General features: G+C 41.7%; 4 protein-coding genes across 15 annotated transcripts in view; 3 read left to right on the top strand and 1 right to left on the bottom strand.

The window, feature by feature from the left end:
* Positions 1-413, top strand: part of LOC139380264 (m-AAA protease-interacting protein 1, mitochondrial-like) — a 5,446-nt gene extending 5,033 nt beyond the window's left edge. Inside the window, exon 5 of the mRNA XM_071122811.1 lies at positions 1-413. This exon is cut by the window's left edge and continues 1,281 nt beyond it. The gene's annotated coding sequence lies outside the window, so the exon portion shown is untranslated.
* A 32,628-nt stretch (positions 414-33,041) lies between these two features.
* Positions 33,042-37,858, top strand: LOC139380208 (P2Y purinoceptor 8-like). The gene is made up of 3 exons (XM_071122692.1): positions 33,042-33,089; positions 35,203-35,521; positions 35,682-37,858. Exons 2-3 carry the CDS (start codon positions 35,229-35,231, stop codon positions 36,439-36,441), a joined length of 1,053 nt encoding a protein of 350 aa, XP_070978793.1. The 5' UTR covers positions 33,042-33,089; positions 35,203-35,228; the 3' UTR covers positions 36,442-37,858.
* Positions 37,859-39,338: 1,480 nt separating this feature from the next.
* Positions 39,339-82,589, top strand: LOC139380197 (cohesin subunit SA-2). Of its 4 annotated transcripts, XM_071122657.1 has the most exons (35): positions 39,347-39,399; positions 42,334-42,392; positions 43,248-43,326; positions 45,609-45,736; positions 48,240-48,327; positions 48,941-49,102; positions 49,353-49,449; positions 49,611-49,684; positions 53,110-53,181; positions 53,377-53,431; positions 53,496-53,581; positions 54,287-54,438; positions 54,515-54,588; positions 55,032-55,155; positions 55,586-55,684; positions 57,528-57,607; positions 58,073-58,180; positions 58,280-58,400; positions 58,486-58,603; positions 60,255-60,358; positions 70,960-71,052; positions 71,471-71,557; positions 72,147-72,347; positions 72,473-72,549; positions 72,666-72,753; positions 72,930-73,010; positions 73,125-73,217; positions 74,063-74,237; positions 75,608-75,747; positions 76,375-76,476; positions 77,964-78,118; positions 78,345-78,473; positions 80,322-80,533; positions 80,647-80,725; positions 81,022-82,589. In XM_071122657.1, the coding sequence occupies exons 11-35, from the start codon at positions 53,503-53,505 to the stop codon at positions 81,152-81,154; spliced, it is 2,904 nt and encodes a 967-aa protein (XP_070978758.1). In that variant the 5' UTR covers positions 39,347-39,399; positions 42,334-42,392; positions 43,248-43,326; positions 45,609-45,736; positions 48,240-48,327; positions 48,941-49,102; positions 49,353-49,449; positions 49,611-49,684; positions 53,110-53,181; positions 53,377-53,431; positions 53,496-53,502; the 3' UTR covers positions 81,155-82,589. The 4 variants fall into 4 exon arrangements, with proteins under 4 accessions (XP_070978755.1, XP_070978757.1, XP_070978758.1 ...); XM_071122654.1 differs by lacking the exons at positions 42,334-42,392; positions 43,248-43,326 and having other exon boundaries at positions 39,339-39,399; positions 53,377-53,581; XM_071122655.1 differs by lacking the exons at positions 39,347-39,399; positions 42,334-42,392 and having other exon boundaries at positions 53,377-53,581.
* A 36-nt stretch (positions 82,590-82,625) lies between these two features.
* LOC139380198 (protein phosphatase 2, regulatory subunit B'', beta) lies at positions 82,626-141,948 on the bottom strand. 9 transcript variants are annotated; one of them, XM_071122661.1, is made up of 15 exons: positions 141,863-141,948; positions 136,775-137,166; positions 103,451-103,636; positions 102,749-102,852; positions 96,272-96,374; positions 90,308-90,382; positions 89,990-90,076; positions 89,612-89,768; positions 88,937-88,985; positions 88,594-88,683; positions 88,286-88,461; positions 86,503-86,621; positions 86,289-86,395; positions 85,880-85,943; positions 82,626-83,846 (listed from the first exon to the last, which is right to left on the bottom strand). In XM_071122661.1, exons 2-14 carry the CDS (start codon positions 137,141-137,143, stop codon positions 85,925-85,927), a joined length of 1,641 nt encoding a protein of 546 aa, XP_070978762.1. In that variant the 5' UTR covers positions 137,144-137,166; positions 141,863-141,948; the 3' UTR covers positions 82,626-83,846; positions 85,880-85,924. The 9 variants fall into 9 exon arrangements, with proteins under 9 accessions (XP_070978762.1, XP_070978763.1, XP_070978760.1 ...); XM_071122662.1 differs by having other exon boundaries at positions 86,509-86,621; XM_071122659.1 differs by lacking the exon at positions 85,880-85,943.
* Between the last annotated feature and the right edge of the window lie 2,231 nt (positions 141,949-144,179).

The raw sequence follows: 144,179 nt of genomic DNA, 5'->3' as shown, positions 1-144,179 counted from the left end.
TTGTCTCCAATTCCACATCCCAACCCTCAGCTTCCCTTAGCCCTTATTTGAGCTGTTCTTGATATAATATAGATGTGGTCTTTAACCAAACCCCTACCTTGTCACAACACAACCAATTGGCTCGAATGCATTAAGAATGATATAAATTCCACAAATTTACTTTTAAGAAGTGACTACCTCAGGAAGCTGGTTGAGAGAATCTCAAGAGTGTGCAAAGCTGTCATCAAGGCAAAGGGTGGCTATTTGAAGAATCTCAAATATAAAATGTTTTTACTTGTTTAAAGCGTTTTTGGTTACTACATGATTCCATGTGTTATTTCATAGTTTTGATGTCTTCACTATTATTCTACAATGTAGAAAATTACTAATAAAGAAAAACCCTTGACTGAGTTGGTTCTAAAACTTTTGACCGGTAGTATGTGTGTGTGTATATGATATATATCAAGAACATATGGTTTACATATGTTTCAAACTTGGGATAAATGGATACAAATAGTGCCTTAAATGTGGACAGTATTTAATTTGTCCAACTCCTTCCATAGAACTAATATTTCATATGACATCACTGTCCATTTTTCGCCTGCTACATTAGGTCAGAGAGGAAGTGGCGAAGCGAGAGCATTTACTCCACCCCAAAAAATCAGGTCAATGAGTGTTGAATTTTATTGCTACGTGAGGCTTATTTGATTGAATGGAAGTTTCTAATGGTTATGTCTATACGAATGCACTGATATGTGGACACACATGGCATTTCGTCAACTTTAAGAAAAATGACATATCGGCGTTTCAGCCAGGTCACCTGTAATACAAGTCCATATTAGACGTTCATCCATAACATAACATCAGGTGTACTATGGGAACTGTAGTCCTCTTAATTCAGAAAATCACAAAGGTGTTTTTGATTTTGTATAAATGTTTTGTTGAAGACAAATCAAAAATACAACAATTCATCAGATTTTCATGTAGACTACAGTACAGTCTGACTTGGCTCCCCTTCCCCATGGCTCAGGTTCGTTTTTAGGTCATAATACAGTCCCTTAAACTGAAACTTAAGCATTTAGAACATGTACAGTGCAAGAGTGTAATGATGCTGTATCTGGTGTTTGCTCACCATCCTGACATATCCCCACTAACCAAGTTAACCTTGCCTCTTAACTCTTTAAGTGCCAGTGCATCAGCAGCTATAGTTGAAGTCAGAAGTTTACATACACTTTAGCCAAATACATTTAAACTCTGGAGGTGTGTTTTGGGTCAACAAAGAATAATCCCACTAAGCCAAAAACCAGATAGGATAGCGTATCACTGCAGAATGCTGTGGTAGCCATGCTGGTTAAGTGTGCCTTGAATTCTAAATAAATCACTGACAGTATATTGAATATTGGTTAGAAAAATAAGTCTATGTACAATGTTAGCAAATGAGGTGAGATAAGGGAGGTAAAGGCAAAAAAAGGCCATGGTGGCGAAGTAAATACAATATAGCAAGTAAAACACTGGAATGGTAGATTTTCAGTGGAAGAATGTGCAAGGTAGAGACAGAAATAATGGGGTGCAAAGGAGCAAAATAAATAAATACAGTAGGGGAAGAGGTAGTTGTTTGGGCTAAATTATAGATGGGCTATGTACAGGTGCAGTAATCTGTGAGCTGCTCTGACAGCTGGTGCTTAAAGCTAGTGAGGGAGATAAGTGTTTCCAGTTTCAGAGATTTTTGTAGTTTGTTCCAGCCATTGGCAGCAGAGAACTGGAAGGAGAGGCTGCCAAAGGAAGAATTGGTTTTGGGGGTGACCAGAAAGATATACCTGCTGGAGCGCGTGCTACAGGTGGGTGCTGCTATGGTGACCAGCGAGCTGAGATAAGGGGGACTTTACCTAGCAGGATCTTGTAGAGGACCTGGAGCCAGTGAGTTTGGCGACAAGTATGAAGCGAGGGCCAGCCAATGAGAGCGTACAGGTCGCAGTGGTGGGTAGTATATGGGGCTTTGGTGAAAAAACAGATGCACTGTGATAGACTGCATCCAATTTATTGAGTAGGGAGGCTATTTTGTAAATGACATCGCCGAAGTCGAGGATCAGTAGAATGGACAGTTTTACAAAGGTATGTTTGGCAGCATGAGTGAAGGATGCTTTGTTGCAAATTAGGAAGCCAATTCTAGATTTAACTTTGTATTGGAGATGTTTGATGTGAGTCTGGAAGGAGAGTTTACAGTCTAACCAGACACCAAGGTATTTGTAGTTGTCCACATATTCTAAGTCAGAACCGTCCAGAGTAGTGATGTTGGATGGGAGGGCAGGTGCAGGCAGCGATCAGTTAAAGAGCATGCATTTAGTCTTACCTGTATTTAAGAGCAATTGGAGGCCATGGAAGGAGAGCTGTATGGCATTGAAGCTCGTCTGGAGGGTTGTTAACACAGTGTCCAAAGAAGGGCCAGAAGTATACAGAATGGTGTCGTCTGCGTAGAGGTGGATCAGAGACTCACCAGCAGCAAGAGCGACAGTATTGATGTATACAGAGAAGAGAGTTGGTCCAAGAATTGAACCCTGTGGCACCCCCATAGAGACTGCCAGGGGCCCGGACAACAGGCCCTCCGATTTGACACACTGAGCTCTATCAGAGAAGTAGTTGGTGAACCAGAGTTATCATGCCAAGTAGTCCCGAGTCATGGTCCTAGGGCTTTGGTCCTCCAGGAGAGAGAGATTAAGAGGGAGCATTCTTAAGTTCATAAAATACTATTTCACCAGATAGTACAGACTGAACCTAGCCCTCAGCACATAGACTATTGCAGCATAGATACTGGAGGCTGAGACAGGGGGGGTCGGAGGACACTGTGGCCCTATCTGACGATACCCAGGACAGGGCCAACCAGGCAGGATATAATACCCCCGCCCACTTTGCCAAAGCACAGCCCCCACTCCACTAGAGGGATATCAACAGCCAAACAACTTACTTACCCTGAGACCGGCTGAGTATAGCCCACAAAAGATCTCTACCGCAGGAGCCCGAGGGGGAGTCAAAACTGGACAGTAAGATCATGTCAGTGACTCAAACCACTCATGTCGAGTATGGTGAAAAAAGCCTGTGACAATGTGACGCAACCCTCATAGGGGACAGCATGGAAGAGCATTAGTAAGCCAGTGACTAAATTATGGAAGAATGGTGCGGCATCCCTCCATATAGACATTTGTAGTACAATCTATGCCAAGGTGCAAGAAGCTGTTCTGACTCGTGGTGGTTCAACACCTTATTAGGACACTTTATGTTGGTGTTTCCTTTATTTTGGCAGGTTCCAGTACCTGTTGTAGTTTAGTGCTTCCAATTTCAACATTGCACGTTGCGCTACATGCACAAGAGTTTCAGAGTGACAAGGCTACACAGGGCTATTTCCATGTTGAGGATGTCAATAGACTGTGCACACCTCCATTTCATATTTCACCATGGAATTTCCACTAGCACAAAATGGAGAGGTGACATGGTTGCTTGACAGCTACTCTATGTTGAGGTTGCTGAGTGGGTGTGTGGTGTCATCATTGCATGCTACATCAGGGCTCAGGAGATCACACTGTGTTGGAAGAAGCTGCATTTGATCCATGATAAGTGCTGTACGGTAAGGTGATTATTCCACCCACTGAGTTCTTGGCACAATCACATGCCACAGTCTGTACTGACCATGATGATGGATGGTGCTGATTAGCCCAATCTATTAGAATGAGCTACTATACATTATTTATTACCCAAAATGTACTCTGATCTGCTCTATCAAGAGTCAGTATCGGTCCTGTGGTGCCACACCTCTCCTGTCCCTCAGTAGTACTATGTTCCGTATGTTGTTGATGTTGTAGGCTAGTGCCTTATGTGCACTTTTCTCACACTGCACAGTTTTTCTGCGCCCTGATGTGTTCATCTGCCTAGAGGTGTGGCTCAACTGTACCCAGCATAAGGCTCTACCTCAAGGGAGGTGTGTGTGTGTGTGTGTATTCTTAGTGTGTCACACTGCTTTATGGCCCAGAGAGGAGGTAGGTGTGTGTCCTCGCTTTCTGTTTCTGTGTGTGCTGACAGCATGTGGCCCTGCCCCGACGTGTGGCCCGCCTGTACCCAGCGTATGGGCTCTACCTGTACGAAGAGAGCCAGTACACTCAGGACACCCGCAGATTCAATCTGACTGGCGCCCCTGTTCTCTTCCTACCTGGAAATGCAGGCAGCTACAAACAACGTGAGCTTCTATCACCACTAACCAAACGCATCCACTAATCAAATTTACCCTAACCAATCTTACCCGCTCAGGTTAGTGAATATCGCAAGCTTGCTCTCTCCATTGCTCTAACAATGGAAGCTAAGAAGCTCTAATTTGTACAATATCTGCTTTGGTGACATATTGTATGTAGGCTGGTAACAGTCTTGTTTTTGCGAAAGATCCCATGGCCACTAATCCAGATCTATCCTCTTGTGGTTTGGTTTTGCTAGTGACTGCTAGTGGGAACACCCACTCTCGCTTTCTCTCACTCTCACATGCATACGCTCACACACAACATGCACATAGATTGACTCTTTTACCATTTCATGCATTGTATTCCGTGTTTTCCGCTATGGGTTCGGTTGCATTAGCCTATTTTACATGCCATGGTTGCCATCACAACCACACACCTCAACCAAGCAAACCGCAACCCAGGCGTGATCTTATGTTTTATATTCAACAACATTAGCACTAAGTAGACTATGGTTAGGCTACATTAAAGCCTGTAAAGCCTAATGGTTTTACATTAAACAGACTTCATCAGAGTTGACTTAAACTGTTAACAACCTGCTAACGGGGGTGCTACTGTTGATAGAGAGTATGAAATGTGATCCAGGTTCACAGGTCTACTGAAGTGATGATTAAATCCATAATCCACACACTTCCCTCTATTTTGCTAATCAGATTACTTAACTCCCATAGTAATGCTAGTCTGTTCAGAGATTAGCTTGTGTTGATATCCATGAGTTTGGTCAACCCTAACCCTCACACTTGGAGGACAGCCACTGTTCAGGGATCTGGTGGATGAATGTCAGGGATGATGGCCACACAAGCTCAAAATTTAGATTAACCTCTTACTTCTACCCCCTCCTTTTTCGAAAATTCTGTTAAAAATCGCGCAACTTTTCAGCGTCCTGCTACTCATGCCAGGAATATAGTATATGCATATGATTAGTATGTGTGGATAGAAAACACTCTGAAGTTTATAAAACTGGTTAAATCACGGCTGTGACTATAACAGATCGTGTGTTTCGTTGAAAAACGCAAGAAAAACTGCTCTCTGAAAGCTAAAAATAATTTCCATAAGTCACTTCCACGAGTTGTTAAAAGAGAACAGAATTCTATGAATTCTATTCTATGAATTAATTGTTGGAAAATCCATCTATCTGACCTCCATTTTCCCAGTCTTCACCCGGATGCAGTTGATGAAGACATTAGAAGCCATTGTTTTGCAAGTGAAGACCTATTGAAAAGACATCGCCCTGTAATCATTTTGATAGATTATAAACGTTTACTAATACCTAAAGTTGGATTACAAAAGGATTTCGAAGTGTTTTGTGAAAGTTTATCGTCAACTTTTTTAATTTTAAAAAATTACACAGCGTTTAAAAACGATGATTTTTTCTGAATGACACAGCTTCCATACAAAGCTATTTTGGGTATATATGGACCGATTTAAACGAAAAAAAGACCCAATAGTGATGTTTATGGGGCATATAGGAGTGCCAAGAAAGAAGCTCGTCAAAGGTAATGAATGTTTTATATTTTATTTCTGCGTTTTGGGTAGCGCCGGCTACCGCAAAATCTGTTGTTTACGTGTCGTGCTGGCATTTTGGGGGGTGCATGCTATCAGATAATAGCTTCTGATGCTTTCGCCGAAAAGCATTTTAAAAATCTGACTTGCTGGCTAGGTTCACAACGAGTGTAGCTTTAATTCAATACCCTGCTTGTGAATTTTGATCAAAGATTGAGTTGTAACGAGTACATTTAGCATTTAGCGTAGCGCATTTGCATTTCCAGGGGCATACTTGAGACGTCTGCGTCTCAAGTATGGTCAAGAAGTTAAGGTCGAACGCATCGTTAACTGGCCACGCTGAAAAGGAGAGATGTAAGGTGTTCTGGAGGTCTAACCCTATCTCATGAACTGCACCAACAACCCTAGTTTCAGACTTACACCTCTGAAGACTCCTATTTATCCTTACACCTCTGAACCATACCAAATCAAAATCCAATCAAATCAAATTTATTTATATAGCCCTTCGTACATCAGCTGATATCTCAAAGTGCTGTACAGAAACCCAGCCTAAAACCCCAAACAGCAAGCAATGCAGGTGTAGAAGCACGGTGGCTAGGAAAAACTCCCTAGAAAGGCCAAAACCTAGGAAGAAACCTAGAGAGGAACCAGGCTATGTGGGTTGGCCAGTCCTCTTCTGGCTGTGCCGGGTGGAGATTATAACAGAACATGGCCAAGATGTTCAAATGTTCATAAATGACCAGCATGGTCCAATAATAATAAGGCAGAACAGTTGAAACTGGAGCAGCAGCACGGTCAGGTGGACTGGGGACAGCAAGGAGTCATCATGTCAGGTAGTCCTGAGGCATGGTCCTAGGGCTCAGGTCCTCCGAGAGAGAGAAAGAAAGAGAGAAAGAGAGAATTAGAGAGTGCACACTTAAATTCACACAGGACACCGAATAGGACAGGAGAAGTACTCCAGATATAATAAACTGACCCTAGCCCCCTGGCACATAAACTACTGCAGCATAAATACTGGAGGCTGAGACAGAAGGGTTCAGGAGACACTGTGGCCCCATCCGAGGACACCCCGGACAGGGCCAAACAGGAAGGATATAACCCCACCCACTTTGCCAAAGCACAGCCCCCACACCACTAGAGGGATATCTTCAACCACCAACTTACCATCCTGAGACAAGGCTGAGTATAGCCCACAAAGATCTCCGCCACGGCACAACCCAAGGGGGGGTTGCTTCCAACAGCATCCCACTGCTGGCTTGCATCTGAAGCCAAGTAGGGTAGGTCCTGGTCTGTCCCTGGATGGGATACAAGATGCTGTTGGAAGTGGTGTTGGAGAGCCAGTAGGAGGCACTCTTTCCTCTGGTAAAAAAAAATATATATACCGTGCATTCAGAAAAGTTTTCAGACCTCTTGACTTTTTCTACATTTTGTTACATTAGATTACAGCCATTCTAAAATGGAGGAAATAGCTTTTTTCCCTCATCGATCTGAACAGAATACCCCATAATGACAAAGCAAAAATGAGTTTTTAAACATTTTTGCCAATGTTTTACAAATAAACAGTACTTAGACACATTACTCAGTACTTTGTTGAAGTACCTTTGGCAGTGATTACAGCCTGGAGTCTTCTTGCACCTGTATTTTGGTAGTTTCTCCCATTCTTCTCTGCAGATCCTCTCAAGCTCTGTCAGGTTGGATAGGGAGTGTCGCTGCACAGCTATTTTCAGGTCTCTCCAGAGATGTTCAATCTGGTTCAAGTTTGGGCTCTGGCTTGTCCCGAAGCCCCTCCTGCGTTATCTTGGCTGTGTGCTTAGGGTTGTTGTCCTGTTGGAAGGTGAACCTTTGCCCCAGTCTGAGGTCCTGAACAGGTTTTCATCAAGGAACTCGCTGTACTTTGCTCAGTTCATCTTTCCCTCTACCCAGACTAGTCTCCCAGTCCCTGCCGCTGAAAAACTTTCCCACAGCATGATGCTGCTGCCACCACCATGCTTCACCATAGGGATGGTGCCAGGTTTCCTCCGCTTTGCATTCAGGCCAAAGAGTTCAATCTTGGTTTGATCCGACCAGAGAATATTGTTTCTCATGGTCAGAGTCCTTTAGGGGCCTTTTGGCAAACTCCAAGTGGGCTGGTGTGGCTTTTACTGAGGTGTAGCCTCCGTCTGGCCACTCTACCATAAAGGCCTGATTTGGCTGAGTGCTGACCAAAGATGGTTGTCCTTCTGGAAGGTACTCCCATCTCCACAGAGGAACTCTGGACCTCGGTCAGAGTGACCATTGGGTTCTTGGTAACCTCCCTGACCAAGGCCCTTCTCCCCAGATTGCTCAGTTTGGCCGGCCAGCTAGCTCTAGGAAGAGTCTTGATGGTTCCAAACTTCTTCCATTTAAGAATGATGGAGAAATTCTTTGGTTCCCTTCCCCATATCTGTACCTCGACACAATCCTGTCTCGGAGCTTTACGGACAATTCCTTTGACCTCATTTGTTTTTGCTCTGACATGCACTGTCAACTGTGGGACCTTATATAGACAGGTGTGTACCTGAACACAATTCATACCATCATGGCCACCTAATCATCCCCAGCTTTCAAATGGCTCATTCATCCCCCTTCCTCTCCCCTGTAACTATTCCCCAGGTCGTTGATGTAAATGAGAATGTGTTCTCAGTCAACTTACATGGAGTACTTTTTTTCGTTCAAAACTTCCATGCCAGTTGGAAGAATTTATTTAGGTGTTTTATCTCTGAACACTCAAATGCTTCTTTCTCCCGCAACAGTTCGATAAGGGGTGTTTATAACAATCGGTGGAGACTAGCGATCCTGACTGCCAATGTGTCCTGCCAGAGACATGCCATGTAGTTTTCCTGACACTCATACCTCACCATTGGTACAGCCATCCCCCCCTCTCTTGTCACAGCCCCCCCGCCCTTTATCCCTTTATTGGGTGCTAACTCTGTCACCAAATCAAGGAAAGGCTAAGTGTTTACTGCTCTAAACTAAAATAAAAACTGCTGGTCCCATGTTTCATGAGCTGAAATAAAAGATCACACAAGTTTTCCATACGCACACAAAGCATATTTTTCTCAAATGTTGTGCACAAATTTATTTACATCCCTGTTTGTGAGCATTTCCTCCTTTGTCAAGATAATCCATCCACCTGACAGGTGTGGCATACCAAAAAGCTGATGAAACAGCATGATCATTACAGTGATGCACCTTGTGCTGGGGACAATAAAAGGCCACTCTAGAATGTGCAGTTTTGTCACACAACACAATGCCACAGATGTCTCACGTTTTGAGGGAGCTTGCAATTGGCATGCTGACTGCAGGAATGTCCACCAGAGCTGTTGCCAGATAATTAAATGTTCAATTCTCTACCATAAGCCACCTCAATTGTTGTTATAGAGAATTTGGCAGCACGTCCAACCGGCTTTACAACCGCAAACCATGTGTAACCATGCCAGCCCGCGACCTCCACATCTGGCATCTTCACCTGCGGGATCGTCTGAGACCAGTCACCCGGACAGCTGATGAAATTGAGGAGTATTTCTGTAAATAATAAAACTCTTTTGCAGGGAAAACCTCATTCTGATTGGCTGGGCCTGGCTCCTCAGTGGGTGTGCCTATGTCATGTGAAATCAATAGATTCGGGCCTAATGATTTTATTTCAATTGACTAACTTCCTTCATAAAATCTTTTAAATTGTTGCATTTATATATCTATATATATATATATATATATATATATATATATATATATATGTATATATATACACACATTTTTTTTTAAATAACGAGTGTTCAAGTCAAATTATAAAATACATCTCTAATAAAAAAATGTTTTTTAAATAGTGTACAAGATAAGCCAAGAAAAGTTACTAAAAATATTTCCAAACCCCCTTTAATAAAGAACCAGAAGCCTGGACAATTCCCTATGAGGTTCCTCCTGGCAGGATAATTGTATCAGACTGTAATAGTGAATAATAAAAAAAAAAAAAGTTATGTTAAATAGAAAATACAATTGCCTGCCAAAAAATGACAAGTGTTCAAAAGTCAAACAAATGATTAAATAATATTCCCAAACCCCTTTCCAAATAATAAGTAATTAAATAACAAAACAAAATTGCAATACACATTTATCAAAAATAGTCCAAATCAAGGCATTTAAAAAACAGCAAAGTTATAAATGGTAGTTAAAAGAAGTAATGTTCTGTCAGTGTGGGTATATGTGTACTGTATATATCAGTTCTTAATTTGTAAATCAGGAGGTGCTCACTTTTTGTTCCAGTACGAGGGGGGTGTCCTGGGGAGTTCTGAGGTACTGGAAGGCATGAGAAAAAAGTGTTGTAGAGTAGAGGCACTTACAGAAGTTGCACACATGGGGAACATTTTTAGTAGCCTAGGGTCATGGAAAAATGTGGCCTTTTTATAAACGCATTTCATGCAATTCTACTAGAGGTCGACCGATTATTCGGAATGGCCGATTAATTAGGGCCGATTTCAAGTTTTCATAAGAATCGGAAATCTGTAATTTTGGACGCCGATTTTGCCTTCTTTTTTTTTACACCTTTATTTATCTTTATTTAACTGGGCAAGTCAGTTATGAACACATTCTTATTTTCAATGATGGCCTAGGAACGGTGGGTTAACTGCCTTGTTCAGGGGCAGAAGGCAAATTTTTACCTTGTCAGCTCAGGGATTCAATCTTGCCAACTTACGTTAACTTGTTCAACGCTCTAACCACCTGCCTCATGAGGAGCTTGCCTGTTACACGAATGCAGTAAGAAGCCAAGGTAAGTTGCTTGCTAGCATTAAACTTAGTCAATCATAATCACTAGTTATAACTACACATGGTTGATGATATTACTAGTTTATCTAGCTTGTCCTCCTATAATCGATGCAGTGCGCATTCGCGAAAAAGGACTGTCGTTGCTCCAACGTGTACCTAACCATAAAATAAACACCAACGCCTTTCTTAAAATCAATACACAGAAGTATATATTTTTAAACCTGCATATTTAGCTAAAATAAATCCAGGTTAGCAGGCAATATTAACCAGGTGAAATTGTGTCACTTCTCTTGCGTTCATATCACGCAGAGTCAGGGTATATGCAACAGTTTGGGCCTCCTGGCTCATTGCGAACTAATTTGCCAGAATTTTACGTAATTATGACATAACATTGAAGGTTGTGCAATGTAACAGGAATATTTAGACTGATGGATGCCACCCGTTAGATAAAATACGGAACAGTTCCGTATTTCACTGAAAGAATAAACGTCTTGTTTTCGAGATGATAGTTTCCGGATTCGACCATATTAATGGCCTAAGGTTCGCATTTCTGTGTGCTATTATGTTATAATTAAGTCTATGATTTGATAGAGCAGTCTGACAGAGCGATGGTAGGCACCAGCAGGCTCATAAGCATTCATTCAAACATCACTTTTGTGCGTTTTGCCAGCAGCTCTGCTGTTTATGACTTCAAGCCTTATCAACTCCCAAGATTAGGCTGGTGTAACCGATTGTGAAATTGCTAGCTAGTTAGCGGGGTGCGCGCTAATAGCGTTTCAAACGTCACTCGCTCTGAGACTTGGAGTAGTTGTTCCCCTTGCTTTGCATGGATAATGCTGCTTCGAGTATGGCTGTTGTCGTTGTGTTCCTGGTTCGAGCCCAGGTAGGAGCGAGGAGAGGGACGGAAGCTATACTGTTACACTGGCAATACTAAAGTGCCTATAAGAACATCCAATAGTCAAAGGTATATGGAATACAAATGGTATAGAGAGAAATAGTCCTATAATTCCAATAATAACTACAACCTAAAACTTCTTACCTGGGAATATTGAAGACTCATGTAAAAAGGAATCACCAGCTTTCATATGTTCTCATGTTCTGAGCAAGGAACTTAAACGTTAGCTTTCACATATTGCACTTTTACTAAAGGCTAAATTGATTTTATTGATGTATTATATTAAGTTAAAATAAGTGTTCATTCAGTATTGTTGTAATTGTCATTATTACAAATACATTTAAAAAATTGCCGATTTAATCGGTATCGGCTCCCCCCCCCCCCCCCCTAGTAATCGGTATCGGCGTTGACAAATAATGCGCAGCTCACTCACTGGTGATGGCTGAGGCTTTTGGCACGTGCGCAAATCTCTCTTTTTTGTTTTACTTTTGTAAAACAAATATTGTGAAAGGTCTGTTTTGTCTGCATGCTGTTTTTCCACTGACAGATTTGCAGCGTGTTTCCGACTAGGCTATTCCTTGTTTTGGGCTACAATCCACAGCCAGGCTATTAAAAAAAAGCTATTGATTCTCTGTCGCTAAATTATAGGCCTTCTCATGGTGTAGTAGGCTATTCTGAATTATTTCATTTATTTCTGAGCAGAAAGCAGTAATTATAACTTTCACAACCCTTTTGTGCGAATCTGTAAGGAAATAAATGAAGGAGATGAGAATAGCAGGCTCCTGTCTATCAGAGCAGAGAGGGAGTGAGATCATATTAAGTGAATCTCATTCTAGTTATGTGAGAGACTCTGGCGTGCTTCTTTCACAGCCATGAATCAGGCGTTGGTCTCAAACAGGTTACAATGTTGTGTGAACCTTAAACCCAGCCCAACCTAAGTCTTAGAATATTAGGCCCGGGCTGAAAATCTACTTTTTCAGTTTTTTTTGTGGGGGGAAGATAATTAACGAAGAGGCAACTCAAATGAACTTTGATATCTTTTGTTCAAATGTTTTATGCCACGACAGGTAGCGGTCGTTTATTTCAGATAGTCAATTGAAATAAATAAATTAGGCCCTAGTCTATGGATTTTACATGACTGGGCAGTGGCTCAGCCATGGGTGGGCCTGGGAGGGAATAGGCCCAGCCACTGGGGAGCCAGGCCCAGCCAATCAGAATAAGCTTTTCTCCACAAAATGGATTTATTACAGAAAGAAATACTCCGCAGTTTCATCAGCTGTCCGGGTGGCTGGTCTCAGATGATCCCGCAGGTGGAGAAGCTGGATGTGGAGGTCCTGGGGTGGCGTGGTTACATGTGGTCTGCGGTTCTGAGGCCGGTTGGACGTACAGTGGTTGCTCCACTAAAAGTTTTGCGATTATGTTGCGAACTTAGAGGTAATTTGTGGTTTAGTACAATACCCTGCATCACCACTTCATTGCTCCAGACCAGCGCAAGGGGGAGTTTTGCTTTTGGGTCCTACTGTGTCTCTAACTGACAATGAATGGGTGACATAAACCTAAATAGAAACTGATAATTGTACATGACTTTAGTATTACTTACGAAAACTGTTGTTACACAGTTTTTTTTTATTTTGTTAGGATTATTTTGCTCTTACTATAGTACTGTAGCCCACTCCTGACCGGTGGCGCAACGGTACAACGAGTGGCGCAACGGTCTGCATAGCAGTGCAAGCTGTGTTCCTACAAATGCTGGTTCAATACTCGTGCCGGCCTCGACTGAGAGACTGTAGGTTTTTGGTTTCTCTCCCTCTCAAAACAGAAATAAACAGTTCTAAATAACAAACTGGCTTTATTTACAAATTAGTAACAATGTCTCTCCCCATGTTCAAGAATAGCCTTTTTCTCACTCATTTTATGTTATTTGAAAACAAAATAATTTTAAATACTGTTATTTTTTTAAACAAAGCGATTTATGATTAATTTATAATTATATAAAAGCCCCTTGGATATTCTCACAGATATACATTGGTCATGGCTCCTGAGTGGAGCACAATGGGGTTGCCTTGCAGTACTCCAGCTGTATCCACTGAAAGCGCACGAGGTTCAAGGCCCGAGGGCAGGAGGCACGGGATGGGCCACAGAGCTGCGCACAGAAGACCAACCTAGAGGAGGAGGGGAGGGGGGTGGACCCCCACAACAGCCATCCTGGAAACACTTTAAGGGGCATTCCACTAATAATGTTTCTGACTAGGGAAACGTTCCCGCTGTTCTTAGTGCCAGTCTGCACGTTTAAACTAGAACAATGTAACTAATAATGGCATCTTTATGCTTTTGTTAATAAAATAATCACACAAATTAATCCACCAGAAAAGACAAAACAAATAATACAACAAAAAGCATAATTTTTATGATGTATCACATCCGACCGTGATTGGGAGTTCCCATAGGGCGGCGCACAATTGGCTCAATGTTTCTATCCCTCTAAAAACATAAATACATGTTTTGGCCTTTACAAATATTATTTTGGCCTTTTATTCAGATTATAATCGCTCACTTTGTTTTTTTTGAAAATGAAATAATCTCAAATATCGTTATATATTATCAACTTGATGGCACAGTCATATAGTGGCACCTACGTAAAGCTGAGTGACCCACTCATTCATGGCTTTTGATCAAAATAAGTAAGTACCTACATTCTTTCTGATAGTCTTTAATAAATAAATGTTTTGGTTATCCTGACCTGGACACCATGTACACTATTATAATAGCCCATTAGGGGCTATTAGCAGGATAATATACCTTTACAAACACCTCTCTGTATTTGGATACTTTGTGGATGGGACCTCTCCAGTGGCGCAGGTGTCTTAAGTCACCGCAATGCAAAATGCTTTGCTACAGATACCCGTGCCGGCCACCACTGGGAGACCCATGAGACTGCTTTTGGTTTTAATTTAGAAATCCTCCAATCCTCTATATGTAATTATTGGCGCAGAGTCATGTCATATTTTTTGATGTACTGTAGGCTTACTGTAGGCGACATGAGTCTCACTAGTGTTGAGTAATGTGCTGTTAAAAGTGTTGTAGGTCTTATTTATTTAAAGAGCATATTGAAGTTAGAAGCAATAGGATTTGAAGCAATAGCCTACAACTATTTTAGCACCTTTTCGCGCTGCTCTGAGACAAGCATGGGGACTGCTGTCGGTGCCTTGCAGTTCCCATACCAGGTGGTGATGCAGCCAGTCAAACTGCTCTCAAAGGTGCAGCTGTAGAACTTTGAGGACCGCATGCCAAATCTTTTCAGCCTCCTAAGGGGGATGAGGTGCTGTTGTGCCCTCTTTACAACTGTGTGTGTGTGTGTGTGTGGACCATGTTAATTCCTTAGTGATGTGGACACTGAGGAACTTTGTGCAATTGACCACGGACAATCACCTGCAATCAGATGTTCTGGGTAGGGCAGCAGTGGACATGGATGGTTGCTCCAGATTGCTTTCTGACAGAGCCTTTTCTCCCCATAAGCACGCATGGCCCTTCTCCGGTCTTCTGATGCAATCAGGTCCTCAAACTCAGGGAATGCCAGGGTGGGTCTGTCTCCACATCAGACGTCATGTCTCCAGATTCCCACTGTAAGTATCTTCAGCAGAGAGAGTTATTTTGACCGATTGGCCAGAGCCTGTGAAATTACAGGAGACTAAGTTATTCTGCTCAATCAACAAACGGTCTAAAAAAAGCGAAAGAAGCACACACACACACACCAAAGGCTGTGGAACTAGTCTCAACTTTTGATGTCTGTTCTTTTGCTCTGTCTGGGTTGTCCGACTTATTCCTCTTTCAGTCCAGTACTGATTTGTAGGTGCATCTGAGGAGTCTGTGTGGTTTATTAGCTATGGTTATATGCATCAAAATCCTTGAGAAAATTGTAAAATGTAGAATTATGTTAGTCAGTCCATGTCTTTTATGGGACTACTCACCTTCAAAATCTGCCATGCTCCACTCTCCATCTGTGTACCTTATTCTCAGTTGACGAACCAGCAGACCCAGTACACAGGTGTTGTTCGGAGTGTTCTTCCTGAGACATGACAAAGAAAAAACATGACATTTAAGTGTATGCATGATATTCACCTCTGTGTCAAGTAACATATTTGAGAATGCTAAGATAACCATCATACAATTTACGGATAGCTCATTCCGTTTTGCTCAACGAACGCCAGTCGCCCAATCCGGTGCAGGTGCTGGAGGTGTTCTCTGCTGTAGCTGATGCTGTTGTTGGAAAAGCTGACCTACTTGAAAACCTTTCATTCATATCAGCCACCATGTGGTTGTCCATCATCTGATTCAGCCTTACCATGAGTTGTTTTAAATCCATACTCTCGTTTGGTGATGCATTGTTTTCTCACACGAAGAGGCTCCTGGCGGGTCCACTTGTACCACAAACGAATTGAATCAATGAAAAAAAAACAGTCAATAGCCGCTTGTTTCCTTTGCTGTATTTTATTAGGCTTGTAAGAATTGCTAGCTACCAATCTATCCATTCTTCCACCAACATTGGGTAGGTAACGTTTGCCAACTATACTTTGGTAGTTAGCTAACTTAGCTGGCAAGCAAACTTTCGCTTGTCTTAGGGATAGCGGGACACCAGCCGACAACATCCGGTGAAATTGGAGGGCACGCAATTCAAATAAATAATCGTAATATTAAACATACATGAACATACAAGTATCATTTAAAAGCTTACATTCTTGTTACTCTAACTGCGTTGTCCGATTTACAATAGGCTTTACAGCAAAAGCATACCATGCGGTAGTCTGAGGACGGCGCCCCACATCAACATATTTTTCAACCAGCAAAGGCTTCATAAAATCACAAATAGCGATTTAAATAAACCACCTACGTCTGAAGATCTTTCTCTGTTTGCATTCCCAAGAGTCACAGCTACAACATGAATGGTTGTTTTGTTAGATAAAATCCTTCTTTATATCCCAAAAAGTCTCTTTAGTTGGCGCCATTTATTTCAGTAATCCACTCATTCAACATGCAGACAAAAAGTCCAAAAAGCTACCGCTAAACAAACAAGTCAAAACGACGTTTCTATTGCATCCTCAGGTACCCTAAAATGTAAATAAACTATAATATTTCATACAGAAAGTATTATGTTCAATAGGAATGCAAAATTAGTAAGCGTGCGACCTCTCCCTCGAGCACCGAAACACTGATATTGTTCTGGTGCTCTCTTCCCCAAAACTCAAAATTCTTGCTTGTTTTTCCAAAAACAAGTTTTTGATTTGTTAAAAAAGTTTGAAATATCCAATAAATGTCGTTCCACTTCATGATTGTGTCCCACTTGTGGTTGATTCTTCACAAAAAAATACAGTTTTATATCTTTATGTTTGAATCCTGAAATGTGGCAAAATTCAAGGGGGCCGAATACTTTCGCAAGGCACTGTACTGGTAATTTTGAAGACCTAAGGCAATTAGATGCTGAACAAGTCTTATTGTTGTAATTTATGTGTTATTTTTAATTGAATGGTTTTGTTATATTTTGCTTGTGTTTCATAGGCTACACTGTTTTCTCTTTTTACTGTCCTATTGTGGTGTAGCACGAGGCAATTGCAAGTCATTTCGATTCCACAAAGCCTAAAGGTTTTTTCTCTCATCGTTGTTTTTGTTATTAAAAATACATTATCTTATTGCACTCGGTTGTTTGTTTATATTTGAAGAAACACAACGCTATGCTCGCTGTTAGTTTGTCGAAATCCGGAGTTAATGCCTCGAGTCCCACCCTATCATCTGCGATTTTGTTTGTTCTTCCAAAAAAAACGTTTAGGTTTATTGAAAAATGTTGATTGTTAAACTGCAAATTGAGATGGATTTTAAGCCTAAATAGTAGGATACAAGCACCAGGCATGGTTATGGTTGATGGGCTCAGTATTACACAAGGCAATTGGTTTTGCCGCAGAGGAGCACCTGAGACAAGAAACATACAATCACAAACACAATGGGCTAGTATATCAGTCATGGGATGACCGCCATCAATTAGCAAATAAAGGATAGGCAGTTGCACAACTGAATGCATTCAACCAAAATATGTCTTCCACATTTAACACAACCCCTCTGAATCAGAGTGATGCGAGGGGGCTGCCTTAATTGATGTCATCTGTGCCCGGGGAGCAGTTAAACACTATTATAGCACAAAAATTGAGTCCATGCAACTCATTATGTTACTTATTAGGCATATTTTTTGTACTGAACTTATTTAGGCTTGCCATAACAAAGGGGTTGAATACTTGTTGACTCAAGACATTTCAGCTTTTCATTTGTAATTAATTTGTAAAACATTATGGGATAATGTGTGTAGGCCAGTGACCCCAAAAATCTAAATGTAATCTATTTTAAATTCAGTCAGTAACACAACAAAATGTGGAAAAAGTCCAGGGGTGTGAATAGTTTCTGAAGGCATAAAGTGATAAAGTTAAAATCTGAAGCCCGCACCCGAACCGCAAACATAGAAAATGTGCCTTAGACTACAGTCAAAAACTTCAGTCAAGTTGTAGAAACATCAAGGATGATCAATGGAAACAGGATGCAGCTGAGCTCAATTTCGAGTCGCATTGTTATGTAAATAACGTATTCCTGTTTTCTGCTTGTCATTATAGGGTAGATTGCTGACGATTTTTATTTTTTTAATCAATTTTAGAATAAGGCTGTAACTTAACAAAATGTGGAAAAAGTAAATGGGTCTGAATACTTTCCAAAGGCACTGTACATGCAGCTTCTCTTCTGTCAATATATATTGCCCTAGAAACCCTTGCTTATCCAGAATAATGTCATAGATTATCGAATTAATGCTTCAATCTACTGACATCTGTAGAGTTTTCTCTGTCATCTCTTCTTCTTTCGTGGAGCAAAGACATTTAGGGACCAGGGAGAAAATGCAATAACAAAAAAATAAAAAAATGGGAAAGATCAGTTTGACTGGTTTTAATGAAATAGAACGCTGTGTAAATGACCCAAGATGTTTTTGATAACATTTCAGTTCCGCTTGGATGCATATTTTATGTGGTTAAAATAATATCAGCTTTTGTGACGCTGAAAAAGTAAGCACCTCTACAGACGGTCCGGTCCGCATCTCTCAAGATGCTGAAATAAGAAATCATATTTCTCCACTCCTCTTCCCAGGTCAAAATGTACATTCAGGTGTGTCAATTTACTGAAAGAAATGCTTAATTCTGCAGGAGTTAATATTAAGACTATGTGAGAGGTTATAGACCTACAGTCAGTGTCCAGATTTCAGTTTCCATTTAATCCATCTGATCAGTAGGCTACAGTTCCCTTGATGTGGCATAGGCCTATTTGAAGTCCCCATCTTGTGACTGTCAAATTTATATAGCACCTCACAATCATCAATCATCACACAACATAGGCACTGCTATCATCCTCTTTTATAACTTCACCAAATCTCTTCCCTTCTCTTTATTTCCAACTCTCCATTTTAGCAGAGTTTTTGCCTCAGTGGATCATAGATGTTTATAAGTTATCGACCCTGGTTCATGTCTTGCACAGTGCTCACTCTCACATGCTACAGCTAGTTACACTAAAGTTATTGCTAGCTAGCTAGATAGTAATTTGGCTAAAAACAATGTATTACCGTGCTGATCATCACTGTTCGGCATCATCATGGCTTCAAATATTGCTATCGGGGATGTCGAATACAGCGTCCCCCGACTAGACATCACTGGTCTGCATCTAAGCACAGTATGTTTTTCAGTCTGATCCACTTTTGTTGCGGTCTTTCATCTTTTAATATTGTTGTTTGAGTTTCTTAAATTTGACTGACCGATGGATTCCAACCTTGGCTAACCATGCCTCTGGATGGCAGCATCATGGTTTGGGCCTGCTTTTCTTCAGCAGGGACAGGGAAGATGGTTAAAATTGATGGGAAGATGGATGGAGCCAAATACAGGACCATTCTGGAAGAAAACCTGATGGAGTCTGCAAAAGACCTGAGACTGGGACGGAGATTTGTCTTCCAACAAGACAATGATCCAAAACATAAAGCAAAATCTACAATGGAATGGTTCAAAAATAAACATATCCAGGTGTTGGAATGGCCAAGTCAAAGTCCAGACCTGAATCCAATCGAGAATCTGTGGAAAGAACTGAAAACTGCTGTTCACAAATGCTCTCCATCCAACCTCACTGAGCTCGAGCTGTTTTGCAAGGAGGAATGGGAAAAAAATTCAGTCTCTCGATGTGCAAAACTGATAGAGACATACCCCAAGCGACTTACTGCTGTAATCGCAGCAAAAGGTGGCGCTACAAAGTATTAACAAAGTATTAATTTTGCACGCCCAATTTTTCAGTTTTTGATTGTTAAAAAAGTTTGAAATATCCAATAAATGTCGTTCCACTTCATGATTGTGTCCCACTTGTTGTTGATTCTTCACAAAAAAATACAGTTTTATATCTTTATGTTTGAAGCCTGAAATGTGGCAAAAGGTCGCAAAGTTCAAGGGGGCCGAATACTTTCGCAAGGCACTGTATGATCCGGTTGGAACGTTATTGGATATATATGAAAATAACATCCTGAAGATGGATTCTCTACTTAGTTTGACCAGTTTATGCGACCTGGAATGTATATAATTGGACACTAGTATTGGACATTATGGAACAAAACAACGATTTATTGTGGAACTAGGACTCCTTGCACTGCATTCTGATGAAAGATCATCAAAGGCAAGGGCATTTTTATGATGTAATTTCATATTTCTGTTGACTCCAACATGGCGGAGAAATACTTTTACGTCTGAGCGCTGTCTCAGATTATTGCATGGTAGGCTTTTTTCGTTTAAAAAAAATCTGACACAGCGGTTGCATTAAGAACCAGTGTATCTTTAATTATATGTAGAACATGTATCTTTAGTCAGTTTATGATGAGTATTTCTGTTATCTGGCGTAGCTTTCTATAATTCCTCCGGATATTTTGGAGGCATTTCTGAACATGGCGTCAATGTAAACCGAGATTTGTGGATATGAATATGCATATTATCGAACAAAACATAAATGTATTGTGTAACATGTCATCTGATGAAGATTTTCAAAAGGTTAGTGATGAATTTTATCTCTAATCCTGCTTTTGTGACTCTATCTTTGGCTGGAAAAAATGGCTGCGTTTTTCCTTTGATTTGGTGGTGGTCTAACATAAATATATGTTGTGTTTTCGCTGTAAAACATTTTAAAAATCGGACATGATGGGTAGATGAACAAGATGTTTATCTTTAATTTGCTGTATTGGACTTGTTAATGTATGAAAGTTAAATATTTCTAAAGAATATTTTTTAATTCCCTGCGCCACCTTTTCAGCTGAATGGGGATGGGGATGGGGAGGTGGAATGGGGAGGTGGAGTTCCTAACAGGTTTTAAGGCTAGGCGTCCCATTGGCGGGACAACTTCCGGTGAAACTGGAGGGCGAGCAATTCAAATTAATAATCATACAAATGATAGATATTAAACATTTAGGAACATACCTTATATCGGTTAAAAGCCTAAATTTTTGTTCATCTAACTGCACTGTCCGATTTACAATAGGCTTCACAGTGAAAGCATGCCGTGCGATTGTTTGAGGATGGCGCCCCACATCAAAATGTTTTCCCACCGGCTTCATAAATTCACAAATAGCGATTAAATATTCACTTACCTTTTCAAAATATTCCTCTGATTTGTCATCCAAAGGGTCCCAGCTATAACATGTAGTGTCATTTTGTTAGATAAAGTCCTTCTTTATATCTCACAAAGTCCGTTTAGTTGGCGCCATCGATTTGAGTATTCCACTTGTTCAACATGCCAAGATAGGAATCCGAAAAATCTTCCCCTAAACTTTGTTTCAAAAAGTCAAAATTAATTTCTATTTAATCCTCAGATACCCTAAAATGTAATTCAACTATAATATTTCATCCGGAAAGAAGTATGTTCAATAGGAAAACGACATTAGCAGGTGCGTGTCCTCTTCCTCGCGCGAGCATACACGAATTTACAAGTCTGTATCCCTGTGGTAAAACATATTATTCTTCCTCGTTTAGGAAGAAACAAGCCTGAAACCTTGAACATTGAGTGGAAGCCCAGTGGAAGCCATAGGAATTGCATCCTGAGAGCTAGATTTCAAAATGCCCCAATTATTTCCATTGTAAGAGCATGGGCTCTCAAAAATAAAATAATTTCCGGGTGGTTTTTCTTTGGATTTTCTCCTACAATATCTATTGTGTTATAGTCTCCTACATTATTTTAACATTTCTACAAACTTCAAAGTGTCTTCTTTCCAATGGTACCAATTGTGTGTGAAAACCTTGTGAAGACTTACAGAAAACGTTTGACCTCTGTCATTGCCAACAAAGGGTAAATAACAAAGTATTGAGATAAACTTTTGTTATTGACCAAACACTTATTTTCCACCATCATTTGCAAATAAATTCATAAAAAATCCTACAATGTGATTTTCTGGATTTCTTTTTCTCATTTTGTCTGTCATAGTTGAAGTGTACCTATGATGAAAATTACAGGTCTCTCTCATCTTTTTAAGTGGGAGAACTTGCACAATTGGTGGCTAACTAATTACTTTTTTGCCCCACTGTATATTCATATCCTGGCTTCAGGAACTGAGCAACAGGCACTTTACTTTGGGCACATCAGGTGGAAATTGAAAAAAATGGACTCTATCCTGAAGTTTTTAAACAGGCACAGCACTTAAACAAATGACTGATGATTGGCTAAGAGAAATTGATAATAAAAAGATTGTGTGGGCTGTTTTGTTAGACTTCAGTCCGGCTTTTGACATTATCGATCATAATCTGTTGTTGGAAAAACGTCTGTCATGTCTTTACACCCTCGGCTATATTGTGGATTAAGAGTTACCTGTCTAACATAACACAGAGTGTATTCTTTAATGGAAGCGTCTCCAACAGAATCCAGGTAGAAACGGGAATTCCCCAGGGCAATTGTCTAGGCCCCTTACTTTTTTCAACATGCCACTGGATTTGAGTAAAGCCTGTGTGTCTTTATATGCAGATGGCTCAACACTATACACGTCAGCTACCACAGCGACTGAAATGACAGCAACACTTAACAAAGAGCTGCAGTTAGTTTCAGAATAGGTGGTAAGGAAAAAGTTAGTCCTAAATATTTCAAAAACTAAAAGCATTGTACTTGGGACAAATAATTTACTAAACTCTAAACCTCGTAATGAATAATGTGGAAATTGAGCAAGTTGAGGAGACTAAACTGCTTGGAGTAAACCAGGATTGTAAACGGTCATGGTCAAAACATATTGATACAATAGTAGCTAGGATGGGGAAAAGTCTGTCTATAATAAAGCGCTCCTTTGCATTCTTAACAACACTGTCAACAAGGCAGGTCCTACATGCCCTAGTTTTTTCGCACCTGAACTACTGTTCAGTCGTGTGGTCAGGTTCCACAAAAGAGGGACTTAGGAAAATTTCATTTGGCTCAAAACAGGGCAGCATGGCTGGCCCTTGGATGTACACAGAGAGCTAACATTAATAATATGCATGTTAATCTCTCCTGGCTCAAAGTGGAGGAGAGATTGACTTCATCACTACTTGTACACTGCTCAAAAAAATAAAGCAACACAATGTAACTCCAAGTCAATCACACTTCTGTGAAATCAAACTGTCCACTTAGGAAGCAACACTGATTGACAATAAATTTCACATGCTGTTGTGCAAATGGAATAGACAACAGGTGGAAATTATAGGCAATTAGAAAACACCCACAATAAAGGAGTGGTTCTGCAGGTGGTGACTACAGACCACTTCTCAGTTCCTATGCTTCCTGGCTGATGTTTTGGTCACTTTTGAATGCTGGCGGTGCTTTCACTCTAGTGGTAGCATGAGACGGAGTCTACAACACACACAAGTGGCTCAGGTAGTGCAGCTCATCCAGGATGGCACATCAATGCGAGCTGTGGCAAGAAGGTTTGCTGTGTCTGTCAGCGTAGTGTCCAGAGCATGGAGGTGCTACCAGGAGACAGGCCAGTACATCAGGAGACGTAGGAGGGCAACAACCCAGTAGCAGGACCGCTACCTCCGCCTTTGTGCAAGGAGGAGCACTGCCAGAGCCCTGCAAAATGACCTCCAGCAGGCCACAAATGTGCATGTGTCTGATCAAACGGTCAGACACAGACTCCATGAGGGTGGTATGAGGGCCCGACGTCCACAGGTGGGGGTTGTGCTTACAGCCCAACATCGTGCAGAACGTTTGGCATTTGCCAGAGAACACCATGATTGGCAAATTCGCCACTGGCGCCCTGTAATCTTCAAAGATGACAGCAGGTTCACACTGAGCACATGTGACAGACGTGACAGTCTGGAGACGCTGTGGAGAACGTTCTGCTGCCTGCAACATCCTCCAGCATGACCGGTTTGGCGGTGGGTCAGTCATGGTGTGGGGTGGCATTTCTTTGGGGGGCCGCACAGCCCTCCATGTGCTCGCCAGAGGTAGCCTGACTGCCATTAGGTACCGAGATGAGATCCTCAGACCCCTTGTGAGACCATATGCTGGTGCGGTTGGCCCTGGGTTCCTACTAATGCAAGACAATGCTAGACCTCATGTGGCTGGAGTGTGTCAGTAGTTCCTGCAAGAGGAAGAAATTGATGCTATGGACTGGCCCGCCCGTTCCCCAGACCTGAATCCAATTGAGCACATCTGGGACATCATGTCTCGCTCCATCCACCAACGCCACGTTGCACCACAGACTGTCCAGGAGTTGGCGGATGCTTTAGTCCAGGTCTGGGAGGAGATCCCTCAGGAGACCATCCGCCACCTCATCAGGAGCATGCCCAGGCGTTGTAGGGAGGTCATACAGGCACGTGGAGGCCACACACACTACTGAGCCTCATTTTTACTTGTTTTAAGAACATTACATCAAAGTTGAATCAGCCTGTAGTGTGGTTTTCCACCTTAATTTGGAGAGTGACTCCAAATCCAGACCTCCATGGGTTGATAAATTTGATTTCGATTGATAATCTTTGTGTGATTTTGTTGTCAGCACATTCAACTATGTAAAAAAAAAAATGTAATACAAATATTTCATTCATTCAGATCTAGGATGTGTTATTTTAGTGTTCCCTTAATTTTTTTGAGCAGTGCATTTGTGAGAGGTATTGACATGCATGCAAACCCCACAAGACATGCCACCAGAGGTCTCTTCACAGTCACCAAGTCCAGAACTGCCTTGGCAGCAGCTAATGGGGATCCATAATAAATACAAATACAAACACTGACTCCAATGCTGCAGCAAAATCTTTTACACTGTTTGTTTTGTATAGATAGTCTTTCATAGATCATTTTCTTTCGGTATGTTACATTGAAAGGGGCTAATATTGCATTGATTCGATCACAATTCCCACAGTGGAGCGAAACATTGATAGTGTTAACTAAATGGGACAGTTGAGTGAAGTTCAATCTCTTGCTTCTCTGCGCTGGCTAACATTTCTTCTGTGCAGCAGTCCGAGGGGAGCTGGGCACACACAAGCACAGCTTAGAGGGAACATTGTTGTGGAGTAACTACAATGTTTTTTGATCCATCTTCAGTTTTCCCCTATCACAGCCATTAAACTCTGTATCTGTTTTAAAGTCACCATTGACCTCATTGTGAAATCTCTGACAGGTTTCCTTCCTCTCCGGCAACTGAGTTAGGAAGGAAACCTGTATTTAATAACTTCACTATGCTCAAAGGGGTATTCAGATCTACTAAATGGGCCCTCCTTTGTGAGGAATTTGAAATCCTCCATGGTCTTTCTGGTTGAATCTGTGTTTGAAATTCACTGCTCAACTGAGGGACCTGAAAGATAATTATATGTGTAGGGGACAGAGATGAGGTAGTCATTCATAAATCATGTTAAACACTATTATTGTACTGTCTTATTATTATGTACCTTCTTAAGCACATTTTAACTCCTGAATTTATTTAGGCTTGCCATAACAAAGGGGTTGAATACTTATTGACTGAAGACATTACAGATTTTCCTTTTATAATAATTTGTAAAATTTTCAAAAGTCATAATTTGAAAATATTGGGTATTGTGTGTAGGCCAGTGACAAAAAACTAAATTTTATAAATTTTAAATTCAGGCTGTAACACAAGAAAATGTGGAAAAAGTAAACGGTGTGAACACTTTCTGAAGGCACTGTAAAAGGTAATCTAATTGTGGAATGATACTCCTCACCGCCGTTAGTGTGAGTCAGATCTGTATCGAACAGTATATGTGTGTGTGTGCGTGTGTGTGTGTGTGTGGAGAGTGGGTGGGGAAGAACTAGCTAACTGCCTCCCCAGCTAGCAAATTTTGTTCCTTGCATGTTGTGGGAACATACGTTTTATGCTTCACATTGGTTCTGGGAACGAAGCCATTTTTTAAACGTTCTGAGAACAGAAGTTGCAGAGAGCTTCTGAGAACGTTTTACTATTGTTCTCTGAAAGTTTTCCTGTAGGTTTTATTACCATTCTCAGAAAGGAAATTATAGGTTATTTGAAGGTAATTAAATAACATTCTGAGAACGTGTTTCAATAAGACTTTTAATAACACTGCTTGTTAACTTTTTTAAACTCCAAGCTAGAGGTCTTCACAGATCCACCAGTCACCGAATACCCGAGACCTGATCCGGGACCAGAGCGGGTCTGGATACAGAATTCTAAATAACGTCACGAATTCTAAATAATGTCTGGGTCGGTTCTGATATGATTGTCACGGGTCTCGGGTATGTGTAATTTTAACTGACTTGTCCAGAAGGAACCATACAGATCCGAATGCAGCTGCTCTATTAGAAAGAGAGAGCGAGAGAGAGAGATAAATTGAGTGGCGAGTGTAGCTTGTTGCTGTTGTTGGCCAATCCTAAGTCATCAAAGTGACAGTAGGCTGCAGTGATAGAGCCTCCGTGTGGGGCAAAATTTACGGGATATCTAATCAATGGAAGAGGGAATTAAAATGATGGAATAAAACATTTAAGGAGAAGGATAGACTACAACGACCAAGAGCCTACAGATAGGCTGCTACTTTATATTCTAAATTGAGTTGTTGTTGTTTGTAACTGTGTAGGATGAGAAAGCGCATGCAGTCTCAAATAGCCTAGCTAGCTGCTAACTAGTAAGCTTAACTAGCTTCTCCCGGTGTGATGCAGGCAAGACAGGTACTATGTAATCATATTAGATGATAAATAATCTAGCTATGGTAGCTATTATATTATAGAGTTAGTTGGTTGCTGTCTCTCATCTCTCTCTTCCTCCTCCCTGATCCCTGTGTCACTCCCTCACACTCACAGTAGCCTACATACACTGCACGGCCCCTGCTATAGCGTCACCTCTATCTACATCCTCTCCCTCGCGCTTTATCAGCTCTGGTTAATAAAGTAACTTAAAAATATACTTTTCTACTGCTTCCCTCACTTGGATCAGGTCTGTTCGGAACGGGTCTCTATATTTAAAAAAATATATTTATATATATCGGTTCCAGATGGGAAAGCCCTAGGACTATTTCAGAACGGGTCCAACTTTTTGGGCCCGAGAACGCCTCTACTTCAAGCACAGATAGGACACATGAAAATTAATTTGCTTAAGTATTAATCATGCAAACACATTAATGTTTTATTGTGGCATGATGTCAGTGAGATTTAAATCTTCTGTTTTATAGCCATGGAATGAGTCCACTGCGCCACCAAGATGGAGCCAGCATGCTATGGTTTTTTTTACTCATTCAAAGTTGTTCATTTTAGTCTATTCAAAGAGACCCCATTTCATAGGAAACGGGCACTAATTAAAGGGACACCTCTGGATTCTGGCAATGAAGCCCTTTACTTCCCCAGAGTGAAATGTACTTGTGGATATCATTCACATGTCTCTGCGTGCAGTTTGAAGGAAGTTGCTGGATGACTGGAAGTTTATGGGTATCTGCTCATTGCGCTAATGCTAGTTAGCATTGGTTCACAAAACTATGTCTAACTTACTGGACACAGATACATAACAAGGGTATCCACGGGTTCATCTGACTATGGGGAATTAGATAAAGGGCCTCATTGCCAAAATATCCCAAAGTATCTGTTTAAGATCGGGTGTGACCAATAAGTGGGCATAGCCAAGACACTTAATAGGATAGAGTTTTGTTGATGCTGAGAACGGAATGAATATGCTTTTAACCTTTTCAAACGTGAGTTCCAAATATCTCTAACGGTTGCTCCAGCTTGAGCGGTTTTATGTACGCGATGTCAGAATGCACTCACTGTTCCAAAATGTGATTGTTATGCAACAGGACAGTTAACACTCGCTGCTTGCTAGTTATGTATGTTTCAACTTGTCAATTTCAAATTATTTTCTAACAAGTTGTATTTTCTAACAACAGTTTGAACTGAGGTGTGTTCCACCTCCTCGTTAATTCACATAGAAGTAGCCCATTTCAATTTGTTTGAGGCTTTACTGAGCCGGACAAACTTCTCTCTTCGAGGAGAGCCCTTCCCCCCTGCCCTTCCCACCAGTCTCAACATCAACAGTGAAATGGCGACTCCGGGATGCTGGCCTTCTAGGCAGAGTTGCAAAGAAAAAGCCATATCTCAGACTGGCCAATTAAAGGAAAAGATTAAGATGGACAAAAGAACACAGACACTGGACAGAGGAACTCTGCCTAGAAGGCCATCATCCCGGAGTCGCCTCTTCACTGTTGACATTGAGACTGGTGTTTTGCAGGTACTATTTAATGAAGCTGCTAGTTGAGGACTAGACACTCTAATGTACTTGTCCTCTTGCTCAGTTGTGCACCGGGCCTCCCACTCCTCTTTCTATTCTGGTTAGGGCCAGTTTGCACTGTTCTGTGAAGGGAGTAGTACACAGCGTTGAACCAGATCTTCAGTTTCTTGGCAATTTCTTGCATGGAACAGCCTTCATTTCGCAGAACAAGAATAAACTGACGAGTTTCAGAAGAAAGTTATTTGTTTCTGGACATTTTGAGCCTGTAATCGAACCCACAAATGCTGTAGCTCCAGATATTGAACTAGTCTAAAGAAGGCCCGTTTTATTGCTTCTTTAATCTGAACAATAGTTTTCAGCTGTGCTAACATAATTGCAAAAGGGTTTTCTAATGATCAATTAGCCTTTTAAAATGATAAACTTGGATTAGCTAACACAACGTTCCATTGGAACACAGGAGTGATGGTTGCTGATAATGGGCCTCTGTACACCTATGTAGATATTCCATAAAAAAACAGGCGTTTTCAGGTACAATAGTAATTTATAAGATTAACAGTATTTGTATTTTTGATCAATTTGATGTTATTTTAATAGACAAAAAAAATTGCTTTACTTTCAAAAACAAGGACATTTCTAAGTGACCCCAAACTTTTGAACGCTAGTGTATGTATGTACTGTATGTATGGAGCATAATGTATTTACAGTTTTATTCACATGTTTTCAAGTACTGGTTACAAACAATGCATTCCGATTATTGCATAGATTGTAATGGACACCTTTGATGAGTGTAAAAATACTTTTTTGAAGGTTGTACTGATTATAATTAGCTAATGCTAAGCTATTTGCTAGCTATGTTTGGCACCATGTTTGCTGACATCATGCAATGCATTGTGAGTGTCACGTAAACGTCTGTCAGACCAAATATTTTATAATAAGGTGAAGGAATGGTTCACTTATCTTTCAGGTAAAAGGTGAATGATCGTAGACGACACACCCCCTTCAACATGCATACTGCAAACAGGCCAACCTCATCTTGTCTCCTCTTATTATTTTTGGTTGACGCGAAAAACAAACATGGCGGCGTGCACAAACTACCCATCATTGGATTACTTTCGATTTCTATAAAGTGTTTTACTCAATTATTTCGATCAATGTTGAGCTCACCCGTGATGTGATGAATTACTAATGTAGCTTACATTTTACGGGTTGGATGATTGTGTATACTGTTCCTACTTCTGTGAATGTCTGAACATTGCATCCAAAAATAAACTTGTCACATTCAGGACATAACTTTGTAAGGACTGTGTTTCTGCTAAATGTTTCTGTTAAAAAACAGTGTGGCTACCTCAAATGCTGACTGTTGCATCAATCGAAACTGGACGTTCTAAATAAGCGTTCTAATCATACCGGTTTAAGCGTAGAGACCACTGAGACCACTGACCGCTGCAGAGACCACTGTAGAATGATCACACCTGTTTGTTGTTACATGTGAAAAGGTTAAATACCAATCTTAGAATGTTCCCTGAACGTTACTAAAGATTTCTTGTGGTTTTTATGGAATGTTTTCTTAACGTTCGCGGAACAATTTGAGAACATGGCTTTAAATACAACCATGAAGAAACTTGCAGAAAATGTTATGCTAGAGTACGTACATACCCTTAGAAGAACGTTTCTTATTGTTCTCTGAACAATTTGAGAACATAACTTTAAATAGCACCATGAGGAAACCTGTAGGAAATGTTATGCTGAAGTATTGAAATTCCCATAGAAGGACATTGTTTCTTAACGTTTGTGAACATTTCCAATGTCAAACCAGTTGGAGAACATTCCTAGAACATTACCAAAATGTAAAATACATGTAACCAACTTTTAGGAAACATTCTGTTAAAGTATTGAAATACCAAGTATATAACATTTTTTTTGTGAAGTTCCTTAAATGTGCTCAGAATGTTCCAAAGCCAAGCAACCATCATGCACCATTCCCAGAAAGTTGTGGGAAGGTTGAATGCAAGATAACAATAGGACAACAACGCTCTCACCAAGTTTGAAGAAACATGTGGTTCTCAGAACATTATGTGTCAGCTGGGTTACAACTGTGAAATGTGATGTCATGAGACTGAAGTGAGAACAGGCAACAGTGTGCTTTCCTTATTGTTGTTCACCAGATTCACGAGATCTGTTTATGGGCAGGCATGGGATGTCTTCCTGTTGATAGCGACAGTTCTGCTTTTACCGTACCCTATAATCATGGGGTTATTGTAACAACACAGAAGAGTGACCTATCATGACTACGTTATATATTTCTTATAATATGTTAAGCATATCTCTTCTTTTCTACATTATTCTCTTTTCATTGATACAATTTTTATCCACTCCTCCAGTTGAATATTTAAGCCTGTGTGTTGGCCCATGTGTGTAAAGTTGTGCTATAGTCATCAATGACCTGCCTAACTGTAACTGTGAGACTACATGTTGGTCTACTTATATAGAGTATCATTAACTTAACTCTGCAAAATACCAGACACCCTTATAGTGAGAGCGACCTTACTTTGTAGATTTATTGCTTGTTATATGTATAATGTATAGTGACATCCTGTTTAATAATTAGTCTAGCATTGTGTCTGGATGTTGAAAATGTGAGGATGGGTGGTATTGCTCACTGGGGTGTTGGCTGGTTATATCACTCACAGGTTGGAGGTGTGAAAGGATGTGGTGAGAAAGATGAAAGATGAATGCTACATGGTTGGAAGCATGTGGATATGTGCACATGCCTGTATTGATGTGCACATATGTGTGTATCTCCCCATTTCAGTGTTATCCAACACGATGAGGTGTGTATATTCCTATTTCTTTGTCTTTTTCACCACCCAAGGGCTCAGCTGTAGTTTTTTATCTTTCTACCTCTGTGGTAAGAATATAGACCTTTAGCTAGTCATGCCATCTCTAGGTGATCGCCACACACTACAATATACCTCCATTTTCTATTAATTTATGATATTTACAGTGCATTCGGAAAGTATTCAGACCCCTTAACTTTTTCCACCTTTTGTTACGTTACAGACTTATTTTAAAACGGATTAAGCATATTTTTTCATCAGTCTACACACAATACCCCATAATGACAAAGTGAAAACAGGTTTTAATAAATGTCTTATTTACGTTAGTATTCAGGCCCTTTGCTATGACACTCAAAATTGAGCTCGGATGCATCCTGTTTCCATTGATCATCCTTGAGATGTTTCTACAACTTGACTGGAGTCCGCCTGTGGTAAATTCAATAGATCGGACATGATTTGGAAAGGCACACACCGGTCTATATAAAAGGTCCCACAGTTGACAGTGTATGCAAGAGAAAAAAACAAGCCATGAGGTCGAGGAACAGATCTGGGGAAGGGTAGAAAAAAAAAATCTGCCGCATTGAAGGTCCCCAAAAAACAGTGGCCTCCATCATTCTTAAATGGATGAAGTTTGGATGCACCAAGACTGTCCCTAGAGCTGGCCTCCCAGTCAAACCGAGCAATTGGGGGAGAAGGGCCTTGGTCAGGGAGGTGACCAAGAACCTGATGGTCACTCTGACAGAGCTCCAGAGTTCCTCTGTGGAGATGGGAGAACCTTCCAGAAGGACAACCATATATGCAGCACTCCAGCAATCAGGCCTATATTGCAGAGTGGCCAGATGGAAGCCACTCCTCAGTAAAAGGCAGATGACAGCCGGCTTAGAGTTTGCCAAAAGGCACCTAAAGACTCAGACCATGAGAAACAAGATTCTTTGGTCTGATGAAACCAAGATTGAACTCTTTGGCCTGAATGCCAAGCTTAACATCTGGAGGAAACCTTGCACCATCCCTATTGTGAACCATGGTGATGGCAGAATCATGCTATGGGAATATTATTCAGTGACAGGGACTGGGAGACTAGTCAGGATCGAGGGAAAATATAAACGGAGCAAAGTCCAGAGAGATCCTTGAGGAAAACCTGCTACAGAGCTCTCAGGACCTCAGACTGGTGTGAAGGTTAATCTTCCAACAGGACAATGACCCTAAGCAAACAGCCAAGACAATGCAGGAGTGGCTTAGGACAAGTCTCTGAATGTCCTTGAGTGGTCCAGCCAGAGCCCGGATTTGAACCCAATCTAACATCTCTGGAGAGACCTGAAAATAGCCATGCAGCGACGCTCCTCATCCAACCTGACCGAGCTTGAGAGGATCTGCAGAGAAGAATGGGAGAAACTCCCCAAATACAGGTGTGCGAAGCTTGTAGTGTCATACCCAAGAAGATTCTGCTGTAATCGCTGCTAAAGGTGCTTCAACAAAGTACTGAGTAAAGGGTCTGAATACTTATGTAAATTTAATATTTCTGGTTTTTATTTGTAATAAATGTGGGATTTAAAAAAAATGTGTTTGTTTTTTCATTATGTGGTCTTGTGTGTAGATTGATGTAGAAAAAATGAACAATTCAATCCATTTTAGAATAAGGTTGTAAGATAAACAAAATGTGGAAAAAGTCGAGAGGTCTGAATACTTTCCGAATGCACTGTAACTACAATTTGGGGCAGTCTTTACCTGCATTTACCTGTATAATAAGACATATTTGTGCTGCCAAATGACACATTTTTTTTGTCACCAGCATTTTTTCCCCTGGTCGTTGTTGTAAATGAGAATGTGTCCACAATCAACTTACCTAATAAATGAAAACTAAACACCAAACACAAACAGTGCACATATTACTAATAACATGTGCTATCTGTTTATTAGTGTTGCCTGCATATGATGGCAAAAGAGTTAGATATGAAGCATGACGCACTTCCCCTTTTTTACAGGAACGTGCACTCACAACCAGTTTCCTGACCCGTTAAAGTACCAATGCATCCAGCCCCAACCGCCCCTCTCTGACTCAAGCCTGTGTATTGTCAGAGGTAAGTACTGATCGGTCTCTTTGCTTTACATTTCATACAGAGATACTTCAATTTGGACTGTTAATGTTAAAATGTCAGCCTAAAATGTATAATTGCTCTTTGTTACAATTAGGGATAACATTGTCTCAGACAATAGGGATAATATTCAGATATATTCTATTATACATTTTAAGTATAGAATCAAGGCACTCATTCAGGTGGGCACCTGTGCTATTTACTTTTGGCAAAGCTTGTGCTTTGGTTATGTAGTTTGTATAAGGTTAGAGCACCGCTTCACTTGCACATGGAGGGGAATTCATTGTGCAAGAGCCAATGCACTGTTGGAATATCGTACACTTTTGGAATTTCACATTTCGTACTGCACTGGAAATGTGTTTTATAGTATATAGAAAGAGCCAGCAGAGGAAACACATGAGAGGTTTTGGCTCGTCTAATGTGACACAAGAAGCCTCCGAAACAGTCACATTTGGTGTGTGGTTATTTACCCCCTCACAATGTGTGGGTGAAGGTATGGTAGTGTGGTAGAGGTTCACTCCAGAGTCAAAAAGCATATCAATTGTCACCACAACAATTGCCAAATATCACACTCAGTGCAAAATTATAGATTTAATAGACAATATTTTTTATTACAACATCTATAACACATGGTCTAGTTCATATTTGCACAGGACTAGTATTACTAGATCATTATAATTATTGCCCCATGTAATACTTTTTGTCATTCAGTATTTACTATTATGATACAGAAGCCTGGAGGCTGTTCTAGGCTTGATGATATTTCAACTTGACGAGGGATATCCTAATATTGGCTTTCAGTTCAGAAAGAAGTCTAAATAACAATGCACTTCAAAGAAGAAGCATAAACTGTATGCAGTCATTTAACCTCAAACTCTGACGCCCACTGGTGGCATTTTCTAAAGGTACATTTCGGTTTCAAAACTATAAGTCCTACACATGCTTAATACTGTTAGAATGGTAAGAACTGTGGGATTCTGATAAGGGAAACAATGTGACTACTACAGAGCCTGAGCTACAACCCTTGAAATGTACAGTTTTAGTTTTTTGTCGGGGGGATTTTTTTGTTGGGGAATAACAGATTTCAAATTCTAGGTTTGAAATAAAATATGTCACCAATTACTGTTCCAAAAGGATAAAACAAAGATTCTGATCTTTGACCTAATGATGACGCTCTAAACATGCACATATTCTCATAGGAACGCAGCCATTTTAAATGCACAGGGCTTGTGCAATGTGTTTTCTTCTTACAGGAATGATATACATAGGAGGAAGCTGAAATCTCTATCTATCTATTGATTTACAGTAAATATAACCCCTGTCTGATTCCCAGTTCGTCCACTAGATGGCAGTAGGTGATCACATGACGTCTCTTGGCCACTTGAAACCATTTGGGATTTTGGTTAGTGAGTCACTGTGCCAAATGGCTAAATGGATTTTCAAACCTGACATCTTAAAACGACCTTAGCAACCAGGGCTTTCAAGTTATGGAGTAGAACTAATTAAAATATGACACAGGCAGGTGAGGAAACTTCAAACGTATTTTCCCATTCACTTTTCCTATTGTAAACGATGAGCTAGATCAACGGCACATGTGGAGGACTCATACAAGGTGATGTGGACGGAGAAGGAAATGCATTGCTTTACAATCACCACCAGGGTGTACCATTTCCATGCATACTAAATGCTTGCACTTCTGATGACTTGACCTACATTTCCTACTCTATGAATATGACCATAGCGTATTATTTATGGTCTTTATGGTCAAATCATACTGCATTGCTAGCAGTATGATTTGAGTTGTGACAAGCTACATCACATTACACTTTAGCTTGATGTATTTAGCTAGTTACTGTATTATTCCCCTTTCATCTGTGGTATCATACCTAGCCTGGCTCGCTAGCGTTATAAATTAATGTTGTAAAACAAAAAGTAACTACCAAACTCGCCGGACCTGGTACCTTGTCCAAAACAAACACTCAGAATTTAACAGGTTTTAATTCATTGGCACTATAGTCTGCCAAATCTTGTTTTAAAACGGTTTTCAGATCCCAGACAGGATCTTTTTACATGAATCTAAATGTCTGCCTGATCATAGGTTATCTGTGTGAAGTCATTGTTACCATGGCATGGAGTTCCAACAGCACCAAACTGGACAACACCACCTTGTCCCTGTTCCAGAACGTGACAGCCAGTACAGCAATCTCCATTGTCTACATTGTGGTCACCATCATCAACCTGGTAGGAAACAGCCTCTCCATGTGGCTCCTCCTCTTCCATACTTCTCCCAAAACTCCCTCCATCATCTTCATGATCAACCTGACCCTGACTGACCTGACCTTGGGCCTCGTCCTGCCCTTCCAGATCATGTATCAGATGCAAGGGTATAATTGGAGCCTGGGCCCGGGCATGTGCAGGTATTCTTGTTTTATTCTTGTTTTATTCTTTTGACTATCATTTATTTATCCTGATCAGTCCCATTGAGGTAGATGTGCCTTTTACAAGCCCTGGACAAGAGCCAACAACTTTCTTTCATCACGGATTAATAATGATTCATTATATTCTGATCTTCCACAGGCTCTTGACCCTGGTGTTCTTTGCCAACATGTACTGCTCAATTCTAACTATGACCGCCATCAGTGGAGACCGCTACCTGGGCATCTGCCGGCCCATGCTCTTCTGTGAGACCAGGGAAAGGAAGTCATTCGCTGTGATTGTCTGCTTCGCCATGTGGACAGTCGTCCTATTGGTCCTGTACCCACTCACTATAACCGACCTGACGTTCCACGTTCCAGAACTCAGGATTACCACCTGCTTCGACGTTCTGAAGAGGGACATGCTTCCATCCATGGTGGCCTGGGCTGCCTTCCTCCTTGCACTGTTTGTCATCCTCTTCCTCATCCCGTTCTGCATCACTGTTTTCTGCTACATCAGCATCATCCGCAAGCTGGCCCGAGACTCCAAGACCAAACAGAAGGATAAGGCTATTGGTCTCGCCGTCACCGTCCTAACGGTCTTTACGCTCTGCTTCACTCCCAACAACATCCTCCTCCTGGCTCACACCATCCGGAGGCTCTTCTACGGGGACTCCCTCTACATGGCCTACAAGCTGACTCTCTCCCTCAGTTGCTTCAACAGCTGCCTGGACCCCTTCATCTACTACTTTGCCTCTAGGGAGTTCCGGAAGAAGTTGAGGCAGATGCTAAGGCTGAGAACACCGAGCAGTCTGGACACAGGGAAGACAGACCTGCACAGAGAGAGCCTGTACTCCGCCCAGTATGTGTCTGAGGGACAGGGTAGAGAGAACGGGAGAGTGTCTGTTAAACAACACTGTTAAAAAACAGAGAGAGGGCCTCCAGAGTGGTGCAGCGGTCCAAGGCACTGCATTGCAGTGTTAGAGGCGTCATTACAGACTCGGGTTCTGTCGCAGCCAGCCGTGACCGGGAGACACATGAGGCGGCGCACAATTGGCCAAGTGTCGTCCAGGTTAGGGGGAGGGTTTGGCCGGCCGGGATGTCTTTGTTCCATTACACTCTAGCGACTCCTTGTGGTGGGCCAGGCGCATGCACGTTCCTCTGACAGATTGGTGCAGCTGGCTTCCGGGTTAAGCGAGCAGTGTGTCAAGAAACAATGTGGCTTTGCAGGGTCGTGTTTCAGAGGACGAATGGGTCTTGACCTTCGTCTTTCCCGAGTCCGCATGGGCGTTGCAGCGATGGGACTAGACTCTAACTACAAATTGGGGAGAAAAGGGGGTAAAAATTACAACAACAAAAACTGAGAGAGATGTCATTTTGTAATATCCCCTGTTCAGATAATTTCACAGGAATGTTTTTGTGTGCTGTATATAGACCCAGTAACAAACCAGGCTAGATGGTGCTTCAAAAAGTTAGTAAAATAGGGTAATTTATTTTGTGAAGGACTGTTGCAAACTTGCATAAAGATATCAATGAGATGTGTGTGGCTAAGTGAAAGCCAGGCTCCTTTTACCGCAAATGTGATCTCTGCCTCCTGCCAATTCGGGCGGATTCATTGTTTCATTGTGTGAATTATTAAACCTACCTACTGGGGTCATTTCAACGAAATTACATTGAAGCAATGTGGAATAGACAATGAATTGATTTCTCTGCCCAGTGGGTACCTTTGTACCTGCAGCATAAATGTTTATCCATTCCCCACTAATTATATCACCAGTAATGAATTTAATGTTAATCTCCGTCATCTAGAATGTTAGGGTGTTTAAATCACGAAATTCTATTCATTCATGAAATAAATATTAATTTACCATTCTCATTCTCTGAGATTTTGATGTTATTTTCCCAATGTGGAACATTGGAACACTCAATAAGTAAATATATTTTAAAAATTATAATAATTGCACTTGTCTTTTCCTACTAGCACTGACTTAGCTGATTAACTTCTTATTGAGGAATTTCCTTTTTACTTTGACTGTGATATATGGTCGTCCCATCTAGCTATCTTAAGATACATGTAGTGTAAGTCGCTCTGGATATGAGTGTCTGCTAAATTACTAAAATGTAAATGTAAACATTTCTAACCTAGCTACCTTAAGATGAATGCACTAACTGTAAGTCGCTCTGGATAAAAGTGTCTGCTAAATGAGTAAAATGTAAAAATATAAACATCTGAGCGTGCATAGAAAGATAACTTTATGGCCTGTGTGCTACGATTGGGTTCAGTACTATGAAAAGTGTTGAATTTAGGAACTGTGATAAAATGTTGAGATTGTCTTATTTAGATGCATTCACCAATGTAATGATGGATATGGGAATTGCCTTTGCAAGTGCATATGTATCGGTTTGAGGTCCTGTGATTCAGATTCCTTTTGGTTTCTTGGCATGGACACGGGTAGCCTTTGCCGGCCGAGAGTACTTAGTACTTCTAAACAGAGTTCCAGTAGTAATTTGCAAACCTAGCACAAACCGATTCTACATGTAGAAATGGTTGAAAATGTCGGCAGTCAGACACCCACAGGTGGGTGGTCCCGAAAACACACCACGCGGTCAGCGAGCGAAGAAACAGCAGATGAGGGGTCTTGAAAACCTGTGTCTGTTCAGATGCTACAGGTTGAGCCTGATTTAGAGGTTATCTATTTTGGCTGTTGCCAGTGTATATATTAAAAATCTAAACAACAATATCTAGAAAACAATTGATCCAGATGATTAGAAAAATTATAGGCCCGTCTCAAACCTCCCTTTTCTTTCAAAGATTCTAGAGAAAACTGTTGCTCAGCAGCTTTCCTTCTTCCAACAGCACCACCATGAGGCCAAACACAAGAATACTCCACAGCCCCCATACTCAACTCCAAAGCTTGAAGCCAGTTCCACTGCATTTTTTCATTGTTCCCCTCTAAAAAAGGACTGATATATATCTGGGACACCAGGTGGGTAAAATTCATTATCAGGAAGAACAGAAAACCAGCAGGCTCCGGACCTCATAGTGTAAGAGTTGAATACCCCTGCTCTACAGGTTAGCTAGACTCACATCCCTGAGAATGTGTGCCAAATTCCATAACTCAGAGTCAAACAGATCAAGAGATATTAATAGGTGCCTGTTATAGACCCACCATGTGGTTGATCAGAATATTTTTTTGCATATATTGAGTCTTGACAGAGTTCTGAATGTTTGTATCAAGATGTGTTACAATATGAATAACCATGTCTGATTTATATGCATTGATTTGCTTGATATGTTCTATTACATTGCGCCTTCGCTGTTGGATCACCATGAAAGACCTGTAAATAAAGTCTACACCTTGAGCACTTGGCTTAAGCTGATTTCCTTACATTACGACTGCTACAGTTCCATATTTTGGAAATAGAAAAAAATATATAAAATAATATTACCAAAGAAACATGGGGAAAAAATGATGAAGAGGGTTTCCATAGGACGTGCTAGACATCAAATGAAGCCCTATACTATGTTCAACTTAAAATTAAAATGGATCTGTAGCAGTTTTGAAAATGGTATTATTCTATGGTTGCCTTTGACACCCATATGAAAATGTCAAATATGTTTTGTAATTGATCATTAAGCTTTAGACATCCAAATGTTTACCACCAGTCATTATACAATAAACATTTCCACCTGACACTATATATCAATTAAATTACAAAGGAACACTGCAAAAGTTTGACTTGTAGTCTTTTTCTAGGATAGGTCAGGTCTATGTCCCTCCTCCTGCTTTCTGTTGATATAATTCCGCTGGATGGCGCTGTCACATCAGGGACCTGGCACTGCTTATTGACAGCTGCTATTTGGAATTCTCATGCTTCTGGTAAGAAAATTACATTTTATCTGGATATGTTTTCAGACTTTTATTACGGAACGTGTTATACTCATGTTTTCTTGCAATAGTCAGTATTTCAGTCAGCTGTTCAGCCCTATGTGAGATCGATGTTGTTGTTTGAGCTTGTTCTTATCAAAACATCGAGATAGAAACGAGATGAGAAACGTTAGGTAGGCCTACTACACTATTCAAATATCATGCCACACCGTCAAAAGACATTTACTGTACAAGTAGCCAGCCCATGACATTCGTATCGGAATGAACTAGTGAAACATGGGGGATGGGAACCGAAAGGCTGGAGGAAGCAGTCACAGCAGAGAGGAAAAGGCGAAGAGAGAGGGATAAATGGGCACAATCTGTCTTCTCCAGCAGGTGGCGTTTTGTATTTTTTTCGCTTACCAAGCGAGGAATTTTTGTATCGAGGTCAATGAGTGTGTCGAATTTGGTTAACAAAATATGTAATGGCTTATTTGCTAGGTGTGGTTTATTTAATCTAATAGAAGCGTTTTAACGGCGAGGTTGTTACGAATGTACTGATATAAGTAGGACACGTTACATCCGGCAACTGAGAAAAAACACTTTATAGCCTAGTCGTCACTCTTACCCCAGCCTATTTCTATCTTCTTACATTGTGATTTTTAACCTAAACTTCACCACACTGCTAACCGTATGCCTAACTTTAACGTTAAATTAAGACCAAAAAGAATAGTCAATTATTGACTTTGTTTTTGGTAACTAATGGAAACCGTTGTGCCCTCTCATTGGCTAGAAGGATCCCACCTGATCTTCCCTTTTCCCAGCTGCCTTCCATTTTTGAAGATATTTATTTTCATTGTTAGAATGGCCAATTTAATGGAAAATCTGTGGTCCCCTTTACAACTGTGTTCACTAGTTACCACAGCCACAAAGTCATAAACACCGCCTATTTCTGCTTTAACCTAACCACATTGCTAATGTCATGCCTAATCCTACCCTTAAATTAAGACCAGGAAGCACATTTTTGTCTCATTCATTTTTACGATATTGCCCACGTTGACTTTGTGGCTGTAGTAAGAAGTGATAATACGGAATTCTGAGTGCTTCTCGAAGCGTTCATTCAAACGGCGTGCTTTATAATCACTGGCAGATAGATAACACGTATTGTACACGGAATTCTGAGTGCTTCTCGAAGCGTTCATTCAAACTGCGTGCTTTATGATCACTGGCAGATAGATAACACGTATTGTACACGGAATTATTGGCTATCTATCTGCCAGTGATCATAAAGCACGCAGTTTGAATGAACGCTTCGAGAAGCACTCAGAATTCCGTGTACAATACGTGTTATCACTTCTTGCCACAAAGTCAACGTTGGGGATATCGTAAAAATTCATGTCAAAAATGTGCTTGGTCATAATTTAAGGTTAGGATTAGGCATGCAGTTAGCAGTGTGATTAGGTTATAAAGCAGAAATAGGCGGTGTTTATGACTTTGTGGCTGTGGTAAGTAGTGAACACAGTTGTAAAGGGGACCACAGATTTTCCAATAAATTGACCAGATACTCCATTGGACATTCTAACAATGAAAATAAATATCTTCAAAAATGGAAGGCATCCGGGAAGAGGGAAGATCAGGTGGGATCCTTCTAGCAGATAGCCAATGACTAGTTGGGGTGGGCATGTTGCTCATATTTTGATCAGGAAGGCTATATCCTGTGGCGGTAATACAATAGTAATTCTCAGATCAATTTGTATTCATGCTTCGATATCATGTCGGGCCGAACAACGCCCCATGACCTTATTCATGATACAGCATTGCATCTTGTGTCTTATTGCTTAAATACTTGCTTGGAAGTAGATGTATTTATATTAATGGTGCATGACTTAATTCACTATGGGCCTAGTATAATCAACATTTTGTAATGATGACCATTTCAGATGATATGATAGTTATTCTGTTCCACGCCCGGTTTCCCGATAGCGATGGAATTTATATTACATGCTGACCAGACCAGACACGTCGCTTGGGTCGCAACATAAATTTAGAAATCCATGTTATTCAATTATTGCACCCACACTGCACACGAGCATCTTCGCTGACAAGGGCTAAAATAGAACTCCTTTCTATTTCTGACAGATCGTGCTGAAAGTCCTGCATCTCCCATTTCCTCATTGGTTTATAGAAGCAGGTACACATGTGCCATCTCCTCATTGGTTATACCCACGTGGGTGATTGAAAGACGAACTGTTTTGCCGGTCGTAGTGGTAATACTATGAAAGTATAGATGCCGATCACCATATAAGTTCAAAGATGAAAAAGCCGGGAAGGAGGAGAGATGACTTGAAACGATTCGGTTGGCTGTTTTATGTGTGGATTAATTGTCAGAGTAGAGGACCTTGTGCATTTCAGGTAAAATAACAACTCAATGTTTATATCCCAGGACCAATTATCTAGCAACAGCAAGCTAGCTAAATAACACAAATTAGCTAGCTAACTAGCTAAATTGCCATACATGTTTAATGCTTTTCGACCTGTCCCCAAATGAATGTCATTGGTTCAGAGTTTTTGATATTTTAACCTGCGTGCCGTGATAGCGTTTGGTGTAGGGAGACAAAACATTTATGCACGATGGCGCACGCAGCCGGTTTGGTGGGCTTACGAGTGTTTTAACATGCATCTTTCCTACAACGACCGAAGATGTAACTTGTGTTTTCCAAAACGCCACTCGAGAACGTACACTAAAAAGTGCATTGTTTAGCCATATGTCGATACTCTACTGTGTAGCACCCACTTGAGTGATGCTACACTGCCGCTGAAAACTCACGATACAGGCGATTGTATTAGAATTTACATTCATTCTCCATTCTTTACATTTACACCTTTGGTTTAAATTCATATCATTCGCAACTCCAACAGCTTATTTGTTTCTTCTTCTGACAACAGGCGTTGTCTTTTCACCCAGGTACACACACGCCTGGGACTCCTGGGAGATGACAGCATAGGTACTAATTATCCTATTTAAATATGTGACAGCCAGCAAGGTGTAGAATACACACAAAGGGATTGTTCAGTAGAGCACTATGATAAGGGTGTTGCAGATACAGTTGAAACTGATTTTAAATGGGTTAAGTGCAAACTAATTTTAAGTGCATGTCTAGTTCACAATCAGTCAAATAACAAACACCATCATTGCTCTTACTCCAGACATCTGCACAGTCTTGTTTAGTGCACACATTCAAGGCAGCCCCAAGCCATTTTTCAGGAGTCAGCTGTATCTGGTAGAAAAACACACATTTGTGACTCTATTTTATATTATCTCAAGTTTTTCTGTACTTTACCATGTCCATCTCAAATCAAATTGTATTTGTCACATACACATGGTTAGCAGATGTTAATGTGAGTGTAGAGAAATGCTTGTGCTTCTGGTTCCCAATAGTGCAGTAATATCTAACATGGAATCTAACAGTTCCACAACAACTACCTAATGCACACAAATCTAAAAGGGGTGAATGAGAATATGTACATATAAATATATGGATAGGCAAGGTGCAATAGATGGTATAAAGTACAGTACATACAGTTGAAGTCGGAGGTTTACGTACACCTTGTCAAATACATTTAAAATTAGTTTAACAATTGCTGACATTTTAATCAGAGAAAAAATTCCCTGTTTTAGGTCTGTTAGGATCACCACTTTATTTTAAGATTGTGAAATGTCAGAATAATAGTAGAGAGAATGATTTATTTCAGCATTTATTTCTTTAATCACATTCCCAGGGGGTCAGAAGTTTACATACACTCAATTAGTATTTGGTAGCATTGTCTTTAAATTGTTTAACTTGGGTCAAACGTTTCAGGTAGCCTTCCACAAGCTTCCCACAATAAGTTGGGTGATTTTGGCCCATTCATCCTGACAGAGCTGTGTAACTGATTCAGGTTTGTAGGCCTCCTTGCTCGCACACACTTTTTCAGTTCTGCACACAAATTCTCAATATGATTGAGGTCAGGGCTTTGTAATGGCCACTCCAATACGTTGACTTTGTTGTCCTTAAGCCATTTTGCCACAACATTGGAAGTATGCTTGGGGTCATTGTCCATTTGGAAGACCCATTTGCGACCAAGCTTTAACTTCCTGCCTGATGTCTTGAGATGTTGCTTCAATATATCCACCTAATTTTCCTCCACATGATGCCATCTATTTTGTGAAGTGCACCAATCCCTCCTGCAGCAAAGCACCCCCACAACATAATGCTGCCACCTGCGTGCGTCACGGTTGGGATGGTGTTCTTCGGCTTGCAAGCCTCCCCCTTTTCCTCCAAACATAACGATGGTCCTTATGGCCAAACAGTTCTATTTTTGTTTCATCGGACCAGAGGACATTTCTCCAAAAAGTATGATCTTTGTCCCCATGTGCAGTTGCAAACCGCAGTCTGGCTTTTTTATGATGTTTTTGGAGCAGTGGCTTCTTCCTTGCTGAGCGGCCTTTCAGGTTATGTCGATATAGGACTCGTTTTACTGTGGATATAGATACTTTTGTACCTGTTTCCTCCAGCATCTTCACAAGGTCCTTTGCTGTTGTTCTGAGATTGCTTTGCACTTTTCTCACCAAAGTACGTTTATCTCTAGGAGACAGAACGCGTTTCCTTCCTGAGCGGTATGACAGCTGCGTGGTCCCATGGTGTTTATACTTGCGTACTATTGTTTGTACAGATGAACGTGGTACCTTCAGGCATTTTGGAAATTTCTCCCAAGGATGAACCAGACTTGTGGAGGTCTACACATTTTTTTTTCTCAGGTCTTGGCTGATTTCTTTTAATTTTCCCATGATGTCAAGCAAAGAGGCACTGAGTTTTAAGGTAGGCCTTAAAATGCATCTACGAGTACACCTCCAATTGACTCAAATGATGTAAATTAGCCCATCAGATGCTTCTAAAGCCATCAGATAATTTTCTGGAATTTTCCAAGCTGTTTAATAAAGGCAGTCAACTTAGTGTATGTAAATGTCTGACCCACTGGAATTGTGATACAGTGAAATCATCTGTCTAAACAATTGTTGGAAAAATTACTTGTCATGCACAAAGTAGAGGTCCTAACCGACTTGTCAAAACTATAGGTTGTTAACAAGAAATTTGTGGCGTGGTAGAAAAACGAGTTTTAATGACTCCAACCTAAGTGTATGTAAACTTCCGACTTTCAACTGTACATATGAGATGAGTAATGTAAGTGGCATTGTTTAAAGTGACTGGTGATCCATTTGTTAAAGTGGCCAGTGATTGGGTCTCCATGTTGGCAGCAGCCTCTCTGAGTTAGTGATTGCTGTTTAGCAGTCTGATGGCCTTGAGATAGAAGCTGTACTTCAGTCTCTTGGTCCCAGTTTTGATGCACCTGTACTGACCTCACCTTCTGGATGGTAGCGGTGTGAACAGGCAGTGGCTCAGGTGGTTGTTGTCTTTTGTTATCGTTTTTGCCTTCCTGTGACATTGGGTGCTATAGGTGTCATGGAGGGCAGGTAGTTTGCCCCTGGTGATACGTTGTACAGACTGCACCACTCTCTGGAGAGCCTTGCGGTTGAGGGCGGAGAAGTTTCCGTACCAGGCTGTGATACATCCCGACAGGATGCTCTCGCTTGTGGATATGTAAAAGTTAGTCAGGGTTTTGGGTGACAAGCCAAATTTCTTCTTCCTCCTGAGGTTGAATAGGCGCTACTGCGCCTTGTCCACCCACACAGACAGTGTGGTGAAACATTTCAGTTTGTCGTTGATGCGTATGCCGAGGAACTTTAAACATTCCACTTTCTCCGCTGCTGTCCCTTTGATGTGGATAGGGGGGCTAATCTAATCTAATCCTGCTACAACAGGGCTAATCTAATTTCCACCGTGAGTACACTTCCAATTGAAAGTCCACAGAAAACAAATGAATGCTACACATTTCGACCGTCTTTTTCAGGCAGTGCTTGTACATCTCAATGACCCTATAGGCCTCCCTCTCTATTCAACTACAGCTATTATATCTGGTTAATGATATGCTATTATTTGCTTCCCTAAATAAGGCATTGCCCCTTTTTTAAGAGCAATTGCCTGACAGCATGGACATGCTCTTGCCGGTATTTTTAATTTGTATATACCGAATGCACTGCAAGTCTATGGTGTAGTTGTACAGATCTTGTGCATCTGAGGATTTATTGTGATGCAGTATCTGCATGTCTCCCTTTTCAACAGCAACTCTGAAACATCACTGGACACATCTATACTCATAGCTCTACACTGAAACGCACACCGGCTCCTGTGGGATGATGTGAAGAGATGATAGCAGAACCTACAGTCACCTCCAGGTCCTCAGTACAGAAGTAAGAAACGTTCTTCTTAACACTATTTCATAGATGGTGTTTCAACTTTCCACTCTCTGAAACCTCTTAATTAAGCCGATTATGGAAAGATGGTAGCCAGGGTGCCTGACTGTTTCTGTTATAAACAATGCAAATGTTTTGTCTTAGCAAATAAGACAACAACAAATTGTCTAAAGCAGAAACAGACTTGCACTCAGGCTAATGCTGTTGCCGTAGCAGTAATATATCTTATGTTGGGATTCAGTCAGTTATAGATATGCCTAGTACCTTTCCAGATGTGCACTCAGTTGCGCAGCAGTAGATGGAATAGTTGGGTAGTTGACGATGGGCGGCTCCAGAGAGGGACTTGGTGGTGCTGAAGCCCCCGTATATACACCATAGATTACAACCAAGCAACCCCTAAACTACCAGAGTAAAAAATTACTGGTGCCCCACTGGAGTTGACACTTGATATAGAAATTGTTAGATTGCGTGCACTGGAAGACTTCTCTGAACGATCATGCGATGATGGGACATGCCATACTGGCCAGACAACATCAGATAAATGGGAAAGAGGGATGCTGTTTCACTCGCTTGGCTGCTTGTTGCAGGAATTAAATTCCTCTGTTTTAATACCCAATTAAAATCAAACACTCTGTCAATTCATAAGGATATGTATGACCCTTATTAGTATAAAAATGGACAGAGCCCAGATTTAAAGTCAAACAGCAGCCTTTATTCACGAGAGTACTGCCCATTACACATTTTACCACAGGTTATAAACTAAAAATGACGTCATTAGTTTCAGTACTAGCCCATGTCATCTCCGCTGTAGTACAATGACTGTATGGTTCTCACATGTCTCTCCCTATTTAAGATAATATATGACCGAGCCAAGGTCATGCTTGTGTAGATAAGCCTTCTAGCCAGACTGGCTATAAGTACTTTCATTTCTACCATCGTACAGACAGTCATTGTTCTAATTCTTGATTATATTTACACACATTATATTCAGTACTAGGATTAAAAATAAAATTCATACATATACAGTAACATAATAGTATTCTGATTAGTCAGTCCTGATTGAAATGTATACATAATTAGTCATCATTGATAAAAATTCCCTTAACACTGCTTTATCAAAGGTTTGAAATTCTGACCCAGTTTTTTATTTTTTTATTTAACCTTTATTTAACTAAGCAAGTCCGTTAAGAACAAATTCTTATTTACAATGACTGCCTACCCCGGCCAAACCCTAACCCGGACGACGCTGGGCCAATTGTGCGCCGCCCTATGGGACTCCCAATCACGGCCGGTTGTGATACAGCCTGGAACCAAACCAGGGTTTGTAGTGATGCACTGAGATGCTGTGCCAATCGGGAGCTCGAGTTGTCATGTCAACACAGCTGTCAGTGTTACGAAGCACAACCCACTATCAGGGTTGAGAGAACGGAGACTAGCACAACAGATTATTGTACATGGTGAACCCAAACCTCTCCCTGACCAGTTTCAACATGAACTGTGCTAGCTAACATAGCTAGTTTGTTGCTAGCTTGGTTTGCTCATTGCTACAGTAGCTAGCTGCATTGGTGTTTGCAATGCCCTATTTGCTAGCTAGCTAAATTGTACAGGCTGCATTTCTTGTATATACATGCTGTTACAATAACCAAACAGTTGGATAAACAAATAATTTGTGAAACCACAATGTAATGCAGCAGATGGCATGGGGTGAGTTTAGAATCTTCGAACAAGCAGCTTTAATTTGATTGGCTGTTGCATGCCATTTTAATTGTGTTTGAGTTGCTTCATGTAACAGCAAAGTTGCTTGAGATGATGTCACCTGCAACATAAATTGTGTGAAAGTTGCTTCATGTAACCCTAGCCTAAAGGCATCAGCCTGCTTCGGTTCGGCTGACTAGGCAAACCGAACGTGTGCTCGCATACTCCCTTAAAAGACCTTCGGTGAAAAAAGCGGTAATAGTACTATTTGTCCATCATGAGATGCCGTAGTCAGAATTCATCTAAAATAACTCAAGAAATGTGTCATTCCTGTTGATGTTTTTGCAGAGGAGATTGTGCAATTTTACAGCTTACTAATATGTTTTGTGCAATATTTACCAAGTGGAAAAATTTAAGATGAAAACGAGTCGTCTCTTGTTGAATGACAACAAACACTTAATTGAAGAATCCCTACTTTGGTACCAATCACCAACGGAGGGACATAGACTTCGGTTACCGACTTCGGCTTGCCTCGAAACAAATGTGCTCACGAACAGCCGGGAAAAACCCTTACCAAAGACAATTTTTTTTTGTTGAAATAACGTCACAAAATGTAATCATAATGATGCACAAACTGTTTTCGGATGGGAAGCATGCGGACGCCTTAAGGCCTGCCCATAATGCCGGCCTTCTCTATGCAGAAAATCCACTATCTACAATTGATTAAATACAGGCCTAGGTTAATCATTTTCTTAATAATGCCCTGTGTGGTAGTTGTCCATCATTATCATCTGTGATTTCCCAGTGAGAACTTGGCTGTGGACGCAAACTCCTCTGGAGCTGTCAATCACACAGTGGACGGAGCCCGGAATGAGAACAGACAGAAGAGTTTGGTGGGTGCTGATAATTGACATATTCCAATCTCACTTCTGGTCATGTAGAATTTCAATGCTGTTCATTTACACATTGTAGAATTCCAATGCTGTTCATTTACACATTGTAGAATTTCAATGCTGGTCATTTACACATTGTAGAATTTCAATGCTGGTCATTTACATATAATAGGATCCACAGGAGGCTGGTGAGCGAAGGACAGGCTCATAATAATAGCTGGAATGGAGTGAATGGAATGGTATCAAACACCTAAACCATGTGTTTTGATGTGTTTGATTCAGTTCTAGGGATTATTATGAGCCCGTCCTCCCAATTAAGCTGCCACCTGTGATAAGATCTACAATGGCACAGATAAATATTACACAGGCTACTTTACAGCCTACTACCAGGATGGGCTGTGCTTTGATTGGGGAACACTGGTGGATACTGTCTTGTTCAGTTAACATGATAATCAGATAAGGACATCAAAAATAGTTTAGTAAAGAATTTACTATGTAGACTTTGTATATAGACTTTGGGTACTCAGCCAAGAATGTTCCAGAAACAGTCTGTAAATATTCCTGTTTGGGTGTCTGTGTTTGGTTGTTGGTCTCCCTGTATTTAACCCTTCAGAGAGGGAAGAGGAGGGCACGGGGCTCTGAGAATGCCAAGCGCAGACACACCAAGGTAACCAATGGCAGTCTGGGTCGGGCACAGAACAGACACCTCAAACATGGGGACATTGAGGCCGTCACATTGTTCGAGGTGGTCACCATGGGCAGGAGTGCCATGCAGGTACGAATAAACCCACTGGGCACACACTGGTTGAATCAACAATGTTTCCATGTCATTTTAATGAAATTACAGTGAACCAATGTGGAATAGATGTTGAATTTACGTCTGTGCCTAGTGGGAAGATCTATTTTTTTTGTCATAATAATCCCTCCAACAATGATTGGATTGATCTTTAGGACTTGGTCTTGTATCTGACACCTTTGTTTCTACATGTAAAGTGGGAGAGTTTGTCTGTCTGTCTTCCCTGCAGGCTGTAGTTGATGATTGGATTGAGGCGTACATCACAGACAGAGACTCTGGCCTCCTGGACCTCATTAGCTTCTTCATCCAGTGTTCTGGTTGCAAAGGCAAGCGCACACAAACACAAAACACCCAACCCTCCCCAACACCCACCAAATGCATACATGATTAGAAGAAGTTAACTATAAGGGAATAATGTCATGTAATTCGAGTATGAGGTATTTGAATACAAGTTGTTACATACTGTAGTGTTTGTCACCCTTTCCAGGTTTGGTGACAGCTGAGATGTTCCAAAGCAGGCAGGATGATGTCATGAGGAAGATGGTGGAGGAATTGGATGAGGTGTGGGTTTGTCAGTCATTGTGTCCTCCTCTCTGTCTACCATCTGTATTTGAAGAGTTTTGTTGCAAAATGCAACACCAACCCATTTTTCAACAACAAAAATCTGAAATGCTTATGGGTACCTTTTTGTGTGTAAAATATTACTGTTCTCAGAATGTATATAATACTTTATAATAATTGTTTAGCTGTTTATATATCCAATGTTTAGCAGGAATGGAATGTTCATATGATAAATATCTCATTACTGATTTATTTTTTTAAATATACAAATATTGTGAAAGGGACTGATTGAAATTTACAGGATGGTTACCTGGAGGAAAATGGTCATGCTTTTCAAGTTCTGTCAAGGGAAGGGTTTAGATTTTTTTTTTTAATCGACTCCAGGGGAGGGCCATGTTTCTCAGTGTTTTAGAATTAGTTGCTTATTAGGCTACCTATCGGGTGTGTGCCTGATGCCGCTCCTCATCTCTGATTTTCCACTGGGCGCTTAATATTACTCCTATAGGCTATTTAGTATGGTCTCAATCAAATTATCCATAGGCTATGAAGTGCATGCTCAGAGAAGCACAGAGCAAAGTTGCATTTACAAGAGAGCTGCTGGGATAGTGTATATAAAACTAGCCTGCCTTATACACTGCAATGGATATTCTAACCCTGAGCCCCGGCCTGCTCTGCTCTTGCTGGTCAAAAGAGGCCTACCTCTTATTCCTATTTAAGAAATAAGAGTTAGGCCTACCTGTTTGACAGACAAAGTTAGGCTATAGGCTGCTATATCCATAGATGTCAGTCAATTCCTCCACCCACCATCTGCTCTTTAAATAGCCTATATGTCACGGGCTGTTAAGTTAAAACCAAGACTATTTCGGGGGGGGTACGAGTGGGTATGCCATAGGCCTACTTTTTATTAAAGGAAACGGCAAAAAGCACAGGCCTAACCCTTGTTAGCTTAAGATTTTGAAGAAAATTAAACTGATCCGATTATATAAAGTGATCTATAACAGCGCTTTGGTCCGTGATGCTTTAATTATTGTTTAGTTTCTTTGACACTCCGAGGATAAAGCTATTCACTTTATGTAAAATAGAAGATGTTTTAACCCAGACAGCTTTTAGGGAAACACTTGTGACCTTCCCTCGTTGGGTTAAGCCACGGAAGAAGAGTAGCCAGCAGTTAAAGCATACATTTGGGGGTGGAAAGGTAGGCCTAACTTTTGAAAGTACCGTGCTCAGATTGCAAACAAGACACACTGATTTGGCATTGGCAGAAATAGGATAGATGATAGATTCATGCAATGCTTTTACTTTAAAGGAGATCTTTCCGCCTTTACTCTTGCCCATGGTGGTCTGTGAACCCACAACCTTCTGACCTGTAGCCCTGTGCGCTATCAAAATTCCTAAGTTGCCATGTAATGCTTACAGGACGAAGAACAGTTTCTAAAACGGCATATCTACAGTGCCTTGCAAAAGTATTCATCCCCCTTGGCGTTTTTCCTATTTTGTTGCATTACAACATGTAATTTAAATGGATTTTTATTTGGATTTAATGTAATGGACATACACAAAATAGTCCAAATTGGTGACGTGAAATGAAAAAAATTACTAAAAAAAATAATATATATATATAAAAAAAAAGGGGTGAATAAGTATTCGCCCCTAACTAAGATCTGGTGCAACCAATTACCTTCAGAAGTCACATACTTAGTTAAATAAAGTCCATCTGTGTCACATGATCTGTCACATGATCTCTCTCAGATAGACAGATAGAGATATATATATATATATATATCTCTGTTCTGAAAGACCCCAGAGTCTGCAACACCATCAAGCAAGCGGCACCATGAAGACCAATGATCTCTCCAAACAGGTCAGGGACAAAGTTGTGGAGAAGTACAGTTCAGGATTGGGTTATAAAAAAATATCAGAAACTTTGAACATCACACAGAGAACCATTAAATCCATTATTAAAAAAAAGAAAGAATATGGCACCACAACAAACCTGCCAAGAGTGGCTGCCCACCAAAACTCATGGACCAAGCAAGGAGGGAATTAATCAGTGGCAACAAAGAGACCAAAGATAACCTCGAAGGAGCTGCAAAGCTCCACAGCGGAGACTGGAGTATCTGTCCATAGGACCACTTTAAGCTGTACACTCCACAAAGATGGATTTACAGAAGAGTGACCAGAAAAAAGCCATTGCTTGAAGAAAAAAATAAGCAAACAAGTTTGGTGTTCGCCAAAAGGCATGTGGGAGACTCCCCAAACATATGGAAGAAGGTACTCAGATGAGACTAAAATTGAGCTTTTAGGCCATCAAGGAAAACCCAACACCTCTCATCACCTGAGAACACCATCCCCACAGTGAAGCATGGTGGTGGCAGCATCATGCTGTGGGGATGTTTGTCATCTGCAGGGACTGGGAAACTGGTAAGAATTGAAGGAATAATGGATGCCGCTAAATACAGGGAAATTCTTGAGGGGAAACCTGTTTCAGTCTTCCAGAGAGTTGAGACTGGGACAGAGGTTCACCTTCCAGCAGGACAATGACCCTAAGCATACTGCTAAAGCAACACTCGAGTGGTTTAAGGGGAAACGTTTAAATGTCTTGGAATGGCCTAGTCAAAGCACATACTTCAATCCAATTGAGAATATGTGGTATGACTTAAAGATTGCTGTGCACCAGCAGAACCCATCCAACTTGAAGGAGCTGGAGCGGTTTTGCCTAGAAGAATGGGCAAAAATCCCAGTGGCTAGATGTGCCAAGCTTATAGAGACATACCCGAAGAGACTTGCAGCTGTAATTGCTGCAAAATGTGGCTCTACAAAGTATTGACTTTGGGGGGGGTGAATAGTTATGCTCGCTCATCTTCAAAGTGGTAGTATGTTGTAAATTAAATGATACTAACCCCCCAAAAAAGCTATTTTAATTCCAGGTTGTAAGGCAACAAAGTAGGAAAAATGCCAAGGGGGATGAATACTTTCGGAAGCTACTGTAAGGCTCTGGTCTGTGCAAGAAGTGAGGGTTATTTTCTTAGTAGACATGTTCTCTGCTATCCACTTTCTTTAAATTATTATTTTCTGGAATAGGGGAGTGTCTTTTTTATTTTATTATTATTATTATTATTATTATTATTATTATTATTTATTTTTCTTCCAAGCATTTAAGGTGAAATATATTTTGTTGACGGGAGGGCCATCCATTTTCATTTCAGAGAGGTCTGATTTTTCTCCAATTAACCCGTATGAATAACATTCAATCCCTAATTTGTACAGTTATTTTTATTTAAACAAAAATTTGTCTCATTTGACTGTGTAAACCCTAGCAGTGCTTCAAGATTATGGTATGTGTATATATATATATATATACCATTTTGAAACAACATTATTATTTCTCTGAAATTAACTCTGAAATAATTGTGTGTGTGTGTCAGGGTTCGGGGCTGCAGTATAAGAAATTCCTGGCCTTCCCCTGGATCCTCACAGTCACGTGGCCCATGGACATGGTCAGTTTCAGATACGAATTTACATTTAAGAAATGAAAGCACTTTACGAATCTAGTTCCCCATTTTCATGTTAAGTCCCGCACTTCAAGTTTAGTCAAGTTCATGTTTTCATAGCTACCAATATTCCCTCACTTAGTTTTGCTCTCTCTGTGTCTCTTTCCATCTCTCTCTGTGTGTTTGCGTCTGTCTGTGTAGGACAGTGGGGAATATCCTCTCACCATGTCTGGTCCGTACTGGCGCCGGTTCCGTGGTGAGTTCTGTGAGTTTGTGTCGGTGTTGGTAACCCAGTGTCAATACAATGTGATCTTTGACAGCTACCTCATGGACACACTCATCTCTCTGCTCACCGAGCTGTCCGACTCCCGTGTACGAGCCTTCAGACACACCTGCACATTGGCAGGTAACAAAAACACATACACTGGCAGGTTGCGCGCGCACACACACACCCCTGCACTCTGGCAGATGTCACACACGCATGGAAAAGCACCTCTAAAGATGCCCAAGGTGTGTGTGTGTCTGTGTGTGTGTGTGTGTGAAATATCAAATGGCTTTATTGTTGACGTCTGAAGTGTGAAACTACTAATGACTCCATAATTCATGCCTTCTGGGAATGTTATAACGTCCGAAAGTTATGGGCGGAGTTGGAAAGATGGGTGTCAGAAGTATTACAATGTAAATGTACTCTTGAATCTGTCTGCATATTTCAAGATGGTCATAGTGCAGTGAGATACCTAATGGGTTGGACAATACTTTTCTCATTAATCAGAAAGAAAAAAATATATCTTTAAACTGGAAATGTTCCAATCCTCTGTTGTTCACACAATGGAAAGATCAAATGCTTTACAATCTAAAAATTGAAAGTGTGGGCGACAGAGATTTTGAGGCCATGTGGCGAAAAGTGGTACGGGAGCTGGAGATGTGGGTCTTGGCAGGTGTGATGTAGTTGTTGTTTGTATGATGTCGTCGTTTGTATGTGTATGTTTTATATTGATTGTATTTAATCATATTTAAAAACAATAGTGCAATAGAGCAAGGAGTTGCAGCTGTAGCAACCTCCACCAGGATGTTGAATCTGTATGACCTCCTCCTGTTGTGACCCCCATAGCAATGAAGTTGCTAAGCTCTCTGATTGGAGTAGCCCTTAGTCTGAGTGTGAGTATAGAGAACAGCCAGAGACTGGGCGAGGTGGAGAGAACCAAGACATCAGGAAGACGCAACTCACCAAGACTGGAGAGAATACACAGGAAGACCACAGAGGTGAGTGTGTGTGTCAGTGCAGGTTGTGTGTGTGTGTGTGTTCTGTCACACCACATTTTACATGTAACTTCTTCAGCTGCAGGATAGAAGGGTGGAGATAGAAAACATGATGGATGCCATATTCAAAGGAGTCTTCCTGAAGAGATACCGGTAAGCATGCTGTTTACTCTACTCACCCCATTTGTGTTTTCAATCAGACCTGGATTGAAATATTTCTTATATTACTTTCAAATGCATTTTCAAAATAAGTATTTAGACAGTTGAAGTAGACTATTGAAATGTTTTTGGAAATACATTTGGTAAGTATTGGCATGTACTGTATTACATCTACAGTAAGTTTGGACACACCTACTCATTCAAGGATTTTTCTTTTCTTTTGACTCTTTTCTACATTGTATAATAATAGTGAAGACATCAAAACTATAAAATAACACATATGGAATGTTGTAGTAATCAAACAAGTGAGATTCTTTAAAGTAGCCACCCTTTCCCTTGATGACAACGTTGCACACTGTTGGCATTCTAGGTGTGTCAACTTTTGACTGATACTGTACTTGTAATAAAAGTAATTGTTTATATTTTGTCTTCTGTAGGGATGTGCTCCCAGAGATCCGGTCCATGTGTATGGAAGAGCTGGCTGTATGGATGAAACTTTACAGTCCAGTGTTTCTGACTGACAGCTACCTCAAATACATGGGCTGGATGATGCATGACAAGGTAAGCAACAACAACCACCACAACAAAAACATGTAGCCTGCACAAAGACACATTTAGTTAGGAGTTTTGGTTCATTAACTTTTAGCTTAACCATCTTTACTTGCAGAAACAAAGGCTTGTTGAAGTTTTAAGTCAGTGTATCCTTTTGTGTAATTTGTTTTCTGTTAGAACACGTTATTTTGTTGTCACAATTGCAGAATCTAACCAGATGTTGCAAGGTGTTAGCTGATGTCACTCTCCCTGAGCTCTAAAGTTAACTGCTCAAGGTGTGACAGGATAGCTTCTTGGTTTGCAGTTCTCTTCAAGTGACGATGTGTTGTGCAGAGGATGCTGGGATCGTGTCCTGGCTGAGAAGGACAGGGACAGAATTCCCTCTGTTACACATAAACACAATTTTAAACTGTACACACATTCTTCTCCCTCCCCCTAGCTACCTGACGTGCGTCTGAAGTGTGTGTTGGGGCTACAGGGTCTGTATGGAGACCCGCTCCTCCTGCCCAAACTAGACCTCTTCAACAGCCGCTTCAAGGTACAGTGTGTGTACAGTACATGTGCCTGTGCACAACCCAGTGTGTGTGTGTGTGTGTGTGTGTGTGTGTGTGAGTATACTGTATGTGCGTGCTTGTTTGTGTGGGTAGATGCATGCGTGTTAAATGGGAAATCTGCTGTTGCTACATGTATTTAACACTACCGTTCAAAGGTTTGGGGTCACTTAGACATTTCCTAGTTTTTTTAAAGAAAAGCAATGTTTTTGTCCATTTAAAATAACATAAGTGATCAGAAATACATTGTTAATGTTGTAAATTACTATTATAGCTGGAAACGGCAGATTATCTTTATGGAATATCGACATAGGCAGACAGAGGCCCGCTATCAGCAACCATCACTTCCGTGTTCCAATGGCACGTTGTGTTAGCTAATCCAATTTTATCATTTTTAAAAGGCTAATTGATCATTAGAAAACCCAATTGTTAACAGCTGAAAACTCTTGTTCTGATTAAAGAAGCAATAAAACTGGCCTTCTTTAGACTAGTTGAGTATCTGGAGTTGATTACAGGCTCAAATGGCCAGAAACAAAGACCTTTCTTCTGAAACTCGTCAGTCTATTTTTTTGTTTGTTGAATTTTTACCCCTTTTTCGTGGTATCCAATTGTTGTAGTAGCTACTATCCTGTCTCATCGCTACAACTCCCGTACGGGCTCGGGAGAGACTAAGGTTGAATGTCATGCGTCCTCCGATACACAACCCAACCAGCCGCACTGCTTCTTAACACAGCGCGCATCCATCCCGGCTGGCATGCGTCGGAGGCTACACCGTGCACCTGGCAACCTTGGCTAGCGCGCACTGCGCCCAGCCCGCCGCAGGAGTCGCTGGTGCGCGATGAGACAAGGACATCCCTACCGACCAAGCCCTCCCTAACCCGGACGACGCTAGGCCAATTGTGCAGGCGGCCCACGGACCTCCCGGTCGCGGCCGGTTACGACAGAGCCTGGGCGCGAACCCAGGGACTCTGATGGCACAAATAGCTGCAGTACATCGTGCACTAGCGAATCCTCTGGCGGGCCGAGCACAGTGCGCGCTGACCAGGTCGCTAGGTGTACGGTGTTTCCTCCGACACATTGGTGCGGCTGGCTTCGGGGTTGAATGCGCGCTGTGTTGTGTTGTGGGTTGTGTTTCGGAGGACGCATGGCTCTCGACCTTCAGCTCTCCCGAGTCCGTGCAGGAGTTGTAGCAATGAGACAAGACAGTAACTACTAACAATTGGATACCACGAAATTGGGGAGAAAAAGGGGTTAAAAAAAAAAATATGTCCTATTTATTGCCTACTCTTCTACATTTGCACACACTGTACATAGATTTTTGTCTATTGTGTTATTGACTATACATTTGTTTGTGTAACTCTGTTGTTTTTGTCGCCCTGCTTTGCTTTATCTTGGCCAGGTCGCAGTTGTAAATGATAACTTGTTCTCAACTGGCCTCCCTGGTTAAATAAAGGTGAAAAGAAATGTAAAAAATCAAATTAAGCTGGTTGACAATGTCAACAGTGTGCAAACCTGTCATCAAGGCTAAGGGTGGCGTCTTTGAAGAATCTAAAATCTAAGATATATTTTGATTTGTTTTAACACTTTTGTTTACTACATTATTTCATATGTGTTATATCAGTGTTGATGTTTTCACTATTCTACGATGTAGAAAATAGTCAAAATAAAGAAAAACCCTGGAATGATTAGGTGTGTCCAAACTTTTGACTGGTACTGTGTGTGTGTGTGTGTGTGTGTGTGTGTGTGTGTCAGCTTTATTCTAAAACAGAGGCTCCGTTGTCATTTCAACTGCAGATTTCCCCTTTTAACTGTGCTATCTGATCTCTACAGGACAGGATGATCTCTATGACTCTGGACAAGGACCACGAGGTGGCAGTTCAGACCCTGAGACTACTCATACTCATCTCCCAGTGAGTCATTGTCTCTCTTTTAAACACACAAACTATCCAGAGACGTATACAGTATTTATTGGGTTTGGTCATTGCTGTTTCTGTCTGAAAATTCAGAGAGCGTCCAGAATCTCCTCGGTTGTTAGGTTATAATTGATGCTTTTGAGTTGCGCTGTTTATTTCTGAACACTTTCAAATCCTCAAATGTCGAGTGAAAGTGAATATGAAATGTGTTGACACCACAACACAGAGACTTGGATACACATTATCATGAATGCCACTCGGTCAAAATGAATGTTCAATTCGCTGCTTGTTTGCAGCGGGTCATTTCACGGGGAATTGTCGGAATCACCAAAAGTTTGAGGATAAAGGTGCTAATATGACATCCATTCTAAAATACTTAATCAACTTCCCCTCCTCTCTTTGGCCATCGCCCCTTCTTTCCTTTTCTTTCTCTCTCCAACCCCCCCTTCCCCTACCTCTCAGGTCAGCTGATGAGGTTATTAATCCTGAGGACTATAAGCAGCTGTTCCAGTTGGTGTACTCCTCACATCGTCCTCTGGCTACCACCGCAGGAGAGCTGCTCTACACACGGTCAGTGCAGTGGGTTGGCCATAGACCATATACATTAGCTGGGGTATCTATAATAGTGAGAGTAAGTGAATGGGGTGACATTCTCATCTCTGCTGTCAGGCTGCTCAGCTCCCCTACTCCGGCACCTGACCTCAGAGAGGGGGCGAGTGAGCAGGACACACACACACAGCTGACGACAGCCAGAGTGAGGGCTCTGCTGCACTTCTACCAGGACAGTGAGGTAAGAGAAAGTGCCTGTGTGTTGGTATGTATTCTGTTTTTACATCAGCACAGGTGGACAGTGAATGTGTGTATTCTCTTTCTAGCTCCATCAGCATGTAGTATACCTGGTAGACAGTCTGTGGGACTGCGCTGGTGCCATGCTGAAGGACTGGTCATCTCTTACCTCGTTACTGCTACAGGACCCCTCCACTCAGGATGCAGGTCAGTGTGTGTCAGGGTTTCCGTTAGCCGGTAACAGCCGGCATTTGGCCGATAAATAAAATTGTAGTTGGTCAAAATAAATCCCAGATTTGGCTTCCTATCATACACCACTATTCTCTCACTCCTTTTGCGCTGCCTGACATGCCCGCTCCTGCTGCTGAGGAAAGTGAGAGAGGAGCCCTGGCCTTGGCTACTGTTGATTGTGAAGATGGAGGCATCTTTCCTTGACGTAAACAAAAATTAGAGGAAAAAGAGTATGCTGAAAGATAGTATGGTTTAGAAACTCAGTGGTATGCCTATAGTGAAACGCCTACAAGGGAAATGTCTGAGAAGAATGTTGCCGTTGCCAAATGCAGACTACTGTGTGCAACTCGCTATCCAGGTAGGATGTAATTTTGGAACTTTTATTTATTTTTGTATTTATAATTTTTATTATTATTATTGTATTGTTATTGTAGGCATGTTTATTCATCTAATTCAGTTGAAATATACAAAATGAGTTTTTTTTCATTCTGTTGAGACATTTTTGTTGGCGAAATTAAATTTGATCTGTCTTTTTTAAATGGTGTGGTCCGTATATAGTTAAGTTACAAGTAGGCCTGTTGTAGAATAAATATTATTGTTTTCAGCCTATTGATGTAATTTGTTGGGTACGGTAGGCACTACTAGCCTTTTGTTGGTAATTGCTGCAATATAGCCTGTTCCAAACTTTTAACTAGTTCATAAGTGTTTTGTTTCATTCTGTTGAGCCATTTTCTTTGGCTAAAATAAGTTCCAACCAATGTTTGCCGCAATATAATAAATGCTCATATTTTCCCTATAAACAATAGCTTGGCTTGACTTTTGATATTGTACGTTTTGGTGTGGCTATTCAGCTGTTGCTTCACTAACTTCTTCTCCATTTCGTCCGCACTATTCACCGTCATTTCCGACCTCTTGTCCCTTCGTCCAAAATCTTTGCCAGGCTTCGCTTGCCCCGCCATCCGCTTGTTTTGAATCTGAAGCACTTCCTGGTCACGATTTTTTTGGGAATACTTCATAATAAGAGTCCTGTCCTGTAATTAATAATTTCAATTTGTTTTAAATATACACACTTATTGACATCTTATACTAGTTATTAAACAATAATTTCTTAAAGTAATTATGTGATTTATTTTAATTAGATTTTCAAGCCTACATGTTTAACAATGTGTGTGTACTCCAATGACTATGTTGTGCTCCTATCATCTATGTCAACACCCCTGTAGTTCTTTGCTTACACCCACACTCTGAGCCACATGACATCAGCATCTGATTTAGAACTGGGAAAACCAGGGATGGTGTCCAGAATGGCACCCTAATATGGAATATTAGCCAGGGAATAGTGCTGTTTTGAATAAATGGTGTCTATTGCTCTCTCCTTGGTTAATTCAGGTTTAGCCTTCAAAGAGAGTTTTAACTTGCAGTCACGTTTAACCTAATGCACAACTGAGCGCTAAACTAGCAACGGTTTCATATTTGTTCTAAACCCCAGCTAAATTAGCCTATGCTAAGTGACAGAGCAATAGCACCAGAGGGTGTATGCAGAGTGCAAAAGCTGTCTGTCCTGTAACATGCATTTGTGTGTTTGTTTCTATGTGTGCATCATATCATATGATGTGTGTGTCCTCAGATCTGAGTGCTGGAGAGCAGTCTCTGGTTGTAGAGCTATTGGTGGCATCAGTGCGTCAGGCAGTAGAGGGACCCCTGCTGGCGGGAAGGAGCACATGCAAGAAGGTCAGTGTGTTGGAGAGGCTGAAGTGCAATTACCATTATCACCCATTCTTCTTGACGTTTGGACTCGTTTACTCCCCCACAAGGATTTCAAGAACATTGGATTGGTAATAGTGTACACCATATTTATTACACCTCCAACCTAACGCTTTGAGTAAGTGCACTCTTTGGGGAGAAGATTAGGGAGTCAGACTGCAGCCGAGAACTACCCTGTTTGAAAATGCTTCTTTCACATGATTGGATAGGTAAATGCTGGATGAAACCCTTGCTTTTAGTTGTATCTGTGATTATGTTTTTGGCCTTAAAATATGAACTCAGCAAAAAAAAAGAAACATGTGATCACTGTCAACTGCATTTATCTTCAGCAAACTTAACATGTGTAAATATTTGTATGAACATAACATGATTCAACAACTGAGACATAAACTGAACAAGTTCCACAGACCTGTGACTAACAGAAATGGAATAATGTGTCCTGAACAAATGGGGGGGGGGGTCAAAATAACAGTCAGTATCTGGTGTGGCCACCAGCTGCACTAAGTACTGCAGTGCATCTCCTCCTCATGGACTGTACCAGATTTGCCAGTTCTTGCTGTGAGATGTTACCCCACTCTTCTACCAAGGCACCTGCAAGTTCCTGGACATTTCTGGGGGGGAATGGCCCTAGCCCTCACCCTCTGATCCAACAGGTCCTAGACGTGCTCAATGAGATTGACATCCGGGCTCTTCGCTGGCCATGGCAGAACACTGACATTCCTGTCTTGCAGGAAATCACGCACAGAACGAGCAGTATGGCTGGTGGCATTGTCATGCTGGAGGGCCATGTCATGATGAGCCTGCAGGAAGAGTAGCACATGAGGGGGGAGGATGTCTTCCCTGTAATGCACAGCGTTGAGATTGCCTGCAATGACAACGAGCTCAGTCTGATGATGCTGAGACACACAGCCCCAGACCATGATGGACCCTCCACCTCCAAATCGATTCCGCTTCAGAGTACAGGTCTCGATGTAATGCTCATTCCTCCAACGATAAACGCGAATCCGACCATCACCTCTGGTTAGACAAATCTGCGACTCGTCTGTGAATAGCAATTTTTGCCAGTCCTGTCTGGTCCAGCGACGGTGGGATTGCCAATATAGGCCGGTGATGTCTGGTGAGGACCTGCCTTTTCAACAGGCCTAAAAGCCCTCTGTCCAGCCTCTCTCAGCCTATTGCGGACAGTCTGAGCACTGATGGAGGGATTGTGCATTCCTGGTGTAACTCGAGCAGTTGTTGTTGCCATCCTGTACCTGTACCGCAGGTGTGATGTTCGGATGTAACGATCCTGTGCAGGTGTTGTTACACGTGGTCTGCCACTGCGAGGATGATCAGCTGTCCATCCTGTCTCCCTGTATGGCTGTCTTAGGTGTCTCGCAATTTATTGCCCTGGCCACATCTGCAGTCCTCATGCCTCCTTGGAGCATGCCTAAGGCACTATTACGCAGATGAGCAGGGACCCGTGGCATCTTTATTTTGGTGTTTTTCAGAGTCAGTAGAAAGGCCTCTTTAGTGTCCTAAGTTTTCATAACTGTGACCATAATTGCCTACTGTCTGTAAGCTGTTAGTGTCTTAAAGACCGTTCCACAGGTGCATGTACATTAATTGTTATTGTTCAACAAGCATGGGAAACGGTGTTTAAACCCTTTACAATGAAGACATTTGGATTTTTACAAATTATATTTGAAAGACAGGGTCCTGAAAAAGGGACGTTTCCTTTTTTTTTTAGCTGAGTTTATATATTTTGGCATTTTTCGTTGAACAGAAATACATTTATGTAATACAACTCTTGTTTTATTGCTCTCTTACAAATCCTTTCTGGAATGATGTTCAAGAATGAGTATCACTTAAATTTCAAGGCTTACATGATTTTATATTGTACTGATTGCAGTGGCAAATATACACTGCTCAAAAAATAAAGGGAACACTTAAACAACACAATGTAACTCCAAGTCATCAAATTCACACTTCTGTGAAATCAAACTGTCCACTTAGGAAGCAACACTGATTGACAATACATTTCACATGCTGTTGTGCAAATGGAATAGACAACAGGTGGAAATTCTAGGCAATTAGCAAAACACCCCCAATAAAGGAGTGGTTCTGCAGGTGGTGACCACAGACCACTTTTCAGTTCCTATGCTTCCTGGCGGATGTTTTGGTCACTTTTGAATGCTGGCGGTGCTTTCACTCTAGTGGTAGCATGAGACGGAGTCTACAACCCACACAAGTGGCTCAGGTAGTGCAGCTCATCCAGGATGGCACATCAATGCGAATTGTGGCAAGAAGGTTTGCTGTGTGTCAGCGTAGTGTCCAGAGCATGGAGGCGCTACCAGGAGACAGGCCAGTACATCAGGAGACGTGGCGGAGGTCGTAGGATGGCAACAATCCAGCAGCAGGACCGCTACTTCCGCCTTTGTGTAAGGAGGAGCAGGAGGAGCACTGCCAGAGCCCTGCAAAATGACCTCCAGCAGGCCACAAATGTGCATGTGTCTGCTCAAACGGTCAGAAACAGACTCTATGAGGGTGGTATGAGGGCCCGACGTCCACAGGTGGGGGTTGTGCTTACAGCCCAACACCGTGCAGGACGTTTGGCATTTGCCAGAGAACACCAAGATTGGCCAATTCACCACTGGCGCCCTGTGCTCTTCACAGATGAAAGCAGGTTCACACTGAGCACGTGACAGACGTGACAGAGTCTGGAGATGCCATGGAGAACGTTCTGCTGCTTGCAACATCCTCCAGCATGACCGTTTTGGCGGTGGGTCAGTCATGGTGTGGGTTGGCATTTCTTTGGGGGGCCGCACAGCCCTCCATGTGCTCGCCAGAGGTAGTCTGACTGCCATTAGGTACCGAGATGAGATCCTCAGACGCCTTGTGAGACCATATGCTGGTGCGGTTGGCCCTGGGTTCCTCCTAATGCAAGACAATGCTAGACCTCATGTGGCTGGAGTGTGTCAGCAGTTCCTGCAAGAGGAAGGCATTGATGCTATGGACTGGCCCGCCCGTTCCCCAGACCTGAATCCAATTGAGCACATCTGGGACATCACGTCTCGCTCCATCCACCAACGCCACGTTGCACCACAGACTGTCCAGGAGTTGGCGGATGCTTTAGTCCAGGTCTGGGAGGAGATCCCTCAGGAGACCATCCGCCACCTCATCAGGAGCATGCCCAGGCATTGTAGGGAGGTCATACAGGCACGTGGAGGCCACACACACTACTGAGCCTCATTTAGACTTGTTTTAAGGACATTACATCAAAGTTGGATCAGCCTGTAGTGTGGTTTTCCACTTAAAATTAGAGTGTGACTCCAAATCTAGACCTCCATGGGTTGATAAATTTGATTTCCATTGATCATTTTTGTGTGATTTTGTTGTCAGCACATTCAACTATGTAAAGAAAAAAGTATTTAATAAGAATATTTCATTCATTCAGATCTAGGATATGTTATTTTAGTGTTCCCTTTATTTATTTGAGCAGTGTATTTACAATCTAGGATAAAGGATTATAGAAATTAAAACCTGCCTTGGTTTGCCCACTCACCTATACAATCCTAAAATAATTGGTGTCATTATCATTTTACATTTAACAAATGTATCTCAATATTAAAATGTAAAGGACATGTTATTGTCCCGATACACACCGGAAAATGGATTACGTATTGTCAACAGGGTTATTGTCTTTAGTGTGTGTGGGCTGTTTAACACAGGGATAAACAGTTTAAAGTTAACGGTAGAACCAACACAGTAACTGTCTTATGGAAGCACTTCTCTAAGCGAGAGGTATATTATGTATTTCGATATAAGCTATTTACGCTACCTTTTATATTCTAATGATCCTAATGATATAGGTCTAGGTGTAAAACAGCCAAGGTGATAGAGCAACGACCCGGGGATAAAAACAAAAGGTGTGTGATTGGTTTTACAGGTTTACTCGTTCTGGATTTTTAGTGGTACATGTATGCTTGGCTTTCGTGCCATGGCTATGTCCGAGTCGATTCTAAGTTGAACTTAGGCATCACACTACCCATAAAGGAATACCTAAAACAAATTTTTACTGGCAGTCATTAGCATCTATGCTACTTTTTCCTTCCATTTCTGTCAGAATAAAACAGGATATAATGAGGACTATATGAAATATGTCTTGCATGTAATATACATAAAGACCTGGTCTGGATATATATATATATATATTATATATATATATATAATATATATATATATATACGGTTGAAGTTTACATACACCTAAGCCAAATACATTTAAACTCAGTTTTTCACAATTCCTGACATTTAATCCTAGTAAAACTTTCCCTGTCTTAGGTCGGTTAGGATCACCACTTTATTTCAAGAATGTGAAATGTCAGGATAATAGTAGAGAGAAGGATTTATTTCCCCCAAAAATGAATCAGTCTCAGTGGGTCTGAAGTTTCCATACTAATGTATTTGGTATTATTGCCTTTAAATTGTTTAACTTGGGTCAAACATTTCAGGTAGCCTTCCACAAACTTCCCACAATAAGTTGGGTGAATTCTGGCCCATTCCTCCTGACAGAGCTGGTGTAACTGAGTCAGGTTTGTAGGCCTCCTTGCTCACAAACGCTTTTTCAGTTCTGCCCAGGTTTGAGGTCAGTGTTTTGTGATGGCCACTCAAATACCTTGACTTTGTTGTCCTTAAGCCATTTTGCCACAACTTTGGAAGTATGCTTGGGGTCATTGTCCATTTGGAAGACCCATTTGCGGCCAATCTTTAACTTGAGATGTTCCTTCAATATATCCACGTAATTTTCCTTTCTCACGATGCCATCTATTTTGTGAAGTGCACCAGTCCCTCCTGCAGCAAAGCACCCTCACAACATGATGCTGCCACCCCCGTGCTTCACGGTTGGGATAGTGGTGTATGGCTTCCAAACATAACGATGGTCATTATGGACAAACAGTTCTATTTTTGTTTCATCAGACCAGAGGACATTTCTCCAAAAAGTACGGTCTTTGTCCCCATATGCAGTTGCAAACCGTAGTCAGGCTATTTTAGTGGTTTTGGAGCAGTGGCTTTTTCCTTGCTGAGCGGCCTTTCAGGTTATGTCAATATAGGACTTGTGTCATGTCAATATTGCACTTTTTGGCATTAAAGTATGTTCATCTCTAGGAGACAGAACGCGTCTCCTTCCTGAGCGGTATGACGGCAGTGTGGTCCCATAGTGTTTATACTTGCGTACTATTGTTTGTACAGATGAACGTGGTACATTCAGGCATTTGGAAATTGCTCCCAAGGATGAACCAGACTTGTGGAGGGCTACAATAGTTTTTCTGAAGTCTTGGCTGATTTCTTTTGATTTTCCCATGATGTCAAGCAAAGAGGCACTGAGTTTGAAGGTAGGTCTTGAAATACATCCACAGGTACACCTCCAATTGAGTCAAATGATGTCAATTAGCCCATCAGAAGCTTCTAAAGCCATGACATAATTTTCTGAAATTTTCCAAGCTGTTTAAAGGCACAGTCAACTTAGTGTATGTAAACTTCTGACCCACTGGAATTGTGATTAGTGAAATAATCTGTCTGTGAAAAATTACTTGTGTCAATCACAAAGTAGATGTCCTAACCGTCTTGCCAAAACTATAGTTTGTTTTTTTGTGGAGTGGTTCAAATTTGTAAACATTTATTTTATTTTGACCTTTATCTAACTAGGCAAGTCAGTTAAGAACAAAATCTTATTTTCAATGACGGCCTAGGAACAGTGGGTTCAGGGGCAGAACGACAGATTTGTACCTTGTCAGCTCGGGGGTTTGAACTTGCAACCTTTCGGTTACTAGTCCAACGCTCTAACCACTAGGCTACCCTACCGATTCAAAACATTTGCATCCAATGAACTGACCGGGCTGCGCCAACATGCTTATAACCTTGCTAGGTCTTTCTTATATATATTAGGGCTGTTATTAATTCTATTAATATGATCCATCTGTTTAATTTTCCATATTTTTTGGGTAGTTACAGTGGGGCAAAAAAGTATTTAGTCAGCCACCAATTGTGCAAGTTCTCCCACTTAAAAAGATGAGAGGCCTGTAATTTTCATCATAGGTACACTTCAACTATGACAGACAAAATGAGAAAAAAAATTCCAGAAAATCACATTGTAGGATTTTTAATGAATTTATTTGCAAATTATGGTGGAAAATAAGAAAAGTTTATCTCAATACTTTGTTATATACCCTTTGTTGGCAATGACAGCGGTCAAACGTTTTCTGTAATTCTTCAAGGTTTTCACACACTGTTACTGGTATTTTGGCCCATTCCTCCATGCAGATCTCCTCTAGAGCAGTGATGTTTTGGGGCTGTTGCTGGGCAACACGGACTTTCAACTCCCCCCAAAGATTTTCTATATGGTTGATCTGGAGACTGGCTAGGCCACTCCAGGTCCTTGAAATGCTTCTTACGAAGCCACTCCTTCGTTGCCCGGGCGGTGTGTTTGGGATCATTGTCATGCTGAAAGACCCAGCCACGTTTCTTCTTCAATGCCCTTGCTTATGGAAGGAGGTTTTCACTCAAAATCTCACGATACATGGCCCCATTCTTTCCTTTACACGGATCAGTCGTCCTGGTCCCTTTGCAGAAAAACAGCCCCAAAGCATGATGTTTCCACCCCCATGCTTCACAGTAGGTATGGTGTTCTTTGGATGCAACTCGGCATTCTTTGTCCTCCAAACACGACGAGTTGAGTTATTACCAAAAAGTTATATTTTGGTTTCATCTGACCATATGACATTTCCCAATCTTCTTCTGGATCATCCAAATGCTCTCTAGCAAACTTCAGATGGGCCTGGACATGTACTGGCTTAAGCAGGGGGACACGTCTGGCACTGCAGGATTTGAGTCTCTGGCAGCGTAGTGTGTTACTGATGGTAGGCTTTGTTACTTTGGTCCCAGCTCTCTGCAGGTCATTCCCCCGTGTGGTTCTGGGATTTTTGCTCACGGTTCTACATTTTTTTTTCTGGTGTCCTTTGACAGCTCTTTGGTCTTGGCCATAGTGGAGTTTGGAGTGTGACTGTTTGAGGTTGTGGACAGGTGTCTTTTATACTGATAACAAGTTCAAACAGGTGCCATTTAATACAGGTACTGAGTGGAGGACAGAGGAGCCCCTTAAAGAAGAAGTTACAGGTCTGTGAGAGCCAGAAATCTTGCTTGTTTGTAGGTGACCAAATACTTATTTTCCACCATAATTTGCAAATAAATTATATTTAAAAAAAAATCCTACAATTACTGGCCAGTCATCTTTTTAAGTGGGAGATCTTGCACAATTGGTGGCTGACTAAATACTTTTTTGCCCACTGTATATACAACAATCTCAGCTCTGTAGATTTTGCTGCGAAGAGACAATCCCTTTAACGTGTACGCTCAGAGTCGGGAAGCAATTACAGCGAGGGAATAATTTAATAGATAAACGAACATGGACGAAACAAGAAACACAAGCAGCGTACATGCATGGAACAGAAACAATAACGCCTGGGGAAGGAACCAAAGGGAGTGACAGATATAGGGAAGGTAATCAAGAAGGTGATGAAGCCCAGGTGTGTCTGAGGCGCTGGTGCACGTAACAATGGTGACAGGTGTGCGTAATAATGAGCAGCCAGGTGACCTAGAGCGCCAGAGAGCGGGTATACTGTACATGACAATGTCTAGATAATTTATTCTGTTATCGCCCCTATGTAGGTGGTTTCTGGCCACAGGTTCAGAAATGGTAAAATAATCACAACATTCACTTAAAATGAACCTTATAAATTGCAGTGTTGGGCGATTTGGAAAGCCAAGTCAATAAATAATATAATACTCGTAGGAAAGTTCATGATCTGTGCATACTATACGATTAGAAAGATTAAAAATGTATGTAAAACATCACAGCACAATCGAAAAATATATGGCACATGGAAACCAAACAATGGTGGTCTGTGGTGATACAGTAGGTGGGATGTGCTGAGAGTGGCTGAGGGTTGGAATTAAAGAGTTTATGTTCAGTAATGTATTATTGTTATGTGACTGCTTCATATAAAAGTACCATGTGTATGTACAGTACCAGTCAAAAGTTGACAACTACTCATTCAAGGGTTTTTCTTTATTTTTACAATGTTTTACATTGTTGAATAATAGTGAAGACATCAAAACTATGAAATAACATATGGATCATGTAGTAACCAAAATTGTTAAACACGTTAAACATTTTTATATTTGGTATTCTTCAAAGTAGCCACCCTTTGCCTTGACAGCTTTGTACACTCTTGGCATTCTCTCAACCAGCTTCATGAGGTAGTCACCTGGAATGCTTTTCCAACAGACTTGAAGGAGTTCCCACATATGATGAGCACTTGTTGGCTACTGTTTCTTCAGTCTGTGGCGCAACTCACCCCAAACCAACTCCTTTGGGTTGAGGTCGGGTGATTGTGGAGGCCAGGTCATCTGATGCAGCACTCAATCACTCTCCTTCTTGGTCAAATAATAGCAATTACACAGCCTTGAGGTGTGTTTTGGGTCATTGTCCTATTGAAAAACAAATGATAGTCCCACCAAGCGCAAACCAGATGACATGGCGTATCGCTGCAGAATGCTGTGTTAGCCATGCTGGTTAAGTGTGCCTTGACTTCTAAAAAATCACTGACAGTGTCACCAGCAAAGCATCATAACACGGTGAGAACCACAGATGCAGAGATCATCCGTTCACCTACTCTGCGTCTCACGAAGACAAATCTCAAATTTGGACTCATCAGACCAAAGGACAGATTTCCACCGGTCTAATGTCCATTGCTCGAGTTTCTTGGCCCAAGATAGTCTCTTCTTCTTATTGGTGTCCTTTTTTAGTAGTGGTTTCTTTGCAGCAATTTGACCATGAAGGCCTGATTCACACCGTCTCTTCTGAACAGTTGATGTTGATGTCTGTTACTTGAACTCTGTGAAGCATTTATTTGGACTGCAATCTGAGGTGCAGTTAATTGCCGATTTATGAGACTGGTAACTCCAATGAACTTATCCTCTGCAGCAGAGGTAACTCTGTGTCTTCCTTTCCTGTGGCATTCCACATGACAGCCAGTTTCTTCATAGCGCTTGATGGTTTTTGCGACTGCACTTGAAAACTTTCAAAGTTCTTGAAATGTTCCACATTGACTGACCTTCATGTCTTAAAGTAATGATGGATTGTCATTTATCTTTACTTATTTGAGCTGCTCTTGCCATAATATGGACTTGGTCTTTTACCAAATAGGGCTATCATCTGTATACCAACCCTATCTTGTCACAACACAACTGATTGGCTCAAACATGTTAAGAAGGAAAGAAATTCCACAAATTAACTTTTCACAAGGTACACCTGTTAATTGAAATGCATTCCAGATGACTACCTCTTTGTTGGGAGAATGCCAAGAGTGTGTAAAGCTGTCATCAAGGAAAAGGGTGGCTACTTTGAAGAATCTGAAGTCTAAAATATATTTGGATTTGTTTAACACTTTTTTTTGTTTGTTTACTACATGATTCCATATGTGTTATTTCTTAGTTTTGATATCTTTACTATTATTCTACAATGTAAAAAAATAAAGAAAAACCCTGGAATGAGTAGGTGTGTCCAAACTTTTGACTGGTATGTGGGACTGCAAAACAACAGTCTCAACATTGACAGTGAAGAGGCGACTCCGGGATGCTGCCCTTCTAGGCAGAGTTGCAAAGTAAAAGCTGTACCTCAGACTGGCCAATAAAAATAAAAGATTAAGATGGGGAAAAATAACAGACACTGGACTGAGAAACTCTGCCTAGAAGGCCAGCGTCCCGGAGTCGCCTCTTCACTGTTGACATTGAGACTGGTGTGTTGCCGGTACTATTTAATGAAACTGCCAGTTGAGGACTTGTGAGGTGTCTGTTTCCTCAAACTAGACACTCTAATGTACTTGTCCTCTTGCTCAGTTGTGCATCAGGGCCTCCCACTCCTCTTTCTATTCTGTCGATTCTATTCTGAGCCAGTTTGCGCTGTTCCGTGAAGGGAGTAGTACACAGCGTTGTACCAGATCTTCAGTTTCTTGGCAATTTCTTGCATGGAATAGCCTTAATTTCTCGGAACAAGAATAGACTGACAAGATACTCAACTCTTTTAAAGAAGGCCAGTTTTGTTTTCAGCTGTGCTAACATAATTGCAAAAGGGTTTTCTAATGATCAATTAGCCTTTTTAAAATGATAAACTTGGATTAGCTAACACATCGTGCCATTGGAACACAGGCGTGATGGTTGCTGATAATGGGCCTCTGTACGCCTGTGTAGATATTCCATTAAAAATCAGCTGTTTCCAGCTACAATAGTTATTTACAACATTAACAATGTCTACACTGTATTTCAAATCATTTTTCTGTTATTTTAATGGATGAAAATGTTGCTTTTCTAAAACAAGGACATTTCTAAGTGACCCCAAACTTTTTAACAGTGGTGTATGCAGTTTTTGTAATATGTGTATGGGTGGTGGATGGGTTAATAATAGTAATAAATGAATATTATATATATATATATATATATATCTTGTAAATGTAACACTGTTTTTGACAGTTGGTAAGTGCCAGAGAAAAAAAGTCTCAGGTAGATGACTGTGGCAGACTCACTGAACACTTCCTCAAGGTACTGCCACAGTTGCTGATTAAGGTAAGAACATATACATGCACACACACACACACACACACACACACACACACACACACACATTAAAACACACTCTTTCATGGGAACATATTACACCAGTGCAGGAGGGCTTATGATGACAGAAAGGATGGCGATGACATTGATGATAATGCTGCTACTGATGATGGTTAAGAGAATGACAATAGTGATTGATATGACACTTTTTATCCTCCTGCTAGTTAAGATCTGTTAAGGCTACTGCCACTAGAGGGCATTACAATCCAGCAGGGGACCGGTTATATTCCGTCTAACAATCTCACAACTAACATGGCTTTTGCTACAATGAACCAACTGGTGTGCAGACTAATCAAAACAATGATGATGATGATTGATGATGGTTGTGATAATTGTGATATGATGATTGTGATAATTATATTCCTAGTATTCAGGGAGCCCAGAAACTGTGGCATCTCTTTTGAAGATACCTCAGTACTTACACCCAGATTCGCCAAATGCAGAATTCCCACAGGTCAGCTTACTTGAAAATGTGCTTTATAGCCAGCCAGCACTTTTACATTGTTCTTGTAAAAGTTGTCAACAAATGCAAAATTCCAGTGATGGTGATACCTACTTTAGTTGAATGCACTTATTCTAAGTAGGTCTGGAAAAAGTGTTTGGTAAATGACTAACAAGAACATGTTAAACAAATACCATAGAGATGAATGAGTGAGAAATACATGACAAGACTAGTAATCATTTATTATATTGTATTAGTGTACGGGACATGTGAGCTATGTACTTCTCAGCAATTACTTTGCGATCCTGTTGTTTGCAGACGGCTCTTAGCACCTTCTGCTGGTGAGACTATTAAATCAGATTTGAGAAGGAAAAGATCTCCAGCATTCTTGTATGATTCACAGTACTTTCAATGGTCCAAAACATATTTAGTCCATAGGCCTTGATCAGGGGTTAAAGTTAAACCTCCATGAACGTCTATTGACCCAACCATTTGTTTGAGATCACCAATGCCAGTGTGTTTTATTTATACACCCAAAATTAAAGAAAATGTCAGAACAACCCTGTTTTAAAGAGTATTTCTCCGTCCCCCTTCCTTTCAGGCGTTGTCGGGCCTGCTGGCTGAGATGGGAGCTGTTTTGGAGCTCCACACTGACCCTGCAGTGCTGGAGGCGGCTGCTCGCTCATACCTCAGCCTGTGTGGAGAGGAAACAGCCTGGCACCCCCTGGCACGACCTGGCAGAGACGCAGTGGTCCAATGCTGGGCAGACAGATTGGCAGCACTGCTGGGTGACGCACTGCAGGTAGGCACAGAGATGCCATGGGTAACACATACATAAATATATGTTGTTTCTTTAAGACAGAGTGGCGATTGAGTTATGTATCTGTTGCCATGTTCCTCTCCCCCTCTTTCTCTCTTTCTTCTCAGGATGGCAACTTCACTGCTGATGAGGAAAAGACCGGAGAGATTCTATCCACACTGAAGAAACTCACTGCTTTCCACAAGTAAGATGATGTGTGCGTTTGTTTGTGTGTGTGTGCATTTGTGCCCGTGTATGCACGCAGGTGATCATGGCTGCGTTCGTGTCTGCGCATGTGACACCTGCTCTGCTCTCTTGTAGTGCCCAGGACCTGTCTCATTGGGGACTGTATGAGCAGGTCTTTCCTCTTCTCTCAGTGGAGATCATTCACGGTGGATTACCTACACAGGTAGATAGTATACCCTGCCCTGAGCTATGGTCACCCTCTGTCAAATGACATCACACCAGTCCATTCCTACTAACCCCCAAGCTCTTCCTATATGGAAAATCACATAACCTTTTGGCATTTACAGTTGAGAACACCATGCCTCACCACCTCTGACCTCCCTCTCTCTCCGCCCTCAGCTGACAGTGGAAGCTCTGCAGTGTGTATCTTACTCTGTCCTCTGGAACCTCAACACCAGTAGAGAAACCCTGACCTCACGGGTGACCACCTGATATTACCTCCTACAGTTAGCTAGTCCGGCTTTATTTACAGTTAGCTAGTTTCTTGTACGGTTGGACAGATGTATTGAATGCTGTGTGTGTGTATGTGTGCAGGAAAAGGCTGTAGCCCAGAGGAGTCAGATGAGAGCATTGTGTGAGAAGTGTCTACGTTGTCTGTCCCACAACGATCAGAGTGTGAAGGAGCAGGTAGGACACACCGCAGCACTATTAGTCTGAACCTTTAAATACTTCAGCTGCACTGGTGCATTGGATTCAATGGAATAGTCACAAAAGTGTAAATCCTGTCCATCTGCCACAGAAGGCAGGCTCAATGAAGCGGGTCTTAACACAGGACTGCTAGCCTCCATGTTATTTTGTCTAAATGGACCCGTACTGTATGTTGTGCATCAGTATTGACTAGTGAACTATGAACTTTGTTATTCCACTGTCCTAGTGACTCTGTTATCGTTTACATCTTAGTGATTTTGTTACACCGCCACCCCAATACCTCATTCTGATAATTAGTGAAACTAATAAACTATCAGCAATCTCTTCCCATGAGTAAAAATGTACTATAGTCAAAATGTGATTTTATTAGACCTTTAAAGAACAAACAGTATTTATATGATTATTTCCTCTGTTTCTGCCTTTCGGTGGCTCTAGCATATGTGACAATGTGCTGCTTACACCATTGGGAGGTTCTACCTCACTGGTCATGTGATTGATTGTGTCCTCAACCGCTCAGGCCTTTCCATCTACAGTATCTCTGTGTATGATAACCTCACTGACACTGAGTGGTTCATCTGCACTCTCTGTGAAGGGCACAACTAGCGTGAGCTAGTATTCATCATGACAACTACTAAAGCAGAAACACTTCTGACAACCATGCCACAAGTCAGTTTAAAAAAAATATATATATATAGTTCTCTGAATGTTGGCTACTTCTCTCTTTTACTGTGAAACAAACTAATACGTTGTCTTGCTCCTGTCTCTTCTTTTTATTATTTTTCTCCATCCCTCTCCCACTTTCTCCCCCCCCCCCCCCCCCCCAGGCATTCCTGTCTCTGTGTGATGTCTTGACGGCCCACAACTACCAGTTGCAAGTGTGGGATCCCTCGTCTTACGGCCCCCTGCTCTACACTCCCGACCCAAAACTTCAGAGGGCGCTACTTGCCTTCATTCTGGAGCACGTCTTCACTGGAGCAGAGTACGACAGCCATAGCAGGGGTGAGACCATTGACAACTCTACTTCTGATTACTGTAGATACTCTATTAGAGAGGGTGAGCGAGCTTAATGCAACCCCCTCTTACCATACCTCTACCTGACTTGCTCACCCCTTCTCCCCCAGGTCCCCAAACTTGACTGGAAATCAGTAGGAGTTTGTCCAAAGTTTGCAGGAATGTATTAAGGCAGGTTGGAGTGCAATAATGATGAAAATTATATTCGTAAGACAAGATGAGGCTAGAGAAAATAGCACCTCTGTCTCTTTGTTTCGTCCTGTGTGTCTTACACACTTGTACCTTTCCCCAGCAGATGGCACTGTTTTTCTTTGTCAGACTGTAGGATGGTACAGATGTACAGTATGTCACAGGTTTACAGTTCACTCCCTGTTTCTGTTACAAGTTAATCATGATAATACATTCAGATATTAAATTCACAGCCGCAGTCGTAGCTAAATGGATCTACACAGAGGTGCTCCTAGGCTATAAATCACTTCATATTCTACTCCTCAAACCTGACCTAACAGTTGACTTCAAATCGTGCAGGAAAGCCAGTAATACACACCCAGTGCTACACAGACTCATTATACATTAGTCCAAGAGATTAGTCCAAGTATTTGTTAGGTGACGTGTCTATGGATGCTTTGTATAGCTTTTGGATATATTTTTTACAGATTCCACAGTGGGAAAAGTTATTTTGAAAAAAAAAAAAGTCTATATTTAAACAAAAAGGAAACGGGATCGATAGAAAACGCATGCACTGCTTTATTCTCCGAGAATTTATTTTGTGTGGGCCATTTACTGTGTATTGAGTATTGATGGTCAAGAGGAGGCATTCATAATCAATGGTACCTGATGACAGCTTTTCTCATGGGAAACATATTGCGTCCTCACACGGATTGTCCAGATAAGTCAATAAGCGCACAGGAAGGGATTTCTCATATGTTCAAACAAATGCAATATGGGGCTATTGGTTTGAAACATGTAATAAAGATCTATTGTGTTATTTGATTTACTTCCTGGCCGTTATAGTATAGACACTGTTTTCTATTAGGTGGTGGATTGGAGATCAGTCTCGGGGCAAAAGCATTAAGTTATGAAATAAGGGCAATGTTTTTCCGTGAGAAAATAGCATTAACTTTGGTTCACCTCTGCGAGCGTTTTTATTGGCTCTGTGAAAGATTGAACCCACATGGTGTCATAACTATAGTTGCATGTTGTCACTTATTTCCACCTGTTAAACCCGTTGTCCTGAAACTAACTAAACCACTCTTTCCCTCTCATCTGTCTCTCATTCCCCGCTTTCTTTCTTCTCTTTTTTGCTTTTCCTCTCGTTCATCCTTTTCTTCCCCTTACTCGTTCTGCATCTCTCTCAGGTAGTGATGTAGAGTCTGGTGAGGGGAGGTTGGAGGAGCTCCACAGACGTAGGAGCTTATTGGCAGGCTTCTGTAAACTCATAGTACACGGGGTGCTGGAGATGAGTATGGCTGCTGATCTCTTTAAGTATTACATGAAGGTAATGCTACTATCACAAAGTGATCTCTGCATACAATATACATATTTCAAGGGATATATATACAGTGTATTCGGAAAGTATTCAGATCCCTTGACTTATTCCACATGTTGTTGTTACAACCTGAATTCAAAACTGATTAAATATCATTTTTTCTCACCCATCTACACACAATACCCCATAATGATGAAGTAGAAAATGTTTAGACATTTTTGCAAATTTATTGAAAATTAAATACTGAAATAGCTAATTTACATAAGTATTCACACCCCTGAGTCAATGCATAACATTTGTACCGCACCGGAAACCTAGATTTAGGGTTATATTGGATAGGACCCCTCCTCATCCTCACCACTATAGGAGCAGTACATTAGAACAGTGTATCAGAATTCTCACACAGGTATGAATATCCCAGTTGTATGTTTTGTGTGGCACATCAGCATTATAGGGAATGTAAGGTCATCAACATTCTCTGAGCGGGACAAGCAGCAGAAAGCACACACGCAGTGATACAGCTATCTGTAGTGATGGGGGCGAGGGGGCAGAGGCCAGACGCCACATGAAAGGCTCTGACATGACTGTCTCCTCATCACTGATATTCACTCTCTCTCTCTCTCTCTCTCTCTGCAGTATTATAATAACTTTGGTGACATCATTAAGGAGACTCTGAGCAGAACGCGGCAGATGGATAAGATAGAGAGTGCTCGCACGCTGGTGCTCTGTCTGCAACAGGTGGGCCAGGGTTGTTCTGACTCTACCCCTTCACCTCTCTTTATTACGTCATATTTCAACCTTCCCTTCCCATGGCGCATTCCAACAACCCCCCCCCCCAAAAAAACAAATGTATACATACAGTGCCAGTCAAAAGTTTGGACACATTTTCTACATTGTGGAATAATAGTGATGATATGAAAACTATGAAATAACACACATGGAATCATGTAGTAACCAAAACAGTGTTATATTTGAGATTCTTCAAAGTAGCCACCCTCCGAGACCAGTCCTATTTATAATCTACAAAGATTATACCGCATTTTCTTTCTTCCAAAAAATATATGCTAATTGATAAAAATATATATCTGAGTTTAACCATAATCTTTGTTATTTTTCTGTCTTTTCTGGTGGATTAAACTGAAATTGCAACCAACTTTCTATGGCTTGTTTTAAAAATAGCTATATTTTTTACATTTTCAAATAACCGAAAGTGAGAGATTGTAATCTGAAGGGGAAAAGACCATTCGTAAACACTAGGTCAGCCATTCTTACTAATCTGCCAGAGAACCAGTTTGGATGTAAGTATATCTTTTGTATGACTGAAGCCTTTAGTGAGAGGTCTAATGCTTTAATATTTAATCATTTCTGCCGTCTGAATTCACATTCATTATATAAATATGCTCGTTTAATGTTGTCTGGCTTACCGTTCCAAATAAAATCTTTTTTTTTTTTGTACAAATAAATCAACTGGGATATGACTAAAGAGTTAACCAGGGTGATATTTTTCTTTCCCTGGTAGCAAGGGATTATTTATTTTGCTAACTTTGTATTAAAATGTATTGTAGTTCGGTCATTTCTGTCTTTTGTGATATGAATACAGAGTATGTCCACTTCACCATCAGACCATTTTATTGGTAAACTACACAGTAATGTAAACGTTGGATTTTTTAATGATCCAATACATAACATAGTACATTTATCATAATTTGGTTATAATCCAGAAATGTTAGAATATATATATATTTTTTATCTTCCTCAAATGAAATCCATTGGGAGAAGGATATTTTGCATGCATTTTAAATCTGTATCCAAAATAATTATTGAGAAATAAATTAAATTGGGAAATGTGAAATTTTGGCACTATCCAGGCCTCCAGGTTTTAGATATTATATTATCCAATAATGGCCTGGTTAAGGCCTAATGGTAGATCCCACAGAGGAGGGAGGGGTGGCTTGTAGGCGATGCTCTTTTTTGGCCTCACTCAGCATATGTGTTGTCGTTTCGTTGGCTGGCTAATGGATGGCAAATATCATTCAGGTCTAAATGAGGGAGAGATCTGAGTTTGATTAAATTGAGCTGATCGGATTTTAGTTGGATTTGATTTAACTGAGCTTATCTGAACTGAACTAAATTGAGTAAAGTACACTGAGTTAGATTCAGCTGACATGAATTGAACGAAACTGTGACCAAGTTGATCAGTGATGTCTCTGTCACTTTTTCCTCAGTTGTTCCTGCGTCTGAAGCAGGAGCAGGACAGTGGAGTCACCTGTAGCTCAGGTGTCCAAACATTCAGCAGCATCAAGGAGCTGGCCAGACGCTTCTCTCTCACCTTTGGCTGGGACCAGACAAAGTCCAGAGAGTCCCTCACTCTGATCCATAGGTAGGTAAACACTACCCTCATAACCTTGCATACATGCACACTCACGTCCCATTTTAATGTTATTCATCATGGTTTCCGAGGCCTCATTTCACCACACCAGTACTATGAGCATTTGTTTAAAATAATACTCAGAATAATTATACTAATAATACAATGTTTAGCACATTTCCTAGGCTCAATGCGCTCGTGTCATTCGTTCACTTTTCCTCTCTCTGTGTGTGTGAAGGGACGGTATAGAGTTTGTTTTTCAGGGCTTTGTCCAGAGAGCAGAGAAGCCCTCTCCTCCATACCTCTCCTACCTCACCATCCTCAGCGAGTTCTCCAGCAAGCTCCTCAGACCAGACAAAAAGATTGTGTAAGTGTGTGTTCTCTTCTCTGTATATGTATAACATGCTTAAAGGCCAAGTGCAGTCAAACGTTTGGACACACCGACTCATTCCAGGGTTTTTCCATATTTTCACTATTTTCTACATTGTAGATTAATAGTAAAGACATCAAAACTATGAAATAACACATGGAATTATGAGGAAACCAAAAAAGTTTTAAACAAATCAAAATATGAGATTTTTCAAAGTAGCCACCCTTTGCCTTGATGACAGCTTTGTACACTTTTAGCATTCTCTCAACCTTCATGAGGTAGTTAGTTACCTGGAATGCATTTCAATTAACACGTGTGCCTTGTTAATTTGTGGAATTTCTTAATGCGTTTGAGCCAATCAATTGTGTTGTGACAAGGTAGGGGTGGTATATAGAAGATAGCCCTATTTGGTAAAAGACCAAAGAACAGCACAAATAAGCCAAGAGAAACGACAGTCAATCTGCAAAATGTCAAGAACTTTGAAGTTTCTTCAAGTGCAGTCACAAAAAAACAATCAAGCTCTATGATGAAACTGGTTCTCATGAGGACCGCCACATGAAAGGAAGACCCAGAGTTACCTCTGCTGCAGACGATAAGTTAATTGGAGTTACCAACCACAGAAATTGCAGCCCAAATAAATGCTTCATAGTGTTCAAGTAACAGACACATCTCAACATCAACTGTTCAGAGGAGACCACGTGAATCAGGTTTATGGTTGAATTGCTACCAAGTAAACCAATAAGAATACTTGCTTTGGCCAAGAAACACAAGCAATGGACATTAGACGGGTGGAAATCTGTCTGATGTTTCAACATTTTTGGATGCAGAGTAGGTAAACAGATGATCTCCGCATGTGTGGTTCCCACCGTGAACCATGGAGGAGGTGGTGTGATGGCGCTTTATTTTTAGAATTTAAGGCACACTTAACCAGCATGGCTGACACAGCATTCTGCAGCGATAAGCCATCCCATCTGGTTTGCGCTTAGTGGGGCTATCATTTGTTTTTCAACAGGACCAATGACCCAAAACACATGCTGCGTAAGGGCTATTTGACCAAGAAGGACAGTGATGGAGTGCTGCATCAGATGACATTGGCCTCCACAATCACCCGACCTCAAGCCAATTGAGATGTTTTGGGATGAGTTGGACCGCAGAGTGAAGGAAAAGCAGCCAAGTGCTCAGCATATGTGGTAACTCCTTCAAGACCATTGGAGAAGCATTCCTCATGAAGCTGGTTGAGAGAATGCAAAGTGTGCAAAGCCGTCAAAGGCAAATGGTGGCTACTTTGAAGAATCTAAAATATATTTTGATTCAACTTATTTTTTGGTTACTACATGATTCCATATGTGTTATTTCATAGTTTTGATGTATTTGCTATTATTCTACAATGTAGAAAATAGTACAAATAAAAACCCCTTGAATGAGCAGGTGTCCACATTTGACTGGTACTGTATATATTTCCACACGGGGGCTGGAATAATACTGTGAAGCTGAAAATAATGCCTTTTTAGATCTGGTGATGTCACCAGGCAGTCCAGAACTCCATCCCACCAAAATAGGCTGACAGAGTTCCAAACCTGCTCTGTCATTAACAGCTAGTTTTCACTTTCTCTGCCCACTCAGACTACTCCGACAATCCTAGCAAAAGTTTTGCTTGAGAAATTGTTCTTTGCTAAGAAGCTATGTGTTTCTTTTTGACCATTATTAACTCAAAACAATCACAGTAAGGTACTTCATATTAACTAATTTCTGGTAACTACAGAGATAAAAATGGCTGCATTGGACCTTTTAAAGACTGTTTGTATGTCAGTGGACTAGCTTAAACCTGTTCCTCTCTCCCTCCAGTTACACCTACCTACAGAGGTACATAAGTGAACAGATCATCAGTAACAGAGAGGAGTGTTGGCTGCCACTCATCTACTACCGAGCCTCCTTATTGGCTACTGGGGCTGAGGGGGAAGATGCTGTGTCCTTCATCAGCTCTGATACGCTAAAGCAACCGTCTCTAGCCAATCGCTCACGCTCTCCCTCTGTCAGACACAGCCCGACTGCTGATGGTAGGTACTTTGATGATGTCAAGACAGGGACCTTCTGATCATGACTTCCATGAGTGATTGCACTGCTTTGTATAGGATTTATTCGATTGAGCAATGTATATTGTCTTTGATAGGAGACATGAGGTCCCCGTCTGCTCTTACCTCTACTGAGACCAAAGTAAGGAGGCTCCATAAGGCCAGCAGCAGTACAAGGTAGAAACCCTAACACAAACCCTGACTTTTAACACTTATCCCAACCCTAACCCCGAATTAAGTGGATTGGAGATGGAACTGATCCCAATTCTGGCCAAGTTTTTACTCCTTTCAAATACATTTCTTTCCGTTTTACAATGAATGATTGAAGGCAGTGTTTCCTTCTTCAATCATGTACAGATCACTAACTGCCTCCCCAGGAAGGGATGCATTAAAAAGAAAAAGCAATTCAAGCAGGGTTTCTTACCATAGAGTATAATGGTTCTATTAATTATATTTGTCTTTGACCCGGTCAGCCCAGAGGACAGGAAGCCAGAGGTTGAGCTTGGTCCCATCGCCAGGGAACCCCCGCCGACCATAGTGATATCAGAGGAGCCGTTCCACGCTAACGAGGAATTGGATGTGGACACTGTGGAGGTTGACCTGTGAACTGGAAGATGGATCGAATAAAATAAAAGTCACATGCTTTGTAAACAAAAGGTGTATACTAACAGTGAAATGCTTAGTTACGGGACCTTCCCAACAATGCGGAGAGAGAGAGAAAATAGTGACGTAATAATAAATACACCAATGAGTAACTTGGGGTACCAGTACCGAGTCCATGTGTAGGTGTACGAGGTAACGACTTAAATATAACTAGGCAACACGATAACAGTAGCAGCAGCGTATGTGATGAGTCGATATAGAAATGGATGGGAGCAATATGACAAACATTATGACCTTTCCTATCAGAAAGGATGTGGTGGTAGTACCATATTGCCTATAACTCCCAATACCTATTGATATCTACGCAGGTGGCTGGACTAAACACCCTTATACGCATCTTAGTTATCAAAAGGGACAACAGTCTTGCTTCCTCTCCTTCATGGCTCTGATTTGAAAGAGGAAGAAAATAATATGGTGTATGCTTTCCCCCATCCAGATGTAGGAAAGGAGATGAGACATGGAGTATTTTTCTGTAACCTTATTTAAACCAACTGTCAAAATAGAACTGGCTCTTTGACAAAAGTTTTTTTTTTTTTACAGCTTCCAGCCCATGTAGACAATTTGACAGTCTTCCTTAGAGAAGATGCCGTACCAATGGTAGGTTAAGACTCCATTGTCCTGGAATCAATTATGTGGTGCATTATGGATATGTGTAACGGATGTGAAACGGCTAGCTTAGTTAGCAGTGTTTCAATCGGTGACGTCACTTGCTCTAAGACCTTGAAGTAGTAGTTCCCCTTGCTCTGCAAGGGCCGCGGCTTTTGTGGAGCGATGGGTAACGATGCTTCGAGGGTGACTGTTGATGTGTGCAGAGGGTCCCTGGTTCGCGCCCGGGTATGGGCGAGGGGACGGTCTAAATTTATACTGTTACATAAGCTCTTTTTATTTGTATTGAAACCAATGTATCTGCTGGTGCTGTTATATTTCACTTCGCTCTTGGGAAAAGTCCCTCTAGATACTAAAGAATGATAAAAATTGTACTCAAGCTTGAAAGAATGACTCAATTGTTTATATCAACAGCTTTTAGGGAACGCTAGTGGGCTCGTTTTTACACTAAAAGCATATTCATGAAAATGCCAACTTAATAGCAAATGCTATTTTGGTGCCAGCGTTTATTTTGATTATAAAATAAGCATATTGTGTGTATAAGAGGTTAGGGTCAGATGTGCCCTAGCTAGGTGATTGTGTTATGCCTTAGATCTCACCTACATTATCTAAATAGGATTGTTATTGAAACACCACTGTTTGTTGTTCTAATGGTAGATTTTTACACAACAGTGTGGTCTGGAAAGGTGTGTGGTCATAGTAGCTGATCAGACCTGTTTTAATTGACTTGTCATTGGAAATAGTACCATCAATAAATATCACTCACACAAAATGCTCTTGCTTCTTTCCATGAAGAAATGCCACAATCTTTTTCATTCTTTAATTGAACAAAACATACATTTTACTTCCTGTATTAAAGTACTTTGTCAGATATTTAAAAACATCTGACCACCTATTTTGCAACACAGCAAGCGCAAAACAAATATTTACAGTTTATTTCAAATTTATAACTCCATCGCACACACAAAAAAAGCATGACACAGAATATGTTATACTGATGAACTCTATTGTACAGTTGGACAGTCTGTGCCTTGCCAGACATTTGGACTGAGCTCAAGCACTCTACTACCCTGCCCCTCCCAGCAGGTAGACCGTACCACCTTTTTACTTTGCAATCGGACCAGAAACGACTCAATATGGTTCATATCTCTGGAATGTTGAATTAGCCAATTCCTAAGAATGAGTAACAAAACAATGTTTGTCATTGATGTGGGATATGAACTTAATAATTCAAGTGTGCTGCAGTGGCTCTTGTCTAATGGTTACCAAAATTTCATGCTGTGATCGACCCACCTAAAAGTCTCTCGGATCTCCTAAATGTTTTACGCTTCAAGGCCCCCTGAATTGCCTCGCGATCCACCACATAACAAAAAGTGTTGAGCCAGGATCCAGTAGGAACCAGCATTTAAACATTAAGGTATGTTTAACACCACTGCTAAGATGACGGCAGCACCTTTCTTATCACTGTTGCAACAATGTGTTTGTCACTTAACTGAGTAAAGAAAGAAAAGGCAAAACGTGAGGCGGTTTTGAGGCCATGGACTGAAGTGTCCTCTACTTAAAGGTAAGAGCTGGTAACGGCACCTGCATCGTTTGGCAGAACAAGATGCTACTTCCCCCTCTGACTAGAGTCTGGTGGGCGTTTCCTGTTCCTGTGGCTGCCAGCTTCAACTAAGTAACCGTGTGATGTTTGTCCTGTAGTTTGGTGGTAGCGCTTGTTTTCATCCCTAGTTTGACAAGTGTCTGTGGTTCAGAGTTAGCCGTTTGACCCTCACTCACTACTGTGTGATCGTATCTGTACCATTGTTTAGTGTGAACGTTTGTGGTTCTGGTTTGGCGTTCAACTGCTCAATGTCCTGTATCCCGTAGCCGCTTCTTCTCCCTGTTTTGTTGGTCTCCCAGTGCTAGTTATTCAAAGTCGTCCTCATCCAAGTCCAGATTGCAGTGAGGGTTGGGGATTTTAAAGAAATGTCTCTCCTCTGTCCTCAGACACAATTCACTGGAGATGTGACTCAGAGCATTGTCAAACCTACAGGGAATATATGAGCGAGAGAGAAGTTCTTCCAACATTGAAATAAAAGCATTGCATATTATTATTTTTTGTACCTTTATTTAACCAGGTAGGCCAGTTGAACAAGTTCTTATTTACAACTACGACCTGGCCAAGATAAAGCAAAGCGACACAAACACAGAGTTACACATGGGATAAACAAACGTACAGTCAATATACAGTGTGTGCAAATGTAGTAAGATTAGGGAGGTAAAGGCAATAAATAGGCCTTAGTGGCAAATTAATTACAATTTAGCATTAACACGAGTGATTGGGGTGCAAAAAAAAATAACAATATGGGGATGAGGGTGTTGGGGGGGCTATTTACAGATGGGCTGTGTACAGGTGCAGTGATTGGTAAGCTGCTCTGACAGCTGATGCTTAAAGTTAGTGAGGGAGCTAAGTATCCAGCTTCCGTGATTTTTTATTTTTTTTTGCAATTCGTTCATCATTGGCAGCAGAGAACTGGAAGGAAAGGCGGCCAAAGGAAGTGTTGGCTTTGGAGATGACAAGTGAAATTTTCCTGCGTGTGCTACGGGTGGGTGTTGCTATGGTGACCAGTGAGCTGAGATAAGGCGGGGTTTTACCTAGCAAAGACTTATAGATGACCTGGAGCCAGTGGGTTTGGCGACGAATATGAAGCGAGGGCCAACTAACGAGAGCATACAGGTCGCAATGGTGGGTAGTACATGGGACTTGTGACAAAATGGATGGCACTGTGGTAGAGTGTTGGAAGCTATTTTGTAAATTACATCGTCGAGGATAGGTAGAATAGTCAATTTTACGAGGGTACGTTTAGCAGCATAAGTGAAGAAGGCTTTGTTGCGAAATAGGAAGTCGATTCTAGATTGAATTTTGGATTGGAGATGCTTACAGTGAGTCTGGAAGGAGAGTCTACAGTCTAACCAGACAGTTAGGTATTTGTAGTTGTCCACATATTCTAAGTCAACCGTCCAGAGTAGTGATGCTAGACGGGCGGGCGGGCGCAGGCATTTAGTTTTACTTGCAGTTGGAGGCCACGGAAGGAGTGTTTGGCATTGAAGCTTGTCTGGAGGTTTGTTAACACAGTGTCCAAAGAAGGGCCAGAAGTATACAGAATGGTGTCGTCTGCGTAGAGGTGGATCAGAGAATCACCAGCAGCAAGAGAGACATCATTGATATATTCAGAGAAAAGAGTCGGCCGAGAATTACGGGCACCCCCGTAAACAAGGCGAGGCAATCATTTGAGAAACCAAGGCTGTTGAGTCTGCCAATTAAGAATGCAGTGATTGACAGTCAAAAGCCTTGGCCAGGTCGATGAAGATGGAGGTTATGATATCGTTTAGGACCTTGAGCGTGGCTGAGGTGCACCCATGACCAGCTCGGAATCCAGATTGCATAGTGGAGAAGGTACGGTGGGATTTGAAATGGTCAGTGATCTGTTATCTTGGCTTTCAAAGACTTTAGAAAGGTAGGATATCTGGATTTGGGTGAAGGAGAAGTGGGGGAAGCTTGGGCAAATTGCTGTGTGTGTGGGGTGGGGTGCAGAGCTGTTGGCCGGGGTAGGGGTAGCCACGTGGAAAGTATCTACATGAGACAGGACAAAAAGTGGTACAGTAGATATGCAGGGATCAACTCCATGGAGGAGCATCATTCAAGAGATGAACAGGTGAGGACAACAACAACAGGAGGGAAAATACTGATGGTGAAGAGTTCCACTGAGAGTGCTGAGGAAGGGATTGGTTTTGAAACACAGCTGCCTTATCAATTCCACATCAGCCTGTAGCCCCTACCTACCTCCATGTCCTAGGTGTTGAAAGAACATATAGTGTAGTTATGGCAAAAAATACACCCAAGCTTATCAGAGGACACGGTAGAGTGCTTACCATGTACCTACCCACTACTACCTATCCAATCATTTTAGAAATGTACCTAGAGGCTAGGGGTGGAATTGGAACTGAGCGAGCATGGAGGAGTGAAGGAGTGAGAGAGAACCTACACCCTGAGGATAGACAGACACCCTGGTCTCTTACCTGGCCAGGCAAAGCAGCCTCTCCCTCATCCTACCCAGATTGTCTTTAGAAGTCTGTGGTGTTCCTAAAACCACCACACAATTGCCTGTTAACAGCCTGGTCCCTCACACTGGCCCCCTATAATCATTCTACGCAATCCTCCTGAAGTCAAGCCATAACAAAGAAACACTTGGCATACATATCATCTACAGTGATAATCTAACCTGGCTTTCCTACTGCAGAATAGGTCAAAGGACAAATTATCCTTCAGGACAGCAGTCAGTCCTCTAACCAACTGAACTCAACTATTGACTTTCTCCACTACAGAAACAGATGAGAGATTTGTCATTAAATCAACAAGAGGCTTTCTGCGAACCTGTCCAGTAAATTATAGAACACTGGTTGAGTGTAGTCAGTCCGTCCGTCTTACCCATCGTTGTACTGATCAGTAGTAGTCTCCTCGGCAACCAGGATATCGTACTCCTCCGCTGCATATTTTTCCCAGTCCGAGATCTCTTGGCCCTCTGTCTCAGCCTCCTTACAAAAGACAACCAACAAAACTCCATCATCCCCCACAGCCTCAGGCCCTGAGGTCATATGTCATCCCTGCGCAATAATAACATCCTGTCGTAGTCAATAGTTACCCTTACAACAGAGAAGGGGTCTTTCTGCTCGTGGTCCAGGTATTTCTCGATGTTGAAGAAGGTGTCATAGAAGATGTGAGACAACTTACACTGCTTCAGGTCCCGTAGGGTGATCTTTCCTGGGCAGAATAGAAATCTCATTTTTTTTATGCCCAATTCAGCTGCTTTTCAAGATTTAGTGGTGCTCCAAAACTAGGTCAAATAAATGTCATACCTGAGCTGAGCTTGATTTAGTTTACCTAGTACATTGGAACCAATACTGTAGTTATTTTTTCTCAAAATTAATCAAACACCTCAAACATGTTCAGTTGTGGTTTAGTTGTGGCATACAGTATGTGTTTTTCACCCAGGTCAGGGAAGGTGTTAGCAAATTTACTAAAGCTTCGGTCTAAAAATGCTACGCGCTGGAACTTACAGCTTCTTGTGACATCAAACTAGGCTAGCATTCATAGTCCTGTGCTGGAGTACCAACTCCGGACCACACACAGTGCATTCGGAAAGTATTCAGACCCCTTCCCTTTTCCCACATTGTTACATTACAGCCGTATTGTAAAATCCTCAGTATACACACACTACCCCATAATGACGAAGCGAAAACAGGTTTAGCATTTTTGCAAATGTATTACAAGTAAAAAACATACCTTATTTACTTAAATATTCAGCCCCTTTGCTATGAGACTCAAAATTGAGCTCCGGTGCATCCTATTTCCATTGATCATCCATGAGATTTTTCTACAACTTGGAGTCCACCTGTGGTAAATTCAATTGATTGGACACGATTTGGAAAGGCACACACCTGTCTATATAAAAAGGTCCCAGTTGAAAGTGCATGTCAGAGATAAAAACCAAGCTTTGGAGGTTGAAGGAATTGTCCTAACAGACAGATCTGGGAACGAAAAAAGTCTGCAGCATTGAAGGGCCTCAAGAACGCAGTGGCCTTCATAATTCTTAAATGGAAGAAGTTTGGAACCACCAAGACTCTTCCTAGAGCTGGCCGCCCGGCCAAACCGAGCAATCGGGGGAGAAGGGCCTTAGTCAGGGAGATGACCAAGAACCTGATGGTCACTCTGACAGCGCTCCAGAGTTCCTCTGTGGAGATGGGAGAACCTTCCAGAAGGACAGCTTCCAGCTTCTCTCCCCATCCAACCTGACCGAGCTTGAGAGGATCTGCAGAGAAGAATGGGAGAAACTGCCCAAATACAGGTGTGCGAAGCTTGTAACGTCATACCCAAGAAGACTCGAGGCTGTAATCGCTGCCAAAGGTGCTTAAACAAAGTACCGAGTAAAGGGTCTGAAGACTTATGTAAATGTGATATTTAATGTAACTTTTTTATATATCTTCTAACATTTGTAAAAACCTGTTATTCCTTTGTCATTATGGGGTATTGTGTGTAGATTGAGAGGGGACGGGGGGGACGGGACAATTTAATACATTTTAGAATGAGACTAATGTTACAAAATGTGGAAAACGTAAGGTGTCTAAATACCCCTGGCAACGTGGCTGTGAATCGTGTCTCAGCCCATCTCATCTGTCTGTCCCTCTACATGCATCTCTTTCTCTCATTTCTGACGGTGCTGTCAAATAAATTGTAAATACGTAAAGAGGTTGGAACCCTTTGATTAGTCCGTCTTTCAATCAGCGCAGGAATGTATCACTATTTGTAGCAGTTTCTGTGATGTACTGGTGTGTGTGCATGCTAGCTCTTTACTTCATTACTAACACGTATGCATTGTCTGCATGTCACGATGAAACAATTTTATAATTTGCGTTTAGGTGTCTGACCCTCGACCTCCGGCTTGACCAGGTCGAGCATCTGACAGAGACAGTCCTCGAAGGGCAGGGGCTCGATTGCCATGGTCTCCAACTTCACACACTGCTCCTCATAAAAATACTCCAGCTCGTACATAGACAACACACCGTCCCCATCCAGGTCCATACACCGGAACCAGTACTCTATACTGTGGAGGGAGAAAGAGACAGGATAGAGACACAGGATAGAGTGGTATCACCAACAAATCAGTACTCCATATGGAGGGGGGTGGGCGACTATTTTGTTTCCAATGTGAGACTGGTGTTACTGTGTGTAGAACCTGGTGTCAGTCTTCTTGTCTTCTTCGGAGATGAGGAACCAGACAAAGTCAGCGTAGCTCAGCCTGCCGTCTTTACGCAGACGTCTATCCCTGTGACGAGAGAGATGGTAGGGCAACACTCAAACACGCCACTCCAACTTCACCTTCAATTCTATCAAGCTTCATTTGCAGGGAATATTTGTTTATTTCTAGCAAATAGCAATATCTACACAGAGCTTTAAACAATAGTAGATTAAATGTTTATCTAAGGAAAAACACACAGGGGACCCAAGCCAACCTCAACTCAGTGAAAGGAGTCGATGTGGAACGACATAACAGCCATTCAATAGTTCATGTCTCTTACCTGGTAACTGTCCCAGAAAATATTCTTTCAATCATCTTGTGGGAGATAGCTGGACAAAACAGGAGAAAAAAGTTTTTTTTTTTTTACAAACTACGCAAGATAACAATGTGACGCGTGTTACTGTGCTACTTTCATTATAGATGTGATCCAGTCACAGATCATAAATCCAGCTCATTGGGAAGTAAAGTGAATGATGTAACTGTTAACCTCTCCTTTATCTTTTCCATACAATAAATACAGTGATTTCTGCTTGTAGGGGAGATCTACAGGACTAATAAATGGAGCCAGACATGGCGTCATCCAATTCAACCAAGACATTCATTTGGGGGGTGGGTGGGTGGACGAGTTAGGCCTATTGCCCCATTGATCTTCCTTTCCTGTTTCCTTCATGACCAGGAACATATGGAGTGGTGTGTGGGAGCAAAAGCACTTGGACTCCACTTGAACATTAAGGTTGCCTTGGTAATCCTCTCTCTCTGTGTGTGTGTGTGTACACACACACACACCTTCGTCTTTGTGTCGGACCAGAGGGGTATGTCACGAAGCTAGCGCTTTCCAACTCAACGGTTATCCTTAATTCAGAATTTAGTTTGAACTCTCTATATCCCGCTACGTGACATACACCTTAGCTCTCTTTTAACTATGGTGAGGTCGTGTGTGTGTGTTTCTGTGTACCTTGGTCGTTGTGTCGGGCCAGGTCTCTCTGGTCTATGTATAGGTCATGGTCTGTGTCCAGCTCCCAGAACTTGCAGTAGATGACGTAGAAATGTTCGTAGGAGAAGAACTCTGTTAGCTGGTTCACGTCCTCCTCCTGCTCTAGCAGGGCCACGTTCTGTTGGACCAATCAATTCATCAACCAACCAGCCAAATCAAATCACTGGTGACTTAGCACTTTTAACAGATATAGTGATGAGGAAAAAAGCTCCCTTGATGGGAAAAAAAAACATTGGAGGAAGTAGACTCGACAAGAGGGTGTGCCCCATCTTCATCCGACTCACAGCACTACTGTAGATGTGACAACTGATCAGTTCCACCTCAAAGCTCCCTTCCTACCTGGAGAAAACTGCTTTTCCTGAGCTCTGAACAGCTGATCCTGCCTGACCATGACCTGTTCACATTGTAGAATATCCTCTGGGCAACCTGCAGACAACACACAGCTTTAATAGCCTCCAGAACACTCAAAAGATCACTTCAACTCATCCACAGACACAGAAAAAAATCTGTATATGACAAAAAGGCTTCAGAGTCAGTCACGATAGGACACATTTGATATTACATTCAACATCACACGCTAACTTCTGTAGACATACCAAGTGGTATGGATTAAAAAATGCCAAAATGTCTTTTGGTGTGGTATGTATAATGACTTACTGTGGTGATGTAGCGTGAGTGGAAGTCGGACGCCTCCTTCAGGAAGGCCAGGCCTGCGTGAGAGTTCACCACATCCTGAACAACACAGACAGGAGGTTAATAACATTTACAACAAGGCTGGGGAGAGGTCCAGAGGACTAACTGGGCCTTGCCACAAGACAAGTGCCAGAGAGACAATCAAACATACAACAGTATGTCAAATCACTCTCTGGGGACTCTGGGGAGTTAGTAGCAGAAATACAGACGCCATTTTCTGCTCTGCCTGTTGGAGAGATGTTGAAAGGGCTTGACTAGCTCAAACACCATATTCAAGATGTCTTGGAACTTCAAAAAGGTGGCCTAATGTCAAGCAGCGTCCATCCATATAGCCGCTCCATCTGTTGTGTAGATCCAGCTATGCATTAGGAGAAATACGCAGACCGCAATGGCAGATGAATGGGAAGAATCTAAATTGGGAGGACAATTGAATTGCACTTTTGAAGTATGAAAGCATCTAACAGACTCTTATCCCTTTAAATGGCCGGCATGAGTAGGGGACATCGTGGAGACATTGAGACCATGGAAACAATAGGAGACGAATGGGAGAAGAGGCCTGCTCTGTTATATAGCTGCTCATATTCTCCATGCTGGACCACCACACACAGATTCTTTCATGTGGTGACTGGTGAGCTGAATCTCCAATGAACTGTACTTTTATCCAAGCCATGAAAATCACTCATGCCCCCTGTCGTTTTTTTAACCCCTCTCTGTCAGATGGGTGAAAGGAACTAAACGATGTAAATGCGAAGGCGGCAGTGAAATTAAAATAGCTTTATTTTGAGGCAGACTGCGGTGCGCCCACTCCTCCATCTTAACCCTTCCTGTGAGAAATTAAATAATAGAAAAATCCATAAATCACCAGGGTGAGGAAACTGCCGGGGACAGTCACATCTACTCGGCGCCAATCCTTCCTTCATTCATCACAACAGTCAGAGCCCATTCGCCCCGGCGTCACAATACAAATTAAACGGTGAGTGCCAGAAGGCAGCTCCTCCCGGTATGCTAACGGGTGTTTTGTCACGGCCCAGACGGTTCTGCCAGCATGAATATGAATCAGCCCAATTTGGGGCAGATACGGTACACCACCAGGTAGGTAGGCAGACAGCAGGGTTTACGTTAGCCAGTAATTGACCATTTTTGGCCGATCCTGTCATACACTCCGATTTGGCACTTTTGCACCATTCTCTCACTCTTGCATGCATGCATCTGCTGCTGAGGAGAGAGCGAGAGAGGAGGCTATTGTTGATTGCTACGATGGACTTTCTCATTTAATTAAAACAAAAGTTTGAGAGTATGCTTATAGTGTAAAGTTTACAAGGGGAATGTCCTCTGCATGGAAATGTTTTAATATTGTAGTGTACAAAGATGAGAAGAACGTTGGCGAGAACAAATGCAGGCTACTGTACAACTCGCTATTCAGGTAGGATGCTTTTGGAACATTACATTTTTTATTATATCATTATTGTAGGCATTTTAATTCATCTAAACAAGTTATTTAAATATTCAAAATATGTTAGGTTTCATTCTGTTGAGACATGTGTGTGCTAAATTAACTAAGATCTGTCATTTTAATTGTGTGCACCGTATTTAAGGTAAGTTATAATATAGACCTGTTGTAAAATAAATATCATTAGCCTATTGCTTTCATTTGTTGGGTAAGGTAGGCACTAGCCTGTCTTGGTAATTGCTGCAATATAGCCTGTTCAAAACTTTTGTAAAGTTTTAAACCAGTTCGCAAATGTTTTGTTTCATTCTGTTGAGCCATTTTCTCTGGCCAAATTAAGTTTAAACTAATGTTGTGTTTGCCGCAATATAATATTCTGCTAGTATTTTCCCTAGAAACAATGGCTTGACTTGCTTTTGATATTACCTTAATAAAGTTTAGAAACTTTTGGAGCAGTGTGGTTAATAGCCTACTGTACTGCAGGCCTATGATGTGAAGGCAGTGCACACCGGCGCTCCAACTGACTCCGACAGTTGAATTTGAGGTGAGGAAGAATATTTAAAGCCTACCAGTTACTCATATAATGTAACAATATAAAACATATTCTGATAGAAAATGCCCCCTTCTGTACTGTACGCCTATAGACGCAGTAGTTCCTGACAAGGATAAAGAAATATATGTTGGTGTCTTAACATGCCTCCGGCAAATCGCTCTCTCTCTCTGGGGAGAGAGAGAGCCTAAGCTTCTCTTACTTTGTGTGTGTGTGTGTGTGTGTGTGTGTGAGTGTGTGTACACGTGTACAGTGGGGAGAACAAGTATTTGATAACCTGCAAAATCGGCAGTGTTTCCTACTTACAAAGCATGTAGAGGTCTGTAATTTTTATCATAGGTAGACTTCAACTGTGAGAGACGGAATCTTAAGTAATTAATTTGCATTTTATTGCATGACATAAGTATTTGATGCATCAGAAAAGCAGAACCTAATATTTGGTACTTCTCAGTTACAGAGATCATACGTTTCCTGTAGTTCTTGACTAGGTTTGCACACACTGCAGCAGGGATTTTGGCCCACTCCTCCATACAGACCTTCTCCAGATCCTTCAGGTCTCGGGGCTGTCGCTGGGCAATACGGACTTTCAGCTCCCTCCAAAGATTTTCTATTCAGTTCAGATCTGGAGATTGGCTAGGCCACTCCAGGACCTTGAGATGCTTCTTACGGAGCCACTCCTTAGTTGCCCTGGCTGTGTATTTTGGGTCGTTGTCATGCTGGAAGATCCAGCCACGACCCATCTTCAATGCTCTTAATGAGGGAAGGAGGTTGTTGGCCAAGATCTCGCGATACATGGCCCCATCCATCCTCCCCTCAATACGGTGCAGTCGCCCTGTCCCCTTTTCAGAAAAGCATCCCCAAAGAATGATGTTTCCACCTCCATGCTTCACGGTTGGGATGGTGTTCTTGGGGTTGTACTCCTCCTTCCTCCAAACACGGCGAGTGGAGTTTAGACCAAAAAGCTCTATTTTTGTCTCATCAGACCACATGACCTTTTCCCATTCCTCCTCTGGATCATCCAGATGGTCATTGGCAAACTTCAGACGGGCCTGGACATGCGCTGGCTTGAGAAGGGGGATCTTGCGTGCGCTGCAGGGTGTTTTTCTTTGAGACTGTGGTCCCAGCTCTCTTCAGGTCATTGACCAGGTCCTGCCGTGTAGTTCTGGGATGATCCCTCACCTTCCTCGTGATCATTGATGCCCCACGAGGTGAGATCTTGCAGGGAGCCCCAGACCGAGGGTGATTGACCGTCATCTTGAACTTCTTCCATTTTCTAATAATTGCGCCAAAAGTTGTTGCCTTCTCACCAAGCTGCTTGCCTATTGTCCTGTAGCCCATCCCAGCCTTGTGAGGGTCTACAATTTTATCCCTGATGTCCTTACACAGCTCTCTGGTCTTGGCCATTGTGAAGAGTTTGGAGTCTGTTTGATTGAGTGTGTGGACAGGTGTCTTCTATACAGGTAACGAGTTAAAACAGGTGCAGTTAATACAGGTAATGAGTGGAGAACAGGAGGGCTTCTTAAAGAAAAACTAACAGGTCTGTGAGAGCCGGAAATCTTACTGGTTGGTAAGTGATCAAATACTTTTATATTTGAGATTCTTCAATGTACCCACTCTTTGCCTTGCTGACAACTTTGCACCCTCTTGGCATTCTCTCAACCAGCTGGATGAGATAGTCATCTGGATTGGATTTCAATTAACAGGTGTGCCTTAATGCGTTTGAGACAATCAGCTGTGTTGTGACAAGATAGGGTTGGTATACAGAAAATAGCTCTATTTGGTAAAAGACCAAGTCCATATTATGGCAAGAACAGTTCAAATAAGCAAAGAGAAACGACAGTCCATCATTGCCTGAATCAGGCCTTCATGGTCGATTTGTTGCAAAGAAACCACAACTAAAGGACACCAATAAGAAGAGACTTGCTTGGGCCAAGAAACACGAGCAATGCACATTAGACCACTAGAAATCTGTCCTTTGTTCTAATGAGCTCAAATTTGAGATTTTTGGTTCCTGGTCACTTGTCAGGTGCCAGAAAACCCTTGCAGACAGGCTATCCCCGGAAACCCTACACAAATGGCCAGCACAGCAATGCTCAACTCAGGGATGTGATTGGTACAATTTCTTTGTTATAAAGGGGTTAGAATAAATACAAGGTACAGTTACTTCTCTGATAAATCTACACTGAACAAACATAAAATGCAACAATTTAAAATATTTTACTAAGTTACAGTTCATATAAGGAGATCGGTCAATTGAAATTAATTCATTAGACCCTAATCTATGGATTTCACATGACTGGGAATACAGATATGAATCTTTTGGTCACAGATAGTTAAAAAAGGTAGGGGCGTGGATCAGAAAACCAGTCAGTATCTAGTGTGAACACCATTTGCCTCATGCAGAGAGACATGTCATTTGAATAGAATTGATCAAGCTGTTGATTGTGGCCTGTGTAATGTGGTCCCACTCCTCTTCAATGGCTGTCCGAAGTTAATACAGAGCATCCCAAACATGCTCAATGGGTGATTATGTCTGAGTATGCAGGCTATGGAAGAACTGGGACATTTTCAGCTTCCAGGAATTGCGTACAGATTCTTGCAACATGGAGCCGTGCATTATCATGCTTAAACATGAGGTGATGCCGGCGGATGAATGGCACAGCAATGGGCTTCAGGATCTCGTCAAGGTATGTATGTGCATTCAAATTGTCATCAATAAAATGCAATCGTGTTGGTTGTCCGTAGCTTATGCCTGCCCATACCGCCACCATGGGGCACGCTGTTCACAACATTGACATCAGCATACCGTTCGCCCACACACTGCCATTTGCCCGGTACAGTTGAAACTGGGATTCATCCGTGAATTGCACACTTCTCCATTGTGCCAGTGGCCATCGAAGCTGAGCATTTGCCCACTGAAGTCGGTTCCAATGCGGAACTGCAGTCAAGTCAAGACAACGATGAAGATGACGAGCACGCAGATTAGTTTCCCTGCAGCAGTTTCTGACAGTTTATGCAGAAATTCTTTAGCTGTGCAAACCCACAGTTTCACTATCTGCCCGGTTGGCTGATCTCAGACAATCCTGCAGGTGAAGAAGCTGGATGTGGAGGTCCTGGCCTGGCCTGGTTCTATATCATCTGTGGTGTTGAGGCCGGTTGGACGTACTACCAAATTCTCTAAAACGATATTGAAGTCAGCTTATGGTAGAGAAATTAACATTAAATTCTCTAGCAACAGCTGTGGTGGACATTCCAGCAGTCAGTATGCCAATTGTGGCAGGTAACCTAGTGGTTAGAGAGTTGGGCCAGTAACCGAAAGGTTGCTAGATCGAATCCCTGAGCTGACAAGGTAAAAATCTGTCGTTCTGCCCCTGAACAAGGCAGTTTGTTCTGAACAAGAATTTGTTCTTAACTGACTTGCCTAGTTAAATAAAAAGGTTAAAAAAAAAAATAATAATAATTGCATGCTTCCTCAAAACCGGAGACATCTGTGGCATTGTGTTGTGCAACATCCACCTGTGTAATGACCATGCCGTTTAATCAGCTTCTTAATATGCCACACCTGCCAGGTGGATGGATTATCGTGGTAAAGAAGAAATGCTCACTAACTGGGATGTAAACAAATTTGTGCATAAAATGTGAGCGAATTATGCTTTTTGTGTGTAGGGAACATTTCTGGGATCTCTTATTTCAGCTCATGGGACCTACACCTTAAATATTGGTTTATATTTCTGTTCAGTATGAAACACCACTGAATGAAGTCCTCATGTTAACTCTACCACTGGCCCAAAATACCCCTCTCCCCCTGCCCTGCCCCAAAGAACCCCCTCCTTGCTTCTCTTCCTAGTAATACGCTGCTGCCCAGCACTTATCCCCAAACTAGAATCCCACTCTCTCTCCCCGGATGGCTGTGTGTGTGGTGTTCCTGTACCTGCAGGAATGGAATAAAGTCCTCTTGTTCCAGGTAATTACAGCCAGGTTTGGCCAAGAGGTGTACAAACTTAGACACGTCGTCATGACAGGTCTGCAGCATTCTGGGAAGGAAAGAGGGAACATATGGTTTCAGGGTTTTTCAGGGTCTCGCTCTCTCCCTATTTTTTCTCTCCATCAGAGAACACTTCAGAGCGAGTCTGAAATCATTCACCTCTGAAGTGGCAGTGCGGGTTAATACATTCTGAAATTAGGATTCTGAAATGACGCTGGGTCAGGCTCAGAGTGTTACAGCAGTGATGATGACATAATGGAACTTTCTTTTTTGAACCCCCTCAGAGCCATGAGGTAATGTCAGAGGCCATTCCACTCCAATTCTCTAGAGACTCACACATTATTAAAACAGTACGCTTACAACACACAACCAAGAGAACAGTCTAGTAGAGTACAGTACATCTTACTTTACCCAAGAGAAACACAGTGCCTTCGGAAAGTATTCAGACCCATTTACTTTTTCCACATTTGTGACACCACCTGGATTCGGTCTTATGCAGCAACATTTGAAATTCTGTTTTTTTACATTGGATAAAAGTAGAGACTCAGAACTACAAAATGGTATATCATACACTCCATTTAAGGAATGAATGGGAAAGTAATTCTGCTTTGAAAGTTGATCAATTTATAAATTCACTTTTGAGAAAACCGTATTTCAATGTTTTGGTTCTACTATGAAGAACCCTTCTTTGTCTACACCCATTTAGCATTGTTCACACCCTCTTAAGCCATAGCCCCACCCATCTCTTTAAGGGTTGAGCCGAGCGTTCTGTACTAACTTGCCAGCTACTTCCAGACACCTAAGGGAGAGAGAACAGCTCACTGAACATTACTCGGCATAGCAGAGCTGGTTAGGCGGTTATGTTATCCAGAGCGTTGGTGACTGCAACTGTGCTGTCAGATTGTCCTTTCGTAAATACAGAGTGTTTCGCGTTCTGAGTGCACACACTGGACGCTCTGGCCAATAAGTAGGGTTGATCTGAAAGCTGTGACCTCACTAACTACAGTCAAGCACCCAAGCTAACTGGCTAACATTGCCTAGCTACTTCCAGACACATAATGAGAGAACACCCCACTCTGACCATATTACTCACCCTAGCAGAGCTGGTTAGGCTGTTTTCATGTTATCCAGAGCATTGGTGACTGTAACTGTGCTGCTGGCAACAATTGAATTACGCTTTGTTGATGTTTACTGACACCGGACATATGCAACAGGTGGTGAGCGTTCAACAATTCATCAGTTATTCTGCACTCTGGCACGCTAAAACAAGATTATTTTGTTAAGAAATTTAGCTAGATAGACAATGAATCCCAACGCATAACGTAACGTTAGTTAGGGAGCAAGCCAACAGTACACGAACTTGAAATGAAAATACTGTGTCAAAATTAGAAACGCGTAATATCTGAAAATGAAGCTAGCTAGACTATCTTACCCTTGGTCTAAAATCAGAGTAGATAGCCAGAGCGAGTTTACCAGCTAGTGGGTCTATCAACAGTTGCAGTGACATGACAGTTTTTTTTAAAGACATCTATCTAGCTAGCTAAACAATGGACCATCAAATTAAATTGTATTGGTCACATACACATGGTTAGTAGATGTTAATGCAAGTGTAGCGAAATGTGTGACCGTGCAGTAATTTAACAATTTCACAACAACTACCTTATACACACACAAGTGTAAATTATTGAATAAGAATATGTACATATAAATATATGGATGAGCGATGGCCGTGCGGCATAGGCAAGATGCAGTAAACATTATATAAAGTGGCATTGTTTAAAGTGACTGAACTGTAATACATTTATTACATCCAATTTTTTATTATTAAAGTGGCTTGAGATTTGAGTCAGCATGTTGGCAGCAGCCAGTCAATGTTAGTGATGGCTGTTCAACAGTCTGATGGCCTTGAGATAAAAGCTGTTTTTCAGTCTCTCGGTCCCAGCTATGATGCACCTGTACTGACCTTGCCTTCTGGATGAGAGCAGGTGAACAGGCAGTGGATCGGGTGGTTGTTGTCCTTGATGATCTTTTTGGCCTTCCTGTGACATCGGGTGATGTAGGTGTCCTGAAGGGCAGGTAGTTTGCCCCCGGTGATGCGTTGTGCAGACCTCACTACTAATTGTGCATCTGTAAAGGTTTGTGAGTGTTTTCGGTGACAAGCCAAATTTCTTCAGCCTCCTAAGGTTGAAGAGGCACTGATGCACCTTCTTCACCACGCTGTCTGTGTGAGTGGACCATTTCAGTTGGTCCATGATGTGTACGCCGATGAACTTAAAACGTTCCACAGATGGGGTGCTCCCTCTGCTGTTTCCTGAAGTCCACAATCATCTCCTTTGTTTTGTTTACGTTGAGTGTGAGGTTATTTTCCTGACACCACACTCAGAGGGCCCTCACCTCCTCCCTGTAGGCCATCTCGTCGTTGCTGGTAATCAAGCCTACCACTGTAGTGTTGTCTGCAAACTTGATGGTTGAGTTGGAGGGCGTGCATAACCACACAGTGATGGGTGAACAGGGAGTACAGGAGAGGGCTGAGAACGCACCCTTGTGGAGATGTTGTTTCCTACACTCACCACCTGGGCAGGCCCGTCAGAAAGTCCAGGGCCCAGTTGCACAGGGCAGGGTCAAGACCCAGTGATTCAAGCTTAATGACGAGTTTGGAGGGTACTATGGTGTTAAATGCTGAACTGTAATCGATGAACAGCATTCTCACATAGGTATTCCTTTTGTCCAGATGGGTTAGGGCAGTGTGATTGTGTTGTCTGTCTGTGGACCTATTGGGGCAGTAAGCAAATTGGAGTGGGTCTCGGTTGTCAGGTAGGGTGGAGGTTATATGATCCTTGACTAGTCTCTCCAAGCACTCCATGATGACGGAAGTGAGTGCGATAGTCGTTTAGCTCAGTTACCTTAGCTTTCTTGGGAACAGGAACAAGGGTGGCCCTCTTGAAGCATGTGGGAACAGCAGACTGGGATAGGGATTAATTGAATATGTCCGTAAACATACCAGCCAGCTGGTCTGCGCATGCTCTTAGGACGCGGCTAGGGATGCCGTCTTGGCCGGCAGCCTTGCGAGGGTTAACACGTTTAAATGTTTTACTCATGCTGGCTGCGGTGAAGGAGAGCCCGCAGGTTTTGGTAGCGGGCTGTGTCATTGGCACTGTATTGTCCTCAAAGCAAGCAAAGAAGTTGTTTAGTCCGTCTGGGAGCAAGACATCCTGGTCCGCAACGGGGCCGGTTTTCCTTTTGTAATCCGTGATTGACTGTAGACCCTGCCACATACGTCTCGTGTCTGAGCCGTTGAATTGCGACTCTACTTTGTCTCTATACTGACGCTTAGCTTGTTTGATTGCCTTGCGAAGGGAATAGCTACACTGTTTGTATTCGGTCATGTTTCCGGTTGCCTTGCCATGACTAAAAGCAGTGGTTCGCGCATTCAGTTTTGCGCGAATGCTGCCATCAATCCACGGTCTCTGGTTGGGGAAGGTTTTAATAGTCACCGTGGGTACATCACCACCAATGCACTTAACACAATGCGGAACATATCCCAGTCCACGTGATTGAAACAATCTTGAAGCGTGGAATCAGATTGGTCGGACCAGCTTTGAACAGACCTGAGCACGGACGTTTCCTGTTTTAGTTTCTGTCTATAGGCTTGGAGCAACAAAATTGAGTCGTGGTCAGATTTGCCAAAAGGAGGGCTTTGTATGCGTCGTGGAAGTTAGAGTAGCAATGATCAAGAATGCTGCCAGCCCGGGTCGCGCATATGCTGAATTTTTTTTAGGGAGCCTTGATTTCAGATTAGCTTTGTTAAAATCACCAGCTACAACAAATGTAGCCTCAGGATATGTAGTTTCCATAGTTTACATAGAGTCCAAGGAAGTTCTTTGAATTTTATTCCATAATCACAACACATGTTACTACCCTGCATGAATCTGCAGGTAGCTAACCAACCAGTTCTATGGCTATAACTAGTCAAGCAAATGTGTCTGATATACAAATAATAAGATCATACACAAAGTTAGCTAGCGACCCAGACAGCTAACGTTAGCTAGCTAACAGCACACTTGAAATGAAACATTTTCTGTCAAAATTAGAAACATGTAATATCTGAAAATGTAGCTAGCTAGACTGTCTTACCCCTATACATCATGGTTGGATGCGAATCCTGTCTGATGCAATGTATGGTTGCCCTTAGTTTGAAGATGTAATCCAGACTGGTGTTGTTTTCTCCATCTCCTTAGCTATCATACTCGAATTCCACTGATTTCAAAACTCGGTCCCCCAGAAAGTGGAGAGCATACACAATGGTAGACAGCCAGCTAACGTAAGCTAGTTAACAGTACACTTGACAGTAACTTGACATTAGATTTATGCAGTTTTACTACTCGATATATAAAAAAATAAAAGCGGCGTTCAACACAATTACCTAGACATACTGACCAGCTCCAATAGGCAGACGAGTGCTATATGGCAGACCAATCCAAACTCATCTCTTGGCATGTCCAGCTTACTCCTTATCTCAGCCAATCATGGCTAGCGGGAAGGTTGCTGACTTTTTCTGTGACTAAACCAACTAGGCTCGTAATTTAACAATTTTATTCGTACTTAGAGATGGCATACAAGTTTGATATTAAGGCACATGAAAGTTCACATGTTTGAGAAGGCAATTCTGCCAAAAAACGCATTTTGATAAATACCAATTTTTCTACGTTCAAACAATTCACTTGCGACATACGCCTAGTATCCTGAATCGGGTCACATTTTGTTTCGTTACAGCCTTATTCCAAAATGGAAAAATAAATAAAAATCCTCAGCAATCTACACACAATACCCCATAAATGACAAAGCGAAAACAGTTTGTCAATTTTAGCAAATGTATAAAAAAAAAAAACAGATACCTTATTCACATAAGTATTCAGACCCTTTGCTATGAGACTCGAAATTGAGCTCAGGTGCATCTGGTTTCCATTGATCATCCTTGAGAAGTTTCTACAACATGATTGGAGTCTACCTGTGGTAAATTCAATTGATGGACATGATTTGGAAAGGCAAACGCCTGTCTATATAAAAAGTCCCACAGTTGACAGTGCATGTCAGAGCAACAACCAAGCCATGAGGTCGAAGGAATTGTCCATAGGCACAGATCTGGGGAAGGGTACCAAAACACTTCTGCAGCATTGAAGGCCCCCAAGAACACAGTGGTCTCCATTATTCTTAAATCGGGGGGAAAGGGCCTTGGTCAGGGAGGTGTCCAAGAACCTGATGGGCACTATGACAAAACTCTAGAATTCCTCTGTGGAGATGGGAGGACAACCATCTCTGCAGCACTCAACCAATCAGGCTTTTACGTAGAGTTGCAAGACGGAAGCCACTACTCAGTAAAAGGCACATGACAATCCGCTTGGAGTTTGCCAAAAGGCACCTAAATACTCTCCGACCAGGAGAAACAAGATTCTCTGGTCTGAATAAAAGCAAGATTTAACTCTTTGGCCTGAAAGCCAAGCGCTACGTGTGGAGGGATCCTGGCACCATCCCTACTGTGAAACATGGTGGTGGGCAGCATCATGCTGTGGGGATGTTTTTCAGCGGGAGGGACTGAGAGACTAGTCACAGCAAAGATGAATGGAGCAAAGTACAGAGAGATCCTTGATAAAATCCTGCTCCAGAGTGCTCAGGACCTCAGACTGGGACGAAGGTTCACCTTCCAACAAGACAACGACCCTAAGCACACAGCCAAGCCAACGCAGGAGTGGCTTCAGACAAATCTCTGAATGTCCTTGAGTGGCCCAGCCAGAGCCCGGACTTGAACCTGATCGAACATCTCTGGAGAGAACTGAAAATACCTGTGCAGCGACGCTCCCCATCCAACCCGACAGAGCTTGAGGGGATCTGCAGAGAAAAACGAGAGAAACTCCCCAAATACAGGTGTGCGAAGCTTGTAACGTCATATCCAGGAAGACTCGAGGCTGTAATCGCTGCCAAAGGTGCTTCAACAAAGTACTGAGTAAAGGGTTTGAATACTTATGTAAATGTGATATCATTTTTTATTATTTTGATAAATTAAACATTTCTAAAACCATGTTTTTCTTTGTCATTATGGGGTATTGTGTGTAGATTGAGGGAAAAACAAACAATTTAATACATTTTAGAACAAGGCTGTAACCTAACAAAATGTGGAAAAAGTCGAGTGGTCTGAATACTTTCCAAATGCACTGTACATGTAAACATTTAAAGTGTTTGTTTTTCAACCGTTGTATTTGCTATGAAAAAATAAGACAAAACATTATTGGAAGACCAGTTACTGTGTACTCTTTGCTTAAGCTTTGGCCATCACATGTGGCTATTGGTAGTTGTTTACGAGAGACTATGGGTTGTGAGAGTAGCTCTGTGGGGTCGGCTGGCTGGGTACAAGAGCCATTGTCTTACTTTCTCCACATGGCCACAAACTTGTGAACGGACACGAAGCCCGTCCTATCGCCTCCAGCCGAATTGAACAATGGAGCTTTCCAGTAGAGAGGACACTCACACGCCTGGAGGGGGATAAGAAGGGAGAAATAAGGGATTTAGACGAGTGTCCTCTTCTGTGCAGTTGAATCTATCCTTTACAGCTCACACGTAATAGAACTGTGTCAAACTAAATATTGTCCAGCTACACGCTTAAATGTTCAACATTGTCCTCCATCAGGGTGAACTAAATGTTATTTTGTTTTACAGTGCTTTTTTGATTTTCTCTCTCCACCTTACAGCTGTCAGTCACTCTGCTCTAATTCCAACTAAAAACGTTTAATCCAGCCGTCAAAACGTGACACAGCGATTTCCTGGGCTTTGACCTGAAGAGGATTCGATTTGGATTGAAAATGTCAATAAAGTGCTCATATCCCACAGATAATAGTGGTGTTTCCCCCCCAAAGACCTCCCTGAGGTTTCTTTCTCAACTCAGGTTCCCCCACAGGTCAGCGGTCACATACCTGGGGGGGGGGCAGAAATAATATTTTCATGGGTTAAGAGAGAGAGAGAAAAACCAAGTCTGAGCTGCAAACCTTAACTAAAGCCAGGGGCTAATTGCACTAATGAAAACAAATTTGCTGGGTGGCTACAGAGCCTCGGCACTACAAATCACCTTCTCACCTTGGCAACCTTCCCCATGTCCTCAATGGTGGCCCTTTCATTGGGGAATTGGGAAAATATTTTCTCGATCTTAGCAATGAGGCCGTCGATGTTGAGGTTGGCTTTGGGCCGCCCCCGCGGAAAGTAGAACTTTGGAATGCTTTCACTCAGCGCCGTGGGAACAGGCGCCTCGCTCTTCACCTGGGCCTGAGGAGAAACAGACAGGACAGAAATAGCCTGTGTTAGCATCAGCGGCTAACAGTATCTAACATTTAGGACCCAACGACACTAGTGCTGGCTAAAGTAAGCAAAGGCTACCCAATAAAGTAATCCACCACCGGCCCCGCCTCCATCTGCCCCATTAGGGAAATGACTTCCCCCTCCCTTCAACCAATTAACTAATGGCTTTCAATAAAGATGTGTCAAGTGATGTTGGAATGTTCAAAACACACCATTTACACTAAGAGACATTCTGGCAGGCGCCAACCAGCAGGATAGACTTCTACACACAAGTCTACATCGAAAAAGCAACAGATTAATGGAATTGATGTATCAAATTATCTGAATGAAAGCATTGAATAATGTATGCTACAATCCAAGAATAATTGACAGCAGTGATCCATGTTCATTTCAAATGCAAAGCTGTAAAATACAGCCTACTGCATGACCTGATATCAACATACAGAATGGTAAGTGAAAATGCTCTAAAGATGGTTGATCCAATGAATTATCTCCTGACAAGAGAGGCACAGTGCCATCAGAAAGTACTCACACCCATTGTATACATCTCTCTATCTACACATACATATGTACAGTGGGGCAAAAAAGTATTTAGTCAGCCACCAATTGTGCAAGTTCTCCCACTTAAAAAGATGAGAGGCCTGTAATTTTCATCATAGGTACACTTCAACTATGACAGACAAAATGAGAAGAAAAAAACATCCAGAAAATCACATTGTAGGATTTTTTATGAATTTATTTGCAAATTATGGTGGAAAATATGTATGTGTGTGTGTGTGTGTATGTATTCCAAAACATGCATCTTGTTTGCAATAGGGCACTAAAGTAAAACTGCAAAAAATGTGACAGAAATTAATATTGTGATCTGAACACATCACTGAGTACCACCCTTCATATTTTCAAGCATGATGATGGCTGCATCTGTCCAGTGATCCTGCCGACCAAGGCCGGGTCTGAGGAGCTATTTGGCGTAGCAGCTAGCATAGACGACCTGACTACAGAACAGGACCTCTAAACTCAGCAAAAAAAAGAACTGTTCTCTCACTGCCAACCGCGTTTATTTTCAGCAAACTTAACATATGTTCATACAAATATTTACACAACAAGATTCAATAACTGAGACAAACTGAACAAGTTCCACAGACCTGTGACTAACATAAATGGAATAATGTGTCCCTGAACAAAGGGGGGGTCAAAATCAAAGTAACAGTCAGTATTGGGTGTGGCCACCAGCTGCATTAAGTACTGCAGTTTTTTGCCAGTTCTTGCTGTGAAATGTTTCCCCACTCTTCAACCAAGGCACCTGCAAGTTCCCGGACATTTCTGGGGGGGAATGGCCCTAACCCTCACCCTCCGATCCAACAGGTCCCAGAAGTGATCAATGGGATTGAGATCCGGGCTCTTTGCTGGCCATGGCAGAATACTGACATTCCTGTATGCAGGAAATCACGCACAGAACGAGCAGTACGGCTGGTGACATTGTCATGCTGGAGGGTCATGTCAGGATGAGCCTGCAGGAAGGGTACCACATGAGTCTGATGATGCTGTGACACACCGCCCCAGACCACCCTCCACCTCGATCCCGCTCCAGAGTACAGGCCTTGGCGTAACGCTCATTCCTTTGACGATAAACGCGAATCCGACCATCACCCCTGGTGACACAAAACCATGACTCGTCAGAGAAGAGCACTTTTTGCCAGTCCTGTCTGGTCCAGCGACGGTGGGTTTGTGCCCATAGGAAACTTTGTTGCCGGTGATGTCTGGTGAGGACCTGCTTACAACAGGCCTAAAATCCCTCAGTCTAGCCTCTCTCAGCCTATTGCAGGACGGACAGTCTGAGCACTGATGGAGGGATTGTGCGTTCCTGATGTAGCTCGGGCAGTTGATGTTGCCATCCTGTACCTGTCCAGTAGGTGCGATGTTCAGATGTACCAATCTTGTGCAGGTGTTGTTACACGTGGTCTGCCACTGCGAGGACAATATGCTGTCCGTCCTGTCTCCCTGTAGCGCCGTCTTAGGCGTCTCACAGTATGAACATTGCAATTTATTGCCCTGGCCACATCTGCAGTCCTCATGCCTCCTTGCAGCATGCCTAAGGCACGTTCACGCAGATGAGCAGGGACCCTGGGCATCTTCCTTTTGGTGTTTTACAGAGTCAGTAGAAAGGCCTCTTTAGTGTCCTAAGTTTTCATAACTGTGACCTTAATTGCCTACCGTCTATAAGCCGTTAGTGTATTAACGACCTTTCCACAGGTGCATGTTCATTAATTGTGTATGGTTCATTGAACAAGCATGGGAAACAGTGTTTAAACCCTTTACAATGAAGATCTGTGAATTATTTGGATTTTTACGATTTATCTTTGAAAGACAAAGTCCTGAAAAAGGGACGTTTCTTTTTTTGCTGAGTTCATAAGAAATTGAAGATGGACCACAGGAAGATTGAGGTAGAGCGCGCCCACAGGACTGGAAAACCCACCACCGGCCCAGGTGACAGGCCCAGGGCCATAGTGGTCAAGTTCCTGAGGTTCAAGGACAAGGTAGCTGTTCTGGAAAGAGCCAAGAACTTGAGAGGAACGTATATTTTCCTCAATAAGTACATTCTGAAGCTGTGCGCCAGAAGAGGAAAGAACTTATCCCAGCGATGAAAGCTGACAGAGCACGTGGGGACATTGCTTACCTCCGCTTTGACAGGCTCATTGTCCACCCTTCCCGCCTGGAAGGGATGAAAGAGCTAAGCATATGGGTTCGTAGCACACACACACACACACACACACACACACAAATTGACTAATGGAATGCTGAATGTATATATTTTTTCCTCTTGCTTTGTTTGCTCTTTTTCATCTCTGATAAGCTACCCAGGAAAGGGCTGAAAATAGCACATATTAATACATGTAGCCTTAGAAATAAGGTTCATGAAATCAATAACTTCCTAACATCAGACAATTAGCTATTTCTGAACTCACTGAGATAATTATTTTGATAATACAGCAGAAGCAATACAAGGATATAACATTATAGAAGAGACAAACAATTATGGTTGGAGGTGTTACCGTATTATTTCAGAGCTATATCCCTGAAATGCTTAGAGAAGATCTTATGTCAAGTAACATTTAAGTGTTGTGGTTGCCGATTCACTTGGCACATCTGAAGCCCTTTCCTTTGGGGTGTTGCTATAGGTCACCAAGTGCTAACAGTCAGTATATAAATAATGTGTGTGAAATGCTTGATAGTATAAGTGACGTAAAAATAGAGGTTTACTTTCTTGGGGACCTGAATATTGCCTGGTTTTCATCAAGCTGTCCGCTCAAGGAAGCTTCTCACTGTAACCAGTGCCTGTAATCTGGTTCAGGTTATTAAATCAACCTACCAAGGTGTTTACAAACACTACAGGAACAAGATCATCCACATGTATTAATCACATTTGTACTAATACAGTAGAACATGTTCTAAAGCTGTATCCGTACCCATTGGATGCAGTGATCACAATATAGTGGCTATAGCCAGGAAAGCCAAGGTTCCAAAAGCTGGGCCTAAAATACTGTATAAGAGATCATACAAAAGATTTTGCTGTATGTGGGTGATGAAATCCAGACACTGCACTTGATGAATTTATGAAATTGCTTCTTCCAATTATTGACAAACATGCACCTGTTAAGAAACTGACTGTTAGAACTTAAGGCTCCATGGATTGATGAGAAATGTTAAAACTGTATGGTTGAAAGGGGTAAAAAGAGTGGCTAATAAGTCTGGCTGCACATCTGACTGGCTGACTTACTGCAAATTGAGAAATTATGTGACTAAACTAAAAAAAAATAAACTTATATTTATATACTTATATTTTGAAGCCAATATCAATTATATAAAGAATGACAGGGGGGGGTGGAAACTTGAGTACTTTAAATGAAATTATGGGCAGAAAGACAAATTCAACTCCATCTTTTATCAAATCAGATGGCTTATTCATCACAAAACCATTTGATGTTGCCAATTATTTTTATGATTACTTCATTGGCAATGTGGGCAAACGTAGGCAGGAAATGCCTACGTATTCATGCATAATTTTTTTTATAAAGAAAAGCATTGCAAGTTTGAATTTTTTTAAGTTAGGTGTGGGGGAAGTGGAAAATGTTTTGTTATCGATCAATATTGACAAACCTCCTGACATTGACAACTTAGAAGGAAAGCTACTGAGGATGGTATCCGACTCCTATTGCCACTCCTATCTGTCATATCTTTAATCTGAGCTTGGAGGGAAGCCATTGTAATTCCACTACCCAAGAGTGGTAAAGTGGCCTTCACTGGCTCTAAAAGCAGACCTATAAGCCTGCTGCCAGCTCTTGGCAAACTTTTAGAAAATAATTGTTTGACCAAATACAATGCAATTTCTCTGTAAACAAATGAACAGACTTTCAGCATGCTTATAGAGAAGGGCACACAATATGTACTGCACTGACACAAATTACTGATGACTGGTTGAAAGAAATTGATAATAATATTGTGGGAGCTGTACTGTTAGATTTCAGTGCAACCTTTGATATTATTGAGCATAACCGGTTGTTGTGTTATGGCTTTTCAAACTCTTCCATATTGTGGATTCAGAGATATCTAATAGAACTCAGTTTTTTTTAATGGTAGCTTCTCTAGACCCTCTACTCTTTTCTAGTTTTACCAATGACCTGCCACTGGCATTAAACAAATAAAATAACATTTTATTTGTCACATGCGCCGAATATAACAGGTGTAGAGCGTAAAGTGAAATAGTTATTACAAGCCTTAAACCAACAATACATTTAAGAAAAAAATAATAAAAAATAAATAAAATAAATAATTAAAGAGCAGCAGTAAAATAACAATAGTGAGGCTATATACAGGGGGTACCGGTACAGAGTCAATGTGCGGGGGCACAGTCAACAGTGGGACCGTATATAGACGTGTGTGCCTTTGATGTCCAATGAATTGAATTTACCACAGGTGGACTCCAATCAAGTTGTAGAAGAATTTCAAGGATGATGAATGATGAAACAGGATGCACCTGAGCTCAATTTTGAGTCTCATAGCAAAGGGTCTGTTTAAGGTATCTGTTTTTTTATGTTTAATACATTTGCTAAACTTTCTAAAAACGTGTGTTCGCTTTGTCATTATGGGGTATTGTCAAAGGGTCCGAATACTTTCCAAATGCACTGTATACTTAGTTTTACCTGCATTCAATACTAATTTCAGGTCAATAAAGATTTTTTCCAATACAATAAAGGCAGACTGTAGTTCAGATAGAGCCTGGTCAACCGTGGGAGCAATAGGATACACAACAGTATCATTGGCATGCAAGTGCATGTTACATTTTTTTTTTTACAGACAAGTCGATATTGCTAATATAAACAGTCAAAAGTACAGGACCCAGAATCGACCCCTGTGGAACACCTTTCCAGGAAACCTGATTTAACACCATCAGTAGCTAGCTATACATTGAGTTCTATCTGTCAAGTAATTTTTTAACCAGTTACATGCAGCCTAGAGCAATTGAGGAAAGCATCGGAATTAACAGTGAGTGAGTGAGCAACAGTTTCGAAAGCCTTTGACAGGTCAATGAAGAGTGCAGCACCAAGTTTCCTTTATCCCTACAGTTAACCACATAATGTATAACTAGGGATGCAGCAGTGAGCGCTATGACCTGGTCTAAAACCCAACTGATGTACATTTAGAATTAATCAAGGATTATAATATTTTAGCTAGACAAGAAAGTTTAGAAATAGGGCGATAATGATTTAGGTCACCTTTGTGAGAGGGGGGGGGGGGGTACATGGGCCACCTTCCAAACCTTAGGGATAGTCCCAGATATAATCGTCAGGTTAAAAATATGGGTTAATGATTTGGCAAATCAGGGGGGCAGAGAGCTGCAGCAAAAATGGATCAAGCATATCAGCCCCCCCAGTGGATGTTTTTACAACAATATTAAGCAAGGCATCTAGCACACCATTGATAGTAAATTGTTTAAATGAAAACAAAGATTCAAGAAGTTGACGGGTTAACCGTTGATTCAGCTAGAGGTTGGCAGACGGAAGAGCAGTCGATTGACTGACCAGGGTCAATTAAACCACAGTTTCGCTCAAATAAAAAGCCTGTCGTGATAAAATTATTATCCCATTCTTCTTAGTCATGATGCCAGAGTCTGACAGAACTTTCTTATGCAGGGAAGAAGAGGAATATACATTGGAGTTGCTTACCAAAATGACATAAAATGTTCCTGAGTGGCCTAGTTACAGTTGACTTAAATCTGCTTGAAAATATATGGCAAGACTTGAAAATGGCTGTCTAGCAATGATCAACAAACAACTTGACAGAGCTTGAAGCATTTTTTTTTTAAAGAATAATGTGCAAATATTGTACAATCCAGGTGTGCAAAGCTCTTAAGAGACTTACCCAGAAAGACTCAGTTGTAATCACTGCCAAAGGTGATTCTAACATGTATTGACTCAGGGGGTTGAATACTTAATTAAGTAATCAAGAAAGTTTTAAATCCATTTTGTAAAAATGGACGGGGGGGGGGGGTCAATAGTTCAATAATCAAAATGTTATTTGAGAATATCATACCGTAATATTATGTTTGTGCTAGTTGGCTGAACCTGCAACAACTATCCAGTATGTTCCCTTCATAGCTTGTTCTCCATCTTCTAAAACAGGGAGTCAATGTGTGTTCAACACGTTTAATTCTATGACTAATTAAAACTTGTTGTTTTCTCATGGCTCTCTTGTCCCTCGGTAGCATACATATGGTGAACAATATGTTTGGAACATTGAATCACAAAATCTCAGTATCGAATCACAATACATATAGTTTCGGCACCTACGTATCGTGATATCATAACGTGAGGCCCCTGGCAATTTCCTGCCCTACTAGAGAGGTAGGCAGGTCATGGTAGACCGGAGTTGATGTAGCCCAACCAAAGAGGTAGGTAGGTATTGGTAGACCTAAGCTTATGACCAGACAGGTAAGTAAGTACTGGTAGATATTAGTAGACCTAAGTTTGTAGCCCAACTAAAGCAGTAGGTAGTATTGTAGTAGGTAGTAGTATAGTAGTAGTAGGTAGTAGTATTGGTTGCCTTAAATGTATATAGACTAGCCCAATTAATGAACAATACAAGAAGTAAAGCCCAAGACAGAAGCGAAGATGGCAAAATCCATATCAATGGGATTTTTAACATTTCAGTCATTCAACAGAAAACTATAGATGTTAAGGTTAAGAAGTTAATCAACAAGGAGTAAGTAGAGATTATCTATCTACATGCTAAAGGAAAAACAGAGAAGACAGCCTGGCCTATTCTAAACATCCCTGACATAACAAAGTGGCAAACGTTATCAGTTTGTAAACAACGAGTAGTTAATTAGGCCTAATAGTAGAGTAAAAAAGAGATCAGAGAGCTCTAAATGTAGGTGTGTGTGTGTGTGTGTGTGTTTTGTTCTGCTTGTGTACAAGTGTAATCTGGCAACCAGAGATAACCAGCATGTCTCTGAAAGCAGTCAGGAGACAGCCACCCAGAGAGACAGGACAAGAGCCATCTTGGCTGGGCCTGAATGCCAGACCCCTGATTAGAGAAGAACAGCAGTTCATAGCAGGCATGTGTGTGTAATGTTTACTGTTGATTTCTAATTGCTTATTTCACATTAGTTTATTATCTATTTCACTTGCTTTTGAAATGTAAAACACATTTCCCATGCCAATAAAGCCCTGTGAATTGAGTGAGTGAGAGTGTCATCGGCAAACTTTTAACGTTCAGCATTGTTCAAGGGATTGGTGCTTTGCTTATGTCATAGGGTACAACCAGACCCACCATTGTTCTACTCTCTGAATCTGTGAAGATCAATCCTCCTAAAACCTGAATGTTATTCCAGTGCCTGCTGCAACCCCAGTAACATAAAACCCAAAGCATGTCAGAGATTGGGCACAGCTGTGTGTGTGTGTCCCTACAATGTTTCTACCGAAGACAGAATGACAGAGTTGTCTGCTCCTAGGCTCATAATGGCTGAGCTGTGTGTGTTATTTAAGCAATAAGGCACGAGGAGGTGTGGTATATGGCCAATATACCACAGCTAAAAACTGTTCCTATGCACGACGCAACGCAGAGTGCCTGGATACATCCCTTATCCGTGGTATATTGGCCATATACCACAAACCCCCGAGGTGCCTTATTGCTATTCTAAACTGGTTACCAACGCAATTAGATAAGTAAAAATACATGTCTCATACCCGTGGTATATGGTCTGATATACCACTGCTGTCAGCCAATCAGCATTCAGGGCTCGAACCACCCAGTTTATAATAAGCTATATGATAACTAGCCTGTATGATATTAACCCTAGTATACCTGTCATGATCAATTTGATCCCAAACACCCCATTACGATTTGCATAGACCCATCATGCATAGCACACATACTATTAGGATATCCTAATCAACAAATAGTGCACTTAGTTTGCTAGCTTGTTGACTGACAGCTGGCACTGTGCCTTGCTACTGTGTAACATTTGGCTAAAGCAATAAAGTTGTAGAGAAAAGTCAGCTGTACTGTAAAACTCAGTGCACTATTCACATGAAAACTAATTTGTGCATTAGTTAGAACTTCACTACACTAACTAGTTAGCTAGAGGGAGTATTTAGCATGGAGTGTGTGAACTGGTGTTAGCATCCCTGCCTTTCCTTTCATATGGATTGACTGGAGACGGGTTCAGCTAGCATATTTTCATGCACATTTCATAAACGTATTCTGCCACCACAAAACACCTAGATGTAGAATTAGATAGTGAAGACTTGCTCATGAAAAAAATGACAATATTAGCTACAGGTTTATACAGTAGTTTTTAGTAAATTAACGGACTCTTGAGGGTGAAAATGTGATTCAGTGGACGATGTCACCTTGGTAATATTTTCTAATGTTAACTTAGGACAGCATATTGTAGCTGGACTTCTTTTTAGCTATCCCATGAGTGTTATCAGACAGATAAGTGCAGACGGCCATCGATCTGTCTGCTAAAATGACATAAATATCAAAATGTACATCATTCCCAGAGACCATTTACATGATTCAAGAATCTAACCTCTGGATCGGTCTGTTCATCCTTTAAATGAGCTGTGTCCATGCCTGAAAACAAACAATGTTAGGCGCTCCTAAAACAAAAATGTGTGTGTTTTGTTGTATTCTGTTTTCCCCAATCTCCAGTCAGTGGCCTTTAACTCACCCTACACATGGCTCTGTAACAACATGCCTTATTGTCAAAGTCAGTTATCCTAATTCATACAGATGACCAAGAGAGCAGTGATCTAGAAGTCTAAATGTCTATCTACAAGAGTCCTTGTACGGCGTGCGCAGTGTTGTCTGTTTGGAAATATTCTGTGGCATTCTGTCAGGTGGTATTCTGCTCAGAGCAGACATAGATAAACGCTGTTGATCTTCCCTTGCTCCCCTCTGCGCGCGGGTGTCAGCTATGGCTATAAAAGGACAGATTACTCCTGCTGCCCCACTCAACTGTCCAACTGTGTGTCCCCCCCCCCCCCTACCACTCTCTCTCCACCAGCAGCGCTCCCCTAAGCACAACCGCTAATCCTTGCAATATTCCACACATTCACAAGAACTACATGATCGGTCAAACTAAACACAGTGCACAAGGGCACCTCAACTTGGGGCTCACCCCTAACCTGAATTTAAGTTTATCGTGTCCTGGGACAACATTTACAACCACAACAACAGTATCCTTAAAAACAGCCTAAAACCAAAGCTTTGGATTGGTCTTCTTGGGCCAGGTCCCCATTAGAAAACATTTTGTTTCTCTGTGTGGGATTTCTTGGTTTAAAAGGATAGTTCGAGAGCAATTGCTAACTAGCGCAATGACGAAGAGATCAGCTAGCGTTAATTACCAACATCTCAAACTATCAGTTTAAGCAAGATAACATAGCCTGGCCTAGTTTAGCAAATTATGGCTCACCTGTGCCACAGTATAGACAGGTTGCCTAAGATCTAACTGGAAGCCATTTACACACAGGGTAGCCTGGTGGTTAGAGCGTTGGACTAGTAACCGGAAGATTGCAAGTTCAAATCCTCAAGCTGACAAGGTACAAATCTGTCGTTCTGCCCCTGAACAGGCAGTTAACCCACTGTTCCTAGGCAGTCATTGAAAATAAGAATTTGTTAACTGACTTGCCTAGTTAAAACGTTTTTTTAAATATATATATATATATATATAAAAAATTAAAAAAACATAGACCTACTGGAATGACTACAATTAGGGATGTGACAAATTGACAATTTTACTTAATGTTAAAACTGTCATTTATTTTTGTATTTTTTTGTGTGAGAAATATATAAAATTCCACAATTCGGAATATGGTCCTAATGCATTTGAATGCTAAGGAGCAATAAAATTCTAACTAAACAAGGTCATAGGCTGAATCTCAAACCAAACAGTCCCTAAGCCCTTTATCGAGTGGCCACTTGCTGTTGTGTTCTGTTGTGTGCATACTCTGATCGGCAGTGAGAAAGTTGTAAAAACAAAACATCTTTACTAAAATGTGCAAGTATATCGGTCCCCAGTGATTCCATCAGCTGATTTAGCTTTTGATAGCCTGCCTGCTGCTAGCTAGCTTTACTGACAAACACAGGGATAGAATTCTAGCTAGCTAAGGATGTTGGGCACTGCAGTGATAAACACTGTGTAGCTTGTCACTTATTTACAATAGTTTGACAGCTTGCTGGTGAAGTTGTAGGCATGTTCCCAGCAGTCAGTCCATACTTCAGCATGTTTCCAACGCACCAATCGTTACTTTGTAAAGTTAGGTCATCTATTAAAAAAGAAAACACACAGCGCAGCAGAGCAGGCTGTTCGCTGCGGTTGCTTGCCTTTCTCTGCCATTTTTCCAACTTAACGATGGCGTGCGGAGCGCTTTATATCCATGGCAAATAATTAGACAGATGCATATCTTCTACTAACATTGCAGCATTGTTGCATTATTTTTCCCCTTTATGATCGGGACCTGTTAGTGGTAGTTTTGATAAGTGCACTGTGATTTTACATTTTGTGGAATATATATTTCTTCTTAATGTTAATGTCTCAATTTCATTTATATATTTAGATGTTCACACCTCCAACTACATGCACAGCTACTGCTGGCTACATCAACTACATTACCCACAATGCATCTACAAATCAGAGTTTGTGAGACATGGGAGTAAAGCCATAAAAATGTGACATGGCCTCTGTTCCAATATCCATACTAGCGTACCACCCTATAATAAAGCTATGTATTGGAGCATGCTAAGTGGTATGCGTGACATTGGAATCCAACCATGACCTACTGAACAAAAGAAACATCAATTTCCAGCCCCTAACCCAGTCTTCCTTTGCCACAATCCAAAATGTATCTAACCCCAAGAGTAACAGACCGCAACAGACAACATGGATGGACAACATGCATGTCCTTGTTATAAGCCACAAATCATGTCACAGCCAGTAATGTTTGTCCTAGACTGCTATAGTATAGGACCTGTCCTTTTGGAAAGCTTTTACATTCTTCAGTTTGCCTACTGCTGATGGACATAGTAGATCGATGGACTCCAACAGACTGCCACCTCATAGGCTACAGTAGGACCGCAGGTCTGTCCTTGCTGGAAGGCTTAGCCGAAACAATCATTCATACAGACAAACAAACACTAGAGGATGAAAACACAGTCTTGTATTGGGAGTGGACCACCTGCCTGTCCTTGCTCAGCGTGGAAGGCTCGGAGCCTCTTCTTGAAGCGTGATGGCAGAACGAAGTCACATCCGCGGGCCAGCAGAGCCAGCTCCTTCCTCAGGTCAGGGTCCTGACGCAACGACAGCTCCTTCATCCTCATCCTCGCGCCAGACAGGACAGGATGCCTCCGCACAAACGCACACACAGATCCACACCCTCTGATCCAATGGGATTATCTTCCTATGGATTGTCCCAATAGTAGAAATCGCAAATGTAGTAGTGGGAGTAGTAGTAGTGCTAGCAGTAGTTAGGCTAATTACTCAAACAAACACTCAGTGCGTGTCCACTGTCCTTGTCCTGGGAGAGCCTCTTGAAGTCAGCGTAGCAGTAGGCAGTGGAAGTAGTGGTAGCGCTCCTCTGTCCCTGTGACTGTCCTTTAACAGAGCGAGAACTTCTTAATGCTGGGCAGCAGCTGCTGCAGTGTCACGAGCCTCAAAACTCTGCCCGTCTGTCTGCTGTCCTACACACACACACACCAAACACCACAGGGACTGACTGCTAGGGCCAGGGAGCCCCAGCCTACCAGCAGCCACTAGGGAGATAAGGACTCTGTGTCTGTGTGTGTGTGTGTGTGTGTGTGTGTGAGAGAGAGGTGTGGATATGCCCTTTCCAGTTTGCATTCCTCAGCTCTCATAGAAGGTTATGTAAAGAGACAGACCTGCTGTTGTTGAGGGCCCGCTAACTTGGGAATGCCAGCCAAATGCCAAGATGACCCCCTGCTTACCAGCTTCCTAACAGCACAGGAACCATATTACCTAACGGTTCCCGAGAGACACTAGTAGGTCTGTGCCACAGGAAAATACCTAGAGCTGTCTCTTTATGACCACAATCCAGCTGGCAGTACCAAACATTTCTTCAGGGCAAGAGCTTCGAAATGCAAAATTCACCGTCAGTTCTTCCTCCTATTTTGTTGGGAATTCAGAGAGTCCACTCAGAATGAGATACTAGGTTCTGTGGCAGCAGCCAGATTCATTAGTGGGCCTCCGTCATATTAAAAAGGTATATTTAACCAAATTCAAAATATATGTAGGCAGGGCACACCTTTTGCTGAGGGATGAATGTGTAGACTTGAACCGATGAGGATGATAGGAGAAGCCATCAAAACTTGTGACAACTCACAAAAAGTGGGAAAAGAAAAGCCTCAGTTTTCCTCTGTGCATCACGTCGTATGGTCTTCCTTTGTTTTGCCTTCCCTTCCCTTCACAGGCTTGGGCTGCCATCCATTCCACGTCTTATTATAGTTGACGGGCCTTAGCCGGCGGTATGGAAGGGGAAGTGTTGAATTTCAAAGAATGATGGCCGAACCAGTCTCTGCCTATTAAAAGCACCAGCGAGCACTGTTTGGGCAACCCAAGACACCAGATCTGGAGAAACAAGTATGTATGTATCTTTAGTGCTTGCGCAAACATCCGCCTCCTGTCCTGGACTGACAGCAATTACATCAATTCCCCATAAACGTGCTGATCCAACGGCACTAGGCAGCCTAGGCGTGGAGGAGGGGTGCGTTCAAGAGGAGAGATGTTTTTATAAAACGCCAGTTGTTCTCTCAAACAAATCTAATTAGGCTGAAAATGACTTGAGCTCTGTGTATGTGTGTATGTGTTAGTGAATACAGTGTGTGGTTGTGGTGTGTAAAAATGCAGGGTGTGAATAGAAAAGCACAGCCGGGCTAAAATGATAAGTATTTTTAGATGACGGGATCACAGAGTCCACATTCTTCCACTGGTTTCAGCACAAACCTAGATCCTGTTGTCCCCCAATAGCAGGATACGGCACAAGTTTGATAAGCCATTTGTGAAGCCTTTTCACGCCATCTGCCTTTTGTTGTCCCTCTACGCTCGTCAGCTCGACACAAACACGAAAGGAAAACACGAGGACTCAAACAAACTGAGCACATGAAACTGTCAGTACATATATATATATATATATTTCTGTCAGTGTTTGCATTAGCAAGAGCCATAATCTGAAGTTGTTTCCTAAACAGAGTTATTATTCTGTGATAACGATTTGTTCGTTCACACTTTAGGACACAGCCTCTCTTTGGAAAATGGAACACCGAGAGGGAGGGAGGGAGGGAGGGAGAGAGAGAAGTCTCACTGTAGTACCAGTGAGCTCTGGTGCTGAATACTACTGGACTGACTGGGAGAATCAGATGGGCCTTCACTGGAGAGGACAGCTGTCAGTGCCAACAGTGCCACTCTCTCACACACACGCACACAGAGGCCAAAACTACTTAACAATGGCACCACTCACCAATTCAGCCTTGGGCTTTTGTCTGCTCTGCTGTTGAAAGGCTATAGCCTACCCTGGTTGCCAAAAGATGAAGACGCAAAAAACATTTCAATTAAATAAAAACTATTGCAGAGAGACAAAAGTAGGCATGGTACACTATAGAGAGACCATGTCAAACACAAATAAACACATTCTTACACAGTGAGTCCACCCATCAACGTGTCTAATCTGAAGGCTCTAAATATGAACAGGAAACAGTATACTCTCAGTGAGAGCTTGTTGCGTAATGTTAGAGATTATGGTGAGAGTGAGCGAGAGCGTGCGAGACAGAGCGACAGCGAGCAAGAGAGAGAGAGAATGAGCGAGAGTGAGCAAGTGACCTCTTTGACCCAACAGCGGGAGAAAGTCAATACCAAACAATAGCAGAGTAGCCTATAAATGGAATCGAGCAAGCTCTGGCTCTGTCCTCGCCAATCTTATGGCTGAGACAGGGATTTGGGAATCCATATGAACCCAAAACAAAAATAGGGCCCATTTCACCGACATACATGGTGGGCTTAGGGAAGGGCCTGCTAGCGGAACATGATGTGAGCAGGATCAGCTGGCTTGCATAAAACAGTGATAAGGCAGTAGTTAGAATGACACTGTCATCATGGATAGTGGCGATTAACTGGAGCCAAGGGCATCAACGACTGGAACTAGCCTATTGAGCTAATGATACACAAATTCGTTTTTTTCCTGACCAAATGTATTTTTTTATTTCACCAGGTAGGCTAGTTGAGAACAAGTTCTCATTTGCAACTGCGACCTGGCCAAGATAAAGCATAGCAGTGTGAACAGACAACACAAAGTTACACATGAAGTAAGTAAACAATTAACAAGTCAATAACACAGTAGAAAAAAAAAGGGGTCTATATACATTGTGTGCAAAAGGCATGAGGTAGGCGAATAATTACAATTTTGCAGGTTAATAACACTGGAGTGATAAATTATCAGATGGTCATGTACAGGTAGAGATATTGGTGTGCAAAAGAGCAGAACAGTAAATAAATAAAAACAGTATGGGGATGAGGTAGGTAAAAATGGGTGGGCTATTTACCGATAGACTATGTACAGCTGCAGCGATCGGTTAACTGCTCAGATAGCAGATGTTTGAAGTTGGTGAGGGAGATAAGTCTCCAACATCAGCGATTTTTGCAATTCGTTCCAGTCACAGGCAGCAGAGAACTGGAACGAAAGGCGGCCGAATGAGGTGTTGGCTTTAGGGATGATCAGTGAGATACACCTGCTGGAGCGCGTGCTACGGATGGGTGTTGCCATCGTGACCAGTGAACTGAGATAAGGCGGAGCTTTACCTAGCATGGACTTGTAGATGACCTGGAGCCAGTGGGTCTGGCGACGAATATGTAGCGAGGGCCAGCCGACTAGAGCATACAAGTTGCAGTGGTGGGTGGTATAAGGTGCTTTAGTGACAAAACGGATGGCACTGTGATAAATTGCATCCAGTTTGCTGAGTAGTGTGTTGGAAGCAATTTTGTAGATCACATCGCCGAAGTCGAGGATCGGTAGGATAGTCAGTTTTACTAGGGTAAGTTTGGCGGCGTGAGTGAAGGAGGCTTTGTTGCGGAATAGAAAGCCGATTCTTGATTTGATTTTCGATTGGAGATGTTTGATATGAGTCTGGAAGGAGAGTTTGCAGTCTAGCCAGACACCTAGGTACTTATAGATGTCCACATATTCAAGGTCGGAACCATCCAGGGTGGTGATGCTGGTCAGGCGTGCGGGTGCAGGCAGCGAACGGTTGAAAAGCATGCATTTGGTTTTACTAGCGTTTAAGAGCAGTTGGAGGCCACGGAAGGAGTGTTGTATGGCATTGAAGCTCGTTTGGAGGTTAGATAGCACAGTGTCCAAGGACGGGCCGGAAGTATATAGAATGGTGTCGTCTGCGTAGAGGTGGATCAGGGAATCGCCCGCAGCAAGAGCAACATCATTGATATATACAGAGAAAAGAGTCGGCCCGAGGATTGAACCCTGTGGTACCCCCATAGAGACTGCCAGAGGACCGGACAGCATGCCCTCCGATTTGACACACTGAACTCTGTCTGCAAAGTAATTGGTGAACCAGGCAAGGCAGTCATCCGAAAAACCAAGGCTACTGAGTCTGCCGATAAGAATATGGTGATTGACAGAGTCGAAAGCCTTGGCAAGGTCGATGAAGACGGCTGCACAGTACTGTCTTTTATCGATGGCGGTTATGATATCGTTTAGTACCTTGAGCGTGGCTGAGGTGCACCCGTGACCGGCTCGGAAACCAGATTGCACAGCGGAGAAGGTACGATGGGATTCGAGATGGTCAGTGAGTGACCTGTTTGTTGGCTTGGCTTTCGAAGACCTTAGAGAGGGCAGGATGGATAAATGACCTGATCAAGAAAAAAACTCTGGGTTTGAAAAAAAGCACTACGCTTTCAGAAAAGCAATTACTCACCGCGGCCTGGAAGAAACTTTTTCCTTTAACAAGTCCGACGAGAAGGATATTCTGTTTTCACTGGAACAGGCCCAGATCCACGCCTTTTGCGTGAAGAAAAGACGCCGGAAAAGGGGACGCAGATCGGGGATCTTTCTGAGAATCCGTAGGCGAGCGAGTAAACTCCTAATTAGAGATCGGACGATTAATTAGGGCCGATTTCATGGTTTCATAACAATCGGTAATTATGGCTGATTATATTGCACTCCACGAGGAGACTGCGTGGCAGATTGACCACCTGTTAAGCGAGTGCAGCAAGGAGCCAAGGTAAGTTGCTAGCTAGCATTAAACCTATCTTATAAAAAAAATCAAAATCTTAACATAATCACTAGTTCACTACACATGGTTGATGACATTACTAGTTTAACTAGCTTGTTCTGCGGTGCAAACAATCAATGTGGTGCCTGTTAACTTCTTGGTGACTGGGGGGCAGTATTGAGTATCTTGGATGAATAAGGTGCTCAGAGTAAACTTTCTGCTACTCAGCCATAAAAGCTAGAATATGCATATAATAATAATAATTTGTACATTTGGATAGAAAACACTCTGAAGTTTCTAAAACTGTTTGAATGATGGCTGAGTATAACAGAACTCATATGGCAGGCGAAAATCTGAGAAAAATCCAACCAGGATGTGGGAAATCTGAGGTTTGTAGGTTTTCAACTCATAGCCTATCAAAGATACAGTGGGATATTGGTCATGTTGCACTTCCTAAGGTTTCCACTAGATGTCAATAGTCTTTAGAACCTTGTTTGATGCTTCTACTGTGAGGGGGGCCGAATGAGAGGGGATTGAGCCAGGTGTCTGACAGATTGCCATGAGCTCATGACGCGCGGTCATGTGAAAGTTAGCTTGCGTTCCATTGCTTTTCTACAGACAAAGGAATTCTCCGGGTTAGAACATTATTGAAGATTTATGATAAAAAAAAGACATTCTAAATATTGATTCTATACTTCGTTTGACATGTTCCTACGACCTGTAATATAACTTTCTGGACTTTTCATCCGACCTTTCGGCTGGACTTGCACGCGCGTTTGGATTTGTTTACAAAACGCCCTAACAAAAGGAGCTATTTGGACATAAATTATGAACTTTATCGAACAAATCAAACATTGAGTGCATTCTGATTAAGATCATCAAAGGTAAGTGAATATTTACAATGTTATTTCTGACTTCTGTTGACTGCACAATATGGGGGGATATCTTTTTGGCTTGTTTGGTCTCAGCACCGTACTCAGATTATTGCATGGTATGCTTTTTCCGAATTTTTTGGGGGGAAATTTGACACAGCGGTTGCATTAAGGAGAAGTTTACCTAAAGTTCCAAGTGTAATAGTTGTATCTTTTATCAATGTTTATTATGAGTATTTATTATAAATTAAATGTTATGAATGTTTATTATAAATTGATGTGGCTCTCTGCAAAATCACTGCATGTTTTGGAACTACTGAACATAACACGCCTGTGTAAAATGTGATTTTTGGATATAAATCTGCACTTTATTGAACAAAACATACATGTATTATGTAACATGAAGTCCTATGAGTGTCATCTGATGATCATCAAAGGTTAGTGATTAATTTGATCTATATTTCTGCTTTTTGGGACTCCTCTCTTTGGCTGGGAAAATGGCTGTGTTTTTCTGTGACTTGGTGGTGACCTAATGTAGTGGAGCGGGTTGAGAGTTTCAAGTTCCTTGGTGTCCACATCACCAATGAACAATCATGGTCCAAACATACCAAGACAGTCGTGAAGAGGGCAGGACAAAACCTTTTCCCCCTCAGGAGACTGAAAATATTTGTCATTAGCCCCCAGATCCTCAAAAGGTTCTACAGCTGCACCATTTGAGAGCATCCTGACCGGTTGCATCACCGCCTGGTATGGCAACTGTTCGGCATCTGACAATAAGGCACTACAGAGGGTAGTGCGAAAGGCCCAGTGTATCACTGGAACCCACAGTTGAAGTCGGAAGTTTACATAAACAAGTTTTAAATGACTCCAACCTCTGTGTTTCAACCACTCCACAAATTTCTTGTTAACAAACTATAGTTTTGGAAAGTCGGTTAGGACATCTACTTTGTGCATGACACAAGTCATTATTCCAACAATTGTTTAGACAGATTATTTCACTGATTCACAATTCCAGTGGGTCAGAAGTTTACAAACACTAAGTTGACTGTGCATATCAATAGCTTGGAAAATTCCTGAAAATAATGTCATGGCTTTAGAAGCTTCTGTTAGGCTAATTGATATCATTTGAGTCAATTGGAGGTGTATCTGTGATTGTATTTCAAGGCCTGCCTTCAAACTCAGTGCCTCTTTGCTTGACATCATAGGAAAATCAAAAGAAATCAGCCAAGACCTCAGAAAAAAAATCGTAGACCTCCACAAGTCTGGTTCATCCTTGGGAGCAATTTACAAACGCCTGAAGGTACCACGTTCATCTGTACAAACAATAGAATGCAAGTATAAACACCATGGGACCATGCAACCGTCATACCGCTCAGGTAGGAGACGTGGTCTGTCTCCTAGAGATGAACATACTTTGGTGCGAAAAATGCAAATCCATCCCAGAACAGCACCAAAGGACCCTGTGAAGATGCTGGAGGAAACGGGTACAAAAGTATCTATATCCACAGTAAAACAAGTCCAAAAATCGGCAAAACCTGAAAGGCCGCTCAGCAAGGAAGAAGCCACTGCTTCAAAACCACCATAAAAAAAGCCAGACTGCAGTGTGCAACTGCACATGGGGACAAAGATCGTACTTTTTGGAGAAATGTCCTCTGGTCTGATGAACCAAAAATAGAACTGTTTGGCCATAATGGCCATCATTATGTTCGGAGGAAAGAGGAAGAGGCTTGCAAGCTGAAGAACACCATCCCAACCGTGAAGCACGCGGGTGGCAGCATCGTGTTGTGGGGGTGCTTTGCTACAGGAGGGACTGGTGCACGTCACAAAATAGATGACTTCATGAGAAAGGAAAATTATGTGGATATATTGAAGCAACATCTCAAGACATCAGTCAGGAAGTTGAAGCTTGGTCGCAAATGGGTCTTCCAAATGGACAATGACCCCAAGCATACTTCCAAAGTTGTGGCAAAATGGCTTAAGGACAACAAAGTCAAGGTATTGGAGAGGCCATCACAAAGCCCTGACCTCAATCCTTTAGAACATTTGTGGGCAGAACTGAAAAAGTGTGTGGGAGCAAGGAGGCCTACAAACCTGACTCAGTTACACCGGCCCTATCAGGAGGAATGGGCAAAAATTCACCCAACTTATTGCGGGAAGCTTCTGGAAGGCTACACAAAACGTTTGACCCAAGTTAAACAATTTAAAAGCAATGCTACCAAATACTAAATTGCGTGTATGTAAACTTCTGACCCACTGGGAATATGATGAAAGAAATAAAAGCTGAAATAAATCACTACTATTATTCTGACATTTCACATTCTTAAAATAAAGTTGTGATCTAACTGACCTAAGACAGGGGATTTTTACAAGGATTAAATGTCAGGAATTGTGAAAAACCGAGTTTAAATGTATTTGGCTAAGGTGTACGTAAACTTCCGACTTCAAATGTATATAATAGCTGTATATAATAGGCGGTGTCAGAGGAAAGCCCATCAAATTGTCAGAGACTCGCCAAGTCTGGCACCAAAAGGCTCCTCAACAGCTTCTACTCCAAAGCCATTAGACTGCTGAACAATTCTTAAAAATCGCCACCGGACAATTTACATTGACCCCTCCCTCTTGTACACTTCTGCTACTCGCTGTTTGTTTGTTACCTATGCATAGTCACTTCAACCCCACCTACATGTACAGATTACCTCAACTAGCCTGTATCCCTGCACATTGACTCGGTAGCAGTGCCCCCTGTATATAGCCTTGTAATAGTTATTCTTATTGTGTTACTTTTAATTATTACTTTTTAACTTCGTAAATATTTTCATCTTGAACTGCACTGTTGGTTAAGGGCTTGTAAGTAAGCATTTCACGGTAAAGTCTACACTTGTTGTATTCGGCGCATGTGGCAAATAATGTTTGTTTTGATGTTCCTGCTCAGATAAGACGAGAAGTAGGCTAAACAAGAAAAAACAAAACATTTTTGGTTAGGTCCAGGTTAAAGTCAGTGAAATAAGAAAACCAAAGAAAATGTACAATGACAAGTGGTTTGATGAAGAATGCACAAACCTAAGAAAGAAATTGAGAAACCTGTCCAACCAAAAACAGAGACCCAGAAAACCTAAGCCTATGAATGACAATACAGAAATAGACTACGGAAAAAGAAGGAACAGCATGTCGGAAATGAGCTCAATGTAATTGAAGAATCCATAGACTAACCACTTCTGGGAAAATTGGAAAACACTAAACAAACACAAAGAGTTATCTATCCAAAACACAGATGTATGGGTAAAACACTTCTCCAATCTTTTTGGCCCTATAACAAAGAACAAAAACTTATACATGATCAAATACAAATCTTAGAATCAAGAATATATTAAAAGACAACCAGAACCCACTGGATTCTCCAATTACATTGAATGAACTACAAGACAAAATACAAACCCTCCAACCCAAAAAGGCCTGTGGTGTTGATGGTATCCTCAATGAAATTATTAAATAGAGACAACAAATTCCAATTGGCTATACTTAAACTCTTTAACATCATCCTTAGCTCTGGCATCTTCCCCAATATTTGGAACAAAGGACTGATCACCCAAATCCACAAAAGGAAGTAAATTTGACCCCAATAACTACCGCGGGATATGCGTCACCAGCAACCTTGGAAAATCCTCTGCCTTATAATTAACAGCAGAATCGTACATTTCCTCAGTGAAAACAAACGTCAAATTGGCTTTTTACCAAATTACCGTATTACAGACCACGTATTCACCCTGCACCCCCTAATTGATAAACAAACCAAAACAAAGGCAAAGTCTTCACGCTTTGTTGATTTTTAAAAAAGCCTTCAACTGAATTTGGCTTGAGGGTCTGCTATACAAATTGATGGAAAGTTGTGTTGGGGAAAAAACATACAACATTATAAAATCCACGTACACAAACAACAAGTTAAAATTGTCAAAAACGTATCTTTCCACAGGGCCGTGGGGTGAGACAGGGATGCAGCTTAAGCACCACCCTCTTCAACACACACACACACACACACACACACACACACACACACACACACACACACACACACACACACACACACACACACACACACACACACACACACACACACACACACACACACACACACACACACACACACACACATTGGCGAGGGCACTAGAACAGTCTGCAGCACCTGGCCTCACCCTACTAGAATCTGAAGTCAGATGTCTACTGTTTGCGGACGATTTGGTGCTTCTGTCACCAACCACAGAGGGCCTACAGTAGCACCTAGATCTTCTGCACAGAGTCTGTCAGACCTGGGCCCTGACAGTAAATCGCAGTAAGACAAAAAGTGTTCCAAAAAAGGTCCAGTCACCAGGACCACAAATACAAATTCCATCTAGACACAGTTGCTCTAGAGCACACAAAACAATACTACACATACCTCGGCATAAACATCAGCGCCACAGATAACTTCCACAAAGCTGTGTGAAATATCTGAGACAAGACCAGAAGGGCCTTCTATACCATCAAAAGGAACATACAATGACATACCAATTAGGATCTGGATAAAAAAAAACTTGAATCAGTTACAGAACCAATTGTCCTTTATGGTTGTGGAGGTCTGGGGTCTGCTCACCAACCAAGAATTCACAAAATGGGACAAACACCAAATTGAGACTCTGCATGTAGAATTCTGCAAAAATATCCTCCGTGTACGACGTAAAACACCAAATACGCATACAGGCCGATACCCGCTAATTATCGAAATCCAGAATAGAGCCGTTAAATTCAACAACCGCCTAAAAAGAAATGATTCCCAAACCTTCCATAACAAAGCCATCACCTACAGAGAGATGAACCCGCAGAAGAGTCCCCTAAAGCAAGCTGGTAATGGGGCTCTGTTCACAAACACAAACAGACCCCACAGAGCCCCAGGACAGCAACACAATTAGACCCAAACAAATCATGAGAAAAAAATATATAAATCTTTCCACTGTGTCAAAAAATTAACAAAAAAAAACAGCGCAAACTCAAATGCTATTTGGCCCTAAACAGAGAGTACACAGTGGCAGAATACCTGACCACTGTGACTGACCCAAACTTAAGGAAAGCTTTGACTCTTAGCCTGTCTTCTCTTGAGAGCCAGGTCTGCCTGCGGCAGCCTTTCTCAATAGCAAGGCTATGTGCACACTGCCCACAAAATGAGGTGGAAACTGAGCTGCACTCCCTAACCTCCTGCCAAATGTTTGACCAGAGAGACACATATTTCCCTCAGATTACACAGATCCACAAAGAACTCAAAAACAAACCCAATTTTGATAAACTCCCATATCTACTGGGTAGAATACCCCAGCGTGCCATCACAGCAGCAAGATGTGACCTGTTGCCACAAGAAAAGGGCACCATTGTAAAAAAACACCATCATAAATACCCATATTTGTTTATTTATTTTCATTTTTGCACTTTAAAAAATTGCACATCCTTACAACATGTATCATTGTATGCAACACATATCATTGTATATAGACAATACATTTGAAATGTCTTTATTCTTTTGGAACTTCTGTGAGTGTAATGTTTACTGTAAATTTGTATTGTTTATTTCACTTTTTTATTTTTTCACCTTTATTTAACAAGTTCTCATTTACAACTGCGACCTGGACAAGATAAATCAAAGCAGTGCGACAAAAACAACAACAAAGAGTTACACATGGGATAAACGTACAGTCAATAATACAATAAACATCTATACAGTGTGTGCAAATGTAGTAAGATTGGGGAGGTAAGGCAATAAATAGGCCATAGAGGCAAAATAATTACAATTTAGCATTAACACTGGAGTGATAGATGTGCAAGTAGAGATACTGGGGTGCAAAAGAGCAAGAGGGTAAGTAATAATATGGGGATGAGGTAGTTGGGTGTGCTATTTACAGATTGGCTGTGTACAGGTACTGGAGGCATTTTGTAAATTACATCGCCGAAGTCAAGGATCGGTAGGATAGTCAGTTTTACAAGGCTATGTTTGGCAGCATGACTGAAGGAGGCTTTGTTGCAAAATAGGAAGCCGATTCTAGACCTCATTTTGGATTGGAGATGCTTAATGTGAGTCTGGAAGGAGAGTTTACAGTCTAACCAGACACCTAGGTATTTGTAGTTGTCCACATATTCAGAGCCTTCCAGAGTAGTGATGCTAGTCGGGCGGGCGGCAAGCAATCGGTTGAAGAGCATGTATTTAGTTTTACATGAATTTAAGAGCAGTTGGAGACCACTGAAGGAGTATTGTATGGCATTGATGCACGTTTGGAGGTTGGTTAACAGTGTCCAAAGAAGGGCCAGATGTATACAGAATGGTGTCGTCTGCGTAGAGGTGGATCAGAGAAATCACCAGCAGCAAGAGCGACATCATTGACATATACAGAGAAGAGTCGGCCCGAGAATTTAATTATGATCTACTTCACTTGCTTTGACAATGTTAACATATGTTTCCCATGCCAATAAAGCCTCTAAATTGAAATAAAGTGGCTTCAGAATAGAATAGATATAGGCCTAGTCATTGAGAACTGAATAAGCCCTTAGCTGCCTTAATGGCACGGTTGTTACTAGGGATGCACGATATATCAGTGAACATATCGGAATCGGATGATATTAGCTAAAAATGCCAACATCGGCCTGCTATCTAGTTTAACGCCGATGTGCAAAACCGGTCAAAGCTGACGTGCATACCTATATAACGTAGGTACATTACGTAATGGCGCCACGTAAAATGTTGCACTATACGTGCAACACAGCATTCCTAACCTAGCCCACAATGTCTGCTGTAAGGGTAAAGCAGTCAACAAGTCCAGCATTCGTTTCAAAGAGTAAGAACATTTCAGAGAGACAACTCAAAGGCAAAATCCATTAACACCAAGATATTGGAATTCATGGCCCTTGACAATCAACCGTTTTCTGTCGTGGGTGATGTTGGCTTTCGCCGACTGATCGAGCACCGGTACACACTAGAGGTCGACCGATGATTTTTTTTAACGCCGATACCGATTATTGGAGGACCAAAAAAGCCTATACCGATTAATCGGACGATTTTTTACATTTTTATTTGTAATAATGACAATTACAACAATACTGAATGATCACTTATTTTAACTTAATATAATACGTCAATAAAAATCAATTTAGCCTCAAATAAATAATTCAATTTGGTTTAAATAATGCAAAAACAAAGTGTTGGAGAAGAAAGTAAAGGTGCAATATGTGCCATGTAAGAAAGCTAACATTTAAGTTCCTTGCTCAGAACATGAGAACATATGAAAGCTGGTGGTTCCTTTTAACATGAGTCTTCAATATTCCCAGGTAAGAAGTCTTAGGTTGTAGTTATTATAGGAATTATAGGACTATTTCCCTCTATACCATTTGTATTTCATTAACCTGTGACTATTGGATGTTCTTATAGGCACTTTAGTATTGCCAGTGTAACAGTATAGCTTCCGTCCCTCTCCTCGCTCCTCCCTTGGCTCGAACCAGGAACACAACGACAACAGCCACCGTTGAAGCAGCGTTACCCATGCAGAGCAATGCTTCTGCCTACCACCGCTCAGTTAGATACTTAGATACTTGTATGCTCAGTCAGATTATATGCAACGCAGGACACGCTAGATAATATCTTGGAATATCATCAACCATGTGTAGTTAACTAGTGATTATGATTGATTGGTCGTTTTTATAAAGATAAGTTTAATGCTAGCTAGAAACTTACCTTGGCTTACTGCATTCACGAAAAAGGCAGTCTCCTTGTGGAGTGCAACGAGAGAGAGGCAGGTCATAATAGCGTTGGACTAGTTAACTGTAAGGTTGCAAGATTGTATCCCCCGAGCTGACAAGGTAAAAATATGTCGTTCTGCCACTGAACGAGGCAGTTAACCCACCGTTCCTAGGCCGTCATTGAAAATAAGAATGTGTTCTTAACTGACTTGCCTAGTTAAATAAAGATTAAAGAAAAGGTGTAAAAAAATAAAAAATGTAAAAAATAAATAAAATACAAAAATCGGCCAAATCGCTACCCAAAAATACCGATTTTCGATTGTTATGAAAACTTGAAATCGGCCCTAATTAATTGGCCATTCCGATTAAATTGGTCGACCTCTACTACCAAGTGCGCTATTTTTCAGATGTTGCCCTACCGGAGTTACACAGTAGAGGAGTCACTGCTATTAGCTTCACGACTGACAATTGGACCAGCGATATCAGCCCCATGAGCATGCTGAGTCTGACAGCCCAGTGGGTCGTTGAAGATTTCGTACTGAGAAGTCGTATTGCACGCTCATGAATGTGCTGGTTGTCATACTGCTGCTGCCATTGCAATGGCATTTGAGAACATGTTTTAAACATGAACACACTACCTAGCTCCATTCAAACAACTGACTGGAGAAATAAGCTCATCAACTGTGCCTGCAGCAGACGCCTGCTCAACAAAACTGCCGAAAAGGTTGTGAACAAGCGATTTGGTGGCATTCTCGCTGAGCCTCTTTACTGTGTCGCCACCATGCTCGATGCCATCTATAAGGACCGCTACTTCGATGCAGACAAGAAACAGGATTTACGTGAAATGTTACATACACAGCTGGACAAGATGGAAACGGACACAGTGACAGTGCGTATCAAGGAAGACAGGCCACCCACAACGAGCTGAAACTTCACTGCTTGACATGTATGATGAAATCCTGGTTGAGAATGAAATCCTGGTTGAGAATGAAACGACTGAATGAATGAAACAGCACAGCAACTAAGTGAAAGAAATAGGTTTTGATTATGTTTTACTGGTAATGGGGACATACGTAAATGGCAACAAAATAACTTTTTGGTTAGTGTGGTGTGTATGTGCGTGTGTAACCTTTATTTAACCAGGCAAGCCAGTTAAGATCAAATTCTTATTTACAATGACGGCCTAAACCGGCCAAACCCGGACGACGCTGGGCCAATTGTGCTCCGCCCATGGGACTACCAATTACATCCGGATATGATACAGCCTGGATTCGAACCAGGGACTGTAGTGACGCTTCTTGCACTGAGATGCAGTGCCTTAGACAGCTGCGTCTATTTCACATCGGTTACACCAGCCTAATCTCGGGAGTTGATAGGCTTGAAGTCATAAACAGTGCAATGCTTGAAGCATTGCGAAGAGCTGCTGGCAAAACGCACGAAAGTGCTGTTTGAATGAATGCTTACGAGCCTGCTGGTGCCTACCATCGCTCAGTCACACTGCTCTATCAAATCATAGACTTAATTATAACATAACACACAGAAATACGAGCCTTATGTCCCCCTTTGCCAGGAAAAAACGTAATGGTTAATGCACAGCAGCATATTATTTTAAAAAAGACCCCGAAATCCAATTTCCAAGATACAACTAAAGCTAATGTTTAGGAATCCTGAAAATAAAACTGAATGTCTTACACTTAACTGAAACATTATCCTAGCCTTGTCAGAATTGTTTCCAAAATGCTTGGTTGGGACCCATTGATGGGTAGTGGCTGATTCCTTTTGGGTTGCCACTTGAGGCTGGGTGCTGGCTAGAATTGTTCTAGCCTACGTGTGGCCGACTTCATGAGAAAGCGAGCAGGAGCAAGCTCCAAAGGCTTCAGAAGGGTCACAGTAAAACAGGTTCAATGACCACTCAAGTGATTGTAGAAACTGAATATGGATTGTTCGAATGTAGCCTCGACAGCCCATTAAAAGAAGGCTGATCACGTCAAATCATTGAGACCTCAGGTCATGCCTAGTAGATATCTTGCCTTCTCTGAACCTCACCCTCCTCAGCAGAAAATCAAAAGAATGATCGACCGCCATTTACTCAGACAATTAACAGCATCTGAGTAGAGTTACTCTTCACTGAAATTACAGAGGACAAATCTGCTGCCACTCTTGCCTGCACACCCAGGCTCAGTTCTGAGTAGTTAATGCAAGCACAAGGGAAACCAAGGCTATCTATATCAGTGTCTTGTGTGAAAGTTGAACCAGCTGTTCTGAGCAGCATCAGTATGACGTTAATTGCATTTTTAACTAATCCTTTGAAGAATGCATTTGTATTCTGGAATTCCTGTGGCTTGCTTAAAATAGAGCATTACTTGATACCCGATAGCAATCACTTTAATACGAAGTGACATTGTGGGCACATGCCTCTGACGTCAGGCCACAAAATACAGACTGTACAAAACAGTTGCTACTTGGAGGGAATGGGGCCGGGGACCAGTGAAGATCTCGGGGGGGAAAAAAGAGAACGGACGTGGAAATCACCTTTTCACATCTGTCAAACCTCTTGACGTTTCACAGCAATACTTTTTCCATGGCAAAAATTAAAACACAAAGCAGACCAAAACTGCTGTTTTCCGAAAGAAGTTCATCCGCTTCGTGTTTTGTTTCCTTGCCACAATACTAATGAGTATCGCGATATTGGTATCATCCGAGCCATAGCAGACACAGAGAGGGAGAGCCTATGACAAGCAATTCATTACCAACCGATGTCTCCCTTGAGAAAAGACCATTATCTGACTGAAATCCACAGATACGGAGGCTGAATGGTTCTGTTGCGTTTCTCTAATTTCTGCTAATCACTGTTGTGGCTAGAGACTAGGCCATTTAAACTGTCCCTTGTTGAATACTAAGAAAATATTGCTTTTGCTTTGACTGCACCCACTCTTTAGCTTTGAGAACCATGCCATGCTTGTGATTATCTGAATGAACGAGACATAGACTTGTGCATTTGTTTTTGAGTCACTGTCCAGACTAGAGGTCGACCGATTATGATTTTTCAACGCCGGCGCCGATTATTTAAGGACCAAAAAAGCCGATACCGATTAAAATCGGGCCGATTTTTTTAATGTATTTGTAATAATGACAATTACAACAATACTGAATGAACACATTTTAACTTAATATAATACATCAATAAAATCAATTCCACCTCAAGAAAATAATGAAACATGTTCAATTTGGTTTAAATAATCCAAAAACAAAGTGTTGGAGAAGAAAGTAAAAGTGCAATATGTGCCATGTAAGAAAGCTAACGTTTAAGTTCCTTGCTCAGACCATGAGAACATATGAAAGCTGGTGGTTCCTTTTAACATGAGTCTTAGTTATTATAGAAATTATAGGACTATTTCTCTCTATAAGATTTGTATTTCATATACCTTTGACTATTGGATGTTCTTATAGGCACTATAGTATTGCCAGTGTAACAGTATAGCTTCCATCCCTCTCCTCGCCGCTACCTGGGCTCGAACCAGGAACACATCAACAACAGCCACCCTCGAAGCAGCGTTACCCATGCAGGGCAAGGGGAACAACTACTCCAAGTCTCAGAGCGAGTGACGTTTGAAACGCTATTAGCGCGCACCCCGCTAACTAGCTAGCTATTTCACATCGGTTACACCAGCCTAATCTCGGGAGCTGATAGGCTTGAAGTCATAAACGGCTTGAAGCATTGCGAAGAGCTGCTGGCAAAACGCATGAAAGTGCTGTTTGAATGAATGCTTACGAGCCTGCTGGTGCCTACCATCGCTCAGTCAGACTGCTCTATCAAATCATAGACTTAATTATACCATAACACACAGAAATACGAGCCTTAGGTCATTAATAAGGCCGAATCCGGAAACTATCATTTCGAAATCAAAACGTTTATTCTTTCAGTGAAATACGGAACCGTTCCGTATTTTATCTAACGGATGGCATCCCTAAGTCTAAATATTGCTGTTACATTGCACAACCTTCAATGTTATGTCGTAATTACGTAACATTCTGACAAATTAGTTCACAATGAGCCAGGCGGCCCAAACTGTTGCATATACGCTGACTCTGCGTGCAATGAACAATAATATTGCCTACTAACTTTTCTTTTAGCTAAATATGCAGGTTTAACAATATATACTTCTGTGTATTGATTTTAAGAAAGGCATTGGTGTTTATGGTTAGGTACACGTTGGAGCAACGACAGTCCTTTTTCGCGAATGCGCACCGCATCGATTATATGCAACGCTAGATAAACTAGTAATATCATCAACCATCATAACTAGTGATTATAATCGATTGTTTTTTAAAAGATACGTTTAATGCTAGCTAGCAACTTACCTTGGCTTCTTACAGCATTCGCGTAACAGGCAAGCTAAATTATTATTATAAAAAAAATTTAAATACAAAATCGGCAAATTCGGCATCCAAAAATACAGATTTCCCATTGTTATGAAAACTTGAAATCGGCCCTAATTAATCAGCCATTCCGATTAATCGGTCGACCACTAGTCCAGACCCCAAGAAAGGATTTGGGACTGCTTCACAATCCATCATGGAATGTGGGACTTTGCTGATAGGATAGCTCTTAGTATCATAAAACAGACAAACTAACTAGGCCTAACACTTTTTAAAACAGCAAACTGGGATTACAAAAACAACAAAGCGGCCACCCCGCCACTTGTTTTGGTAAACAGCTGAAGGATGGGGCTTGAGAAATGTAACCGCAGCTTAGCTATGGATGCAAGAACTGACTATCAATGAGTATGTTTCCATGCACAGTAATAATTCAATATTAAAACTGATTATGGCAGTTGGCAGACTATAGACTATTGCATAAACACCTTACACTGCTCATCTTAAATCGATGTAAGGTCAAAATCTAATTAAGCACACGCCGATTAAAAGACCTGGTTCTGCATAATCTTTAGAAATATTAGGACATCGGCGTAACCTGACATCGGCGTAACAGCTGTGTATTTGATCAGCGCATGTGCTAGCACCAGCCGAGCGAGCCGCTCTCTTTAGTGTGAGTGAAGTGAGTTCGGAACAATGTATGCGTCTAGAAGTACTTCACACACACATTTTACGTCTGAACTCAGAATCAAATATGCTTCAGAAAAATAACATGAACGGTCATTTTGATTGGCAATTTTTTGCATTTATCAGAGTGCCAACAGGTAGCCTGATTTCAGATGTGTCCATGTTAACAGGATTATTAGGGAAATCGTTCTTGCAAAGCACGTAAACATTTTAATCAAACTATTCTACTAAATCTGACTATCCACAATAAATTGCATTGTTGTGTGCATGTAACCATACTCTCAAACCCTGTACCTGGAGAGCTAACCTCTGATTTGCAATCCAACCCCAGTTGTAACTAACCTGATTCAACCAGCTAATTATTTGAGTCGGGTGCGCTAGATTACGGTTGGAGGGAAAGCCTACAGGACGGTAGCTCTCCAGGAACAGAGTTGGAGAGCCATGGTCTATGATATGAAAATGGTTGGCTAGTTTTAAATATTTAGAAACTACAGTGTTAGTTTGGTGTTAGATTGGTGTCACACTTTTGTCCCAGACCTAGCTAACACACCAGACTGGAAGGTTCTCTACAGCTCTGTTAGTGACCATCTGGTTCTTGGTTCCTGACCAAGGCCCTTCTCCCCGACCAAGGCCCTTCTCCCCAGACTACGCAGTTTGGCTGGGCGGCCAGCTCTAGGAAGAGTCTAGGTGGTTCCAAACTTCTTCCATTTAAGAATGATTGAGGCCACTGTGTTCTTGGGGACCTTCAAATGCTGCGGAATTTTTTAGTACCCTTCCCTAGATCTTTTCCTGCACACAATCCGGTCTCTGATCTCTACGGACAATTCCTTCAACCTCATGGCTTGGTTTTGGGCTCTGACATGGAATGTCAACTGTGGGACCTTATATAGACAGGTATGTGCCTTTCCAAATCACATCCAATCAATTGAATTTACCACAGGTGGACTCCAATCAAGTTGCAGAAACATCTCAAGGATGATCAATGGAAACAGGATGCACCTGAGCTCAATTTCAAGTCTCATACATGTAGCAAAGGGTCTGAATACATATGTAAATACTTTTTTTTTTTTTTGAGATTTCCAAAAATGTCTAAAAACCAAACCTGTTTTCGCTTTGTCATTATGGGATAGTGTGTAGATTGCTGAGGAAATTGTTTTATTGAATCCATTTTAGAATAAGGCTGTAACTTAACAAAATGTGGAAAGGGGGCACTGTAGACACACCCTATGTTTGAATTAAATAAACTATATGTAGTCTGATGTTTTAAGCACTGCAATTAAAAATGAAGACACAAATTACTAGAGAGAGCCAGTAGAGATCAATATAGCCTCAGCAGAAGAACAAAAACCTGTTCCCTACCCTCCTCCCGATGCTGCTGGCCTACCGTGATTATGCTGCTAAGCTCCTGAAGTTGCCTGTAATAGGCTGCACCAGCGGTCAGCAAACTTTTCCATTTGGGGTGTCAAGTTATCGTCCCATTTCTGCTGATCTGCGTGCCAGTTATGAATTTCAGATGCACCTTTTCCTGGAAGAGTTTCATTTATAATAAAGTCTTCATATCGCAAAATCAATGTTACGTGGTTAATCAAAATTCTATCTAAATGAAACTGATACAAATAAAAAAGTAACTTCTATTGCCAATATGTAAAAATAGCCTACTAGAAATATTGCAGCCCGCAGGTAGAAAATATCATGAAAAAAGTAAACATCCTATAAATCACATTGGCTATGCATGGTCTGTCTGCAACGAACATGAAACATTGTATCAACTATTAACTTGGTCTGGCCCAAAGCTCCTGCTAGCAAACTTGCAATATTGTATAAAATATTCTAGGCCCTCAGAGTTTCCAGTGCCAGTGAGCTCTGGACAGACAGACACAGCTGTAGGCTGTTTGCACAAGGGATAAGAAGTAATCAGGTAGGCCTATTTAATGACATTTCCACCAGATCAGAGCATGACATTTTTTTCCCCTTTCATGCTGAGTGTTTATCAAAAAGGATTGAGCTGGAAAGATTTTTCAAAATGGGCTACGTTGAGTAGTTAATACAATGGATGTAAAATGGATGTTTATTTGATGCCTGAGGCAAATAAAACATTACTTTGAAGCTACACAGTGATGGTGAGTTAAGGCAATCAGAAATAGTATCAGATCCTCAGATGGGCACATTTGTAGGCCTACATTTGCACACAGGCCAGGTAGTCTAGGCCTACTTCTATGCATAATCAGGTGCGTGTCCTTACTCAAGATTGACAGAAACGCTCCAAAAATATAAATTTAAAAAAGACTCATAGCAAAAGGTCTGAATACTTATGTAAATAAGGTATCTGTTTTTTATTTTTAATACATTTTCAAACATTTCTAAAAACCTGTTTTCGCTTTGACGTTATGGGTTGGTGTGTAGATTGCTGAGAATTTTTTGAAGCAATTTTAGAATAAGTCTGTAACAATAAGAAAAAGTGGAAAAAATAAGTCTGAATACTTTCCCGAATGCACTGTATATAGGCTACACCCATCCAATGATGTCAGATCAAAAGATACATTTCTAGGGCTAGAGGTTAGGATGATGAATTGGATGATGAATTGGGACTGAGATAAATGAGTCTAGTGAGCAGCAGCCTTACCTTTTTAGTGCTGACAGACCTCCGTAGCGCCCTCCCATTGGGTCCCACAACTCTGGCATTACCACTGCTCCCAGAGGGTAGTGTGTGTGTAGAGGGGGGGCTGGAAGGCGCACCGAGGGGTGCAGAAGACCTCTCCGTCAGACTTCTCTTGGACGCCACATTGTTGTTCTCATTGAAGGTCATCGACCTTTTGTCCTTAGTGTCCCCAAGCCCCAGGTCAATGCTCTGTCCACTCTTGATCAGGCCGAGGTAGTCTTTGAGTATCGTCTGGGTCGTTGGCTCACTCAACCAGTTGAGGAAGAGCTCATCCACTTTCATTTTAAGCACCGGTTGCAGGACTTGTGGCGATGGCATGTTGTTAACCTCCATCTACTACTTTGACACCACAGCACCTGTCAATGGGGAAATCAAATAGAGAATATGGGCTGGGCAGCTACGTAGCTGGCTAGCTAGATCCCTTCAGATATACCAGTGGGCAGTTTATCACATTAGATACGTTTAGGAATGGGTGGCCAGTAATAAACTGGTCCTGAACATCTCTAAAACTACGAGCATTGTATTTGGTACAAATCATTCCCTAAGCTCTAGAAATCAGCTGAATCTGGTAACGAATGGTGTGTGGCTGTTGAACAAGTTGAGGAGACAATTACTTGGTGTTACCTTACATTGTAAACTGTCATGGTCAAAACATATAGAGTCAATGGTTGTAAAGATGGGGAGAGGTCTATCCATAATAAAGAGATGCTCTGCTTTTTGACACCATACTCCACAAAGCAAGTCCTACAGCCTCTAGTTTTGTCTTATCTTGATTATTGTCCAGCCATGTGTCCAAGTGATACAAAGAAAGACCTAGTTAAGCTGAGGCTGGCCCAGGACAGAGCGGCACATCTTGCTCTTCATTGTAATCAGAGGGCTAATATTAATACCATGCATGCCAGTTACTCTTGACTAAGAGTTGAGGAGAGACTGACTGCATCACATCCTTTTATAAGAAACATGAATGTGTTAAATTCTAAATGGTTTGCATTGTCAACTTACACACAGCTCTGACACACACACTTACCCAACCAGACATGCCACAAGCCCCCCCCAAATTCAGAACGAATTCAAGAAAGTGTACAGTATTATATAAAGCCAGTATTGCATGGAACTCCCTCCCATCTCATATTGCTCAAATGAACAGCAGATCTGTTTTTTTTTTTTAAGTATTACATTTTTTTTTAAACAGGTAAAGCAACATCTCACGGCACAACGCCTCTCCCCTAGATATTTTGGGTGTATGTATTGATATGTAGCCTGCATGCATTTTTTAAATGCATGTAGTTCTGTCCTTGTTTATTATTGTTCTGTATTATGTCATGTTTTATGTTTTGTGTGGACCCCAGGAAGAGTGGCTGCTGCTTTCGCAACAGCTAATGTGGATCCTAATAAAATACCAAATAGACAGTAGAAGCAGAATTGATCATTAGGCCTATACAGTGAGCACAGAATATTTTTTATTATTTTTTTATCAGATTCAATCACTAACTAGCTAGCAAATTCTAGCTACCTACTCCATATGGTTGGCATCGCTGGCAACTACATCTAGCTGGGTAATTCCTACTAGGTGGTGCCTTTTGGAACTCATAACTTTTGGGGGGGAAAGTATATATTCTTAAAAAATGTAGTATTCCATCAGCAAAAGGACAAATTTGACTATCAGAAAAGCATAGTGAATAACAAGAGAATTTAGTCAACATTTTCACATGTTTAGTTGACCCCTTCTATCTCTACAAGTTACCACAAAAATATGCAATATGATGGTTTTATTGCAGATGGCGAGGCCAGTACAGGTGCATCAAAGATGGGACCGAGAGATAGAAGTTGTTTTTCAATCATCAGAATGTTAAATTCTGTTAAATAGCCATCACTAGCGGCTCAATAGAGGCTGCTGACCTATATACATAGACTTGGAATCACTGGCCCCTTTAATAATGGAACACTAGTCACTTTAATAATGTTTACATATTTTGCATTACTCATCTCATATGTATATACTGTATTCTATACTATTCTACTGTATCTAAATCAATGCCGCTCTGACACTGCTCAGCCCAATATTTATATATTCTTAATTCCATTCCTTTAGATTTGTCTATTGTTGTGAAATTGTTAGATATTACTGTTAGATATTACTGCACTGTTAGAGCTAGAACCACAAGAATTTCGCTACAGCCGCAATAACATCTGCTAAACACGTGTATGTGACAAATAACATTTTATTTGTTACAGATTCTAGTTTTGGAAACAGAAAACTGAATGAGCTCAAATGATGAGAAAATGAGCAGAATGTTGGCCAAAAATCCATCTCGCTCTTATCTCCTCCCACTACCGGCCACAAGGCTTCCTCTCATCCCGATTGGCGCAGCGTTCTAAGACACTGCATCTCAGCGCAAGAGGTGTCACTGCAGTACCTAGTTTGAATCCAGGTTGCATCACATCCGGCCGTGATCGGGAGTCCCATAGGGCGGCGCACAATTGGCCCAGCGTCGCCCGGGTTTGGCCAGGATAGGCCGTCATTGTAAATAAGAATTTGTTCTTTAACTGACTTGCCTGGTTAAATAAAGTTTTAATATATTTTTAAAAAGATCATATTGGATAGTTATTGGAAACACCAACCGGATGCTTCACATTTATACATCCAATTAAATATCTAGCTATTTTTTCTATCTGTGGCAAAATAGTACTTGAAGAGGGTTTTAACTTCTATATCAAACATATTTATAGAAAAATGTGCCTTACGGTGGAGACAAACAGACTACACCTAATGAAACATTGAAAAATAGTTACAACCGAGTGTTTACATATTTATTTAGCTTTCCACTGCAATTACACAGAACTATGTTGTGTGTAATTGCAGGCTATTCTTTAGATGCTGCAATAAGTCTCTCTTTTTTTTTCAACTTTATTTTATGTGGTGTCGGAGCTCCAGTGCGCTCACAATAGTAGCGGCTTAAATCGTGGAGTTGTTTAAATAGTCTATGGATACTAACGTTAATGCGTTAGCTAGCCCATTCATAGACACTACCTTAACATGCTGACCAGACCAGACACGTCGAATGCGCGAGCATCGCAAAATACATTTAGAAATCCATGTTATTCGATTATTGCACCCACACTGCTCGCGAGCGTCAGCGCTGCCAAGGGCTAAAATAGAACTCCTTTCTACTTCTGATGCAGATCACACTGAAAGTCCTGCCTCTCCCATCTCCTCATTGGTTTATAGAGGCAGGTACCCACGTGCCATCTCCTCATTGGTTATACACACGTGGGTGATTGAAAGAAGAACTGTTTTGCCGGTCGTTGTGGTAATACTATGAAAGTTGAGATGCCGATCACCATATAAGTTCAAAGATGAAAAAGCCTGGAAGGAGGAGAGATGACTAGAAACCATTCAGTTGGCCGTTTTATGTGTGGATTAATTGTTGGAGTAGAGGACCTTGTGCATTTCAAGTAAAATAACTCAATGTTTATATCCCAGGACAAAGTAATTAGCAACAACAAGCTAGCTAAATATGACAAATTAGCTAGCAAGTGCAAGCTAACTAGCTAAATTGCCATACATGTTTAATGCTTTTCGACCTGTCCCCAAATTAATGTAATTAGTTCAGAGTTTGTTTTGATATTTTAACATGCGTGTCGTGATCGCGCTTGGTGTAGGGGGACCAAATACATTTATGCACAATAGCGCACGATGGCACACGCGTGCAGCCGGTTTGGGTTCCGTGTTAGCGCCTCGACGATAGTATCTTCCGGCAAACGCATTAACGTTAGCCAGATGTTTCGTTAAATCCCCGACGCTTGCACTAACATTAAGACGCATCGCTTGCAGTACAGTTTCGGAAACATAAAGGAGGTTATCTATCATATCAGCAAGATTATTACTTTTAAGTTTAAATTACTACACACCTTTATATGGTTAGGGTTTCCACGCTGCATATTTCCATGTTACAGCACTTCTTTATGGAAAACAGACAGAAATCAGAATCGACTGCCTGTGCTAATTAGCTATCTGCGTCTCTGAACACCTGTGTGTAAACGGAAGACAGATGCCACAAAGATGTTGTCACTGAAAACTACTGTCGGCTGCAACTGTTAAAACAGGGTACAGCAGTGGAGGCTGCTGAGGGGAGGACAGCTCATAATAATGTCTGTAACAGAGTAAATGAAAATCGAGTAAAACACATCATAACATGAGTTTGATGTATTTAATACCATTACACCAATTCCGCTCCAGCCATTGCCACAAACCGGTCCTCCCAAATGTAGGTGCCACCAACCTCCCGTGGTGTACAATAAGTACATTTTGCATTTGTACAATTATTTTAATGTGATTTGAAAGTAGATTACATTATGTTTCTAGAACCGTATTGTAAATGAGAATTGATTCACATTTAGATTGAGTATTTAGCTGCCAGAGCCAATTTGCCTCTGAACAGAATATGTAGCTAAGGTTCTTGGGTAACGTTAGGCTCCTTTAGTCCATTATTGGGCTAGTGCGGTAGCTAGAAAGCTTGTTAGCTCTCATCATTCGTGTATCAGACAGAGAGCTACATTGGAAAGGAAAACCAAAAAGGTATCTAATGTTTGGAAACTGCAAGAAAGCAAGCTAACAAACGCCAGCCTTCAACAGTAGTAGTTAGATAAATTATCCAACGTTACCTTTTGCACGAACCCTGTCAAGATTAATGTTACTACGGTAACGTTAGCTAATTTGCTAACTGCAACAACTAGCTATGTCTCGCAAATCATTATCACAGCAATTAGCTAATTTATCCAGCACTTAAATAGCTAGACAGTTGCATCAGCCATTTCCTAATAATGAAAAGCAACATAAATAACAAGCTACTTAATCAACGTTAAAATTAAAACAAATAACGTTATAGCTACAGCAGCAGCTAACTGTTAGTTACTGCTTCTGTCGTGACACAAACTGCTACGCTAATTGGAGCAATGCAAGTAAAATACCACTAGCTACGATGAAGGCATTGAAAAGAAATGTATGTAGTGAGCTACCATATACAAGTAGATTCACATTTGAAAGATTACCTGTATGTTATTATAGTCAGGATACAAATTGTAGAGAAGCGTTCATTTCACCGGGGTTTACTTTGAATTCCAGATCTCGTTCCCTACCTAGGTAACCAGGAAGAGCAAACAACGCGGGAACTTTCTGACAACAAGAACGTGACTTAATTAACCCTATCAGTCCTGAGACCCCATCAGAAGTCGGCTTTTCATTCATCTGTCCAGACCGTATATTTAGCCTCGCAATGAAGCGTTTTCTTTTCAGGACAACCAGGGGTACAAGTAGAACACAAAACAATTAATGAGTTTCCTAAGTGTTATTGACACATGTCTAGTGCTTTACTTGGACTGAAGTAGATTCAGGTGCTCATTTTGGATTTATATTTAGGTGCAGGAGCAAATGTAATTAAATAAAAGTAAGGTTGGCCACAGGAAAAACCTGATAAAGATACATTTATATGAATGCTCAGTGGGAAATTATTATCCAACTAGTCAGTGACAACTGTGTGGAGTTTGTGACAGAAGAACTCCGTACCTTCTAACAACTCTTGTGTAGAACAAAACATGTTCAGTCCCCGAGTCTCAGCTTTTCATAGATAGCTTTTAATAGTTTCTAGCTCAAACCATTCGGACTCTAAAGACATTTTTGTAAAAAGACCGGGCCCTTTTGGGATCTGCCCTTGTCTCACAAAATCCACTCTAGCTCAGTCCCCAGTTAATTAACAAATCAAATCAAGTTGTATCAAATCAAATCGAATTTTATTTGTCACATACACATGGTTAGCAGATGTTAATGCGAGTGTAGCGAAATGCTTGTGCTTCTAGTTCCGACAATGCAGTAATAACCAACAAGTAATCTAGCTAACAATCCCAAAACTACTACCTTATAGACACAAGTGTAAAGGGATGAAGAATATGTACATAAAGATATATGAATGAGTGATGGTACAGAGCAGCAAGATAATGGTATTGAGTGCAGTATATACATATGAGATGAGTATGTAAACAAAGTGGCATAGTTAAAGTGGCTAGTGATACATGTATTACATAAAGATGCAGTAGATGATATAGAGTACAGTATATACGTATACATATGAGATGAATAATGTAGGGTATGTAAACATTATATTAGGTAGCATTGTTTAAAGTGGCTAGTGATATATTTCCCATCATTTCCCATCAATTCCCATTATTAAAGTGGCTGGAGTTGAGTCAGTGTGTTGGCAGCAGCCACTCAATGTTAGTGGTGGCTGTTTAACAGTCTGATGGCCTTGAGATAGAAGCTGTTTTTCAGTCTCTCGGTCCCAGCTTTGATGCACAGGTACTGACCTCGCCTTCTGGATGATAGCGGGGTGAACAGGCAGTGGCTCGGGTGGTTGTTGTCCTTGATGATCTTTATGGCCTTCCTGTGACATCGGATGGTGTAGGTGTCCTGGAGGGCAGGTAGTTTGCCCCCGGTGATGCGTTGTGCAGACCTCACTACCCTCTGGAGAGCCTTACGGTTGTGGGCGGAGCGGTTGCCGTACCAGGCGGTGATACAGCCCGACAGGATGCTCTCGATTGTGCATCTATAGAAGTTTGTGAGTGCTTTTGGTGACAAGACAAATTTCTTCAGCCTCCTGAGGTTGAAGAGGCGCTGCTGCGCCTTCTTCACGATGCTGTCTGTGTGGGTGGACCAATTCAGTTTGTCTGTGATGTGTACGCTGAGGAACTTAAAACTTACTACCCTCTCCACTACTGTTCCATCGATGTGGATAGGGGGGTGTTCCCTCTGCTGTTTCCTGAAGTCCACAATCATCTCCTTAGTTTTGTTGACGTTGAGTGTGAGGTTATTTTCCTGACACCACACTCCGAGGGCCCTCACCTCCTCCCTGTAGGCCGTCTCTCGTCATTGTTGGTAATCAAGCCTACCACTGTTGTGTCGTCCGCAAACTTGATGATTGAGTTGGAGGCGTGCGTGGCCACGCAGTCATGGGTGAACAGGGAGTACAGGAGAGGGCTCAGAACGCACCCTTGTGGGGCCCCAGTGTTGAGGATCAGCGGGGTGGAGATGTTGTTGCCTACCCTCACCACCTGGGGGCGGCCCGTCAGGAAGTCCAGTACCCAGTTGCACAGGGCGGGGTCGAGACCCAGGGTCTCAAGCTTGATGACGAGCTTGGAGGGCACTATGGTGTTAAATGCCGAGCTGTAGTCGATGAACAGCATTCTCACATAGGTATTCCTCTTGTCCAGATGGGTTAGGGCAGTGTGCAGTGTGGTTGAGATTGCATCGTCTGTGGACCTATTTTGGCGGTAAGCAAATTGGAGTGGGTCTAGGGTGTCAGGTAGGGTGGAGGTG

This window comes from Oncorhynchus clarkii, chromosome 22 (genome assembly GCF_045791955.1).
Source record: "Oncorhynchus clarkii lewisi isolate Uvic-CL-2024 chromosome 22, UVic_Ocla_1.0, whole genome shotgun sequence".
NCBI lineage: Eukaryota > Metazoa > Chordata > Actinopteri > Salmoniformes > Salmonidae > Oncorhynchus > Oncorhynchus clarkii.
The sequence above is the reverse complement of the archived record's forward strand: the minus strand, read 5'-3'. Positions and strand labels throughout refer to the sequence as shown.

What these genes read in the sequence shown, in the direction of transcription:
- LOC139380208 (XM_071122692.1), top strand. Translation starts at nt 35,229, where the DNA reads ATGGCATGGAGTTCCAACAGCACCAAACTGGACAACACCACCTTGTCC. An exon ending in CTGGGCCCGGGCATGTGCAG is followed by an intron (nt 35,522 to 35,681) that starts GTATTCTTGTTT and finishes GATCTTCCACAG; the next exon opens with GCTCTTGACCCTGGTGTTCT.
- LOC139380197 (XM_071122654.1), top strand. Translation starts at nt 45,693, where the DNA reads ATGATAGCAGAACCTACAGTCACCTCCAGGTCCTCAGTACAGAA. An exon ending in TGGTGCTCTGTCTGCAACAG is followed by an intron (nt 76,477 to 77,963) that starts GTGGGCCAGGGT and finishes CTTTTTCCTCAG; the next exon opens with TTGTTCCTGCGTCTGAAGCA. An exon ending in ACACAGCCCGACTGCTGATG is followed by an intron (nt 80,534 to 80,646) that starts GTAGGTACTTTG and finishes TGTCTTTGATAG; the next exon opens with GAGACATGAGGTCCCCGTCT.
- LOC139380198 (XM_071122659.1), bottom strand. Translation starts at nt 137,143, where the DNA reads ATGGAGGTTAACAACATGCCATCGCCACAAGTCCTGCAACCGGTGCTT. An exon ending in ACTTTATTCCATTCCTGCAG is followed by an intron (nt 90,383 to 96,271) that starts GTACAGGAACAC and finishes TGTGTTGTTCAG; the next exon opens with GATGTGGTGAACTCTCACGC. An exon ending in GACAAGAAGACTGACACCAG is followed by an intron (nt 88,462 to 88,593) that starts GTTCTACACACA and finishes CTCCCTCCACAG; the next exon opens with TATAGAGTACTGGTTCCGGT.